Here is a 144,179-nt window from a genome sequence, read left to right as displayed (position 1 = left end):
AAGGGTGTCCCCTCTCCCCAAATCCCCAACCGGCTCATATAGATCATGTTCTTTGGCTCAGAGGCACCTACAGAACAAAAGAGAACAAACGCAGTATAGAGATTAAAGAAACGGCCATGCAGGATTGTAAAGTCTAGATTCTGTGTTTGGGCACAACATAAAATTAGCTAAATAAGTGTTTTTTGAAATTTGAAGTTTCTGTGCTTGTATTAATGATACAATAAAGTACTATTTTCCTGTAACAGAGGCAAGAGGAGACAGGACAGGATGTCAAGTCTTGAATCTAGAATCTGGCTTATTAATCAGATTAAAAGCACATAGTATTAGACTTATGTCTGACACATAAAACTAAGGGATTTCCCCTGGCTAATGTGTGGAAAAAACCAAATATTCACGTTTTGTCTGTGGACTCGGTATGTGAGAATTCCTAGATACAATCCATAAGCAAAAAATCCATAAGTTCTTTTTGTTGATTAATTATCTGCTTTGAAATGAGCGGCACAACAGAAAAACACTTGTCCCATCATTGGGAGATAGCGATTTCAAATCCCAATGATGCCATAGCCACCAGGCCGGAAGCAAAATTAGCCATGCTCTCTGGGTGGGAGGGATGGATTACTCTCTCCCCTGCCACTCACAGCGACACTAGCCAATCGCGGACGTCTGTGATAGCAGGTAGATAGCAACTTCTTTGGGATGTGATACGCTGCCCCGTGATGCAGCATGAGCAGAACTTCGAAGTGATGTTGTCTGGCTTTACGTGTCTTGAAGGATGTATGTGGTTTATCCTTCGCCTTCCCCGATTAATATTTGCAGTATGATGGGGAGAGCTGGCTGGTGGGTGGGAATTGGCAGGTGACCAAATTGGGGAGAAAATTGGGGGGGAAATGGAAATACCGCTTAGTATTATTAGGGATGTTTTGGATGTTTTGGATGACAGTGTCACAATGTTTCAAATTATGCTATGATTAGCATTAAAACTTAACATGGATCACCATGTTGGGTGTGTGTAACCATAGAAAGGATTAGTCTACAAACCTGTGGCACTAGCATACACCACCCTGGCCCGGGGCAGCTTGTTCTGCAGGTCCAGGACAGCTTTGCCCATCTTCGTGGATGTCGCATTTTTGGCTTTATGACATTCATCAAACACAATCTGAGAGGATTCAGATGTCAAAGAAAAAAATTTGGCCCGAGTTTGATTCCACACTGAACCCTGCATTAACCATTACTGTTGTAATAGCAAACAACACTCATCCAGCACTAACAGCCCATACTTTATGAATCACTAGGAGTGTTTCATTAATTGTTACTAACAGCAACAACAGCTGGACAGAAGTTAAAATAAATTTTGTACTGACTGTTTCATTTTCCCTTCTTTTTCTATGTTGAATAATAAATTAATTTATTATTATTATTTTTTTTAATCTGACACTGCTGTTTTGCTAACACAGATTCTCTAACTTGAAATCTAGGCTTACTACCCAGAAGAACTAAAGGAAAGGATACGACTCCGTCAAAGCCAGGTTTACACCAGTCCAATATCTGTTTGAGTCGGGTGCGGTGCTGTCCCCCTGCCTGACTCTCCCCAATCAGCGCCGAGTATGTGGCAAACAGGACGCCCTCTGAGGTAGCTGTGTCTCCATACTTAATCTGACAAGACAAGAAAGTAACATCAGAGACATTCACCGGGCACTGGGGCATCCGTAATACAATTCTTTATTTATAAAAGTAGGTCATAATACACTATAGCACTTGTTCTGAACAGCAAAAGAGAACTAGGTAGGCAAATATCTTATTTAATTAGAATGGCACTGTACCTTGTTTAAAGCAAACACAGGAATATTCGGGGCGTCTATGTCCTTGAGGTCTCTTTCTGCGTCGTACTTGAGATCATTAGAAACACTGAACCTGAAAGAAAAACAAAGAAAAACAATTTAACATCACCAGACACAAACATTTTGAAAATTATTTATAGTCAAACATGACTCTCTTACAATATAATGTTAGGTGTTCATAAATTTAGGAACAGAGCTGATTTTAAATTTAATAGCACTGCAGTCAGTTTTCTCCCCCAATTAATTTACATTTTCTAACAAGTGTGGAGAATTAAAATATAAAGGCTTTCTAGTGAAAATGGCTAGGGGAGGTGTATTATCCTCTTTGGAATGGGATCTTAGATCACTGAAAATGAAAGCATTACCACAGGGCTCGCTTTCTTCCTTTTAAATAGTTCTCCAGTATGATGCCAGCTACAGTGCGACCCTTCCCCACACCGGCTCCGTCTCCAATCAGAAAACCTGCCCTCTGGTCATTCTGCAGGATAACCTCGTGTTGCTGATAGGCCAAAAAACAAAACAGTAATTAATGCACAGGAAAGTCCCAATGCTTTCTGGAACACAAGCTGACTAAAAAAAAAGGAATTTTCATCTGATAAACTGAGAATAAAGTGCAAGTGCAAAAAGACAAAAACACACCCAAAGAACAGCTAAAATAACACAGCACAATGCAGCTACATTGCAAATCGACCTATGAATTTATTTTTGGAAACTTTTTGGCACCCAAACAGTGTTTCATAGTCTACGAGCAGTGTTAAACAGTACAAAAAGATTTGACTTAAGTTAGCGAATCCCATTATAGGATCAATGAAGAATGTAGTAAGCAAACAGCAACTGGCACATTAAAATTTAAGCAGGCTAACATGCATCTAGGCAGGTAAAAAAAATAAAAATAAAAAAATTCTGGAAAAAAATTAAGCAAGATGAGAAAAAATGGCCTTACACTGTATGAATTTGGTACAATTTAGATACAATTTTGCTGAATTTCTTTTTTAATTTATGGTTAAATGTCATGTGAAACGCATGGTGAACTGCGAGTGAATAGAAGTATGTCCATTTTCTTTGGTCTGCACAAACTGCCTGCTTGTCATTTTATCTTCTGATCGGAAGGTTGAGAGTTCAAATCCCAGCACCACCACGCTGCCACTGCTGGGCCCTTGAGCAAGGCCCTTAACCCTCAACTGCTCAATTGTATAAATTAGATAATTGTAAGTCGCCCTGGATAAGGGCATCTGCCAAATGCCATAAAATGTAAATGTGTGAGCAGAATTTCTCTCGATTTCCCTCGTTATACAGAGCTTTAAAAAAAAAAAAAAAAAGTGCCTTTTTTTGTGCCAGCACTGTTCTCCATGCTGGTTTTTCTCACACCTACGTCTAATTGTTACGGCTAAACAATACAATTCGGGTATTCAAATATTAAACTTGGGCAGAAAGGACATACCTAATATTTAGGTAGACAGGAAAGTTAGTGTGATAGATTACTAGTATGCAAGTAGGCACTGAGTCTAGTGAACAAGAAAGTAATGAACCCAACAAGACAGAATACTAGACAAATAGCCTACTAGGATCAAATACTAGAAGATTAGTATGTAAGCAGGCTAGTCATCCAGTAGATGTGTAGGATAATATGTAATCAATATAAACTGTAAAAAGCGAGTAAGGTAAATATGCAAGTAGGCGAGTGTCTGTCTGGGTGAAACAAAGCAAATTGCTACAAACAGGCACCCCACTGAATTCTTTTTTTTTTTTTTTTTAATCACATTACAAGGATATTTGAGACTAACCCATCTGTGTAAACTAAGCTTCTATAGTTCACTACGTCTTGTTGCAAACTAATCTGAGTGTGGCTGATCAGTGTACCTGGCAGGCATAGATGATGGCTTCGAGCTGCAGGGCAGAGAGCAAACCGGTCCGGATAGTGTTGTCTGGGATGGAGAGCGTGTAGGTGATGTCTGGGGGAGGGACACTGGAGAGAGTGCTGGTCTCTACCACAATGTCTGGATGAGAAATTCCTATAGTAGCTGCACACATATAGAGGAAGACATAAATGACAGTACAGGAATAGAACAGTTGTATGTTTTAGGAGAAATATGCATATAATAACCAAACAAATAGCTTTGCTATTACGCATATTTGCTGTGACTTAGTAGTGAGTGCTCTCATTCGTTATAGCTGTAGCACAACACTGAGAATAAAACTCTGAGTACACAACAGTGAGTCTGAGCATACATCAAGCTTTACAAGATTAAAGTGTGTTCATACATTTGGATGGCTTGTATTCAGCGTAGGTGTCTATGTGACCGAGTTCTTCCGTCTCTTCCTCATCTGCCTCCTCTTCCTCCTCTGGTGGAGTCTGACCAATTTCAGGGAGCTAGATAAAGTGCAGGAGGAAGAGTGAAATAGAGAGAGAGAGAAGACAAGTAACATCGTAGTAAGAAAAGACAGATATTGATCTCTTGTAATCTGACATTGAAATCCCTCCTAATCAAAGACATAATTAAATGAAATTATGATCTCTAAGCTACCTTATATCCTGCTAATGGTTGGTTGTTAAAGATGGCATTGATTTCTTCTGGAAACCTGGTCAACTGATGGGAAATGGATAACATGGAAAACACAAGCACACACAAACTTAATGATGACAAAGACACAACATGATGAGTTGGCACTTGAGTTGGAAGTATGGATATTCAATTATGTCCAATCTCTTATACTCTATTGACTTTTTTTATACTCTATTAGCTTTTGAGGTTTTGCAAGAGGCCTGACTTTAATTTCAGATGTAATGGATCATAGATTGAAATGAATACATTTGTGTGTATTAATTTCAGACAAAGTCAGAGATTGCATGTTCTGAGCAGATCATTTGATTCTTTTTGCTTATAAACTGTGTACCTTCATGTGTCATAATAGTACTTGGCTAGTGATTGGCTAGAACCACATTTTTATGGTTGCAAACTCTGGTTGGAGTACAATTACAGAAATTAAGTTATAATTACAAAACCTGTCATCAATCTTCATATTGCTGTCTGACATCAAGTGCAGCTGGTTTTTGTTTATTTAAATCCTAACTAATGCCTGTTGGGTTGTGTGTGTGCGTGTGTGTAGGACAACGGAATGGATAGCAGACAAAGCACTTTTCCCAGATGTGTCCTAAAATGTAGATGACATAGCAGGTGTGTGTGAATGCCCACCTGTCTCTGGCTGTTTCCAGGTGTGTCCCAGAATGCTGGTGTTGAGGCGGAGCCCTCGCTGGGTATGTGGGACATGGTATCGATGCCAAAGCTAGCAGGGTCATATTCAGACAGAGAGTCAGGGGTAGAGGAGAACAGAGACGGGTTGGACAGGTCATCGATACATGACAGATCCTGTAAGAAAACAGAATAGGTAACAAGAAGGAAGGAAAGAGAAAAGGAAAGACATGTCTGAGTACAATGCAGTCAAGATAAACAGCGAAGTTAGAGAACAAATCGAGACACACAATAGACGAGAAGGGAAAAGCTGGACTGAAAGAAATGAGAGGGTCGTGTATTCTTCAACTTAAATCACTGAACTCAAAGCACAGGATATTCTACATGAGCGATCGATTCCCCAGTACAAATGAAAAAGATGTAAAAGAAATTGCATTAATAGGCATCATAAAATTAAATCGTAAAAAGCCTAATTAGGTATAGCAAATCATTTACGGAACATCATTCATATTCCTCTATTTACCGATTGGTTCATTCAAAACAACATATAGATGTCTTGGATGTAATTCAAAACATTTACTGTAAACCTTCTGGGAATCTAGTATTCCCTTTCACATTCCATATCACCCCATTAACCTCGAGGGAGCCACATTAGCTGGAACTGGACCTAATTAGTAGGAATTGTATAACCAGCAATCTTCTCCCAAACCACAATGTTTAAAAAAATTTATTCAAACAAATGTGTGTTTAAAATGAAAGAGATGAGCACATTGACATGATTCAGTTTTAAAAAAAAAATAATAACAATAATTCACCTCTACATGTAGGCTGTCAAAGTACACCCTTTGCATAATCACCCACAGAGGCAATAAATAAATAAATAAATAAATAAATAAATAAATAAATAACACAGTAATGCTCTCAAAATGGTAACTTCTGCTGTAAAATCTATAAGACGGTGGAAAACGTACAGGACCCTGCTCTATAAGCATGTGGGTGTTGCAATCCCTGAGACTAAACTGTACTGGAGATGCGTCTGTACGGTGAAGATAAGGAATTCTCTTGGTGTGATGTCAGCTCTCTTTTCTCTACAGCCTGTCTTATAATCCAGCAGCTCTCCAGTAAATGTAAAGCCCTGATCACTACAATTTACAGGTGTTACTGACTCATGAATACTCATATTCTAATGCAAGGTAAAAATTCTCTACATTTATGCATATGATGTAACTGTACTGCAAAATAAAAAGTCAAACTTCCGGTTACGCACCCTGCTCAGTTGCAAAAGAATGATGGACAATTTGGCAGAGATGAATGACAGAAATATAATAGGCATTTAGGGATGCCAGGAAAGTGTAAAGTGTTGATTACACAGAAAGGGTCCACACTTAACAAAACACACACAACAAAAAAGTTTCCACAAAAGAATCCTAAGGGTTGGGTTTAGAGATGACTAATACTCAGATAACTCTATGTCGATCCACTAAACAAGTGTACAAAAGAATTTCATACAGGTTATCTGGAGCTTTCACAAAACATAACACAGATGATGTGGAAGACAAGTCTCACCCTGGCTTCAGTGGATAATCTCACTTGGATCGTGTAGATTTATTTACAAGAACTGCTGCTGCAAACATCCTGTGCTGATCTTAGGACTCTTCTTCACAATCTGCTCAGACTGAACATCCTGTAAACACATTTTAACTTTTCTCTTCTACCCTGTATGGTTTATAATCCCAATATCAGGCGTGACCCAGAAAAGCGATTCATTCTCTTTTGAGTCTGTCAAGGTTTCTTACTGATGTCATCTCAGGGAGAGTTTCCTCGCCACTGTCACCTATGGTTTGCTCATTAATGAACTAAAGCTACACCTAGATTTCTTTAAACGTGTTTTGTGGCAATGTCTATTAAAAGCACTATACAAGGGAAGGGAATTGAATTGTCCAGTGAAATGGCAAAGCCGACAAAAAAAAAAGTCCCTTCTTCCTAAACAAAACTCCCAGCACTGTTCTCTGTAAAAACAAACCAGCATTTTAAATGATGACCTAAGAACAGAAAGTCCTGACATAGCTTTATTAATGCATTTGTCATCTAAATGTGAACTGGACAAAATAATTAAAGCCAGTAAAACCAGAATACAAAAACTCTTCCTACTAGGGGTGTTACAGTTCGAATTTTTTTTGTTGTTGTTTAAAAGTCTAAAAATATCAGTGTTAATTGCACTGGAATGCATTTTAAAACATACACGGATGATGGTAAAAAAATTCAAGGAAAAATATTTTATGAAATCTTATTTTATGAAAACAAAAAAAAACCTCTTTGCTTAACCTTGTACGTGTAGCAAGAACCTAAAGGAAACAAAAAGCTCACATACCCTCATTGTTGTTCTTTCTTAGATAGATACTTTTTAGAATTGTCTGTCTATAAAATTTCTTACAATGTCAGTGTTTATTACATTGCTGTCATAAGCCGAAAGAAAGAAAATCTGTGAGGAAAGGTGAGCCACCTTTTGAGACGCAAAAAAAATAAAAAATAAAAAAATCTAACTACTGCAGTACTTGTGCAAAACAGATAGCTGCTTGGTTTCGCTCTAGCCAGCAACACCATGTAATGTAGTAGCAATGTAACATGTTCACAACCGTAGCGGATTACACAACCAACGGTATTTCAGATGAGATGAGTAAGATATTCCTTTATTTGTCCCGCAGTGGGGAAATTGCATATTGAGATGAGAACCAATAGAGTAAGGAATTTGTTCGGGTAAAGAAAACTGAACAGGTAGATGGTAATAGACAGAAATGCATTTTAATTTGTAATCTGGAAAAAGTTAATAGTGAGGTAACCTTCCATCATACACTGAGAAACTACGACACTGACAACCCTACTTCATACCATAATTAACCACCTGACTCTTACTAACAAGTGAGAACTGAAACAAAGCTTTATTTATAAAAAAATAAAAAATAAAAAAAAAAACGTTTTTGGCACTGTTAGCTCCCTTGTTAAAAATCAGTTCAGTTAGCCATATGCATCAAGTAAGCAGCAGTACCTTCGACAGTGGATGTCCAACCTCAGTTCTGTTCTAAAAGTACAGCCCTGGCATGACACAGAGCTCTAATGGGAAATTAACTCAAAAGCAGAAATAACACAAAAACTAACAAACATAGTAGGTACAAAAAAAACCCCACCATATAATCAAGAAATCTGGTAACTTCCACTAACCGCAGGGCCTTGACCATGATCCTTTAAACGTCTATAATCACATAAACCACCTGATATCCAGTGCATTTCACCCATGTCTCATAACCAGTACTACAGGTAAGAGTTTCACAATTACACCACAGGGCACAGATAAATATCTGTGTGTGTGTGTATGTGTGCGTATGTGTGCGTGTGAGAGAGACAGAAAGAAAGGGGTGGTGTGGTCTAATTTCAGGAAATGATGCCGTTGTTGGAGTGTGATCAAGATTACTGGAAATCAGACCCTAATTTTACTAGGAAGCAGCCACAACTTTAATAGATACTGTGAGAACATCTGGTGAACTGGGAGCTCTTATAAAAGAAACTTTGGAAATAAAAAAACAGTTTTGATAGAGACACTAGTTATGATTTACTTAAAAAAAAAAAATAAATCTATGCAGTTGGCAATGCTGAATTTTATCTGTATTGCTGTTAATCTCTAGATTTTTTCATGAAATGTTAATTGCACCTTAAGTACGCCTTTATTTGTTTGACGCTTTACTTAATATATTGGTGCACTTTAAAGTGGTTTTAATGTTTTACACACCCAAATTATCCATGTAGGGCTTACAGAAAAAATGATGGTTTGGCAGAATGGTACAGAGTCATGACAGCTCTTATTCGATGACTCATAGCTGATTTAGTCTGCTGACATGCTTAACTAAACATTTAACTGTCACAATACCTTTATAACATGGGGGTTTAATCATCACTATTATCCTCTGTGATGCTCTGCAATGATCAACCACTGCTGCTAACAAATAATCATGCCTTGTGACTTTCTGAAAAGCTCTTTCAATGGAAAAACAGCTTACTTTACTAAGTGATTACAGCTAATCGTTGCCAAGGAAAGCCATTAATAATGAAAAGGTACTAGACAGATATATTAGATACATAGACAGATAGATGATAGACAGATAGATGATAGATAGATAATTATAAAAGACATAGACTGTAAATTACTATTACAGGATTGTCAGAGCGCCTCAACACACCTCAGGAACATTGTGTTATAAAATATTTTTTTCCTCTTCTGACTCTTTTAGTTCATTTTTACAAAACAGTCTACACACTGGCTTTACATATGAACATTGAATGTGAAGTTGAAAGAGGATTACAAAAGCACTGACTGTCTTAGCCTTAAAATTTTGTATAGTACATTAATATATTAACATATATAGGATTTATTTAAATAAAAATTTTTCTAATGAACACATTGTGGTTGGAATCTTTTGCCCACTTGTTTTCCTCTTCTGAGATTATTTCAGTAGTAGAAAGGTATTGCATGGCAAATCCAAGGTATAGAAATCAGTCATTTTTACTATGCATAACACTCAGAACGAGAATACATCAACTCAAAAAGAAAATGAAAGTGGAAGTCATGTCATTTGCGCTTACAATTTACCCACCCTCAAGCGATTGCACAGGACTTAAGCAGTCTTACTAAAAACAGTCACTCTAAAGCAACCGGATTGTCCTTAAGATGGTAGCTCGTGCGTTTGGACTCTCGAAACATCAAGCTGAAATTGTCCACTTTTCGAGATCAAAGTAAAAGCAGCCGCTCTTGAGTGATTAGACGGGAGACAGCCACTCTCAGGTGATCAAACTGAAAGTATCTACTGTTAAACGATCAATGTAAAAGCAGCCACTCGCGAGCAATCACACCGCTCTCAAGCGATCAAACAAAAGGCAATGACTGACTGAGATCAGACTGGAACTTACTGGTGCAAGGTCATTCCTGCCTGATGTGAGGTCAGAGAAATCCACGTCAGGGAATGAGCTGAACTCATCCACAGATGAGGGGTTGACCTGGAACTGCCTGAAAGAGCAACAAATTTAACACATTACATCAAAACAAAGAAACTATCCTCTGAGCTTATTTATGCTTTGCTACTTTACGTGTCCTATTAATCAATTTAACCTGATTATTGTCTCCAGATGTTATTATAAGACAACATGTAATCATCACACACCATAACAAGCCAAATTTAAATGTAATGGGCCTCTCAAATGTGATGAATATGCCATCAAAGAAAGTCAGACAATTGCTTTGCTGCGGTGACAAGAGTTTTAAAAAAGACATGTCTGTTAACTGCACAAGGAAGAAACTGTGTAGCTGAGTAAACAATGACGTATTTTAATTCTTATGAGCCCATGCAAAAAGGAGATAAGTCCCAAAAATGTCTCAAAAGAAAAAGAGCAGTTATCTACTGCACTCCTGAACAAAAGATCCGTATCAGACAGAGGTGTGCAATTATATGCATGTCTGAGCATGCTCGGTAGCCAAGGCTAAACTCCACGAACTGCATTGTTAGACCACAAGAACTCATTATGAAGAACATATCTGAAACTAAAATTCTAAGAAATATATGAATTTCAAAAGCAACTAGAACAAAAAAAAAAAAATGTGTTTATGGCATCTTAGTCATAACCAAACTTCTATTCTTTTATCTTCTGGCGTCTCCATTTTCTTTCTCTGGCCTGGCTGGAATAAATTTATCATCTTACATCTGTTTCTGGATCTGAGAGTGAGAGAGGCAGTTAGAAAGAAAATATTCTGTCACTCACCTCCCAGATTGTTGCATAGGATAGCTGTACTGGTTGTACTGAGGCGGCTGGGAAAATTGCCACGGGTTAGAGGAAAACAGCTGACTCTGGAGGCGAAAAGGAAACAAACATCACATTTTTCACAGGACACAGTAAGGGAATTGAGAAAAACAACAATGATTACACCTCATGTGGTGCAAATGTTGGAAAGCCGTACCATTTCAGAAAACTACAAACTTACCCCTGACTGAACAATGTGTCAAAAACACCTACTGAGTTCCAGACTGATGTACGTTTACAGTTTAAATGTGTGAGATAGGCATCTGATGTACCAAATAACCACGCACAAACTGCACCAAGTGAGGGAAGTGGCTCTTAAGGTTACCATGACGAGCACAGTAGTGCTCTAAGTGTTTTTATTGGAGTAGCATGTTGATAGCACATTCAGAGAAACTGCAGCGGGTTCTGTAGCGGTTCAAGCTGAATGGAGTTACAAAGTTTAACTGGGAAAAGACAGAGAGGAACTGAGCAATAGCGAGAGCCAGAGAAAAGGAAGACAGTCATAACAGACTTATCAGCCACATTTCTTTTGTAACAAGTCCAAAACTAAGTTTCCTACACACAATGACCACCATAATGTAGCAGGAATGGTGGGCTTTCATATTGCACCTCTCATGAGAAACTTCAGGTTAATTGCCTTGCTCATGAGCACAACAATACCAACAGCCAGAAAAGGAACAAAACTGCTATCCCTAATTCTCTAACTCATTCATGTTCCTGATGCTACACATTAAGTAAAGAATAAAACACAACAAGGTATGCTGTTATAGGACAATCATCAATGAGTTGGTGTGACCCAGCAGTGTGTTATTCCTCTTATTCCACAGCAATTCGCCAACAATTTCAATAGCATTTGTAATTTGAAACGTCCGCGAAGTTAGTTCCTGTTGTCAATTATGTCAAAGGAGCTATAAACAGTTCTCTGTTGTAAGGACTTTCCTTTGACGAAAAACTTAGCTACAGCTTTCTCTCGTAGTTACAGCTGAAAGTTACAGTTTTACCTGTGACTTTTACAAAGTGCTGACATTGGAGACTCCATCCATAAATATTAAATAAACTTCCCCTTACAGTAGACTTCTTCGTATCAATAATTACATTTTTACGTTTTAAAATCTGTTCATGTGGAGCGTCCAACATACAAGCCCCTGGACATGTTGTAGGCTTCACATTCATTTAAATGAATATACCAGTGAATAGTTTTCAAACATAACCTCTCATGGTGGATTATCATAGACAAAAAACCTTGACATTTTTCCCTTGCGTGACAAAATGTACAGAAACCCCAACAACCAAAAACCCACTCAAAGTGTAGGAAGTACAGAAGTCTAAGAACAGTTGTTGGGTCATTCAGCAATTTCCTTTCTTTGTACAAGGTAATTCACAAATTGCACAAAGTGCAATGCTACAAATGCAGCGGAAAAGGTTCCTTTTAGCAGGTATGGACTAGACCAGGCTGCTAGCACTTTATTATTTGATACAAACCTACAGCACTGGAAACAGCAAATAACCAAACCATAAAAGGTTCAACATCCTAAAAGCTAAATAATGTTAAGAATAGAGTGTGTTTAATGTGATCTTGCACTACTGTATAATGAAGATCTTTGTCCTGAAAAGCTTTAGATAAATTTTTCCCCGGTTTGTGCTTGATATCATAAGCATAATGATACATCTGAGCATGGTTTTGGTCAGAAGTGAAATGAGATGTTGTCTGGTGAAGATGTAAACAGAGAATATGGTTCGCCGGTACCTCGATGGCATTGGGGAGTTGAGGACTGGGCACACTGTATTTGGGGCTCTCCAGCTGAGGGTCCTCTGGGTGCAGGAAGTCCTCCGCGTCCATGACGACAGATGTTGCGAGAATGGGCATCAGGTTCTACGTAGCGCCACAGGGACTGAGCCGAACAGCGCGCCCAATGGAGCAATGCGTTTCATCATATTCCAGCCATCTCTAAGGAGAGACAAAAAGAGAGATAGGTCACAAGTGGAAACAGTTTACAAGACCATTTTTAGGTTATAAAATTGCTTACACTGATGTGAGGGCAAATGGTGATAGCATGATGTGTCAAAGTAAATTAAGTAAATGAAAAATGTGGATTTTTTTCATTGTTTTTTTTTTTATTTGCCACTGTGTTTTTTGGTTTGTAATTTTGTTGTAGACTTCTGGGCTTCCTAATCCTTGAGAAATGTGACAGAGTTTGATGTTCCCCAAGAAATCCACAACTTCAGGCCAGCAGTTTATAACTAATTAACTGACAGGGTTTAAAAGGCTAAGTGTATGGAGGAGAGAAAAGGCTAAACCTTTAATTGAAATAAATATATTCGACGACCATACCTACAAGTTTGCTTGGCTTCACTGCAAAGTTAAAGCATCTCAAACGAAACAGCCATGAGGCTATACGAGGAACATATTTTACGAAAACTACTATTAGTTTGCCTTTTCGCTCATCACTGCTAGTCAGCGCAAAGAGCTAACTTATCCTGTGCAATCCTTAACGAAATGTTCCCTCAGTTAACTTTACGAGCTATATAACTCCCGGTTTAACACCCCTGTTTTTTTATTTAAAAATTCCTAAATGATAGCGTACAAACCAGCTTTGTTTCACACGTTATGCCAGTTATCCCGTTTTATTCCGAATTTATTAACAAGGCCAAACCCCTATTGTTTGACCAGCTAGCTGGCTGCCACTAGCGAACTCGTTAGCCTGCTTGCTAACTAGGCTAACGATATGCGCTCGAGCGTCTATTGGCGACATTTTTTTTTCCTCTGGCGGACGTAAGAGTACACTTACCGGATACAATTAAACCTCATTTCCCCGCGGTTTCACCCCACCTCGACGACCGACAGTCCCTCAAAACTGTTTTGGACCGTGTCAAATTCTGAATTTAATCCATATTTCTTTCGGCACGGTTGTTTATCTCACTTCCTGGTCAGCGGCGCCATCTTAGTTTTAGGAAGAGAGGGGGGAATCTTCCGTTTCCCCTGATGACGTCACGCCGTTCAGCTCTCTCCAGCTCAGTGTACAGAGGTCAGCTCTGTATAGCTATCTGTCTGCCTCAAACAAACAAACAAACAAACAAGCAATTAAGTGATATAATACGTGACAGGAGTCCTTCATGTATACGCTTTCGCCAAATTATGTGTTTATGTGTCATGCAAAACAGCTCCATGCATCTCCAGCAGCATACACTGCCACACTATTATTATGCATTATTGTGTGTATTATATTATACATAAACTATTAAAATGTGCTTTCATTTAACAAAAAAGTATGATCATTGAAATGTTGAAGCTTTCTCTATGGAGACTTAACTTTTGTTGTATACACTATCACAATATTATATTTCCAGTGAATCCAATCTAGACCTATGCACATGTCTTTCTAGCAGTTTATATGTATATATACCTTTATTTATACCTTTGGGTGAACCTCAGTGAGCTAACATATGATGAATTGAACAAAGGAAACTGTTATATACTTGCTCATGATCACTACCACCACTATGATAATATGATAATGCATCAGTAATTTATAAGTACCAGTGCACTACGGTTGTTATTATCAATGAAAACTACAAAAAATAAATAAATAAATAAAATAAAAGAACTGGAGTCTCATCCAGGGTGTATTCCAGATTCGAGCCCAGTGTTCCTAGGATAGGCCCCAGATCCATCCCGAGCCTGACCAGGATAAAGCAGTTACTGACTGAATGAATGATATAAAAGGACACACCAAAATAAAACAGAAAAATGACAATTATATAAAAGAAAAGTGAGGCAATATTCCAAGTTAGAGAATTCTAAAGCTGTTCAAATGATACCAAAGAGACTGAAGGCAGTTATCAAGGCATTAAAGAATATCATATGCATCATCATAGGCATCTATATCATATTCAAAAATGAGATGTAATGTTTTGGACTGTTATTGTGTTTTCTTTTGTTTTGTTTTTATCATTATTAATGTCTTGTCATTGTCTGTGTAAAGCTTCCCTGCATGTTCTCCCTGTGTCTGTGTGGGGTTCCTCCTGGTTCCCCAGTTTCCTCCCACCTCCCATGCCGATCCGTGCACTGGCTATGCTAATTGCCCAAAGATATAAATGTGTGGGTGTGAATTTATGTGTATGGTGGCCTGCATTCGGCTGGAATCCCATCCTGTTCCCAGGATAAGTTCAGGATCCACCGTGGGTAAAGCAGTTACTGTAACTGAATTAACAAATGAATAACTATCTGTCTTATTAAATAAATAAATAAATAAATTCTGGTCTGGAGTGTGCAAACTTTGTGCAATCAACTGTACTGACACAGAATTACACCCCTGACATAATGCTATTGTCATCATGCTAGTGCTTTCAGTGATTCTGCTTAAATGTTTACATTTTATTTTGATTTATAAGTTACATTTTAAGCTTATGTGTCAGTGTGCAGCACCATAAGCCTTTTAAATAAAGACACGGCCCATGGCAAAACACTCACTTCCTGAGTCTTGTCCTTCTAAGGCTTTCTAACGCCCCCTAATGGAAATGAGAGATAAATACACCACTTTATTATCAATACCACGTATTGACTGCTCTTCCTCAGTTCATGGACTTTGACACAGAGCCCTATATTACCCTCAACTGCAACCTGTATGAAATCAGTGTGCTGGCAGCAAGACACAGCTGCATTTCACCTCCTGATACTGCCTTTAGGAACAGTCTGCATGAATTTCTTTTTTTTTTTTTTTTAAATATTTCCCTTTATCTCTCACTCTCACTTAATTTCACTTAATTTTTATTCTTCTACTGGAGAGAAGATGGCTTTTCCAAAGGAGCTCCTTACTTTTATTTTATCTCTGACAGCACCGCTTGTACTTTATACAGCAAACAACATTTCTGCTTTGCAAAAGTAAGTTCTGGACTTTATTTATTTATTTTTTTAATGCAATGAATTCTCAAATGTGATTGGTCAGAAGGTGTTGATTCATTTTCTGTAACAGCAGTTTTGACAGTAGTTCCAACTGCAAGCTTTATTTTAATGCACTTATCATAATACTTTATCGTTTCCATAGTAACAAACACAGGGACATGTATGTCAGAGGCACTACTTAGTATAATGTATAACGTTGATTATGGTGAAGAATTCTGTAAGGAGAAGTTTATTTAATACTTATGGAAGGAGTCTTCAGTGTCAGTGCTTCGTAACAGTTTTCTGCCACAGAAAAATCTTCAGGAAAATACAGGGTTGTATTCTGGTAGGCTGGTGACATGACGTATTCATCAATAAGTTAAAAGTGTGATCATTGGCAAATTGTTGCGGTATAAGAGGAATAAAACACTGGGGTGTGCTGCTACAGAAAAATAATCAACTTCAGGGTGTTAACGACTGAGTGGTGTGATGTTGCCCAATGCGAAGCGAGGTTAACAGTAACCCTGCTTTGCATTGGGCAACATCACACCACTTAGTCGCTGATTGGGCAACATCACACCACTCAGTCGATGATTATTTTTAACAGTATGCCCCAAAGCATTTTATTCTGGCCACTTTGCTACATAAATCTCTGTCTACGTTATTCAGAACTTCACTGACCAATTAAGGTGTTTCATAAAGGTTCTCACTAATAAAAGCAAGCAAGGTAAAAGTGCTATAAAAGAATCTATGTCAAAGCCTGTTTATTTATTTATTTATTTGTAGATATTGATTGGTATGTACTGCTATAACTGTTCTGAAAGTAGTTATATAATTAGACTGAATGGGTTTAAATTAGTGCCAATCACACCAGTGGCTTTCTTTAAGGCAATTGTTCATTTTCTAATCTAAAGCTTGATAATATTAAAACACAAAAATAATGTCAATCGAAAAATAACTGTGATATAAATAAAACTGGGAAAAATTTAGAATACACAAATGTAACTAGTTTGTGGTTTATGTGGTTTGTTTTAATTTGGAAAGTTTACGGATAATAATTCTAACGCATGCAATAAATATGCATGATGAAACATATTGCATTTGCTTGATTAATGAATCTGTGCTGCAGTCATAAGGTGGTCTGTGATTTTATTCCACACTGAAAGGGCTCTCTGGAAACCCTGTGTTAGAGCTCAAAATAGATCCATGGTTACACATTTGTGGTCTGGGCTTCATCTTTAACTTTAACTGTACTCATTGTTTTCTTTTAGGCCACTGGTTATACTGGGATTTGAAGTAGCTATTCTTGCTGCAGTTTTCATCGTGGCATATCTGTGTGTTCGAAAAGAAAAATCTGTGGACTTCCTGTTTTATGGTAAGACTGGTGTATGCAGAGCTGTTAGGTAAAGAGTTTACATTATATTTCTGCTCAGATAATACCCCAGGGTTTTTGTATGTATAGTGGAAGGGCATGTTAAAAGCCAGAGAAAGAAGTTTAAGCCTGTCTTTAATCCTTGAGCAAGCCTCAGTGGATAAAACCCACCTCTGAAACAACACAGCAATCAGTCAGCAGCTGGGCCTCACAGCTCCCTCCGGTTTTCTCCTCCCTCACTCTGTTTTCCTGTCACTCCTAATTTTCACCCCTATGCCTCCACCCTCACCCTGCTGCTAGGTCTGATGTGGCTATTCTTAAACATCGGGAGATGCCCTTTTCAGCACTGTGGTTATGTGCCAAAGGAAAGGCAGGTCTGTTTGTCAGTGATAGAGATCCAGCTTCACCTACATAGCCACGGGCCATCATAAACTCACAGTCGGGGAGAAATCAATAGCTGGAGTGGAAAGGAAAGTGAAAGAGTGATGGAGTGAACACTGTAGAGGGAAGCATGGGCTGATGAAGAGGGAGTCAGAGAAAGAAACACAGAGCTGTGGGGCTAACTGTGATCATTTTTCCTGCTATGTTTTATCTTTGTTTCAGTATTCGTTGTGTTTTCTTTCACCTCCATCGCTGACCTTACGTGTGCTCTTGAGCTGGATGGATGTATCAAAGGCTTCATTGATTTCTACATTAACAAGGTTAATGTAAAACACATAGACACACATACACATCTTAAGAATTTGAAACAAAACACAATTCAAACACCCTCTTTTTCTGGTACAGGGTGAACCCTATTTGAACACGGCACATTGCATCATGAAGAACTACTGGAATGGAGGGGTGCACTTTGTTTTGCTCCTCGCCATCATCCACCGCATGTGGAAAGGGTGAATACTGCACCTTTATTAAAAACATTTCATTTCAAAATGTCATGAATGTTTCAGATATATGCTATGAAAGCTCTCCATACTGTGTTTCATTAAAATGGTTAGCATGCCTATGGCACCAATATGCTATAAACGTTTCTCCCACTTTCTCGATAGGAAGCCATATCGGAGTTTGGCTCTTCTATGGGCCGGTTCCATGGTAGCCACTCAGATCGTCTTTATTCCAAGCATTGTCATAGGTAAGACAACTGAGCTCTTCCTGATCCATAGTAGCATTGCTGTTCAATTTCAGTGAAACCACAGACTTAAAACACTTAAATGAATGCAGCAGCAATTAAGTGTGTGTGTAATTGTTTGCCCCACATCATTCTTATGATGCTGTTATCAGTAAAATATAGCTACAATTGCTTGAATTATTTTTCTGCAGGTAAACATGCTAAGAACATCTATCCAGCATTTTGGCTCAACCTCTTTTTCCTGATGCTGCTCTTATGGACAGCAGTGAAGCTTTTTAATAAGCCAAGAGAGCTGCCAATCATTCCAGCAGACAAGGTGAGGTTCCTGATGAAAAAAAGACAAATTCAGCTATACATTTATCACGTAATATTTATGCATACAAAATAATGTGTACGGTGTATTGTGTGTACTGTATAGTGTATGGAGTATAGCGTATAGTGTATAGTATATAGTGTATAGGGAGCATGTGTGTTTAAAGGTGTTTGGATGTTTCTGCAGGTTGCAGCAGAACAGAAGAAAAGACTTCTGTCTCGCCCCAAAGACCTCTTGCTCACACTCACTGCGCTTGGAGCCATGGCCTTCACTGTGTTTAGAGGATTTGTATGTCTTTTTCTCCTTTTTTTTCTTGTTTTTTCTTAATCCTTCACTGTATTCTTCCCTTCTTCACTCTCTTAAAGTTATATTTTAGCCTGAAACAACATATTATATATATATATATATATATATATATATATATATATATATATATATATATACATGTGTGTGTGTTATATATATATATACATGTGTGTGTATATGTATATACATATATATATATATATATATATATAGAGAGAGAGAGAGAGAGAGATAGAGAGATAGAGAGAGTCATTATCGTTATCATCTGACACGTCATCATTATCATACTTTAACATACTGACACTCTCATTATTGAATCTGGTTTTGGTTAAGGGTTAAATATTCCTTTAATTCCTTCATTAAGTGAAGCTGTAGCTAATCCGGTGTTATGGAATGTCTTACAGGTTGTTCTTGAGTGCACACTGGACATGTGTTTCACCTACATTTACCAGTACGAGCCCTACATGAAGGACAGTGTGGCCTTCCCTAAGGTCATGGTATGTGCTGGTCTACATTCTGATATTTATTATAGGATATTTATTAATGAGCCTATTTACATTTACTTCTACAGCATTTGGTAGACGCTCTTCTCCAGAGTGCATTGTAATCTCAGTTAAAAAACAGATTCTCATGATACTACAAATAAGTCAGGATCTAAGAGGACTATTGCTCAAGCTAAAACCCTGTTTGGTCAACAATTTAGAGCATTCAAAACACAACTGTGGCCAAAGTGCTGTGCTTCAGCCCACAAGAACCTGTCTTAGATGAATGGTAATCTTCTGTCCCATTGTAGATGTTGGTGTTCCTCTTCTATGCTTTGCCCTTGCTATCCCTGTTAGTCTACGGGCTGACTGTTCCGGGATGCACTTGGATGCTGGACTGGACTTTGTTCCTCGCAGGGGCCATAGCTCAGGTAAATAAATGTCATGTGTTTTGATGAACAGCCATGCCATCCATAATAACATTAATGTAATAATAATAATAATGGCCTAAGCATTGGCTATGTTTTTGCCAGTTCCAAATTTAAAAATGCACATGTTGGAGATAAATGCAGAGTAAAGCCAGAGCAAATAAATTATTTTTGATTCTGGACTTATTCCTTTTTTTAAATGGCCTCAAAAGATGTTTCTTTGCATCTAACACTTTTGGGAGGCCATTTCACAGTTTCAGTGGTATCTCCAAAAGCCCATGTGTTGTGATACAAGACAGGCTAAAAAATAACTAAGATATGAAAATCATGATTGTTTAATATTCTGTATATCAGACAATATGGTGATTAAATGCATCATGTTTTGGTCTGCACCTGCAGATGCAGTGGACGTACATCGGTGCATCCGTGCACTCACGGACACCCTTCACCTATCGCATCCCTAAAGAGGAGTGGAGGCTAGTCGTGACCCTCAACCTTGTGTATTTGGCTGTCCCTGTCCTGCTGGCTGCACGCTGCTACATAGATCCAGCCTTCTTCATGAAGCCGGTGCCTCCGGGACAAGCAGACAACGACAAAAAGCGCAAGTAGATGCATAAAACCCAAGCAAAGCAAAGGTCTTATGACCATACAAACTTAAACACATAGGTGAGACAGGAACTGAGACTCCTGATTGTGTCTGGAATCTGGAGCACCCAGTGGTGGACTTCACCTCTTCTCCTCTCCTGAATGACCCTTGTCTCTGCTGTGTGGATTATAATCAGCTCCACTGTTCTAGAGCTTATCTCTGCTCGACGAATGAGTCATTTGATGCAATCCAGACTGCAACTCTGGACTCTGACACACACGTTTCTGCCAACACAACACTGACTGTAGAATTACTTCATACAGTGTCTCTTTGAGGCCTGATTTCAAAGTAATGTTTATCTGCAAAGGTATCTGCAAAGATCTGACAGTTAAATCCTCTGCTCCTAATGAGCCATTGTGATGTACAAGAAATGTGATTGTCTCTCACAGTGTTTTGTTATCTGTAGACGGTTTTCTTTCTAATTATCTTTGTTAGGATTTTTTTTTATCACTGTTGCTTGTTTTTGTTTTGGAGGATTTTTGTCAACTAGCTTATTATGAGGATGAAACTGATCTTTAATATTAAAAAAAGAAGAAACAAATGAGAACATTTTTAAAGAAGCACACCAGCAGTTCTTATTGAGTGCATGTTCCCTGATATGAATCTGTAGTCTTGGGAAATGCACTGTTTATTATACTCATGGAGGGAGGCGCAGGTTGCAAAACATGCTGTAATATGTAAGAGGTTTTATTGATTAGATTTCCTTTGCGTGTATGCAAGCTCATTTTGCTCGTCCGGCCAAACCTTCTGCCTCTTGGCTCTGTGCTTTATAAATGACATCATGCAAGCCGTAGAGTTTCAACAATCCTATACCTGGCCTAGTGAACTCTGACCCCACTGTTTCACAAAGATAACTAGGGAATGACTGAGGGGTTTTGTAAGAAAGTTGTTAATCAGAAGCCGTTACAGGTCTCCGTTTGTGACCTTTGGCAGACATAGTGACTAACAAAGAAGTTTTGGTAACACTATATTTTATGGAACACATATAACCGCTTAATGACGGTCATGTTATTTGTTTAATGAAACTCAAATTGGACACTTGTAAAATGTTTGCTACATAACGAGACATTTGTTAAATAAAAATGAGTAATAATTGCTTTATTAGTTGCAATAATTCTCAGTAAACATTCATGAAAACCTTGTTATATAGATTATTATGCATGATTTAATAACCTTAATAACAGGGTTGCCAGGGTCACGTTTTTTCATCAAATTGGCCTAGTCAAAAAATACTCTGCAACTCTAAGTGTCTTGTTTTATAGCAAATAATCAGAATTAAAAAAAAAAATCTAATACATTTCTGCAAAAAGTGAAGACAGCGTGTCTATGATGTACAAAACCATGTCTATTGTAAGATATATTGCAAAGATTGTGAGAGGGAAAGGGGGATTATGGAGTGGTTAATATCAGAAATGCGTGCACACCACGGTGAGCCTGTTTTCCATGCAAAGACTGAGAAAAAGCGAAAAAAATTGTCCTTATTTTCCAGTGCCAGGATTTTTTGGGCTCGTTTCAGGTCTTTTGTATGGTTTTGTTGGCTGGAAATTTTGCTGAAACCAGGCAACATGAAATGACATTACCTCTTCTATGTGTGTCTTGCCCATGGCAATGGGGAACATGCCTGCTGTACTGAACACTTTGAAGAATGGTATGTCTAAAACCGCTCAAAACGAGCTGCTAGACCGTATCATGGATGACTGTATGTTGTCAACTCTCAACTGCCTATTACAGGATTACTCTAAAAATGCACTAGATTATAGACTAGTAGACTATAGCATAACTATAGTAGACTATAGCATAACCAACTGTGATAGCTTCTTAGCTTAATTTTGTTTGAGGCTACGTTGTTATTAATGCCGTCCTGCCCGAACAAAAGCTATGGTCATGAGCCACTGCTGCAATACATCTTGTTATGAATGAATACATAGTGAGTAAACCTTATACAAGCAACTAATCTGAGGTTTCTTAAGCAAAAAAAACCTCAACCTTAATTAACCTTTTACATGTGTTCCTTAAAATAGTGTTACTGATTTGTTTTTTGTTTTTTTGTATGAATGGAAATTAAGAATTTTGTGTAATGCAATAATTAAACAAGTGTTGATTTCAAATTAAACATGTGCTAAGAAAGCCCTAACCCCTAAGAAAGCATATTTTCTTATTATATATACTCCAATCAGATTTTCTTGGATGGAGTCGGGGTGCAGAGGACAACCCCAGTCATTCAGAAACGAGATGTCTTTCAGATTGCTTCATTACAATATCAAAGGCTACACATTTACTGAATTACAGCAAAAGAAAGAAAAAGCTTCCCCTCCCTTTGTATTACCAAAGTGGCACCCTATGGTGTGGGAGGTTACTGTGGCAACACAGGCTGAGATGTAATTGGCCAAGGATGACTGGATTATCAATAGCATGCTAATTAGTTGGAAAAGGTACACTCTTTACACTCTTTAGCGAAGAGGTACCCCAGATTAAGATTCTCTGTCAAATTCTCTGACAAATAACTGGACTAGTGGACTAGTGTCCCTTTTTCCTTAGTCCCCTTCCTGCACTCCTGTAATAATAATAATAATAATAATAATAATAATAATAATAATAATAATTTTTAATTTATAGGCATTTTCTGTTAGCTTTTTAAAATATAAAATATATAACATCAAAATATAATAAAATAATATATTTAATCCAAAAATTATATATGAAAAAAAAAAAAAACTTAGACAATATGCACAAAAATACAGGGACATTGTATAGTTGTATTAAAGTTTTTTAATAAGTCATGCAATAGCACCCTTGAAGTGATCAGCACCCTTACAATTAATATTTTGACCCCTGGCCTGAAGATGGAGGAATCTTGGTCCACTCATCCATGCAGAATATTTTAAGCTAAGGTCTTCAGTAGGGTTCAAATTCCAGAGACTGAGATGGTCATTGCAAAACATTTCTGTGTTAATTTAAAGTATGTTTGGCTCATCTATGCTCTATCTACAGAGACGTCTGAACCTCCTGGCAGAAACAACCAGGGTTTTCAATCTTCACAAGAGCCCCTGAGCCACCAGCCACAAAACAGCCCCAAATCATTAAATAATAATAATCCTCCACCATATTTCACAGTGGCTATCAATGCATTTCCCTGTATGCAGTCCCCATTCGTTGGCAAACATGTCATGCTGATGGTGTGACCAAAAAGCTCGATATTTGTTTCATCTGAAAACGATACACAGTGATAACAATAGTTATCGCATATAACGCATGGTGATATTTAGGTGCTGCTTTTTGTGAGTTTTTCTTAGAAAGGGCTTCTTTCCAAACAGCTTGTTGTTATAAAAGTGGCATTTACCAGTTGGACTTGCCCACTTGACAAACTTGACAACCAGAATAATCAGCTAAACTATTTTTGCAATTCAAACACTGTGATCTTTGAGTTTTCACCTCCTTCACCATATTCTTCAGTATGCGCAGGGCCACAGGACAGTGTGCTCATGGGTCCCATTTCTGACAAATTCCCAACTGTTTATAACATGTGAAGCTATTTATTAAGGCCCTATTTGTTATTAATGATATTTTAACTCCTTATATACTCTTATATCCATTGTCTGATTTGTGCAGGTCTTTCTCTTTTGTGTTGAAAATTCTTTGTTATTTTCAGTAAAGTAAAGGATGAGAAAGGGATTTTACAAGTATGCAACTTCATATTTATACCCCAGGGAAAAAGGACATTAAATTTAAATTTAGAGTTAAATTTAGAGGGGACTGAGAACATTTTGTATTGCAAATTGCACTATAAATAAATGCAATTTGTTTAAAATATTCATTAGGGCTGTCAGTCATTTTGGTATTTTTGTGAGAGGAAAAAAAAATTACAAAAATTACAAGAAAAAAATTCCTATTGTACTGTGTGTCATTTATATAATGATAAGCCAAAAACACCTAGCATTGACCTAGCATTCCCTAATGCTCTTCCAGAGTTTAGAGGAAATGTAATAAAAACTAAAACTAAAAAAACTTCAACTGGTTGAGATGCAACTAATGAACTCAGGACTTATGCTGCAAGATAGTTTGTGTTAAACCATTCAGAGCTTTAAGCATTATGAGCAGGACTTTTTAGTCAAGCAACCTTTTTGTCGAACTTAAAAGGCAGCAAATGTAGCTTGAATAAGACTAGGATAAAGTTCTCAATTCCTGGTAAGGACACGGGCTGCTGCATTGTGAACAAGCTGAGAATTAATTAAAGAGGCAACAGGGCAGCCAGCCAGCAACACTTTACAATAGTCCAGTCGAGATGTTACGAAAGCATGCAATATTTTCTCAGCATCATGTAGGTTAGCATATTTCGTATTTTGGCTTTGTTTCTCAGATGATAATAGGCAGTTTTTGAGATGAGCAGTTTTAGATGTAGAGGTGTTGGCAACACAAACACTAAAATGTGAAATCTGAAACTGCATCTTAGCCCAAATTATGCCTTTGATATATTGCTTCATTAGTATAGGACAAAACTGTATAAGCCCTGTCCATCTATATGTGGAAGTGATTCCAGATCTTCCTATAGCTGAGAATAATAACATCTCGGGTCATTTAATTATCGTTGCTCCTTTTTCCACATTACTTTGGGACCACTTTTGTGACCATCTGCAAAAGTGGCTATATTTAAAGATAATAGGCCAGCCTACTGCCGAGAAAGTCAAATGTCTTTCCTTTTAAAGTACAACCATGTGATGAAAAGAAGTGACATGTAATGAAATGATTCAAATTCAGGCTTTAAATCCAGGCCTGAGAACAATCTGTAACAGCCAGGCCATCACTATTAAAAAAAGACCCTTAAATAGCTCCTAGCTGGCCTTTTAATGAGAAACTTTATAAAATGGGTTTATATATTAACAATCCTGGGTTTATTTTTTAAAGTCTGAGTAATTTACAAAAGATTTTAGCACTACAAGGAGTTAGTCCAGAGGATTTGCATGTCATTTAGACCAAATCACACACACAATGTGGGCAATCCACATACGAGTCAAATTAACATATGCAAAATGAAAGCTAATATGAAAGCTAACTTTTTAAAAGTTATTGAAATGATTGTGGAGTCGCAATCATCAAACCATAATCCACTGAAAGTCACTGGGTAAAGATTAGTCAGAGAAACAACCAAGAAAGGGGATTAATCAGAGAAACAACCAAGGGTAAAGCTCACCATGATGCTACCACCACCATGCTTCACTCTCAGGATAGTGTTCTCAGGGTGATGAGCTGTGTTGGGTTCCAAGGCCAAGATGTTCAATTTTTCAATTTTCAAGTTCATCAGACCAGAGAACCTTTTTTTTCCTTCCATATGTTTGCCCTATTTAATATTCAGAGAAAAGATGGCATGATCCCAGTAGAGCATTATGGACTTGAAACACTTAAAGAAATTAGAAATCATGTAATAGTTTGCCATTCTTATTGTGCCATTGATGATGCCTTTTTATATAATGCATTGCTCAACCCTAATAGTTTCACTGTCAAGCTACTGATAGATTGATAGATTAGAATTTAGTCTCCCATCTAATATCACTACCAGCCATCACTGCTCTATCGAACATTAATAAATAAAAGACATGTATATATATATATATATATATATATATATATATATATATATATATAGTTGAAAAGGTTGAAAAGGTTGAAAATATTCACTACAAAAGGTGAAATGTGTAAGTATCTTAGACATAACGACACAAAGAAGCTATTGCATGTGTGTGTGTATGTGTGTGTGTGTGTGTGTGTGTGTGTACATATATATATATCTCATATATTATTTTTGTACAGTATGCTTGTGTGTGTGTGTGTGTGTGTGTGTGTGGTGAAATGGGTTTTGATGTGTCATGATGTGATGTGACTGAAACACTCTTCCCCCACAGCTGCCACACAACAGCCGGAGTGGTGAATGTGAAAATCGCCTTTCAAGCGACTAAAAAATAGAGCGCTCTTCTGAGCAGCAAATGAAATAAAGGCAACAAAGGGGCTGGCGACTTGAGTAAATTCAACACCATTAAATCACAAAAGGCTTTCAATTTGGACTCATTTATCTGCGGCTGGCGGGGTTCGAGATGAATGGTTCCCTCTCAGCCGAGGGGAAAAGATGTAGAAATTGGACTGTGATACGGCAGGACGACTGCAGGACAGAAGGTCATGACACTCTCAGAGCTGTGCAGGAGATTAGGCCTGATGGCAGTGTGTACACCTCTCTGAGAAATTTCCATTGGCTTCAGGGTCAGAAGTAAATGATATTATTGCAGGGAAGTCCGGGTGCACAGGGATTGGCTTAAAACCTACAATTCTTATACACTCCATGGAGCTGAAAAGGTTTTCTGGAGGCAATGAATAAGCTAAAAGAGCATAGTGTGTTAAAAATAATGTGGAAAATATACTCCATGGGACAGGACTCCATGACAAAATCTTAACAAAATTGTGTCATTAATAGTTTTAGCCACTTATTAAGAGGAGGTTTGGAAAAAAAAATCACACACATTTCACGTGATCATAACATCTGATTCACATAATCACAAGCGAAAACAAGAGAAAGTGCATTTCATCATGTTTTGCAGTGAAATTGTGCATGTGTGACCAATGTGTGATCATGTGATCAAATAAGATCACATGCTATAGATGTGAAAAACTAGCATGGGTGGAAAAACTACTGACAAAGTGTACTTAAGTGAATGATTTTTCAGTACTATTTGATATTTCTGTACTAGACGTGCATTACAACGTGCAAAAGTTTGCACACCCTTAATGTAAAATAAAGAAAACAAACACAATAATTAGTGTATATATATATATATATATATATATATATATATATATATATATATATATATATATATATATATATATATATATGTACACACACACACACACATACTGCCTTCATGAAAGTTTTGAGTATGGCAATGTTAGATGGATAGACGTTAAATTAAGTGTCTACAGAGCTGCTGAGGAGACCTGGTGGATATTTTTTAATAAGGCGTGGCCACAAGGTAATATTTCATGACGACAAACTAAATACCTTGCAGCCATGAATGATTATGTTGTGGCCACTTGATGCCAAAGTTGTAGCCATGAATTATGTGACTTGAGCCCACAACTTTAAATGTCGTGAGAATGTCATACCACTACATGGCCTCCAGTTAATTATTTGGCAGGAATAAGTGAAATTTTGTCTATTTGCTTTACAAAGATTGAAGTGTAATATTATCAATCATCTTCATGCTTAGCTTCCTGGTCTAATTCAGAGATTTCTGTCTGACTCCCGGCGCTTAATAGTTTTAAAAAAAGTGGTATTGGAAAAGAAAAATCTCTGACACATATTGTACTGTATGTGCTCATTGGTGCATAAACATGCACATCATAGGTCTAATTTGACTTGTAGCACTCGTAGTGCATGAGAAGCTGTTAGAACGACACGGTCTGCATTCTGCATGAAAGAATAAGCAGCTGGGCCTGATCGCCCCACCAAGCAGCAGCCTGCAGGAAAACAGCTTGGCTCTGCACTCGGCTCATGAGAGGTGACACGGGCGATTTCCAGCCCATTAGCCAATGAGGGGAGAATGAGGCTGAGCGAGCAGGTGGAGCGTGTGTGAAGGCAGCAGTCAGGGGAGAACGGCCCAAGCTGGGAGAAAATCTGCTACAGTAAACAGCGTAAATGACAGTTAAACTCAGTCAATGTCAGGCCTCAGTGGTGAAACTATTAGTTTTGTATTAATGGCAGAAGTCACAGGAGGCTACATGGGAAAATGGGTTCTGTAGTGTGTGTGTCATTTACTAGACATACTGTATGATTCAAAGGGTTCTTCAGGGGTTCACTGGATAGCCAGAGGCTCTTTGCTTCCTGAAGAGGTTGTATTTGGAACCCTTTCTGAAAGCAAAACACTCTGCTCTAAGGTTCTACACAGAACCTTTTGGGGTTTCATAAAAGGAAGAACAAACCATACCTTTTAGGGTTCAGGATTTACCCTTTAAAAAAAGTGTGTCTTTATAGATCCTGTGCCAAAATTCTAATGAGGGAAGAAATAAAACCATAGGTAAAGAGTTGGGATGTTGCTGTAATTTTTTTTCATTCATTCATTCATTCATTCATCTTAATAACGACTTTATCCTGGTCAGAGTTGCGGTGGATCCTATCCTGGGAACACTGGGCATGATGCGGAAATACAGCCTGGATGGGATGTCTGTCCATCTCACTGCATCCTGCACACACAAATCCACACAGTCATTCACACTAAGGGGCGATTTAGCATAGCCAATCCAATGGGAGGAAACCAGAGAACCCAGAGAAAACCTGCAAGGACACATAGAGAACATGTAAAGCTCTGCACAGACAGTAACAGAAAAATTATATACATGCATTGTATACATTCCACTCTTAGCTAAATGGAGTCCTGAAGGCTTCTTTGGCTGGTTAAGAGTTCTTTACTTCCTATAGAGGTTTTATTTACAGCACTGTCTTGTAGTAAAGCCCTCTATTTTAAAGGTTCTCTCAGAGGGACAACTGAGGAACTCTTTAAGGTTTTAGATTTAACCTTTTTTTTCTAATAGTGTGTTCCTACATAGTCTCTTTAGAAACAGCAGGCATGTGTGTGTGTGTGTGTGTGTCTGTGTGCGAGTGTGTGACTCGGTGGTCCAGGTACCACAGCTGAGTGCAGACATCCCATAATAAATCCAGGGAGATGTCCTTCCAAAGGGACGAAGCATAATGGAGGAGTAATGAACAGCAAACCACTTTGGCATGTCAAACCAGGCTGTAGAGAAAAGGACATCCTGATGTTTCCCTTATTCCTCTAACTACTCATCTATTTACGCTCCATAAACTGAAATATAAGCCTCGTCTCTCATGCTTGTTATGAGAATAGCATACTGTTGATTAAAGTCATTCCTATATGTCCTTCTGATTATCATGACTGATGTGCAGGACTAGGAGATTTTTAAGAACTAGATCTTTTTTTCAGTACCAGATGATTTTTCAGTACAAAATGAATTTTAAATACTAGATTCTTTTTTAGTCGTAGATTAGTTTTTACTACTAGATGATTTTACTACTATATGTATTTTAAATACTTTTCAGTATTTTTCAGTACTAGATGAATTTCCAGTACTAGATTATTTTTACTAAATGATTTTTCAGAAATACATGAAATTTCAGTACTAAATGATTTTTCAGTACATGATGATTTTCCAGTGCTATATTTTTCAGTACTAGATGAATTTTCAGACATAAATGATTTTATAGTACTACATGATTTTTTCAGTACTAGATGTTTTTACAAAATGCAAAAGTTTGCACACCCTTAATGTAAAGAAAACAAAGAAAACAAAGAAAACATTTAGTGTTATAATGTTCCTTTATAATTACAAATATAACAAAACAATAAAAATAGCCATGATTACGATTTATACAAAATATATATCGGTATCAGTTTCTGAATGTGATATAAATATTCTCTAATAATATTTATATCTAACTGTGTAACTGCCTTCAATCCATTTTATATTCTCTGGGCAGCTTTTGAATACCAATTCTTTCTGACATATCTTTTTGAATTTGCCAGATATCATACACTTCCTTCTTCAAATCCAGGATTAATGTAGAGTTTGCCTCATATTTAGGGGGCCAAGCACCAAAGGCGCATAGGCACCCTACGGGAATTGTATGTTTTCTTCTTCTTCTTCTTCTCATTATTATTATTATTTGGATTGCTGTCTTGTTGCATGGCAAGTCACAAGTTGTTAAAGAGTGGTACATTTACATTTTTCTCGCCTAGAAACCTTGAGGAGTGAAAATGTTTGCACTTGACTGTTAATCATTAAGAAGGTCTCATGAACAGTGGTAGTACTGAGGCAATCAGTTTTATTGTTTGTCTGTTTCCAGTTTAATAAAGAACAAAACACAGCAACGAGAAGTCATAAGAACACCAAATAGTGGACACATTAAATATCTCAGAAACCAAATCCAACTTGTCCTCTCAAACTCCATCATCATCTAATTACAGTACATTCATAAATATCTCCCAACGTTACCTGTTTTAAATGAATTTATGTGATGAAAATTCCAGAAGCTCGCTATATGGTAATTACGAAACCTCTGCTGGTTGGTACTGAGACATCTGTCTGAAATATTACACACAGTTCATCAGGGAGGGTTTTTCAGATTGCGAGCTCTGAGGTCGGTACAAAGGTTCTTTAAAACAGAAGTACAATAACAGATCACGATGTACAAACCAAAAGTCAGTTAGAGGAATAAAAACGCAACATGGATCAATAACAGCTATAATATGTGTTGGACTCTTTTCGTCTAACATATACATGTTATAAAGAAACACAGTGAATCCAAGTAAGAAGACAACAAGCTAATTTTAGAGAATAAGTCACGTGTAGAGTTTATGAACAGACACTCGGAAACAGAACATCCACAATGTGTTAGGTTATGAAGTTACTATTGGATGAATGCTAATGTTATAACATGTCTGAGTCTGAATTGGTTAATGCAGGTCTAAAAATGGTGATGAACAAAAAACAAACAAGAAACAAACCAAATAGTTGACTATGCACCCACACACACACAGGGTAGCATGAAACCCATAATTATGCACAACACACCCTCATACAAATTGGTGCATGCTAAAAGAAACCATTAAAATCTCATAAGAAAGATATAAAAGTGAAAAAAAAGATTTTTTTCCCTAATATTTCTTATTATGAGATTAGAATTAAATTATTATGCCTCATTTGCTCATTTTAAGTTACAAAAAAAGCCTAGAAATAAGCAGATTTAATTATTTCTAGCATTTATTTTTAGAAAGAGGCAAATTTTTCTGCCACTGAACAATTTCAAACTTGATTATTAAATATGTTTAGAAATGGCTTCAATAATCTTACACTTACTTATATTAATCTCATAATAAGAAACATTATATAAATTCACCAATATTTAAGATGATTTTTTTTCACACTGGGTCTTCCTGCTTTAACAAGGTCTGGAATCACACACTCCTACACTTCCAATTACACACTGCCTGGATCCCATATGGCTCACTAATACACATATGGTGCACTACATAAGATGGGATGAGAAATGTGCCATTACAATTGGAATTTAAAATGTACCAATTTGTAGGCCAGATGGACTGATATGAGTATTATAGAAACGGCTCTTGGGATTTTAATGCACAGCGGTCTCTAAAGTTTACACAGAATGGTGCAAAAAAAAAAAAACATTCGGTGAACGGCAATTTTATGGGTGCAAACGCCTTGTTAATGAGAGAGGTCAGAGGAGAATGGCCAGACTGGTTTCAGCTGACAGGAAGGCTACAGAAACTCAAATAACCACTCTGTCCAACCGTGGTGAGCAGAAAAGCATCTCATGTTTGAGGTGGATGGACTACAACAGCAGAAGACCACATCGTTTTCCACTCCTGTCAGGTAAGCCCAGAAATCTGACACTACAGTGGGCACTATAGCAACGAAACTGGACAGTTGAAGATTGGAAAAAGATCAGGCGACATTTTTCCTATCTTCAACTGAAGCTCAACCTGTATCTGCATGAGTTGAAGTCTTGTGCTGCTGCCACATGACTGGCTGATTAAATAATTGCATGAAGGAGAATGCATATAGTACATACAGTATTTTGACTGAATACCAACTGGTTATTGGACACACAGTTCTGTGCAAAAGTCTTAGGCACAGGCAAAGAAATGCTGTAGAGTAAAGATGGCTTCAAAAATAATGACATTAAATGTTTCTACATTAAAATAATACTATAACAAGCATTAAACAGTAATAAATGAAACAAAATCAATATTTGGTTTGATGACCCTTTGCCTTTTGTCTTTTTTTTTTTTTTTTAAAAAGTAGTCTCAGGTACAGTGTGTGCAGTTTTATAAGGAAATGAGCTGTAAGTGTTACTGAGCATCTTGCAGAACCAGTCAAAGTTCTTCTGGAGACCTTGACTGTCGACTCGCTTCTTATTTTTGCAGCAAAACCCAGCAGCCTTCATTCTGTTTTTTGTCTTAAAAGTGTCTCTTATGTAATCTGCTGCTTTCTTTACTGACATACAAAATTTTTCTGTAACATTTCATTTTGTGCTGGAACACTAATGTTTGGAAATCTAAAATGCTTTGTACTAACATGATAATGTAGAAGTCATAAAATAAAAATCTATAACAATTTTGTACTAAAAAAAAATAGGGTGCCTAAGACTTTTGCACAGCGTTGTAGGTGTAGAAGCTATTATTTCATACAATACGAGGGAATAAGGAGCCAGCTGTGCTTCAGCGTGTGCTTTAATGATCAAACAAGAAGACATCTTTTCCAAGAAAGCTCCTTTATTCTAAATCTGTCTCATATCTCTGGAAAATCAGCTCATGATGTACCTTCAGATGTTTGTATCATGTCTATACTGTCAGATCAGACGTGGAGAATTAGTAAGAAAAGTCTCAATATAGCTGCGAGATGTGCAGAAAATTGTGAAAGGAATGTCACATGACAGACTTGCGTTTGGTTTGCACAAAATTTTGACTTACCTCCGCCAAGACAAGATTAGTGCTCAGATTCTGTATGAGTACATGTTCTAGGAGTGTATGACCACTTGTATGGATAAGTAGTACCATTTATGTGTAAAGATTTTCATATAACATCAGAATTACTCAGCCTCCTACCTCCACCCACCCCCAAAACTACGACCGATTCTGGGTTTAAAACAGCTGAATTTTGATTTATATCCTTTATACCAGTTCACAGGCCATATATAACGCTTGAAATAGGGACGAACCTACATTGTACCCAACATATTTTGGTCAGAAAGGGCAAATTGAGCCCCTGGGCCATCACTTGCCCCATGGTCAGGACAACCTCCACATTTCCTACAATGGTGGTGGTGTCAGAAGGTCATACAGTGTCAAAAACCGCATGCAAACGGTGGCCATAAGCGTCATTACTTGTTAGCTACATTAGCTGCACAGCTCCAGTGCAAAACTAAAGAAGATTTTGCCTCCTCAAGACTATATGAGATAAATATATACAATTGGCCATTGTACAGGTGGTGGACAAATCATAAATTCAGTAGCTAGCCCACTAGGCAGGTAAAATGCTCAGGCTAGAATGTAATAACGTATGGTGAGCTAGTTAGCTAGTTACGTGCATTAATACCTAGGGAAATGAACATGTAAAAGCTATTATTTGAGTCTTATTTTCTCTCTATATGTTGACAGGAGTGATTTACATGTTCTATATTTTCACGGCTAGTGATTTACAATGGGGTCCAAAAGTCTGAGAGCACTAGTGAAAATTTCTAATTTAATACAACGATTTTCATTACAAATGATATTATTGACAACAGCTTGAGTGAAAAGTAAAATCTTTCTTAGTTTTTGATTCTTTCCCCTTTCTGCTTTAATGACAGTGTGCTCTCGAGCTAGCATGGACTCTGCAAGTAAAACCTTATGATCCATTTTAGATCAAATCCATCAAAGTGTTGTCTGAACACATGCTTCAATAGAAGAGATTAGGCATGAGGAAAATCTGACCTTTTGGACAAAGCAGATAACATGGTCACATATTTGCATCCATTTAAAGAGGGACTTAGTGCAAAATCTTGAATATTAAATATTCAAAATATTAAACATGTACTTTCTTTGTTTTAAATGTTTCAAAATTGTAAAGCCTTCTGTTTATTTCTAATTTTAAATGAAAAAAAAAAACCCAGATTTTCAATGTGGTCTCAGACTTTTGGATTCCACTGTATTGGTCCCTGTTGTATCATTGTGTCAGAGTTCACCTCGAGTAGGATTTAAACGTGTACTTTAGCATCCTTGTTTTTTCATCTTCTAGTATGCTCATTCTTTTTGAGGAAAGAAATGGCATTCCCACTACGCTTTCAGTTCCAGCACCTTAGCACATTTTTAACTACATAACTCAACGTACAAACTCATGTGTCAGCCAAATAAACAAATATTGCTTTGCATTTCAACACCTTTAACAGTAAAACAAAGTGGTAATTCATAAAATATGCGCCAAGATACATTAATTAGATGTAATGTGCTAATTTGAACTGTCTTTTTTTTTAGCAAACGACTTTTTAATTAACACTGCAGTGGATTGGAAGGGTGCTAAATACTGTGATTGCAGAAGAGAAACTTGTAATCATTTATTAATAGTGGTTCCTTTCTGTCTACTTTCTTTTCTAAATTTTAGTGAAATGTAACAATCCTCCATCTGTTTTGGGGCGGTTATGAAAAAAACAGTAAGACAGAAAAAGCAAACTCTTTGAAACATTGTGATGCTCAGAGATTTGTGTGGAGACGTTTTTCTTTTTTTTTTTTCAACTTTGTACATCTGCAACCTTACACATTGGTTCTTGTGAAAAATTATGAATAAAAAAAATCATTTATTATGCCATAACAAGGACTGATTATTGTTCACTGTAATATATACAGGCATCGCCAATAGAGTAATATGACAACGTGTCATTTCTGGGAGGTTTGGGTGACATTGATTAAAGAATTTATTATTGCACTACAAAGTAGATATACAGAACTCTAATCAAACAGATACTCAGCAAGACCTATGAGAACATTCTGCTCCTACAACAATAATTAATACAAACGTCCTATGAAGGCATAAACCTGCTTCAAACACACAGGTTAATGACATACTTAGGAGAACATGACCTGCAATCATCATATCCAAGAATTTTAGTAAACACCCACGACTAGGTTGTATATTAGCGGCGAAGCTAGAAGAGTCAGTTTCCTTTTTTAGCGAGATGGAAATGAACATTGTAACTAAATCCAAAGCGAAGAAAACATGTACAGAGAAAGGATGAGTCAAAACACATTCTTTGAAAGAAGAGAAAGACTCTAGGAAAAGAGAAAGAGTAAGGGGGGAAAAAAGGTATGACCATATCTGTCCTTGAAGGCCCATTCACTTCCATTAAAGGAAGTGATATCACACAGAGACCTGTAGGCGACGAGTGGTGGCTCTAGTCCCGCCCCCTGTGGCCAGAGCCGTGTCTGCGGTGTCGCCGGTGCTCGTGGTGATATCTATGATGTTGCCGGCGGTAACGGTGAGACCTCCGTGCTGGGGTGGGCGAGTTGGAGAGAGAGGAAGGCGGTGAGTATTATGAGAGCAGCTGAAGATATTTAGTGGTAATGAGTAACAGTGTGCAGTAGAGTGTAGAAACTGAATAGAATTTCAGGAGTGGACTATTATGTCAAAGTGCTTATGACACTTAACTAATCCTCTGGTTACATTTTATACGAAATATTAACAAAAAAATAAATGCTCAGGAAATATTATACTAAGAATTGACAAGATTTCAGAGTAAATATTTATTACTAAATAACAAGGCTCTCTTTTTCTAACACTATCTATATGTTAGGAATAAAACCCTGCAGGGTGTGCTGCTTTAGGATAACAATCAACAACGGGGTGGTGTGATGCAGCCCAACTCCAAGTGCAGTTACTGCTAAGGAAAATAAATAAATATTTTCTTATAACAGTGCATCCCTAAAGTGTTTTATTCCTCTTACAGCATGACAAGCTAACAATTTCTATTTATTACTTTAGTACTTTTTATTCATTTACAGTTACATTTAACACTGTGGACCTGCTTACATTGTGGCACTGCTTACACTGCAGGAGCTATAAACAGTCGTTCCCTCACCATCCTCTTTTTTTTTTAAAGAATGAATCTTTATAAATATTTATGTTGTATGTCAGTTGTCATAAAGTGCTTATGCAAAAGCCCTTAAGTAAAGTGTTACTCAATATTTCAACTATCTGGTTATGACATATCTATGAGAAATTAAAATTAAATCAATATTAATATAGCTATGTTGTGCTCTCCTTCTGCTGCTTTTCACTGTTTTCTCTGACTTACATCACTGATAATTAATAAACCTACTTGAAAATATTTGCAATAGCCCTAATCCTTTGTCCAGATAGAAGCATGTGTAAACTGCTTATACGACATGCGTTTGCCTCCTATGTGAGCTCTGATCATGACCGTGCATGCGTAAACACGTCCGCCATCATATCATGTCCACTTGGCTTTACTGTGTAAAACACACTGCTGGTACTCACACTTGGTGCAGACGATCCTGGGCCTCTCCCAGGTGCCATCGGGTCGGCAGCGCACCGTCGGGATGTGTCTCTGGAAGAAGCCGTCAGTACACTGGTAACGCACCACTGAGTGGATGTCGTAGTGCGCCCGCCTCCGACCCACAAGATACGTGTTTCTCACAGCAGGAGGAGTGCCGCACATCACTGATAATACAGGAATTAATACACACACACACACATACACACACACACACAGACGCACAAATAGTACAAATTGTATGAACACACTTTAATTAACTCTAACCACCTGTGGTTATAAAACCTTGTAGGTAGAGTTGCATGTATATTAATTGTTTTTATTTTGGCTTTTCAGATTAATTGGTGAGCTTAATTACTTTAACTTTAAGTTACTTAATTCAATTCAATTCATTTTTATTTGTATAGCGCTTTTTTACAAAGGTCATTGTCTCAAAGCAGCTTTACACAAACAAAAGTAAAGTGAAGTGTGTGTGTGTGTGACGTCTCTGATGAGCAAGCAGGGCGACGGTGGCATAAGTGACAAATATTACATATCTTTTTTTTAAAACCATAGTGCTGTTAAATTCTCGATTCTGATCATTGGTCATTATTTATATCTTATTTATTCATGATAGCACATTGTTGAAAGAATTTAGTTTAGCAGATTTAGCAGATTTAATAATAAGAATATGTGGCCATAGCTTATGTTAGAAGACTGTTTATTTAACATTTATCAAATGTAATGCTGCTCCTTCACGTTTTCTGGCATGACGCATGTCTTCGAATGACCTTAATAAGCATCAAAATCAAGGAACAAGAGTCACTTTGCTTTGTTAGGCTTCGTTACTATTCTTTTGAAAGCTACTGAAACTCTATTTCACTCTATTTCAATCAGTAATGTGAAGAACGAAAGTAATGTGAAATGGAAAAAAGTATGCAATGTATGCAAATGATTTTCTAAATAAGAAAATTAGAATTGTATTGAATTTAAGTTCATCTCCTGCAAATTGATTTTTGCAGGAGATGAACTTAAATGCAATACATTTCTGCAAATTTTAATGCACATTTATAATTTATTTGTTGAATTTAACAAAAAAAATGAGTAAACGAGACATTCCAGTCGATCCACAATATTTTGTTGCAACAGTCTCACAAATTGACAGACTCATCATACCTAAGTCAACTGACAGAAATTCCAGAGCTTTATCTGATCCTTTAAACCTTGCAGGATGTTACATTTACACTCAACAACTATGTGCTGTGGTCTGATGAAACGACAAAAGTAGGTGAGCATGAAAGCATGAAAAATTTGACAACAGTGTCATAGTAAGAGCACAGGGAAACTTGAGTTATAACGTATCACCAAAATGTTTGTTCCAAATATACACAGTATCATCCCAGTGGAACTTTTAAGAAGAAACTAGTTCAGCATGATCAGACAGTGTCTCACCTGTGCCCTTCTTGCAGATGTAGGGCAGGTTGTAGTTACAAGGCACATCGTTCCACTTGCCATCCTCTCGAGAGATCATCACTACACAATCTTCTCCACCTGCAAAGAAATTATCCGGCTGGTTCTCGCGCCAGTTCTCATATACCTGTTACAGCAGAGAGACACAGACATCTACTGGTCAGAGAATACACCGTGACTTTGGAGAAATCAGTCTCTGATTGGTCAGTGTAACAGGCAGTGAGAGGCAGAACACTACAAGTTATTTGGGCGAATCCAAGAATTGTAATCAAGGTACATATAGGACAGGAGAGAAGCACAGGCAGGTAATGTCAAGGATATTACCTGTCAAAACAGGCAAAAACAACAAAAGGAAACCCAAGCTTGGACTAGAAGTAACAATAATGCATGGTAAGACTTCGCGATGATTCACTGGTACACTAGGGTATACAGATACAGACTAATCAAGGACTTAACACAGAACAGATGAACACAAGCAGGTAACAAACCAATGACAGGACTGGGGTAGAGACAGGACTAGATCAAAAACCGAAACAAACAAACTGTGACAGTGAGAGTGAGCATAGACAAATTAGACTCTGATTGATCAAAATGAGAATGGAAAAAATTAGACTCTGGTCACAGTGAGCATGGAAATATCAGAGTCTGATTGGTTAGAATGAGTATGGAAAAATCAGAGTCTGATTGGTTAGAATGAGTATGGAAAAATCAGAGTCTGATTGGTTAGAATGAGTATGGAAAAATCAGAGTCTGATTGGTTAGAATGTGCATGGAAATATCAGAGTCTGATTGGTTAGAATGAGTATGGAAAAATCAGAGTCTGATTGGTTAGAATGAGTATGGAAAAATCAGAGTCTGATTGGTTAGAATGAGTATGGAAAAATCAGAGTCTGATTGGTTAGAATGAGTATGGAAAAATCAGACTCTGATTGGATAGAATGTGCATGGAAAAATCAGAGTCTGATTGGTCACTGTGATTCAATACTAGTCAGAGTGACTCAAGGGAGATCAGAGTGCAATGGGTCAGAATGAGTTAGGAAAGATCAAACTCTGATTGGTCAGAATATATCATGGAAGATCAGACTCTGACTTGTAAGAATGTCTCAGGTTCAATCAGATCAGTTATACTATAGAATATAACTCTGCTCAAGCTGAAAGCTCGTTCAGGCAGCACTCACCAGGTCCATGTTATCAGTCCACTGGAAATCTTCCTCCACTGTTCTGTCGTTCAGCCCAATCCACACATTATCATGGCCCAGGCCTGCCAGATGGAGATCAACATGTTAGCCACCATGAAGTACAGGAATAAATCATGAGACTTGCTGAAAAAATCAGCAGTCTGTAACCAAAAGGATGCTAGCTTCAAAGATTATATTCGATTTGTTATTTTTGCTAGACTAAAGGCATCGTCACAATCCCAAACATTAGTAGAGGGTTATAGTAGAGTATATATAGTAGAGTGCTTTCTGTACTGACTCACCGTTGAGGAAGTCCTGCTCCATGCTGGAGGTGACGCTGGTCAGATGGCCGCTGAGCTCTCTGCAGTCCTTCTCTGCGTCCTCCCAGGTGTGCCGGCGGGTGAAAAGTTTGTAGCAGTGACCGTGGAACTTCTTCCAGCCATGGTCACAGCCTTCAGTGTCTACGGAGGGAGAAACGCAGAGGTAGAGCCAGAGAGAGAGGCTTACGCTACAGGATAATGTTGTTGAGCACACAGTGTTTTTCCACTGCACATTCAACAACAAGAACAGATCTGATTCATTAGAACAATCTAGAACAATCTCAGCGACAAGAGTAAAAGCTATTGTATCATAATTACACTGACAAAATTAGTAAGTACAGTAGTTTACTCTGTTAAAAATGAAATCATGACAATAAGGTTCATTGAGAACAGATTAAAAAAATTTTTTCAATAACAATCTGTATGTTTAGGAAATTGAACTACTTTTAATTTCAACCATTTTGATGAAAATATACAACACCACCACCAACATATCGACATTATCACTACACTAACCACCTTCCTAGAGCCAGACCTCCATGTAAACAGAAAACAAAAATATATGTTCTCCAGCATTTGTACTGTAAATGTCTTTGTTTTGGTCCAATTTCTGAGAAAAAGTTTGTTCAACCTGAGCATAAAATATCACAGTGTTGTTTCTCGCACCCTGATTATTATATTGTTTTTTTTATATTGTTGCTCGTATGCATGATTTTGTATCATGTCACAAATGTCAGTAACACACACTGTTAGATCCTGTTGATCCCAACATTCACTTTTCAGCTTCTACTACCAAAAGTATACAGCTGGAACATCTGGAACCATTAGATGCTCCTGCCGCTTGATGTGATGCCAGATCATTTCTACTGCTGTGACTCGTCTTGCCTTCCGGTCCTGCCTGATTCATCCTGATGCTGTACTTCTGCTTGGAGCTTCTGAACTTCTGCTGCTGTGGATGGTGCCACATGGATACCCTAAACATTTGCGCTTCCCCAAAACGGTTCATTCCCAATCTCAGCCTTGCTTCAGTGGATAATCTCTTCTGCATACTGTAGATTCGTACCATTAGTACCATTTATCTGTGATGATTTATAATCTCACGTCATCCAGAAGAGTTCCCTTTTGTGTCTGGTTCCTCTCAAGGTTTCTTCCTCATGTCGATTGTAAAAAAAACCTGCTATATTGAAGTGAATACTGGATTTGTGCCAAAAAAGAAAAAGCACAATTGCAGTTTCCCGGTGCGAAAGATCCAGGACGTCGTGCCTATAGATTCCGCTCTCAGAAACATAGAGCATTTTAACATTTCCAAATGTCACCATCCTAAGGGCATTATAAAACAGTTCAGTCAAGTCAGGAACTTTTTAAAACGCCCGAACCATGTTCTAGCACCGTTTTAATACCCGAGTTCTGTATTTTCCAAGCAATAAATCTACTTATAAATGTGCTGACATTGATCAGTCACGCAACAGGGCTAATAGGATTGCCATTGACAAAAATGCAGTTCCATCACATTCCGCTTACTTTGCTGCCCATTTGTAATCAATCACCTTAACCGGGTTAGAGCATGGGGTCTTAACAGAGTTACAACAGGATGAAATGTTTATGTGCGAAATTGTGTGTGTGTGTGTATGTGTGTGTGTGTGACAGAGAGAGGAATACTGCGAATATGTGCGTCAAACGCGAACACTCTGGTAGCTGGTTTCTGGTGCACACCGTATGAGTGCAATGAGGGACCTGCGATTAGAGGTGCACCGGGTGCTAATTAAGACCCCATCAGTACAAAGGCACGCTGCGAATTCTAATGAAGCTCTGCATAATTTCGCTTCACCACCCTGATGCAGTTTGGGACTCTCACAACGCTAATACACATCAGCCGACTCCCAGGTCCCTATTTCAGTATCATTTGTTTAAAGGACATTTGTGGAGGAATAATCTAGAACGCTACTGGAATAAGCAAAGGAATAAAACACGAGGTGGTGTGATGGTGCTCAGTGTGAAGCGGAGTTACTGCTTCCACCCTGAAGTTGATTATTTTCCAATAACAGGATGTCCTGACATGGTTCCTCTTGTACCACAGCAAACATTAAAAATGTTTATTTATTAAATAACAACACATCATACTTTTTTATCCATTTATAGTTACATTTAATGTTGTAGAACGTCTGTGAAACAGGTTAATATGTTCGAGCAGCTATAAGCAGTTGTTCCCTCACTAGCCACCAGATAGAAAAATGAGTATCATGCTACTCAGAAACCAAAACCTCCTCCTCTGTCCTGAAAACTTTTCTGCATCAGAAAACTTAAATCACTGACACACTAATTCCTTCCAAAAAAGCTTGTGTCCTCACAGAAAGCTTCACCGTATCAATGGTTTCACACATTTTTTAATCCATTTATCTATTTATCCACCATACAATTCCCTGTGAATTAACTGTTACTATAGAAACGATAATGCATTAGAACCAGCGCATTAATATAAACCTGTTTGAACTGCCAGAGCTGCTGTAATAGAGAACTACTAAACACCTTCTGACCAATCAGATTCGAGAATTCAATAGGGCTGTGGTATAATGCATAATAATCTTCTTTATCACTACAGAGAGAGCAGTTTATAGAGATTGTAAAACTTAATATCATAAGACCGCACCCTTGTATGTGATCTCCATCAAACAGCCGTGGCGACTCTCTCCTGTTATCATCATTACATCATCTTTATCCTGTACTGCAGCAGCTGCATTATTAGAATTCATAAATCATCATTATTGTGTGTGTGTATGTGTGCATACTTGTGCATGTATATGTATATGTATATGTGTGTGTGTGTGTGTGCCGCCTGAGGACTCGAGGGCGAACGGGGTGAGTTGTTGCCAGAGTGTAAAGCTGTTGAGATTAATGGCAGTGTGGGCTGTGGGGAGTGGAGATGAATGTCACGCAGACTACAGAGTCACCCAGCCCTGTAACAGCCATGACCCTAGTGAGCATTTCAGATTAATACTATCCCAGAAATGTTTTCATAATGCAGAGAACGGGTATTAAAATTCTGGATAATGCATTACCGTGCATCAACCCTATTGACTCATGCGAGGTGCTGTTAAGTGCAGTGGCCCAGAGGTGCACAAAACAACATTAGCCAAAATGAAACACTTCTGAGTGTGCTGTGTTTGAGAAAATAATCAAACGCTTACAGCTACGCAATTAAGTGACAACACGACGACATAAATCAAAACTTGCTTAAAACAAAAGTAGTCCAGACCACTGGGGCAGTGCGGTGAAATCGGAGGTGGTGTTTTTTTTTTTATGGACTTTATAAAAAAAATTGTAGCTTTTTAAAATTTCATTTTTGTTAATCTTGTCATGTTTTGTTTGTATTTGGGATTTTACACATGTTCAAATTATTATTTTTTTAACTGTTACTTAGAATATTGAAGGATATTAAGCTCAAAGCTTACAATTTCATTTTTTTTGTGGTAAAAATTAAAATTTGCATTGAGATATAAAAAGTCCATAATAAGTTATAAAAGAAAATAAAAGAAATTTGTAATAATTTCTAAGAATGATTTCTAATAATTTCTATTAAAAAATCACTAAATAGTGCAATTAATAGTTTGGAATTTAATGTTCAATCAAACAACGATTCTCAGATTGTTGCACATAATTTTAGTTTTGTGCATCCATTAGCCGATCATTACTATTATTATTTTTTTTGCCCCATTTTTTGCCCCTAGTTCCCTCCAACCATAACATATGTATAGCATACAACAGTTTCCAGCCGGGGAGCTTGAAGACTAACACGTTTCCAACAAGACACATGAAACAAACCTCATGCTGCATCACAGGGCAGCGTAACACACTTGGAGGAAAGTGCTATCTGCCCTCTTCCACATACATGAGCTCACAGTTTCCCTTGACTGGCTAGTGTCGCTGTGATTGACAGGGGAGAGAGAGTATGACATCCCTCCCACCCAGAAAGCACGACCAATTTTGCTCTCTTTCATTCCCAGCCACAGATGGCTGAATGGCCATTACAGAAAAGTAACATTTTGTTTAGTTTTCATTATAAGCACTGACACTGATGTTAATTTTAATCTCGAAATGCAACCTTCTTTCGGCATTTCATCTGACTACGCATGAGGAGGTTTGATATTGCACACACCAAGTCACCAAGGAGTGTCAGTAGTTCACAAAGCCCTAAACAGACCATGCTGATGTATAATGCAGATGGATAAAAGAATACGATTAATCGAGAAAACGTGCGCATTTTCTGATTTGCGTACATATAATGGGATTTTCACGGAGCTTTATTATGGTTGTGACTGCACTGTTGTGTGTGTGTTGAAATGAGTTATTCAGCTCTGTTTAGGTCTTTTACCTTTCTCACACATGTCTCCACTGTAGCTGGGCAAACACAGGCAGATGAAGGAGTCCACCTTATCGATGCAGGTTCCTCCGTTCTCACATGGGTTGGACAGACAGTCATCTACATCTACAAGGAAACAGAAGTGTTATTGTTAGTGTTAGTGTGTCGCACCTAATGAGAAGTGAGCATCACTACTGGGATTCTGTGGGACCCAGCAAAAAAAGCTGCAGATACTGCATGTTTTAACTGGATCAGAACTGGATCAGAACAACAGCACACCATCTAGTTTCGACTCAGGCTTCTAAGGTTTACAAATCTGCAAAGGTAAAGTTCATTTTCAATTCAAGAAAATTGTTTTTTTTATATACTCATGTTTGCTCTGACCATTCCATGCTTGTTATAGCCTAAAAGTGAGTAGAGTTGCAAGAGGCAATTTTCAATAACATTTGACTCTATAACTTGGCAAGGAATCTCATTGCTTCAGGGAGGATATTTTACTACCAACTCATGACATTTACACCCAGACAACAGCAACTTGCCTCCTGATTCCTGTTTGTTCAATTGAGTGTGAATGAGATTGAATCAGCAGAACCATGCTTCCTTTCTTCCCTAATTTCATCCACTGATTCATTCTTTAATTAATCTATCATTATCATTAACACACGCTGTAAAGTTATTTGACTTCTTATACCCATGTAAACCCCATAATAATAATCTACTATACCTTTAATATACTTCCTATACCTGGGGGAACTATACTTCTTTTGGAGAAAAAAAAAACAGGTGAAATGCAAGTTACATTAAAAAAAAAGCATGACACCAGGCTTCTTTGTCTTAATTGACATTTTAGCCTAAAGAGCCATTTTAATTAAACTTATAGCCAGAATTAACACCTGTACCCAGATTGAATCAGTGAATTAATTATTCCCCAGTACAGTTCCAAGGCAATTATGTTGGCAAAGGCGCTTTCTGCTGCATGAATATGTCGCATAATAGCCTTCTGCAAGCTTGTTTAAACTGTCGTAGTGTTTCGCCTGAAGACACTTTAATTACAAAGCAAGCTGAAGTGAATGCCAACACAGACAGTGAGCCTTTGTGAAACCCATAATGCACAAATGCTCCTTTGGTTACGCTTCACGTCTTAATCACTGGTGTTGAAAGGTATAATAATGCTAGTAATGCCTTATTACATTCAAAACAATCGTTTATTAGTCGTTTAGTTGGAGATTAGGGTAAAAAACAGTAGAAAAAAAGAAAAAAAAAACACACACACACACGCACACACACACACAATCTGCTGTTGTTTACCATGATGGCAGCTCCTGCAGGGGCAAATAATTTATCACATTATTGGAGGATATAAGAATGACTAGGATAGAGGTTCATTGCACTAATGCTACAGTCCCTACCAACACAACTCACCCCACAACGGGAATTTATGAGCCTCCTCCGTCCATCGCTTTTACAGACTGCTGCTTTCGAAATGTCCACCAGCGAAGTGAACACAGTGACCTCCCAGAAGCTCCGAGCAAAAAGACAGATTTATAGCATCTACTGGTCTAGTGCCAATCACAGCGAGAGAGTTTAAATCTCTGCGAAAGAAAGGCAATGAGAGCTGCAGAGTATGGATCTCATCAAGGAGGAATTTGAGATAAGGTTTCTTAAAAGGGTTCGGAGATTACGAAGTCCTGAATGCAGCCATTACTTTCACTATTATTAGTCTGAAGAGCTGTCCAACGCTGCAATGATAATGACAGCAATGACATTTGCATGATGAGGAACACGTTTCAGTTGCAGCATGAGATCTATAATGAAAACTTATTGCACTTCAATAGTATATTAAAGTTTGCTACTTTTACACTATATATAATTCGTGTAGTAGTGGGGACCGATTGGTTGACTTGTATTCATTCATTCATTTTCAGTAAACGTTTTATCCCGATCAGGGTCACTGTGGATCCAAAGCCCATACCAGGAACACTGGGAATACACCCTGGATGGGATGTCAGTTTATCACAGGGCAAACATTCACACATCTTTGGGCAATTTAGCATAGCATTGTTGATTAAAGAAAAAATTAAATAGTTCTAAAATTAAACACAATGCTGAAGTGTAGAAAAATGCAGGAAAATGTCATATTGTTGTGCAGTTATTTCAAATCCTTAAAGGATCTCAGCTCTCTAGTTTGAAATGAGGCTTCCAATTGCCCCTACATTGGTCTTGGCTAGACCGAAATGTCCTCACAGCCTTCCAAAGCAGCAATATCCCCACTCTTTAACTGATCTTCTAAGACCTTTGAATGAGGCATATTACTGAAATGTACTCTGATGTAAAAGTTAAAGTTAAGCACATCTTAAATTACATGTCTTCAAGCTAAGTTGTTTTTTGCTCATGCAATCTTTCTGTCTTGATGGATCACAATCATGATTCAGCTTTAGTGATGGCTTCATTAATTCATTTTTATGAACATCCATCCATCCACTGATCAAAATTTTCTTTGAAGACCCCAACTTGGCTAATAGTTTTAATAGCTAAGGTATAAAACATAACAGAGCATTGTGTCTACTGGGAAAATAACCGACAACAGGGTGGTGTGTGTACTGTAACCTGCTAGAACTTTCCAATAACTGTACATCCCAAAGTGTTTCAATCCTCTTATACCACGACAATTTGCAAATTAGTACAATTTATTTATTAAGTAAAGAATGACATCATACTTTTTTATCCATTTGTAGTTACATTTCATTTTGTGGAACGCCCACAAAACAAGTTATTTAGTTTTCACTCACCTTATAACAGGTATAAACACTCTTTCCTCATCAGCCTCTATTTTTTTTCTCTCTTGATGTTAATAAGACAAAAAAGCAGCTTGTCATGTTTACAATAACAAGCAGAAAGCCCTGTCCTGTGTTGGAAAACTGAAAATATCAGCATTACTTCTGACTCATACAAAGCACTGACACTGGAGACTCCTTCCAAAATGGCTAAATAAACATAGGAAGAACTCAGGAAGTATTAGTCTGCCTGAGTGGCTTTAATACAGTTTGCTGGCGAATGTAAGTGACTGTGATTTATCGGTATATACTTATATACTGTGTTTCTCCTTTTCTACTGTGTTAGCGTTGAGTTGGTTGATAATTAGGACTCTGTATCTATTTCATCGTCCCATCCTTAACATCATGACCCCTGCTTATCTTAATGCAAGCCTGTTAATAACCCATATGCTCATTTATGGCTTTTATAACAGCCTCCTACCTCTTTTGTATCCTCTGAATAACTTTTGGTTTGTTACAGTTGAGATATTCTACATTCTTCCTGACATATCTGTCATAACTCATACACTGCTTTTTCAAATCAGTTCTGGAGCCTGACAGGGTCATGGCAAAACTTTTATTCCTTTTGATTCGTTTCAAACTATTTTTTTTTCTGAATGTAGTGGCAAAAAACTCTGTTTAAAATTTCTAAGCCACTCCGACGCCTTACGGAGGCGGATGGTCAAAGTATTAAAGTCGGGAACGTGTGCTTGACAACATTGTCCAAGCAACAGCAAACATATGGTACCATGGATGTAAGCCAAACAATGCACTTTACATTACATTAAAAATGTAAAAACATTATCTTCGCAAAGCAAAAGTTGTTCAGTTAACTATCCATTTTCAAGACTTTAAGATGTTAAAAAGTGCATACAGGAATTTTTTTAAAGGGAAAGCCTGAGTGCATAGAGCTGCTTTGTCTCTGGATGTATACTTGTTAGAGATCGCCTCCAGACCTGTGAGACTAATTTTAAAATGATATATTTTTTGTATATAAATTGTAAAATTAGAAGCATTATTTCTTTCTTCCCCCCTAAAATCATAGAGAATGCAATTTTTTTGCACTCGACTGCGTTCTAACCCAAAAATGACTCCCAGTGCAAACAGCACTCTTTTTAATGGCGCATCAATGATCTCTCACGCTGTGCCTCAATCACTGTTTCTGCAAATCTGCTGAAGCACGGCTCTAAAAGAGGGTTAGATTAAGCAAAGAGGTCTTCAGTGCCCTTCTCAGTCCACTGAGCAAGCAATTTTACGTCAGCTAGACCACACTGTTGATTAGTACCTATTATTTGTGTGTCTCAGAGCGCCACTATAGATTAACTCTCTAAATATGATGGCCCTCTGAAATGTTGCCCGCTATGAGCGAAGAGATTAAAGCAGCAGGTACGATTTTCCTAATACTCACGCACATTGCTGGAATTAGACTGTCAGGGTGTGTGAACAGCATGGCGAAATGTTTACTGAAGCAAGCAACGCTGTCACATTATATTAGAACCTCGACACAGTCGGAACTCAGATTCTGCTAAAAAATGCATTGAAAAAATACAGTTTCAACATCATAGATGCCAGCTAATGCATTCTGTTCTATATAAAGATGATCTTGTTGATTCAGGCCAAACATTGACCAGCTGTGATTGATCAGCTGAAGCCCTATTTGGAGGGGGTTAGTTTTACATGGAGACCTGGAGTAATTCCATAATTTACAGGTGGAATGTCCGAGTCACTGTTTTTCTTCCTTCTCCCTTTCCTGATAAAATTACAGACCAAATGATCTACTTTTTTTTGTTTTAAGAACTCTATGGTCGTCTGCTATAATCTAATCTAATCTAGTCTAATAGAATAGAATAGAATATGTATCCATATAACAATACAGATAGTTTCAGTTCTAAAATCTCATTCAAAGCTGTGACTCTGTAAAATCCTCGGTATACGCACTGTGAGCACATCACAAGAAATAAATTCTGAATTAATGCACCAGCTTTCAAACCAATAAAACCGGTACATTCTTCTATCCATAGATATGCTCATTTTTGTTCGTTATGTTGCCCAGCAACCAAAGCTTACTGTTAAGAGACTACATTGCAAGGCAGAAGACTTGTTTATAGTCAATATTATTAATAATAAATTATTTCTGGAACACTGGATCGCAATAAGCCACGCAAGGCCCTCTTTTGTCTTACTGCTTTATTAAGCACTCCCTGAATCGCAAAAAAGATGAATGCTCAACAATATGCTTAGTATCTCCATACTGTTTATGCAACAGAAAAAAACTTTCCATTAGCAGGGAAATGTAAAAACTAAAAACAGAAAATAAAATCCACCAGAAGAGCATGCTGAATAAAGAGGCTAGTGTCACGCCTTTAGCTATAGCTATAAAGCCACACATCATGCAGCGTATAGCAATAGTGAAATCAGCAGTTGTACACTGTTAATGTCTGTTCTCTAATCATCTAACGTTAAATTCTGCCAAATAAAGACATATATTTATACATGATCCTGAAAAACTTTTTCTATATTCAATCCACTAATGCGTCTAAAACAACTTATGACCGTGAAGAAAAAAACCTCACTCATCCCATGTTCATTTAAAATGTTTTTACAGAAACTAATCCTGTCCAAATATGACTTAAAGCTGCTTAGACATTAAGTATTTCTTCCTCAACCACCAGTGCATGTGCTATCCTATGATAAGCAATGGCTTTTTTTTTAAAACATCATTTTGTTCACAACTGTCATCAAGAGCTGTTTTATTATTTATGACCATTCAAGATTAAAAAAAAAAAAAAAGGATGACAAAGTGTTAGTCTTAGTGAGCGACTATAATGAGATTTATGGCATGACAAATTGTAGATATTTCGATGGACAGCACAAAGAATCAGTCTAATCTTTGTTGTTAGTACAGCTGGGTAGATAATACTATCAAATTTTCTAGTATACTCAAAGGGCAAAAGAGTTTAAAAGCGTGTGTGCTGCATGAGGCTGTAGTTTTTCATATCAGCACAAAGAAAAAACACGCCAAAATCAGCTTAAAAATCTCATCTGAGATGCCAAACCAGCATGCCCCCCTGAGAACCCCTCTGAAAAGAAAAGATGGATTTCATCAGCAGAATTCATAACTGAGCCTGTTCCTACCTAATTCACAGTTTAGCACCCTGTGTCAAAGCTGCAAGGATTGTTTTCTTGGATTTTCTTAGAGGTACGATTGACGGGTTCTGTCACATCTGTTCCTGAGGGTGTGTGCCTGCATGTGTGTGTGTGTGTGTGTGTGTGCGCTGCCAGGATTACCACGACACAGGGAGGCCTGCAGTAGTAAACAGCTTTTTTTTACCACCTGTTCCTGTCACGACTGACGCTGTTTAAAGAGGATATCTCTGCTACAGAGACCCAGCGCCATTAATCAAAGGTGGAGAGTGGAGAAAAGGATTTCTGGAATTACTTTGGCTCCTGCTGAAGTGTTCATGCCAAACCAGGTAGGTTGCCAAAAGTTAATTGTTTGCTTGACTAAATGAAGCTGCGAGATACTACATCAAGATCATGAAATGTGTGTGTAATGTGTGTGCGTATAATCTATGTTATACTTTTCATTCTATTTTGATTTGTCAAATTAATAAAACAATGCTAAAGTTTTGTTCAATTCGATGTGCTCTCCTGTAAAGAAAATGTGCCCATGGTTTGAAGGATAAGCTCACCGAGCACTCATCTGCAACACTGCGGGTCATATAAACTTCTCTCTTAACCTTGTCCATAAATAATTCAGTCCTCAAGATAAGCAATTTCTCTGTTTAAGATGCTTCTCCTCCGATGTCCATGTGAGAGTAAGTAAAAGGCTCTTGTTAATCTCTTCACTCTTCTTCATATTTAACTGGCTCCCTAAGCTACTGTCAGGTTTGTTTAGATTGTAGTGTATCTACATTTACATTTATAGCATTTGGCAGACGCCTTTATCCAGAGCGACTTACAATTATCTCATTTATATAACTGAGCAGTTGAGGGTTAAGGGCCTTGCTCAAGGGCCCAACAGTGGCAGCGTGGCAGTGCTAGGATTTGAAATCTCTTGGACTTCCGATCAGAAGTCCAACGTCTTAACCACTGAGCTACCACTTCCCATATCTCAAAGACTATTGGTTGTTGTGTAGGTTAGTTATTCAATTCAATGTGACTTCACTCTGAATTCCTGTTTCAAAAAGAAATATGTCAAAATACAGAATCAAATCAAAGCCACGAAGCCATTTCATTGGGACTTTAAATCCAGAATTATGTCTGAAATCTGAATACCAATGTGTGCATATTTTGGTATTAAACCCTCTATGCTTGGGGTTGACCCCAATCACTTAAATCTGAATACATCCACGAAAAGAAAAAGAACATTGGCGTAATGTTGGTGCAGAGAACAAATGGTCAAAAAACAATGTTGTGGTGATGTCTTTCCAATTATGTTATTGAGACACAGAAATGTGGGCATAATTTTTCTCGGTTGTCCAACCTCAGTACAGCTCTCATCTGCTTACTGTACACCAGCATTGTGATTAAGCTTTTTTCTGTCAGTGATACAGAGGCTCATAAGAAGGCCTGTGTGGTGCTGAGTTGAGGTCGGGTACTGTCTCGTGAGACCTGATGAAGCCGCTCCTCCTTCATACGCTGCTGTTACAAATGACAGTGGTATAAAAAACCTAATGGTGAGGCTTGTCAAAACGTTTCAACCTTTCAGCACCCCATCACTGGCTTTGCCCCTCTGTATCTTCACCTCTCTCCTTTCTCTAACAGGCTGTCAAGCACAGAGCTTTGCTTCCACTCACTTCCTTGTGCCATGCCAAAACAATATGTACATGCTGAAGGCCTCACCGGGGTCCGTCTTTCTCCTGTCAATCTGTCAATCGTGGGGTGCCTGAGTGCCAGGTGGTACATGTAGCTCAGTGTCTGAATGTGCTGGACCCCCGCCAAGAGCATCAACGACACACACAACCTGTCACCGCACGGCAGCAAGACTATAAGAGAAACTTTACGAGGTCTGAACACTCAGAGCAAGGCCTCTGTGTATATGGCTCTATAAAAGCTTCATGGATAGTTTTACAATGATACCACACTTGAATTTAACAGGTCTGAAATAAAATACATTATCGTATGGAGCAAGAACTTCTCTGCTGCCAGGTGCAGACTTAATACGGCTGTAATGACAGCAGGATGGTGCTAGTGCTATCATACAAAAGCAGCAGTCATTTATGTATATGCTTTCAGCTAAACTTTCCTCTTACGTTTACAGTCTAAAGGGGAATGGTGTGGTAGGTTTGACCTGAACTGACGCCCCAGCAGAACAAAGAAAGTGATCTCACTGCCCTTTTTTCTGCCAATAGCTGAGTGCAGCTAAAGTGTTTTCAGCCTGAGGCAACAGAGATCAGGACGTTAGACTACAAACTGGATAGAACCGAGACCTTTTAGTGGCTTATGCTTACATTCGGATTTTTGTCAGTTCAAATACATATCTATTTACACACGTGCTTGGGAGAGTCTAGGCAGCCTTGGTTTTAAATCACTTCAGTTTCACATTTTTTATTCTTCTTTATACCACAGCACTCTTGAATTCCCTAATCTGATTGTTCAGAAGGTGTTTAATATTTTTCTACAAAAGGAGCTCTGACAGTTGTATCAGCTGTAATTCAAATCACACATTGATACTGTATATTGTATTAATACTCTCGTTGTAAGAGGTTATCATTTCTATAGCAACAGCTCATTCACTGTTTCAAAAATGTGTTGTATTTACAAAGACAAGATGTCTAATCATTCATATGGCGAAGTTTTTTTCTGTAAAAGAAAACACCTGTAGATGTTTATTTAATATTTATGGAAGGAGTCTCCAGTGTCAGCACTTTGTAAAAGTCTGTAAGACTTAACAGTTTCTCTGCAACAAGACAAGCTGTGCTTTTTGTCTTATTAACTTTAAGAGAGAGAAAGAAAGAAGGCTGGCGAGGGAACGACTGTTTACAGCTGTTATACTGTAAATACAAACAGTAATGTAAAAGTAAAGTTGACAAATTCCTGTGGTATAATAGAAATAAAACACTTCGAGATGGTAACTGGAACTCCACTTCACCCCATTCCATCGCTGATCATTTTTCTGTAACAGCACGCCCCATCATGTTTTATTCCTTACATAGTATGCTGTTTACATCACTCAAATAATTTGATTAAAAATGATTCTTAATTAATTTTTCTTTACTAAACACTATCTAACAATATCCCTTAATGATTATTGTCTCTAGACTCCTCAATGGTTCTATGAATGTCTCCAGAACTCCCATTTATGCTGCTAGATGAATCCTTTTCTAGAGGTTTCAGTATCATTGTGAGATTTTGTCCTCTTTATTTGATCCATATATCTAACTAATATTGTGATGATCATGTCAGAGTGACCAATTCCTAAGACGATTGTAAAGCCTGCATTTTTAGACTGATATCCTTTTTTCTGTAGGGTCTTTTTTTATCAGAAGTGCCATAATGTCTAAAAAAGGCATTCATAAAAGGCATGATGACTCATTCATGTCGATTTAATGCAACATCATTATTCATTTTGTCAGACAGTGAGTAGCTTAAATTACGATTTAAGCTTAAATGACGATTTTGTGGTCAGTGATGTCTAGGATTATGTGTATTAATAAAAAATATGATCTCTGTGGAACTAGATGACAAAAGAAAAAGAGGAACGAGGGGGCATCTCTTGCATGCTGGCACTTGAAGGTCTGGAAATAACTCAGTGTTTGAAATCTTTAAGCTGACAAAGGAGAGAAAAACCAAAATATGTTTAAAAAGTCCCTTTTTTCTTTCTTCTTTTTTTCAATCTACTTTCAAACTTTGCATTATAAAAACTTTTTAAAATATCTGCCAGGCATTTGTGGATATTTTGGGATTTTTTAAATCATCTATACTTTTTCTGGTGAGCCAGAACCAGAAATAAATACTAGCAGATTGACAAAATGAGACAATCTGCATCAAAATTCACCAAAGATAATGACTCCAGGGAAACAGGAAACTGCCACATCATGGCACAGCAGACCAAAACTGACCGTCACACATAATCTGTCTGGATTGTTGCCATGGTGATGATGTAAAAATAGAGTGATTGACTGGATATTTTGAATATTTACTGAGGAGTGTTTATTTTCATGTCTCCGACTGAAGTAACTGATCCACCGACAGATCCCAGATAATGCTATTATGTTTAATTAGATTGTGTGTCCTAATTAAATAATTTAAAATTGAATATCAGTAACTTTGGCCCTTGGCATTTTCTTTGTAATTATCCAAGCATCATTTTACTCACTGTATACAATAATACCATGGCCAGCTTTATGAATTTGTTACGAAAGTTTTGTCATAGCGGTCTAGAGAACTTTGTGTGACACTTCACGGCACGTGGTTTCCGTGTCCCTAACAAGCTGCATATGCTGTACTTCACTCTAGTTTCTCAGAATGAGACGGCAATGTAGGAGTGGGTCATTTGAGACGCCAATGCCAAGAGTGCCAAGGTCACTTTCCATTCCCTCAGCCTCAAAGAGCCTCAACGTACTTTTGCTTCTCATGAATATTGATCCGCTTATGCATTATGCAAACAGGTTGGACTCAGTGAGACTGCACAGCTGCAACACTTCGACAGGAGCCATAAGCTCCAGCTCTGTTCTGTTTTACGTTCTGTGTTTCTCTCCGGATTCATATGATACGTTGGCACAAATCGTTAAAATCAGATTAATTCCGATTTTCTATGATATATGGCAATGATGTGATTATAGTCCGAATGTAGCTTGGAATGACCGATGAAGAAAGAAATGATGTTGATATATCTTGTTCGCAAGAAAACAAAAAATAAGGAACAAAACACTATGAGGCATGCTGTTAAAGGAAAATAATCAGTGTAAGGGTGGTGTAATGTGGCCTGAGGCAAACCGGAATTACTGGTGATTTTATTTCCCTTTAAAAGTACATCTCAAAGTGTTTTCTTCCTCTTATACCACAGCAATTTGCAACTATTACAATTTCTGATTTATTAATGAATGACGTCTTACTTTTTATCCATTTATAGTTACATTTAATGTTGTTGAATGTATATGAAATGTTCACATTGTCTCATATTATTCATGTTAATATATAACAGCTATAAACAGTGAATATGTAGCTTGTTACAGTGAAACCATAAAATTCTATGTCCTCCGTGCTTACGCTTTCCTGTGACAGAAAATGTAAAGTTACAGCTTCACCACTGACTGTAACAAAGCGCTGACACTGGAGACTCCTTCCAAAAATCCAGAATGTAAAACGTTTCCTCACAGTAAACTTCACCATATCAATGATTATATGTTTTTCTTTGTTAAAGAATGACACATTAATTCATATATTATTTAATTCGATTATTATAATAAGCTTAGATTATTATCTTTTTTTAATCTACTTTTGACCTTTGCATTATAAAAACTTTTAAATAAATCTTTAATATATTGTATCCTTAGACTTGGAGATAACCAGAATCCCTATATTTTTAATGAGCCAAACCCAGAAATGAAGATTAACAGATCAAAACACCAAAATTATTCCTTTTAAAAAAAAAATAATAATAATCTGTTTGGATTATATGGAGAGTATGCCATACAAGTCCCTATGAATGAGTTGTTACTACAGAAACAATACAATATTAGAACGAGCACGTTAATATAAACCTATTATTTGAATGACAGCCTGCACTACTATCGAGTCAACACAACCTGACCAATCAGATTCGAGAATTCAGCAGCACTGTGGTATAATGAACAGTAATGACCAGCCATTAATTGAAACAGTTGTTGCTTCCCAATTCGCCTACTTATACTATGCACTAAAAGTATGTACGTTTTTTGTGAAGAAAAAGTACACATTTGAGTTTTTTTTCATTAATTATTCCTTTATATCATTTATATCATTTATACTATATAATTTAATTTACCATTCCTTTGATTTTTTTTTCTTCATCTGACCCTACAAGATAAGCATGGTACTCTTTTTACACAACATCCAACCATTAATCTTACGTGACAATAAAAAACTTTGGTTAGAGCTTAACATTTAATTTGTTACACTTAAATACTGAAGATGCATCACCAATGTTACACTTGTCCGCCATGTTTACAGGTTGAATTTGGCGATGCTAATCGTCACAAAACTCCTCCTCCCTCGCTCAATATTATCTGAAATATTAGCTGAAAACGTGTCCATGGATCCACACTTCGAAAATCTACAGAAATAGTAGAGCATCCGGGTACCTTTGGGATAATCTTTTTAAAATACTATGAATTGGGACACACTAATTCTAATCTCAGATACAGTTTAGGATGGATAGTAGGCAAATTCAGATGCAGCAAGTGTCTCTTCACGACTGCAGTAACAAATTCATCTCATTAAGCTGAATAAATACTGACTAAACAAATAAAACAGCTTGCTACTTGCAGCATGGTGACCCATCTGATCACCTGGACCAGCAGCAATGAATCACAGTCAGACTGCTTCTACAATCCTCAACCCTGACCTCTCGACGTCCATCTTTATGTCTCTCTCATGATGAACTACTTAACCTTTGACCTCCATGATTCACCGCAATACTGAGCCTTTTGTATTCCGCTCGCTTTCTATATGAATGTGTTAACAATGACACAGAGGTCACGTCGCACTGACTGATTTGATTGAAACGCTTTCCAGCTCTCTCAGCACACACTGACTCACTCTACACATTTATGCAGCAACTACAGAGGACACGGCTTTAAAAATGTTACTTCCTTGAAAGGCTAGGACCAGACGTGCACAGATTTCTCGAACAGATGCCGTATGTTGTGGTGTCGCTCAGCGCACATTGCAAAGCTCTTTATTTCAATAGAGGCTTTATTGAAGGCTGTAAGTGTTCAGGATCCAGGGCTGATTTATTCCCGCTGCTGCAGGAGCTCAGACTGAGCCGTAAATAAGCTCCAGCAGGGCACAAACAGCTGACGATTCCTACATTGCATCCCTGCTAGGCTAAAACTGCAAGAGGTAAAAGAGTCAGAGAACTACAAGCTGATAGAGGTGATTATATTGTTGTCAAGGGCAGTTGAAAAGTTAGCTTACTAGCAAACATGGCTACTGGTTTCAGATACACAGTATACCTGATATCATAATGTTAGCAGGCTTACAAATTAGGCTACTGGTTTTAATTATACAGTATAACAGTTCTACATAACATAAATTTCTAGTGGTTTTAATGACATGATATAACGGTTGTCATAATGTTTGCTAGCTTGCAAACATGGCTACTGGTTTTAATGACACAATAAAAATAGGAGCATAATATTAGCAAGCTTACAAACATGGCTCCTGTTTTTAATTATACAGTATAACTGTTATTAGCTAGCTTCAAAACATGGCTACCTATTTCAAATACACAATATAATAGTTATCATCATGTTAACTGGTTTATAAACTTGGCTCCTGGTCTTAAGGACACAATATATTAGTTAGCATAATGCTAGATAGTTTACTAGCAAACATGGCTACTGGGTTCAATTGTGCAATATAACAGTTAGCCTAATGTTAGATATCTTACAAAATTGGCTACTGGTTCCAATTAAACAATTTATCAGTTAGCATAATGTTAGCTAGTTTTTTAAACTTGGCCCGTAAGTTTACTTGCTAGCAAACATGGCTGCTGTTACACCATTACACAATATAATAGTTATTACCTAGCTTAAACTTGCCAAATACTGGTCCAAATACACTATAGCTAGATTAAAACCCTGGCTACTTGTTTTATATAGATATAATGGCTGATGTAATGTTGGTTAGCTTACTAGCAAATATGGATTCTGGTTTCAATTACAGAATATAATAATTAGTCTAATGTTAGCTAGCTTAGAAATGTGGTTATTGGTTTCAGTTAGACAGCATGTCCATCTCTAGAGGAATTTGTGCTTTGTTTTTTTTTTTTTGTTTTTTTTGTCTTATTAATTTCAAAAGGGCAGAAAAAAGAGATCCTGGTGAGGGAACAACTGTTTATAACTATTATGCCATATAGTGATAACAGGAAGTATCTTAAATGAAAATAAATAAAAAATTGTAAGCATTAGCAAATTGCTGTGGTATAAGAGGAATAAAACACATCCAGAAGTGTTGGATCCAGTAGTGTTTTTTTTGATCTGTTGTATTTGTATCTATACCATGTCCCTGATATTAATAAAATTCTATTATTATTATATTTTGTTGTTATAGTGTGGCACAACCACAAATTATATTTTCCCATAGTTGTGTATGACAGCAAAGCTGGGAAAATTGAGTTGCTCTACTGAAAAGCATGGAACATCTAGTTTGCTGTCTTCCATCTTCCATCATAATGTAAATGCAGGATTACTCAATACAGGCCTGTTTGATTTCTTAGTACATTAAGAAGGAGCGGTGCTCACCTTGAATCAGGAGCATCAGTTTTATTACCACTGACAACCATGTCACTTATCCTCTTAGAATATTAATACACTTTCAGTCAGTGTGGAGTGATGATGAAGCGGTGGGCAATGCGGAGGCCTGAGGAGATTACCCATGCTGCCTGCAGCTGGTGTGGGCCCTTGAGCAAAGTACAGGCTGTAATGTGTGTATGTGTGTATGTGTGTGTGTGTGTGTGTGTGTGGTGACTCACCGATTTCACAGCTCTCTCCTGTGTATCCCTGTGGGCAGAAACACTGGAAGCCCTCGTCATGGGGGAGGCACGTCCCGCCATGCAAGCAACTGCACCTGTCCATAGCTGTAGAGTCAAACACACACATACACACACACACACATACAGACATATTGGTCATTAAGTGTGGTGTCTCCAAGACAACACTAGAAACACTGTCATGACCCGGTGCTACTGAACCGGTGCTCATAGCAATAAAGAAGAAATGGATCATTGTTAAAATAAATGATGCTTTCACATCTCTAAGGTTTCACTTTCTTCAGCTCATGGATGTCTTTTTAATAATATTGAGCTTCACATTGTGTGGAAATATGTATAAAGGTAAGATAACAGACACAGAAAATACTGAAATGGTTGGGCAGCATGTCTATAACGAGACTCTGGGTGTGTCTAAAAGCCAAGCTTTTTTCTTTTAAACATGTGTATTGTAACTGTGTTTTCATATTAATGCTTTCAAATATGGTGGAGTGAATTTTTTTTCAATTCTTACTGGTTAGAAAGAAATGATTAATTTTTTATAACCGCACCTCAGACAGTACATTCTAATACATTATTGTTTCTGTAATAACACCTTACAATGGGTACTTGTATGTTGAACGCTCCACATAAACAGATTTTTTTTAAAAAGAAAAGTGTAATATCTGATATGGTGAGGTTTTCCATGAGGAGATGTTTATTTTGCATTTTTGGAAGGAGTCTCCAGTGTCAGTGCTTTGTGACCGTCAGAGGTAAAGCTGTAAAAGTTTTCAGGATAGAGGAATTTGTGCTTTGTAATTTCAACAAGATGCATTTCTCTTTTTTTTTTTTTGTCTTCTAAACTTCAAAAGAAAGAAAAAGGAGAGGCTGGTGAGGAAATGAGCTGTTATAACATAAGTGATAACATGAACTAACCTGTTTCAAGGATGATCTATAACAGTAAACATAACTACAAAGTACACTATAAGTACAAACTATAAGTACAAAGTGTCATTCTTTAATTAATCACAAATTGTTGGGGTATAAGAGGAATAAAACACTTTGAGACATGCTGTTATTTGAAAATAATCATTTAACAGTAAATCTGCTTAGTGTCAGGCCATACCACACGACCCCGCCACTGATTATTTTCCTATAACAGCACACCTCCAAGTGTTTTATTCCTTTTATCATTTTTTACTGATATAAATATGATTTGGGGTTGCATCCACACACAATTACGTTGACAAGTAACTAACTTCATCCTTAGTTAGTTATACATGTAAAACATGCATAAATGTTACAAATTCTCCTCTTACATATTTATATATTTTACATATGTTTTCTTCTGACTTCCTCCATGTGCTTCTTCGTTTATACTGACATGTATTTTGCTGTGGCTTTGAATCTTATCTCTGTCCCTGTCCTGTTATTGGTTTGTTTCCTGATTGTGTCCAGGTGTCCTGTGTTTAGTGCTTGATATATTTGTCTTTATACTGTATAGCCTCTTGTGTTCTCGTCTCGTTGCGAAGTCTGGTCATTGTTAACGTGCGCTGATTTCCTCTTTTTAGAATAGAAATTTCACTGGATTGATGAGCTCCTCAGTACGAGGAGGTTTAGTGTAGGAAGTTGTAGGTGTGAATTTTCGGCAAAGTCCCACTGCCAAGCTAAAATAAAGAGGTTAATTGCATCTGACACGGTGTTTGACTATCTGTTTGTGTGTTTTCAGAGAGGAAATTATTTTTTTCTATATAAATAACGTGCATATGGCACTGTTATCCCAGCGGCCAACACCAACAAAAACTGAAAGTGCTCTAAAGTCAAAATGAGTTTATTTCTAGAGAAAACCAGAGCACTCACTGTCTCAGTAAGAGCATTACTGTTCTCTGCTTCAGCATCTCTCTCTTTCACAAACACACACACACACACACACCCACAAAACAAACACACAACAGAGCCAGTTCTGGCAGCAGTGCTTACTGGGGCTTGTAATGGCTTTCCAGAGGTTCAGCGCTCTGCACCCTCTAATGTACCTCTGCGTGTTGGATGTGCTCTGCCTTTGACCTGCGTTGTGACAAACCTGTCTAAACAACTTGAAGTGCAACTACGCAGTTACTCAGATGTTCTGCTGTGCTGTGTGTGTGTTTGTGTGTATGTTTGTGTGTGTGTATGTATGTGGGTGTGGGTGAGTGTGTGTGTCTTTGTGTGTGTATCTGTGAGAGAGAGAGAGAGAGAGAGAGAGAGAGAGAGAGAAATTGAGAGTGGGAGCTTGTTTCAAAACAACCTGCTTTGGCCTATGAGCCACTGAACCAAAGAAGATCTATTCCACTGTCTCTGAGAGGGTTACTGTGGTTGTGGTAGACCACAGATATTGTGGTCACACACACACACACACACACACACACACACACAAGTAAGAATGAGACAACCCTTTCCCCTAACACTGCTGGTAGATAAATAGTATTTTGAAACGCACTCAAAGGTAGCAGTGTATTTTGGCTAAATTGCACAAAAACACATTTACAGATTTTTACGACTACAAAAAACATAGTCCACTTTTCCAGCTAACACAAACGACCAGGGCCTTGACACAAAATCCACTCAAAAGTCTGGCGCTCACTTCCCACTCAATCACTCAATATCATCAAATGTGTTTGTGTGTGTGTTTGTGTGTGTGTATGTGTGTGTGTGGAACGCAGTGTTGAAGTGGATAGAAAATTGCTCAGTAACAAACACTATACTGAACTACAATCCTCAAAAGTGCAATTAATTCCATCACAGTGGAGGAAAAGTTTGGATCATCACCTACATGATCAGATCTTCTCTTTGGATTCAGTGGATCTTAGATGTCAGTTGATTTAGCAGAAATGATTAGACTTGGAGCATCAAATGAATATAGTTTTCCCATCAAAAAGAGCAGGCAACAATATGCCAAATGAAACAGACAATGTAGATTAAACTAGCATCTACTGTGATTTTACTGTAGGTTTTTTCCCTTTTCCTTTACATCCCATAGGGCTATTATACATCTGAATTAAAAATATAAACTGTAGGTTTGGTATTATTTTTATTTTCATTTGAACTTCAGTAAACCTTGAGACTCCACTCCTGTCAGATGCTCATGCTACACTGGGCACAGGTTCACCAAAACTGGACAGTTGAAGATTGAAAACATCTCCTTGTCTTATTGCTGCAGCATCATGCAGATGGTAGGGTCAGAATTTGGCATCAAGAGCATGACTCCATGGATCCAACCTGCTTTGTGTCAACAGTTCAGGCTGCTGGTGGTGGTGTGGGGAATGTTTTTTGGCACACATTGGACCTCTTAATACCAATAAAGCATCGTTTGAATGCTACAGCCTATTTGAGTATTGCTGCAGATCCCTTTGTTGATGGCCCCAATTTACCCATCTTATAATGGCTACTTCCAGCCTGATAATGCTCCATATCACAAAGCGCAAGTCATCTCAAACAGGTTCCATAAACATGACAATGAGTTCAGTGTACTTTCACTGGCCTCCCCATTCACCAGATCTGAATCCAATTATGTGGTTCAGTCATATCAACATGAACCAGAATCTCAAAGGAATGTTTTGAACACCTTGTGGATCCATGCATTGACAAATTGAGGCTGTTCTGAAAGCAAAGAGGGGGGTCCTACGTTCGTAGGCTATATTTCAAATTTTTATTTAGTTTTAGTATGTTATTTTATTTCAGTTTTCAAAAAGTTTTTTGTAACTATGGATTTTTTTTTAAAATAAGTATAGTAAACCTAGCAATTACTTGTTATACACCATCACTCATGAAGTACTTCTATATAGCTAAGCATACATACCTTTACTTAGTAAAACAAAAGAAAGATCCATATATTGCTTTTATTGGCAACCCGTTGTACAATTTACTTACTACACTACAGAAAATAATACACTATATGGCCAAAAGTTTGCAGACACCTGACCATCGCACCCATATGTGGGCCTTCCCCAAACTGTTGCCACAAGCATCTCAACCGCACTGAACATCTATGAGATGAATCAGAACGGCAACACTGCACTAGGACTTCTCATCTGACATCAGTGCCTGAGCTCACTAATGCTATTGTGGCTGACTGGCCACAAATCCCTAAACCACGCTACAAAATGTACAGTGGAGGCTGTTATAGTAGCAAAAGGGGGACCTACTCCATATTAACGGCCATGGCTTTGGAATGGGATGTTCAGCCGCACATATGGGTGCGATGGTCAGGTGTGCACATAATTTTAGTGTACCGTGAGTTTATTTAGAGAAACAGGAAACGTCATTACAGAGGAAAAGATTTTAACCAAACTGAAAGTAACCTTTGAGCATGTAGACTAATGTGGTCGTATACGAGACAATATTAATATGGACATGATCAAGGAGGACTTACTTACAAAAATATGGATGAATCGGGTATTTTTATGGGTCAGTGGGTTGAAATAATGGTCTCTGGTCAGTTGGTGCTTAATGAAATCAGGTCATACTGAACCCCTAGATTAGGAGCTTCTTCACATCGTGCTCTGTATGGTAACTGATGTACCAGGTGAAAGCTCAGAGGTTTGAAACGATGATGTGGAAGTGCTAAGTGCTGTGAATCAGTGATGTCATGCTGCATGCTGAGCTAAGCTGTGTCCTGACGATACACTTTAATGAACGCCTCGACCCCGGTTCTCTTCAGAGACGCTATTAAAGATGAATAGCCCAGTGCTTAATTGCCTTTCTCTTTCTATCTGTTCATCTATTTCTCTGAGTTAGTCATTGAAAAGTCCTCTTTCAAATCACTACCCATACTTCCCTCCAAATATTGAATTAAATTTAGAAGAATAGTCTGGTTTAAAATGCTAATGTTGTTAATGATGGAGGAAGGAAAGCAAAGAGCCAGTAATTAGCATTAGGCAAATGACATCATGCTAATTTGCTGCTGTTAGCTTAGCCATGTTAGCAGGTTTAATTGAGCTTTGAAGTTTGGCAAAATTATGTGCAATAGTTTCGATCCCTAGTACTAAGTTTTGATCCATAGTAGGGTAAATTGTTCAAGCTAATGGTCACATTTCTGTGAAGGCAAATTGCATACACAAGTATACTGGTACTGGAAACAGCCATTTAAAGCAACAGCGCGCATTAAAATTCTGGGACGTGATGGAGAGAGATGTTTTATTGAGAGCTTTTAGCTGAAAAGACACTTTTGAAATGCTGGCTTTTTGTCAGTTCAGTCACTGATCCACAGGAAACATAATCAGTCAAATGACTCAATCTTATTTGCAGTCACATTATTTATTCATGAAAATGCATTTCCATTGCAATTTATCACTGTTATTTTAAATAGATTTGCTTCAAAATTTGGAATTTTTGCATGATATTCACTGTGGTCATCATGCATTTGTCTAGCAGGACAATTTTAAATTAAAAGCACTTGGAATGGCATATTTAAACCTGACTGTTTTTTTCCTCTCATTGCTATCCCCTCATCTGTTTCTCATTCTCTTGCTGTGCTTTACAAACTCTCCAGACCACATTCGATGCTCTGCGGCTCCATCGCCATAGAAACTGCACTGAAAGTGGCTGCGTAAGAGCCTTGACTCCCCTGTCCCTCTCTCCTCCACACCCCACCTCACCCCCCCTCTCGTCCTCACACGTTTTTCTCTCGGCCAGTCGCCTCCCGGCGTTAATTAGAAGCCCCTCATCGCTTTAAGTGGCAAGCAGCACCCTGAGCCTTAATTGGCTCGTTAGGTGCTCTCGCCACATCCCCTAATGAGCTTGGCGTGCTCAATACACGCACATTCGCACATCACTGGCACTGGACATTATTATTCACCCACTAAAGGATTTATATAATCCCACTGATTGGCTTTGTTTTTCTTTCTCAGTGTGAGAGGGACAGGCGGTGTCAGAAACACCAGACACACACAATGCTGGAAATCAATTAAGTCCAGCGGGGGTTAGAGGTGTGTTTTCGTCAACATGCTTAATAGTGTGTCATGCAGGCGTTATACCTGACACCAGTAAATTTAGCAGTCAATACAGAAAGAAATGTGTGGTTGCCTGGGAAAACCCTTCAGAAGGTGAAATCATGACATTTCTATTATATAGTTCTGAAATTTTAAAATGTTGTTACTTTCAAAAGTGAAAAGGGAGAAAACTATCTACTGTGGCGCAGGAGCATCAAACATTTTGACAGTCAGTATTTGATTACAAACTGATCTGATTAGGCTTATGTCCATTTCTATACATCACATGGCGATCTAACAACTTGATCAGAACATGGCGTTCACTGCGTGAGAAAATCACACTTAGCTAGTAAGATTTCAGACATCTTTAGGCAGACTGACTGGTTTTACCACTGCATGTGTTAATGGTTCCTTATCCAAAATTACCTTTGTAGGAAGACCCTGGGTAAGACTTAACATTAAATAAATTCGAGGTGTCATATGGTGCAACAGTATTCATCATCCAAAAATACACCTGGAGAGAAAAATGTGCTGTGAATGATAATCAATCCAGAGCATAAAAAAGATTGAAAATGAATGTCATATTCTAATGAACATCATCTTTTTTTTTTTCTTTTTTTTTTCCACTGTGGGAAACATTACTATTGTGGTCATATACAAGATGTCAAAGTGATTGTGTATCAAAAAAAAAACAATTTAGGAGCTGACAGAATTAATGTACTGTTTGCATATTTGAATAACAAAGCTAATATTATATAACAATGCGAATATTTAGTTAGCCAAAAATACATATTTTCTACTTACACAAAGAACTTAGCAGGCACTGTCCAACAGGTATAATCAGAGTCAAACATTTTCTCAGACCGAATCCAAAATGATGTTCTACTGGGTATATGCTGAACTAGCTAGGTTCTACAGTGCTGTTGTTTTATACCCTATGTGGCGAGCAATGAAAACAAAGCCATTTGGGATTCTGACTAAATCATTAAACACTCAATTTATTATTCAGTTATTCATCTGTAATGTGAAATTGAGCTAAATATCCATGAATAGAAAACATTACCATGGGTGAGTTGTGATTTTCTTTGCCTAAGGAAGCAACACAATGTTGTGAAGTTATCGTCTGTGGTTAATGTGATACAAACTCATAGTTTATTACCATTACTAATCTTTTGTCTATGGCAGCATAAAGTTATAGGTTCATTAACCTGCCACTGCATTTAAAAATTAACCTTTTAAGTCATTAGAATTTTAATGCAATAAAAAAATTTGACACTCTAACCAGGACTGATTTATAACCAATAACATCATCTTTTTTTTTATTTTTTTAGGCCTGGCTCATTAATACACAGCAGAGGCAAAGCTACGGCAGGATTTCAGGTTTGAACCCCCAGAAATAATTTATTACAGATTCAAATGCATATACGATTACAGCACAGTTGATTATATACAGTATACTGTGCAGTAATTGTGCCATAATAATATTCATAAAAGGTCAGCAAAGTCATCCACATTTAACCGCCCTAACCGCCAGCTGAATGCGCCCTGTAGTTTTGTTTAATCATATTTTATTGGCTACCAGCTGCTATGGTGAGAAACAGGATTAACCAAACGTAATCATGCATTTTTTCCTTTCCTTTTCAAGCCAGCTAACTCCACTCTGAGCTCTTGGATATCGAGGTGACAACCTGTGAAGTGCTGGAGGTTTACTGCAGAAAGAAAAAAAAGAGGTGCAAATCTGGTACTTTAAGATAAAATGTTATTTTCACCTACTACTTGCACATTATTTTAATAATTTTGAAATTAGGAAGCTGTCATAAAGGTATTTGATTGCAATATTATTAATATGGCGAGACTGTTTGACAGTAGATTGTAGCTTAAATGTTTAGATAACAATTTCATGCCATCACATCACACTTCTATTTCCCTCTGGCAAAATGCATGAGCGTGTCGCCGTTATCAATATAATTGTACAGATCACGTGGTGAGTTTATTTATTATACCGCCTCACGTGCTCTGAAATGAATTCCTGCCTACGCCTCTGATGTACCGTCGGTCAGATGTTTTTGAGCCTCTTGCATCTTGAACATACTTTATTATATTTATCGAGGTACATACAAATACAGTTCTGCTATCATTGATCAAGTAATTCCAGGCAGTGAAATTGAATTGGAACTGGCACATCACACCACACACATCACACAGATGCACTTTCAATCGAAACCTTGACAATCAGCCCAATCACAGGGAGGGTAGAAGTGAAGTGGAAGGTGGTGATAGATTTATGGACTTCTCCGAAGCTGAATGTCACCACATGGCTTTTAGAGACAATACAGAGAGGCGCTGAAACAGAACAACAATGGGGTGTGCGTGCGTGTGTGTGTGTGTGTGTGAGCTCCGTCCCCCTTTCCAGGATCTGATGGCCAACCCAGCCGCCAGAGCGCATTGACTGAAGTGTGATGTAACACACAAGGTCAAAGCAGGCCCTATAAACAGAGCTGACAGTTGCTAGAGAGAGGCTCGACCTCATTCAGCCTGACTTTCTCCAAACCAAACCGACTGAAGCAATCAATCAGCCGGCGCACAAGCCCACATTCCTGGCCAGAATATCCTCATGATAAGTTTTCACACAAAGTAGCCGGAGCAGGTCATGACAGGAGCTGCCATGGTTGGCTCAAAAAGATGATGATATGTAGGATTTGTTATTGTAGCCTCCAGCCATCGTGTTATGTCAGGGCTGACCTTTAAGATTTTTATGAGAGGAAAATTCCCACTTGGAGAACATTTAGGAGTGTGAGGCTTATGCATGTGTGCATAGAGCTTATAGAGATGGACAGAGGAGCTCTAGAGACATGAGCTGAGAGGGGTGGTATTAGGCCAGTGAAGAAAGTGTGTGTGTGTGTGTGTGTGTGTGAAAGGAAGAGAGACTGGGGGGTTGGAATGAAAAGATACAGATGGATGGCAGCACTATTAAGTCTTCGGAGGAATAGTCTTCCTTAATGGATGCTTTTGTGTGACTCTCGATTTGCCAGCAAAGCCTCATTTCAGATTCGGCTCATGACTTTGACACAGAGGACAGAATCTCTTGGGGTGTATGTGTGTGTGTGTGTGTGTGTGTGTGTGTGTGTATATATATGTGTGTGTGGTGCCTGTACTCTGTCTTTCTGCTGAATGAGGAAAATGTTGGATATCGCCAATATCTCCAATTTGGTTTTCGCTAATGGCCCTAGCAAAACTCATCTTTAAACACTAATTATTCATCACTGGTAAAAAGAATGAAACAAATGATTTCTCGCTGAGTTGTTCATCTCTTAGCACAACTCACTCTGCAGCTGCTCACTGATAATTACACAGCCTTTGAGAGGTGCTACTATTAATAAGCCAAACCCATGTTAGTACTAAGATTTTACACTTACAGTATATGGATAGTAATAAATCAGAAGGAAAGTGGACGCTCAGTGGTTAAGACCTTGGACTACTGGCCTAAAGGTTGTGAATTCAGATCCCTGCACTGCCCAGTTACCACTGCTGGGCCCTTGAGCAAGGTCCTTAACCCTCAGCTGCTCAGTTGTAGAAATGAGATAAAGTCATGCTGGATAAGGGTGTCTGCAAAATTCTGTAAATGTACAATCAAAGTAAAAAATATGAACACTTGTGTCCATACTGCAGTGTGATTTAAGTTAAACTGGGTCTGTGTATATATGGGTCTGTGTGGATGTGGTCCTGACACATTATAAAAGAGCAAAGTAGAAAAATAAAGAAAATTATATGACAGCACTGCTGAATTCTCGAATCTGATCATGTGTAATCATGTATTTTTGTCTTAAAGACAAACATAATGCATTTTATTTTGCCTACTTTAGTTTCCTATAAGCCACAGCTGAACTGTTTTCAGCAATAAAAATGGTGATGTGATATTCCTCAGGCATAATTCAGATTGATTTCCAATCAGAAAGGCAGATCCACAAAAAGGCTATTGCGCTCAGAGTCGAATGAGTTTATACACTTACTATATTCTGGTAGAATTAATAGCTTTTGATCCTTTTAACAGCTCATGTTGAAGTCTTTTGTTGTTGCTGTAATACAACCTGGCCTGGGAGACTTAGAGATTTCTAATTTGGGCTTGAAGGATGACTATTAGCGCCAAATGTTGCTGGCGTGGGGTCTGGTGGGAGTAGTGAAGAGAGTTCTGTTTGCTCGGAAAGTTTCCCTCCACACTGAAGAGTTCTGAGTAGCTCTCGGGCTCTGAGCGCTGCTAATTTGGCCCAGTAAGTGTTTCTTGTCTGCATATGCATATTTCGTGTGCCGCCATGTTCTGTTAATATAATATCCAGTATTCAAGCTGTATTATGGAGTGCTTCATAAGAGCTGCCTTATCGACAGTAATTACTCTGGGCCTAATGAGATATTTATCCCTTTGGGGTTTTAGTGCATTTTTTGCCCAACTGCATACAAGTGGTTGACAGCTAATAGCTGCCAACACCCCATCAATACCACTGGCTTTTAATGCCTTTTTTCCTCCCAAAAGCAGGCAGATGTTCTGAAAAGGGGAGTGTGGAGGAAACATGAAATGTAGCTTTTCAGCTGTTAAACATAATGATATTGCAAAGAAGTTATTCAGCAGATGTATTCTGGCTATCAGTATTTTGTGGAGATCTAACGCTCAAGTTACCCAAGTTGCCCCATTTTGGGCAAATCAAGGTCCAAGTGAAAGCAGAAGGAGAGAGACAGAAAGACAGCCAGACATACCTTCAGATCCATTGTTTCTGCTGGAATCAGAGTTGCCAAGGCCACTCTCTGGGTTGCCAGGCAACAGGGTACCAAAGATTGACAGATGGTGCTCATCGGAAGCCGTGGGAGAGATGACTCCTCTTTCTGTCAGGCTTTGAGAAGACGAAGTGGGAAGATCAGGAATCAAGGTGGTCTGGGCTCCTGCTTCCCTTTCTGAACCAGCCAAAGTCGTTGAGACAAACGTGGTGGTTATTTTTTGGTGAGGTTGGCTTGCTCTGGTCCTGGGTTCATACTGGATCTCTCCTCGAGCCTCTGCGGCAGTTATCTCTTCCACTTGCTGTGTAGTTGTAACTACAGTCCCTTTGATGCTAGGAGCCATACTAGTTAAGACTTGCCCTGTTGTTAGGGTTTTGGTGGTGCTTTCTGATAGGTCCACATCCCCCCAGGAGCTACCCTCTGCCTCTGTCCTCCTGTCCTCTCCAAATTCCTCTTGCGGTAGCCCAATCACTTTCTCCTTGTCTTCTTCGTCATGCTTGAGTGAAATTACAGAGGGCACAACCTCCTTCTCCAAGTCAGGTGTCATACTTTCAAGCTGGAGAACCTCGGTCACCACTGCCCAATCTCCTGTGGCTGTGGTCATGCTTTGGTCCAGGTCTTCTCTGGTGGTCTCGACTGGGACTGCCGATGAGGCTTCTGTGTTCTCAAGCTGAGGGGATACAGTCGTTTTATCTACAGTTGAGGAAAATTTGTTGAACCATGACTGTGACCACCATGACACTGGACCTGCAGAGAAACAAGCAAACAATGATTAACATTATCCAGATATGGAGACTCCTGTCATTAAACCACAGCAACTACCAATAAAACCCTATTCCTTTCATGGCCATTTATTCATTTATTAATAGTGCACGTGCATGGGCAGCAATTCATCAAACGTAAAGTAAATGTTTCTGAAAAATAACTTTACTGGGGTCTTTCACTGGGTACCTGAGAAAGAAAGAGAGCAAGATATCATTATGCGTGCATCTATGTCGAGTCCAAAGCAGGAAAGACATCAGTTTAAAGAGTCGATGCATTAATAAGTTATCAGTGTTAGCTGGTTTGGTAATTAGCATGCATATGTGTTTGCGCACTGTCTTTTCTCTCCAATGTTTCTCAGCGGAGTTGCGGAGGGAGACTGACTTGAGAAATGTGTGCCAGACGGTTTCATCATGTAATCGCTTGTCACATCCCTCGTCTTTATTTATTCAGGCTGAGACATCAGGCACTGCAGGCTGTTTGAGTTTCTTCTCTGTGGGTGCGCATGTATCTAATAACTATGTGTGTGTGGATGTTTGTGTGTGTGTTTCATAAGGACAAGTCAAAAAATATTAAATAATTGAATTCAATTAACACTAAATGACTCAAAAGTACACCAAAACTAATTTGGAGAATACCTGCAAGGCTAGTAATTACAACAATTCAATAACATTTCTAATCAATTAAACTTTTGCCTAAACTTTTTTAATTTTATCTAAATCAACTTACAATAGCTCAACTGTAAGCATCAGTTGACCTTTTGTCTGGGTTTGCATTTTATCTCTTAAAGCTAACAGTAGTAAACTACAGTATGTGGATGCACACAGCATTGCATTGGGATTAAAATATGACCAGATTTGGGATTAAAACATTTTACAACAGATTATGGAAAATGTACATATTGATATATTTCAGTTAATATAATCCATACTAATATGTATATCACAATATATTTATGTTCTATAAGGAGCCGTCTGCAACGCCAGTGAAATGACCTTTTCCTGTGAAAGTAGACGATTCTTGACCATTTAGTTATCCTCTAGTTACAGCTAAAAAAAGGTCTGCCTTGCAAGACTAAGACTGTAATAAAACTGTAGCTGCCAAAAGAGTAGTTGGAAAATTTAATTATTTCTACCACACTACTTCTCCTTCCATATGACTGGCACATATTAGCAACCAACTTCAGCCTTTCCAACCACTTAAATCATTCAATTATTACTTCCATTTGTGACTAATCATCACAGCACCCTGCCTTCAATTAGCAAGTTTATAAATGAAACATGCATTACATGAGGAGACGTCCTTGCCAGCATGCAGAGCAGAATTTGTTTGCAAGCTCCCTTGCGCCGCAGATTCAAACCAATTAAATCTAATTGCTATCAATTCACCAGGCAGGTCAATATTTCAACAACGGCACTAATTGATGATTCAGTTGGTTGCCTTAAGTAAAATTAAAGCTTTGAACTGAAATATTAATTTTCAATATGAATGTCCTTTTTGTAACCAAACAAACCACTCTGAATGTCAGTGTGTGTAAACTCACCGACTGTTTAAGAGATAACTGGAGGGTGTATTTTTTTTTTCTTAGCCCAGGTTATGATCTCACCAAGGCAGAGAGAGTAAGCACTCACATCTATTATTGAAACTGACTTCAATAATGGACAGGACATGGCTGGCTTTCCACTGGCTGTTAAACATTGATGGTTGAAGTTTGGGCCAAGTCTGGTACATGTACTAATTAACTGAGAGGAAAGAAATCCAAACCTGCATACTAAACTAGAACTTGGAAAGCTCTAGCTGTCTCGTCTAACACCAAAGCCTGGCTGTATAATGAAGTCAGCGGAGTGTAGAGCTCAACAAACCAATCTATTGGCCTCGGCTGACACTGAAACTCAAATGACTCACTATTCAATTCAATACAATTTTTATTTGTATAGTGCTTTTAACAATAAATATTGCTACAAAACAGCTTTACAGAAATCTGGATGTAGATTTAGATCTCTAATGAGAGCGGGCATCAGTGGCAAGCATATGTCACACTGAAATTTATTTTGGGCAGTAAATATACAAAAAAAAGCTATGGAATGTCATTTGAGGACAATAGTAAATAGGACACTATTAAATAACTATTAATTATTCATGTGTAAAATTATGAACAACACTTCTGAACTGAGGAGTTCGCTTTAACAGAGGAGTGCTTGGTCAGCTTATCCTTCAAACCGTAGGCACTGTTTTTTTCTCGTTCTTTTTTTTCTTTTTTTTTTTTTTTAACAAGAAAGCACATTAAATTAACAAAAACATTGGCTTTCTTTTATTAATTTGATTTAGATAGATAGATAGATAGATAGATAGATAGATAGATAGAAACTTTATTGATCCCGAGGGAAATTGCAGATAAAATATAAATTAAACAGCCTACATGCCACATTCACAATACAATTTCATGTACAGTTTTGTACACACAAGTAAACTGGGGCCACACAATGTAAAAACAATCAAATGCAAAATAATAGGATGTGCTGGATCAAATGCTATTTTATAAACTACTGAATAATGAGGGTGGACAACATATCAATAAATTATCCAAATTTGCAGTGATTAATGTGATAATTACAAATGGGACTATTCATGCAGCATTATATTGGCAATATACTAGACTCCAATAAGCTTTATCTGAATCAGACTTTTACCTTCAGTCTGCATTGTCTTTTCCTGATTTTTTTCGTGTTTAAAAGTTGGTGTTTTTTCTTTTACTACTGAAAAACCTTGTCTCAGATGCAAGAAAATCTGCCAACCTCAGAAGCATGAGCTACACGCAGGTAATTTGTATGATCTGAATGAAGAGCCCAGAAAATCTACTTAAGCGGCTGAATAACCCATCTCAATGCATGTAACTTTCGCAGTGTAAATACTGATGTAACTTTTGGCTTCAAGTTGCCAACTCTGAATACGGGACGTGACTCAATAAAGAAGTCTGTTTGGCACAAATCAAAGCAAACCTATATAAGCATCTAACTGCAGGATACAAGGTCTTTCTTTTACGGCCTCTGGCCTGGATCTGGCCTGGAAGTGGAACAGGCTTGCAGGGAACACTGACTTTGCTTAGTTTGCTCTAGAGAACAGAGCTCAGGCACTGGGTTTAATTTGAAGTAGCAGTACTGACAGGGCAACATCCATTACAATAACCTAGGCTGGCCCAGACTTCATGCCCCACCATTTCTCTCTTTTTTATTTCTCCCTGGGGCACAAACTCATATTTATCCAGCACACAGTTCTCTCTCAAAAACCCCTGCGATCTTTCAAATAAAACTGTTCAAACTGTAACCAGTGATGAGTGACAAAACAAACAAACAAACAAACAAACAAACAACACTCTTAATGTCAATGCACTTACACCTCTATTTAATGCAAACTGATTAGTCTGAACTTACATTTAAAAAAATGAGTGTGAAGGTAATAGATTTTAATCATGAATATGCACTGAATCAATATTCACTGCTTTTAACTTAATGCCAGAAGTGGTAGGAACCGTTACGTTTAAAAAGCACTAAAATATCAAGTATTATTTAGAATCTATTGGTGTGGGTTGGTGAACATTTATGAAAAACATCTCAGCGATTATGGCACAATATTTACCACAGTGCCCCAAAGTTTCAAAGGTTTTCTAACCTACCTCTTTTAAAATTGATATAAATAACAAGCCTTTCCTTATAATTAGGGTTCATTTTTAGGTGGATACGTTGCCATCCCTTAAATTTAAAGACATGACTAAAAACCTCCATCTAATCTATCCCCTTTTGTATTAATTTGTCAGTTATTGATATTTTAATCCCATCCACATTTGAGATTAATACACAAGTCACATTGTATCAGTTGCTCTTAGGTCAAACCAATATCATCGATCATCAGATGTTATGATCATGTAGGTAGCTATGTGGAAATGTATGGCTGCCATTGCTAATGTTTTGGTGCGTTTATGAGTGTATGAGTATCTTCAGAAACAGCAATGGTTGTAATCTATCTAAAAAATGGTAGGTGTTAACAACCAGAGGAAACAAGTGAAAAATTGAGTCTATGATCTTTGGCCATTAATTAAGCTCTTTATATGGGTTTTTCTGTGTAGCTAGGTTTGTGGCATCCACCAGGGTTTCAATATAGGACCATGGCCTTAAAGTCTGGACCTCGATATTTTCAGAAGGTTTCGTTTTTCTCAAGTTTTCTCCAGGAAACAGCGACATATATGCAGACACATTAGGTTTGCCCATAGACTTAGTCGCCCATTATGTTTAGCCGAAGATGCTACACTAAGAGATTACTTGTAATGCTACTCGTCAAATCATCTATTCAGGTGCAATAACATTAGCTGATCGGTTTAGGCTAAAGACAAACACGTAATATTAGTTCAATTTGAACATGTTGAATTGTGTAAAGTTATTCATTAATAACATACTACAAACAATATGAAGTGCATTATTAGCTATTGTATTCATGGCATAGTACCATATAACGGAACTCAGAAATCAACACGTAACTTAGACATGTAAACTCAATAAAATTATATAAGAATAGAAGGATAGCATAACAGAGATTAGAAAATAGCATTTGATGTAATACACATTCGGCATTGTGATACATTTCTATAATGTGGACTTCAATGAGATTTTGATCCTGGTTATGGCCCTGAAAAGGATCGCTGGTGTTTGAACCCAGCATCCCCTTGAGACTGAGATCTTTTCACAATTCGATCACTGCTAATAACAATCATGACAACTCACATGCTGCATTTTGAAACTCTACAGCTCCACCTCAATGATATTTGACCCACAGTCCTCAAGGGACTGTAAATTAGGAGCCGGATATTCAGCATATTGCATATGTTGACACACTGACCACTCGGTGACTCATACTGAGGAATTAACTACCAATGACTAGCTGAATGGAGGTTAGGACCAAGGGTCAGATTTACATACCACTGCCATAAATCAACCCCAGGGTCAGCCTGTATACCACAGTAGCTGCTTGCTTCCTCTCTGCAACTCTTGGCATACCAACTTAATGGTATAACGCAATTGCAATGCGTATCTGTATCTGTTCAATGCTTCAACTATTCATATCTGTATTCGGATTTAAACTTCAAGTGGGTATGGCCTAAACCCTTGTTGTTGTTGTTGTTTTTTTTAAATACAGATCTTGTTAATCTCACTTGCACAATTACAACATTGTTTTTGTTTGTAACTGACTGCGGCATTTACAGTTGTTTTGATTTTCCCAAATATAAACAAACTAGTAGCCTCATTTGAACCACTGTGACCCTGACCAGGCAGTTACTAAGGATGAATGAAAGCTATTAATGCATTTCTGTAAATGTATCATTCACATTAACGAATATGATCTTTTCTTTGTACTACAATCTTCATATCTGACCACTCGCTCATGCTCACGAGCTTCATATTTCACTTGCCCGAATGAAAGTAATAACCTCCATCTTGCATCACTTTTTTGTTGAGTCCATGAGATCCCAGTCTCAATGCAAGACTCTATTCTCAACAAGCTACCTAAAAAAACCAAAACAAAAAACCTTTTTAAAAGATCAGTGTGTCTCCTGTTCGTATCTGTATTTGTATCTGTTTATTCCGGATAATGTATTCATACTCAATTGCATCCCGAGTACCCATGTATTCTTTTGCTTGTGACAAGATCTTCGCAACCAACTGCCTGCATAAAAGATGAGAGACTCTATGTGTTAACCTCATTCCTCTTTTTGAAAGAAAAACAAAGGCAAAACGGACAGAAGAAAAAATGAGATGCCACTTCAAGAACAGCCCTTTGAAAACAGGTCTAAAGGGTGCTTTAAGAAAAACTGAAATGAAAAGATAACAGAGAGAAGAAAGTGTGCGCCAAGCAAAAGCGGTTTTTGATAGGCTTACTAATATGGAGCACTGGCTTAGAGACAGACATGATACCGTTTTAAGAGTCCTCTGTAAAAATAATTTAGAACAAAATGAAAGCCGATTTTCTCCTAATAAGAGTGTCAAATACCTGATAACTCTTACCTGATGCTGGAGAAGCGGTAGACTTTGGGCTTGAAGACACTTCGAGGACCATAGTGCTAATCACACCCGGCACTGTGGTAAGAGGACTCGGAGTGGTGTCCTTCACCTCTTCATCATTTCCTGTCAGGTAGTTCCAGGGTTTCCACCAGGAGCTCATGGCATTTCTGAAGGAGTCTTTCTTCTGAGCTGTGGTTGGTGTTGGCAAGGGAACTGTTGTAACTTCATTGTCCTTATTTTCCTCTCTGGGCCTCTCAGTGGTGATGTCAGGTAGTGGGGTAGAGATGTCCTGCCAGCTATTTTGGGGGGAATCTTCCTGGTTACTCCAGTCTAGGGAGCCATCCTCTACACAGAGACGTGCCATAATATAATCATCAGGGACGAATTCGCTGACCATAATGGGCTCAGTGTCCAGATCCACTTGACTGGTCCAGTTTGATGGCTGGGGGACAGGTGGCTCAGTAGAGGAATGCTGTGTTTCTGAAATGCCGTAAGATACAGAGATGTTAGGTTTCATAAGAATAGGATCAGTGATGCCAAAATCATACTCAAGCACTTTTAAAGCTGTTGGACTTTGAGACGCAAGTAATACAAACTCAATCAGAATTTAGGGCTTCGTTCCAAACCACATTCTATGTACCAAATAGGATGCGTAAATACCAATTGTTTTACTGCTATAATGTTTAGTATAGTAACATAAACCAGAGGATATGATGATCTGCTGCTGTTACTGCTGTCTCCTCATTATTACAGAAGTGCTACAACAACAACAACAACAAAAATTACAGAGTACTACATTAACAAGGAAATTCTCTCTCCTTTAACAAGTGCATTTTTTCAGCTAGAGTGGTTAATGGTTTGTGTTTCATTGTGATTCTGCAGATCCTAGCACAAAGCCAATAATAGTGAGCTAGCCAGCTATGCTTGGAAGCTAGCTCAAACACAAGGCCTTGTTAAAGGGAAAAGACCTCTCTGTTATCATCCATCAGAACACTGCTCGACGGCAGTGAGCTATCTTGCTAATATTAGCTGGCTAGTTCAAAAACAAGGCTTTGTTAAAGGGAAAAGACTTCTCTGTTATGATGAATGAGCATGCTGTTTGATGGCAGTGAGCTACACTGGCTAGCTAGCTGAAGCTAGACAAAGACTTGTTGAAGGGGAAAAGTTTTTCATGCTATGATGCCTCCAAACCAGAAATTTCTGAGTATTTCTGGGCATACTTCTTTCACGTTTGATGATGTTGGATGTATAAGAGCTAGCGTGTGAAATGTGCATTTGTTATTTCATTGTACATTGTAAGTTTAAACACACTTGGATTTTAATAGATTAAGTGATCGCCCTTATATTGACTGAGCATACACAACACAGTTGTAAATGTGTGCTTATGGCTTTAGTTTCGGATCTTGTCTTTGGCACAGCCCTATGGAGTCATTAAGCAAAATCAAACACAGAGACTCAATTACTGTCTTTGCAAGATCAACAAAGAATATAAGAGAAAAAAATTCAACCAGAATCCTAACCTTCACAAAATATCTATAACTGATAGAAACTATAGAAGAGTAAATAAATCTCTATTTTAAAAAGCTTAACCACTGGGAGTTTGTGTGCTGGAGGCATCTCTTGGGCTCTCCTCTGGGTTCATCCTCTATTAAATACATCAGTGGTCTCAGGAGGGACTTCATAATGTTGGTGAAACTCCCCTGTGGTTTCTTGGCTGGCAATGTATCAGGTGGGGCCATTTTAAAAAAGATTCCCAGATTCCCAAGTGTCCATTTCCTCCTTATTTACTCTGACAGAGTGTTTCACATTACCAACCACACTCCCACTGTGATGTGTGCTAAAATATCATACAAAAAGTAGCTAGGTACCGTCCATACAAAGGGCATCTATCAGTCTTTTTCAGAAGAGCACGGCTCATCATAACAACTCATAACAGCTACAAACATATGAAAAATGGGTAAATATTCAGTTCAGTAGATTCCAAATGTCTGATTTATTTATTTTTTTTTATTTAACAAAGCATAAAGGACCATACTAATTACAAGCTGTATAAGATACAAAGGTTAGAAATAGGATTAAGACATCATTCAAATAAAACTGAGTGGCACACAACTCCATCACCTTTATTTTTTTCAAATTCAGACCAATTTCCTTATAAAATGAGGTTAGTTACAAGCATGTGTTACAATCTGAGCATCTGTTACAGTTGTAACAAAATATTTGGCATTGCAACAATTCGAAAAAGAATTTTAAATTTAGTAAATGATATTCAAAACAAATATTCAGATATAATGAAAGATGATACAAAAACTGTGATTTTTAAAATCCCAAACCTGCTCTTTTCTTAAGTTGTTTTTGTTTCTACCCACCCACGATATTTTGTAATGAACTCAGTTTATCCATTTATCAATGCTCAAATTTAAACATGGTAAAGATAGTTTTTGTATTTAACAAACACAAGAAACAGACCATTACTGTCATGGCTTCCCACTGTTACGGTTGTGGTTCAAATGTGACAAACGTATTCTATTCCCACTGGTTTGTTGCCTACTTGTGTTCACCTGTACTGTGTTTAGTTCTGATTAGATTGAGTATTTATACCCTGTTGTGTCTTACTGCAAAATTATGTGGTTAAGTCCAAGCCTTGTTTTCCTGTTTCATATCTAGTGTTCCCTAGTTTCGACATTCTGTTGTGTTAGATTATGGCTATACATGTGATTACTCTGACTGCTAAACTGTGTTTGTTGAGCTTACACGCTTGTGTCCTGCCGCACACCTCTTGTTACACATATACAGCTTTTAAATTGCAACATTTAGGTTACTTGCGTAGGCTATAAAACTTATTTGGTGAAAAAGCCAGCTTACATTGTTGGGAAATGGCACAGGACACAAAAAATAATTAACTTCATCTAGGTTAATTAACTTCATCTGCTTGGGCTGTGGTGTCTTCTTGTTCAAAAAAAAAATTGAGGAAGGGGTTATTATTACGTAGTGCTTACACTGTCTACATTTTCTTTCCCACAAACATGAGACTAAAACCGGTGTCAGCAAAATTTCTTCTGGGACTTGTGGAACCCAGTCCTAATAAAGTCAAGTATCAAAAATCAAGTACTGTGTTGTGTTCTCATCACTACCTGCTGAGAGAGGGAACCAGCTTTTGATAGTGTGATAGTGGACGCCTCAGTATATAACAGAGTACTTACCTCTGTAGCAGTATGCACTGAACATAGCAGTCCCGTTGGCGAGCTCTGTGGATGAGTCAGTGTAGACTCCCGGTTCTCCACTCCTACACTCAGGACGGGGTTTAATCACTGAGTACCTCACACTGCCATCTGCAAGCCACCCAGGTTCACAGTGCTCCAGGCCAGAGCGCCATGCCAGATGGAACTGACCCACTGTGGCCAGCTGAGCGCCCAGAACCGTGCACTGAGCCACGGCCTCGGCCAGGGTGAGATTCCCTGGAGCTGACACCGGGAACACTTCACCTGGAGAGGAAGCACAAATGTTTACTGACACATCCTCACTATGAAAAGCATAATATTAGTGTGGTTTTTACCTTTAGCTTTTGTCATTCCATATATAAAGTATTAGACATATTATTATTTTTATTACACTACTGCATTTTGTAGCTTGCATTGCAGAATGACAATCAAGATCGACCCTCTGTATTTGATATGCCATACATTCCTGGAATCATCCTGAACACTAAAATAAATTTAGTCTCAGAATCCAGATTACTGCTAACACAATAAACCATCATTTAATATTAAATTGAACATCATCATACAGCTTCCTGTGTCTGTTATTTCACCTTGCATGATGCTGGCGAAGCAGTACACGTCAAACAGCTCATTGGCATCTCGCTTCCCATAATTCCTCACTCCTCGCACATTTTCGCTGTGTCCGTAGCAGCCCAGTTCTGGTTTCTGAATCGGATACCTGTGAAGAGCTGAGCTAAGCATGAAATCCTCCCAGCATTCCCCAGGATGCATTCCCCACTATTATTATGCAAATGATGCAGCACCAACATCGGTGTCATTAATGAATAATTGCTTTGATCCATTAAGGGAGGATCCTGTACGGCTGCCTGGGCTCAGGAGAGGAGTGCGGAGGTGTGTATGGCCACACGTCGGATACTCAGGGATCACCATTGTTGCTAACGAGCAGTTCAAAATGGCTTGAGTACAAATAATAGTAGCTCCAATTTGCAAATGTCATGCAAACGATAAGGCGATGATGCAGAAATCAATGCAAACCTGCCATGAAGAGGATCATCAGGGACAGAAAGGGGGCTTGTGTGTCTATTTCCATAAGTATTGTTTATATTCTATTTATATTATACCCTAAGCAAATACTCGTTTCTGACTAGCAGGTGTGAGTTAATTCCTCATATCAGGATGCCTTTAAAATTGTTCGTTTTTATATGTATTTTTCCAGCACTTTCTTCTCCGAGAATAAGGTCCAGGTCCAGGTTTGCATTCCTCACTCTTGCATGGTTATTATTAGTTTCATTGTAGATACTAAATAATTCATAGTAGTTACTGAATAACATGCTTTAAGACTGAATAATACACTGAGAGCCTAAATCCAAATGTGCTGTGATGATATCAAAAGAGATGCCCTTGGCTAAGTAGTGAATAAAAGTGTTAAAGGGTTAAAGGTTATTGTTTTCTTCCCCTTTGAATCTCAGTAGTCAAGACATTGGACAGGAGTTTCTGAACGTTTCCGTGAATATGTATGAATTAAATCATGGCCCAATTTACTTCTATTACAAGTCAAGTCAAATAAGTTGGCACTCTGAAGCTAGAAGCCGTGAACGTAGTCATTTTCATATGCGTGAACTCATCATAATAAGTTGGTAACTTTTCTTTCTTCTAATATGAATCATTATAACACACAGTGCTTAATGCAGGTGTAAGCATGGCTAACCTGACTGTCTGATCGCTGAGCCAGCCGACCGAGCACTCGTCCAGGCCTGAGTGGAAAGCAGCCCAGAGTTGTTCTGGAGACGCTATCTGAGCCGAGTTCTGCTCACATGCACGCTCGGCGTCCACAAATGACAGAGAGTAGGGCTCGGCCAGTGTGCGATAATGAAACACAACCCCTAAACACATCCATCACACACACACACACACACACACACACACACAGAATCAGAGAATAAAATAAAATCCTCAGCCTAATTTTAGCAAACACAGAAAATTACTATGCAATAGTTTATCCTGTCATATACAGTATTTCAGATGATTCATCAATTGTTTGATTGGTAAAGCTGGCTGCAATTTATTAATTAACTTCACAGCATTATAGATAATCAATCCCAAAATTCTAATTAAAGATTAATGGGTAATTATCCAATTAATGATGGATTGGATGAAAATGAGAATAAAGCAACACTGAACTTAGCACTGAGGGAAAAAATTATATTATATTGAAAGAATAAATCGATCACGATTAGTAAGTAATTAATTCACCACAGCTTTGAGGACTCATTAATGAGGCAGCATCTCCCTGGCACACTTCAGCATCCTAAATTAAAGACAGACCTTTGGGGTCGCTTATCGACTCCCGTTTCTCTGGAGTTTTGTAATTGATGGCCCATGCAGCGAGCTCCTGGCAGCTAGCTAGTTAACATCGGTCAAAGTTCTTAGTAAGGACGGCTGGAGTAAGAAGTCAGATTTAATCACATTATAGCAGGTTCGCTGAATTGACAGTGTTGTTTATAATAATTGGTATAATATTGAATTGCACTATATTCCAACTGCACTATTAGCATTGTTTGATTATGCATTTTCTAAAGGAGACAGAGGATATGAGTTCCTCTGAGGTCCATTATTATAAACTTAGCCTTGGATTAATTGAAGGTTCAAAAGCTGCAGATGGTGAATCAAACAGTCCATGGTGAGTCCAGCACTCAGGATTCCACTGATCAAGCCTTATATGGAAATTCAGAGATGAAAACACTTCTGTTCTAATTTAAACCTAATAAAATTGTGTGATAAATAATAAACCGTAAACATAATACTCCTGCCCTTTAACCAGGACTGTTTGTAATACTCATATACCATATTGCTGTTCTCACCAGGGAGCTGCAGCAGTGTGCATATATTCTTCTTTACAGCAGGGTCCAAAAGTCTGAGCCCCCTGCCAGGAACTGTTCATATATTATGAAAAACTGAAGATTATATCATTCTTCAGTAATATAGGTAAAAAAGGCTATGGGCAGTATTCAGAGTACATCTCTATTCTAAACTCAGAGTTTGCTGAAAACAGGGGCGTGTCTCAGTTACGCACAGTTCTGACCTTGAACTTAAGCCTATATCTGTTGCAGGATATCGGAGCAGTATTAAGTCCAGTGCCACTGTCTGATGTTTGATGTAATCACAATAAGTCACACTGAAACACACACACACACACACACACAAATAGAATTGCACTGGAGGCCAATATTAAATTAACTAATAGTAACGTCCTCAAAAGGTTTTTTCATATCTTCTTAGGACACACTGCTTATCTCAAGGGCGGAATTTTTAATGGATAAAATTATGAACAACACTAACTTAAAGTGTAGCAGATGAATGCTTGGTCCTTATCCTTAAGCTTATCCTTAAACCACATGTGCATTTTTTTTATAGGAGTGAACTTCTACTCAAAAAAAAAACCCTTCTGGTTTTGGTGCATGGTTTAATGGTGTAGATTTTAAAAATATACTATCTCTAATTGCTAATCACGGTATTATTAATGAGAGGATCTGAAGGACTTTGAACATTTAATTTCCCTGTTTTTGCAATGCTGGCCCACATTCACATTCCCTATGCTGTATCATCCTGACCTCCTCCTTTTTTGGAAATTCAGGAAAGGGTCATTTCATTGGTTATGATCCTTGGGTTAGGGGTAAACCTTTCTTGGGACAAACAGTCAGTGTCTCAGGAAGTCTATCTCTCTTTTTCCCCCTTCTTTCCTGTCCTTCCTGGCTGTTTCTTAAATTTTAATATTCTGAATGGGCTGCCAGGAAAATCAACTTAACTATGAGCAAACCCTAACTTTCCCTGTGTGTGTGTATATATATATATGTGTATGTATATATATATATATATATATATATATATATATATATATGTGTGTATATATATATATATATATATATATATATATATATATATATATATATATATATATGTGTGTGTGTGTATATATATATATATATATATATATATATATATACACACACATATATATCCAGCTAGTAGTCTAATAGCATTGGTGAGATATGAAGATATGAGCTTGGTCATGCCATGTCATTCCGTCTGACTTGTAATTTTAACACCATACAGTACAGCTCTGGATCCTTCCATCATCATGACACAGAAGGAACATGGATTCATCAACCAGGCAGCATTTTACACTCATTCCACTGCTCCTGTGACCACTGGAGATGCTCTTTCCTGATAGCAGCCTCCAACACACTCTGTTGTAGCCAATTCAAGACACTGAGTCAAATCAGTGATGCTTCCTGAGCTTGAATTTGGATGTGATTTGCCTGCGTGTCTGCATTCATGATTCTCTGTATTGTACGTTGACCTCCCTGATCTGCAAGCTGTTGTTGTCCACAGACTTGCTAAACACTGGTAGCTATTGATTTTCACACCATTGTCATCCAGGATAACAGCTGTTTGGGAGATGCTAGAACTGCCTACTATCATACTAAGCTCAAAGTCACTAAATCCACATTTTCCTCAGTGCAATGCTCAAACAAACAAAGAACTGAGGCTAGAAATGCTGGTCTGCCTACATTTAATTAGAGGCTTTACCTAATAAACTGGCAAAACTTTGGTTTTTATGAGTTTGTATTACTTTTAGATAACTGACACTTTGATAACAAATAAATTCAGTCTTGTTCCTGGATTCAGACACTCCATTCACTGTATTCACTGTTTTCTATCTTACCTGTAACCTCCAGTGTGACAGTGTCCTGCTCGTAAGTGTCCCCGAGGATCACGTGGCAGAGAAAGGTCCCAGAGTCGTTGGTGCGGAGCTGGGAGAGAGCCAGTGAGACGTTCAGGCTGTTTGAGTGGTACCCCGGCAGACTGACCCGACCTTCGTACGCCCGCTGTACATGAACTTCCCCATTCCTGAGTGAGAGCACAGTGGTCTCTGTGTTACCCTGAAGGCGGGTCCATCGCAAATGCGGAGTCTTACCCTGGTGGGAGGAGCCAAGTGGCAGGGTGTGGACGCAAGGAAGGAGGGCGGAGCCTGCGAGAGGCTCTTGCACTGCGAGGTGCGTTACTTTGCGCACAGTAACGAGAGTTTCTGCTTCACTCAGACCTGCAACGAAAGCAAAAAGAAGTTGTTTGAAAGCTGTACGTTTGAAATGTTTCAACCCATGAGTTCATCAAGAATTTAGGCAGAAGACAAAGATAGAGTGAAAAAAAATGATTATTAACAATACAACACTAAATACAAGGATGTAGAGAGAGGTATAGATAGGAATGCAAAACACAGACATTATAGATTGAAATTTTTTTTTTATAAATTGAAATTTGCATTTGATATAATTAAAAAAAATACACTTTGCATCTTTTCACCTCACAAAATAATTCAATCTGGAGAAAGGTGTCCATGTTTTCTGCTTGAGTAAAATAAATCAATATTTCAGAAAAAATAAAGTCATAACACTTTTCATTACATCTAAAATAAATCACAACATACTTTTTAATTAACTTTTTAGGCTTAAGGCCCTGTGATTTGTTTCTATAGAAACAATAACATATTAGAAGGAGCGCAGTAAATAAATCTGTTAGCTGAATTCCCAAAACACCTTCTGACCAATCAGATTTAGGTATAAACTCTGTTAAATTACAAATACACTGAACAGTATAGTCATAGACAATAGACATTTTTGGTTACCTTAGACGTAGTTTTACCAACAACCCCACCATCACCACCACTCTTCACATCAGCACTTTATTGCCCAGTAGCATTTTTGTTGTCCAGTAGCATCTTCTGGACTCATTTTTCGTTATTTTTACTTTCCAATCTCATACATTTTTGCATTCAGCTTTTTTACGCTGTTTGTGCCCGATTCATCCTACTGCTCCTCCTCCTGCTGTTCTCTGGAGTCCACCAAGATATTATTTTGCAGTGAAGTGAAGTAGTGTGAATACTATGGGTGGTGGAGATTTTGGTACTACACCCTCTCCAGTCCTGTGTACAGTAATCATATTGACTGAAAGTGCAAATCTGGCCCCTGATATTGTTTTATATTTGTTGCACTGTATGTAGTACTATATTGAATGTTACTTTATGAAGTACAATATTTCATCTAACTGTATGTGTATGTCTACAGGTATGTGTGTGTGTGTGTGTGTGTGTGTGTGTGGCAGCTTGGGAAAACCCTTCGCATAGTGAAATTGTGACTTTTACTAGTATCCTAGCTTTCTCAGACGTGATTTTTGTTGCAGTCGCCATATTTGGGACTGAGTTTCAGGTTTCGCTGCACAATGTGAACATAAATAGAGGTGAATGATTACTCACCTTACTTCAGAAGAGAATAAATGGTACTCCAACAAAGCAGATAAAATAGACTGTGATTTTTATGTAATTTCCCCAGAACCCCTATTTGACTGAAAGCTTATGCCTATGTCACAGTGACATGCTTCCATTTTCACCAACATTTTATTCCATACCAGCTCCATAAGATGAGTGACTCACATCCATCACATGCACTCACTCCATTTTCTTTCTTCTCTGAGCCTGTTTTTTCCACATGTATGCATGAGTCAAGCTTAAACTCCATAGAGATCCACTCAAATCACACAATTGCTCCTTATATAAGCTGTTTTACAATCATAATATACAGAAACGTTCTGGTTGTTCTGAAGAAAACGTTTGTAGAATAATCATACTCATTACCTGGTGTTCCCACTGGCAGCATCGCTGCCATTATTCATTTTCAAAAGACTTGTGAAGCGAGCGGAATGAGCAATGAGAAAAAGTTGAGTGGACTTTAATTTTATACAAATGAGAAACAAATTGATATGGTGAAGCGAGGGATGATGGTACACTTCTTTTTTTTCACCCTCATTGTGAAAAATTATTCATATTTGTTACTCGTCCTTCTTCGGCCCATATTTTCTATCCCCTGATTTTGTAGGGCTGAAAGGAAAAGGAGGTGGTCTAGAAAATAAACAAAAAACCCAGTCGCAAGAACTGAGGCAACTTCTGAGGTGTGAACTGCATGCAGATGATCTGAATATTGTTAATGGGGCATCCAGAAAATTGACTCATGCACCTACGTAACTGAATTCTATTTGTAGTTACGTATAACTTTCCATGCATAAATAATGACGTAAGTAACATTTGAACGCAAATCGATAACTTTGAATTCGTTCATCAGGTAGGTTACTAAGCTAGCTTCAATTAACGTGATATTATCAATAACAGCAAAACTCTTGCTCAAAACCAGTAGGTTGTCTTTTATGATTCTTTCTATCCAAATGTATATTTACATAAGCCTAAATCCCACTGCTTTGGCCACGTTTCCAGAATATGCTCAGCACTTAGTTAAATTATCATCAGTGATATACAGAAATGTATGACGTCGATAAGAAAGCAAATTAAGTGGAAATCGGTTGAACATAATGCGAGTAACAGCTGTTTTTTTTTTCAGAGTAAACTGGAGTCTTCCCATAGACATACACTGGCTTATGAGCAGTTTTCATGCCCAGTGACATGGTGGTGGCATTGACCTAAGAAAGTCGTCAGTGAAAATGGTTAATGCGGTAAACAGAAAAATGTAGGTTTCCAATGTTTATGCCCGTGTCTGTCTAAAGAGAGGATGTATTGGCAGCTGAGAGTGATGACTGTTCTTATAGAGATGTGTTCGTTCCTGTCATTGCTTTTGAGAGATATTCTAATTAACTAAATAACAGTGTATGTGTGTATGTGTGTGTGTGTTTGTGTGCTGCGTCTGGTAATGAAAGTGGGGTTACTGATTGATGTCAGCACCATTATACACACTCGGCAGGAGACCGATGGCCTGATCATGGTGAGAGAGAGAGGAGTCAGTGGAAAGGGCAACACTTTGGTCACAGTCACATTAATCAGAGTTTTTCTGTGGAGTGTGTGTGTGTGTGTGTTAAAGCTTAATAAAGGGATTCAGAACCATATGCCTTTTGTTTACCTCTCTCTGTAAGATGCTTAGGCCATAGTTAGAGCTCTCAGTGTGACCAGAGCTGGTCATATTACTATAACTGACAATGAGGTACATGTGAATTTGTGCTTTTAAAATGGCAAGATGACAATAGATTAAGTGGGTGTAGTCATAAGAACACTGTTGCTAGGCAACTAGTAAACAAGGACACCAAGCAGAAACTACCTTATGATAGAGGCTAACAATTCAGCTAGCTGTCATGTTGTGTTTTTTAATACAGAGAAATGAGTAGAAACAGTAGAAATGAGTCAAAAGTGTTCGAGAATATCAATATTTCTCTCCGAGATGTTGGTAAAGAACTAATAAAAAGACTGTATGACTAAAATTACACTGTACTTACTCTAAGATTAGTTCAGTAACTGAACGCCACCATGTTGCGAAACATCAGCTTTGCATCAAAACTCATGAATTTCAAACGAGCAAATCAGAAAATTTAGATCTCGGAAGCGAGGAATAATTCCAGTTAAGGTCAGTATTATACACATAAATATGACACTAGTAATTCATTAATAGCATCGCACCATTAATGATTTTTTTTTTTTCCACACATCGGCCATTGGAGGACAAGTATCTTACTTAGAGACACTGCTTGGGATTTTTTATTTTTTTTTTTTTGGACAAAGTTATGAATTAACTTAAAGTGAGTTGTAGGTGTAGTAGATGAGTGCTGGTTCAGCTTATCCTTCAAACCGTGGTCACAGGAGAGCACATCAAATTAAGCAAAACTTTGGCATTACATTATTAATATGACAAACTAGGAAATTAAAATTATAAATTAAAATTTCATGTATACATTATGATTTCATGAACTCAATTTAGAATCTTGTGGCTTCATTACACTGTGTGCATAATTAACTGTTGATATAAAAAAACAAAAGATAAATAATATGATGTGCTGGATCAAGTGCTATTTTATAAGATGTTGAATAATTAGGACAGAAGACATGTTGTTAAATTAATTAATTTGAAATTTGAAAATATTAATTTGTTCTATTGAAAAAAACCTTGGCTCAGACGCTTCTACACTAGCATCCTTGGAGGTGTGAACTATACACGTATTATTCGAATAATCTGAATGAAGAGTCCAAAAAATCTACTTAAGCAGCTGTGTAACCCTACTCTGAATACACATAACTTTCCCTGTGTAAATATTTGGACTTAAGTTGCCAGCTCTGAATACGGAGGAAAAAAGAAATCAACAACAGCATCTTTCTCACAAGTCACATTTAGACAAAAGACTGTTCCTCTCTCCCTCTCTCTCTCTCTCTTTCTCTCTCTCTCTCTCTCTCTCTCAAGCAAACTTTAATCATACAGAATAAAGAACTGCAAGTAGACTCAGTTGACTGTGTGATCCGAGGACAAACTTGACTCTGAGATTTCATCTGGATGTGCTACCTTCCTCCATCTGTGCCCTGAATCCATTTGTGACAGTGAGAGCAAACTAAACTGCTGATATTTAGCACAATCAGCCTTAAGGAAAATGAGGGGACTGAAAATATTTCTGAGTGTTTGAATAATGGATATAAGACGTGTTATCCTCTGCCATGTAAAAACAAAAAAAATCCGTCTCAAATCTGCATTTAGATAGAACAGTTTTCACTGCGCAGACCCCCCACAGCCTCTCTATTGTTAAAAAATCTACTCATTTTTCCTCCAAATGGGATGTAACACACACGCAGGTGCGAGCACATGCTGTTCTCACATGTCGTATACCTCAGTCATTTCTCACATCATGCCTTGTCAGTTCTATCATTTCACTACAACAGTCACAAACAGAGTGTTTCAAGTATCTACCCCCCGTCTTCTTTTCTTTCCTCCAACCTGCCCGTCTGTCTCTCTCACTCACTCAGTGGATTTATGCATTAATACTCCCAGGCCACTGAAAACACAGCTTGTCCTCATACCTACCCCTATCCTTTAATATGTCTATGTCTCTCACTCTCTCTCTCTCTCTCTCTCTCTCTCACACACACACACACACACACACACACACACACGCACACACACACATACACACATAGCTGCACATCTGCACCCACACACAGACCTCAGCCATCACCAGGCAAAACCATGGCAACAGCTGCTTGGTAAGTGGGAGAGAGGAATTGGTCAAACTGCTCAATATGGAGGGAGAAGAGAGAGACAGAGAGACAGAAAGCAAGAGACAGAAGGAGAGAGACAGTAACACAGAGAGAGAGGGAGACAGTAACACAGACTGAGGGAGACAGGAACACAGAGAGGGAGACGGTAACACAGAGAGGGAGACATTAACACAGAGAGAGAGAGGGAGACAGTAACACAGACAGAGAGGGAGACAGTAACACACAGAGAGAGGAAGACAATAACACACAGAGAGAGGGAGACAGTAACAGAGAGAGAGGGAGACAGTAACAGAGAGAGAGAGAGGGAGACAGTAACACACGCACAGAGAGAGGAAGACAGTAACAGAGAGAGAGAGAGGGAGACAGTAACACAGACAGAGAGGGAGACAGTAACACACAGAGAGAGAGGGAGACAGTAACACACGCACAGAGAGAGGGAGACAGTAACAGAGAGAGAGGGAGACAGTAACAGACAGAGAGGGAGACAGTAACACACAGAGAGAGGAAGACAATAACACACAGAGAGAGGGAGACAGTAACAGAGAGAGAGGAAGACAATAACAGAGAGAGAGAGAGGGAGACAGTAACACACGCACAGAGAGAGGGAGACAGTAACAGAGAGAGAGGGAGACAGTAACAGAGAGAGAGAGAGACAGTAACACAGAGAGGGAGAGAGAGAGAGAGGGGGAGACAGAAACAGAGAGAGAGAGAGGGAGAGAGAGAGGGAGACAGAAACACACACACAGAGAGAAAGAGGGAGACAGTAACACAGAGAGAGACAGAGAGGGAGACAGAAACACAGAGAGAGAGAGAGAGAGAGAGAGAGAGAGGGAGACAGTAACACAGAGAGAGAGAGAGAGAGAGAGAGACAGTAACACAGAGAGAGACAGAGAGGGAGACAGAAACACAGAGAGAGAGAGAGAGAGAGAGAGAGAGGGAGACAGTAACACAGAGAGAGACAGAGAGGGAGACAAACACAGAGAGAGAGAGAGAGAGAGAGAGAGAGAGAGAGAGAGCGAGGGAGACAGTAACACAGAGGGGGAGACATATCGTAGGAAAACATGTAGACAGCACCCAGCCATCAATCCCTGTGTGAATAATTAAAATGCCACTTCCACTGTTTCAGCCAGTGGTGAGGCTGAAGTGCTTTTCAAACCTACTTCAAAGGTGTGTGTGTGTGTGTATGTGTGTTTGTGCATGTTTGTGAACAGATGTGTCAGATTATGACTGCTGAGCACAAAGGAAGGAAGCAGCAACTTTATTTCCCCTTGTGTTCTTATTTCCGCAGACATCATGAGCGCGCACACACACACACACACACACACACACACACACACACACACAAAGCTGAACCTATCCTGGTTGAGTGTGTGTCAGTTTTGCATATCACTACTCATACAGATAGGAAGAGTTTCTCTACAGGTTACAGACATAAAACCGGGCATGTCTCATTTGACGTTAAAATCATCTCCACAGACACAGCGAGTATGTTTCAATGGTGACCCTAACACAGTCAAGGGTGCCAATACTTTAACCCTTAATGGAAATACAGAAATACTTCAGTGCAAATTTCTATCAGACAAAGTTATAATACAACAAACATGCAAAGAGCAACAGGTTTATGTGGCTGAATCTCAGATGGTGTTCTGTTGTGCATGGTGTGCACCACTGTACAGAGCCATTACGTAGCGACAAACACAGTCGCTGAATAAACACACATACACACACTCATTCTTATAGTTTTTTTACCAGGTGAGTGCAGCTGCTCATATCATTCTACATCATTTAATCTACACAACGACAGATCCATGCTAATTCCGACCCATTAAGCATCTTTAGCTAATTCTATTGAACACCATTTCCAAAAGGTTGTACGGTGATTTACAGTAAGCTTCATCTGCACACACACACAAAATTACAAACACACATGCGCACACACACACACACACACACACACAATCACAAATGCACATGCGCATACATACACGTACATACACCTACACACACACAATCACATACACATACACACACAATCACAAACGCACATGCACACACATACACACAAGCACAACAGCACACACACATACACACAAGGACAACAGCACACACACACACGCACATGCACACACATACACACAAGCACAACAGCACACACACATACACACAAGGACAACAGCACACACACACGCACATGCACACGCGTACACATACACACGCGCACAGACATTTATTTCCTAAGCCACTTTTCACGTGTAGCACCTCACAGCAGTCGAAAAACCCTGAACAATAAACCTCTTGCCTAGTCCATCTGTGAGCTATATCCTAATGTTCTATACACTGCTGGTCTGGACGTACAGGAGCATAAAAGCGGCCTGGCAGGGAAATCACTTTCCCATCAGCCCCCCTGTGACGTCTACCATTTAATAAAATGCCTGGCCGAGTGAGGCTGCCAGGGAAAGTGCCGCTCTGAGATAGATTAGTGGACCAAAACCTATAGCATGATCCACCAGCACCAAAGTCTAACTACAGTGTGCTTCACTGACCAGCTTTACTATCATCTCTCAGAAACGAGGAGCAGGAAGATGAGACTCAACTATACAACTCATACACGTAAAGACAATATTGGACTGGGTACGGGTTATCAGAGGCACTCTGCGCAGATTGTACAGTGATATGCGAGGCTTTATGCGTTTGTTATGCACACTACGAGGTTGAATGAGAAGCTAATGAAATGCGCCATACAGTCCCTTATCACTAACTAAGATTTATCAATCTTTTACTAAAGTGTGTGTAAATATTTCATAGACTAAACCGAACTAAAAACTCCAGTCAGATTCACAAAATAATTGGTAAGGCCAATTCCTCATGGTCAAGTGCATATGTTGATAAATTCCAGATAAATGACCTGTGAATTACATTCAGTCACCACAAAGCTCCATAAAAGGCAAAACTCACAGAGAGCTACAAAAACCAAAATGATGAGTAAATGCTCTCCTAATCGTGATGTGTGCTAAATCTTCCAGGAATGCAGCTCAGCCATTGCAGAGTCTCAGTGTTTTCAGTGTTTTTGACAATATCTCCATCAATGTGAAAATGCAAAAGTAATCGAAACCACTGACATGAGCAAGCCAAACCAATTAAATGGCACTAGTATGTTATTCTACTGCTGCATTCAAGATCAGATCTTGCAATGTATGACCTCTGACCAGGAAAAAACAAAGAAAACATCCTCTCAACTCAGAAATCGTACGCAGGGGGGCACCCAAGTGGCCCAACAAGTGCCCTATCATCTGGAGATCACGAGTTCGAATGCTGATGATGCCACAGGCATTTGTAGCCAGCTTGCATACTCTCTCTCCCCATCAATCACAGCAACACTAGCCACGTCTGGGAGGTCATGCATGTGGAAGTGGCTTCCTTCTAGTGTGTTCTAGTGTCCTCCTGACATTGCATGAGCAGCAGATCAAAAATACGTGGCTTAACACGCCTCGGAGGAAGCATGTGATGCCTTCGCCCTCCCTGGATGGTACTGCTAGCTGTTGTGTGGTAGGGGAGATCAAATTAGAAAGAAAATCGGGTGGGGAAATCTACTCAGGGATGATCTCCTCGAATCTGAGTTCCTCCAAATTCAGCAAGTGAGGTCAAATAAACTTGGCTGCACACAGCATTAACAATAAAAAACACACTAACACTTTTAATGAGTTATACTGTTTATACAAGTATTTGCTTTAGATCAATCAACATACAGACATATTCCTTTGTTAAATCTATAACACTGACTATACGGATTGCTGTTTTGAGAACATAAATATACATCATTTGTCACAGCTAGCTGGCTAGCTTGCTGCTAACAAAAGACACATATGGTGGTATCCATGTTTTTTCCCACTTTAAGGTGACTTCATTCTGAGCTCTGACTTTTCACTTCTGAGGAATACTATATATGGCAACACTATATATGGTCCATCACTCCCATTTCCATTAAATGTTCATAAAATTCATGCTTGCAATTTAAATAAATAACATGAAAAAACAAGCATGTATATGTATATATATATATATATATATATATATATATATATATATATATATGTATATAAAGAAATACTGAGCATCCTTATATGTAAATTTACACAGGCTCATGGCTTTTCTAAAACATGAAGCGAGACACATCTTTGACTTACCACATCCAGTGAAGAGACAGAGGAGCACTAAGAGAGCCTGCAGCCCACTGGGACCACACACACACCCCATCCTGTCGAGAAAATATAGAGAGAATACTGTAAGATACAATGTCAGGAAAGCTAAGACAGAGGAAACACCGCTGTGATCTGAATCCGAAATGAAGCTTTATTGGCTGTTTGAGGGTCACACAAAGACATTCATTAAAAAAAGATTCCACCAAAAGATTTTTGCCCGTCTCTCTCTCTCTTTCACTTTCTCCATCTAAGCCTGTGTTGATAATTTATAAACCAGCACCCTGACCTTCCACCAATCTCTCATCATCAGCGAGAACACAGCCAACCTCCTTTCACTGCCATCTCCACAAGCATATCATTACACGCTCACACACACACTCACACGGGCAGATAAGACTGAAAAGCGAGAGCCTCTTTCAGCAGAGGCGACCTGTGACATTCGTCAGTAGTAAGGGCATCACAAAATCGCAAGTGCCTTCCCACACACACACACACACACACACACACGCACACACACTTAACTGATGAGGCACGCTCAGCGTCCTGATGAAAAATGAAAAACACCAGGGTTTATTAGGCTGCCTGCGTGTCCTTTATGACCAGGAGGAAGGGGAAAGATGAATGTAAATGTGCGTCCACACACTGAAAGTACGAAAAGTTTCACTTTTTTAATCAAATATAGAATAGCAATCAGGTGGCCCGGGTGGTGGCACTTGCTGAATGTTAATGAGCTTTGCGGCCCTTTCCTTCCCTCTCTCTTTGTCTTTCCCTTTTTCCTTCTTTCTGGCACTCACAGCCCCCCCACCCCCCCACCCCCTTCACAGTTTTTCTGCATTTTCCTTCTTTGCTTCTGCTCAAGAAAAAACCTTTCTCTCTCTCTCTCTCTCTCTCTTTGTGGGTGGTCATGCTGCCTTCAGGTTCTTTTTAAACATATCATTTTATTGTCTCATCACACAAGCCCTACAGCCAAAAAAACACATAGCCTGCAGCTTTAAAGGTGTAGTTTATAAAGCTTAAAGATCTGTAGTTTATAAAGCCTAAAGATCACAGAATTTTAAACATACCTCAGAAAAACTGTAATTTCCAAACTTTCAGTGTAATGGAACTCCATAGCTTCTTAATATCAAGCTTCAGTGTACATTTTTCTGGCCCTCGACCACCTCATAAAACAGAGCTGCACGCTGCTTTTCACACATTGCCCCTTTAAGTTCTTCTTATATGACAGTGTACATAAGCTGGAGGACACATGACATCCAGGACATAGCTTGTTAAAAAGATACATTGGAACATTGACAGAGTGTGTGTGTGTGTGTGTGTGTGTGTGTGGTTTTGCGATTGGCTTCCTGAACACATTGCTTGCCTGTTTGCGTTTCACCAGCCCAACTCTTGGCAGGGAGAAGGCAAGTGTGAAGAGAGCTTATGTAGCCCATCCATTATGCATGTGGAGAGGGCCCGGTGCCGCTGAACGGGCATCACACGGGCATCATTTGGGCACAGTAACCAGATGCCAGAGAGAAAGAGGGAGGGAGAGAATATTCTGCCAGACAGCAGGACATGAGCCTCATAGGGCACAGATGAGCTGCCAGAGAAAAAAAAAGCAAAAAAAAATGCCTCCAGGAAAAAGAGAGAGAAAAACAAAGATGAACAGTTGCACAATATATTGGTTATTAATATGTACTGTATCTCTATATTGGTCTTTGCAAAATGAATATGGCAAAAGTCTGCTGAGCTCTCTAATGTGCCACAGTTTTATTCTGTGAGAATTCACAAAGGCTCCAGAAAAAAGTTCGGTAGGTTTTGAAGTTGTATCATTGACCAAAAAATTTGGATATGGATATGAATAAGAGCCACATCATTCCATTTTGTTGTTGTTGTTGTTTTAACAAAGCTTGCCAGAAAGTTTCACAGGGAATCTGGTTAAGACTTGAGGTGTGCATTAGGACTGGGAATTTGCAGGCCAGTCATGCAAGTTGTAGGTTTTTACCTCAAATCAAGCGAGGGTTCAGATATGAAGCTCCTGACCATGTTCATTAACATGCTTAGTAAAATGCTTATTGTTGTAGAGGTTTAAATTAGGCTACAAGTTTGTTTATATTTTGGGAAATAGAACCAACTAAATTTGTTAAAAATATTGCAGGGATGTACAAACAAAAATAATAACTTATGAGCAGGATTTAAAAAAAAAAATCTCTAAAATCTCGAGTTATGTAAACCAATTATGTACTCGAGTGATGTAGCTGAGACTGAGGAACTGTTAGACCTCTTGGGTTTTGTTCCAGGGTTTTTCGGTGTTTCTACTGGCATAGTGGCAGAGTTTATATTTAATTAAAAAACAAAACCAAACAAGTTCCAGTTTATGCCATGCCCACTTCAGGTTTCAATCCAAAGACAGATACAGATATTTTAAGCACTAAAAAGATGCAGATAATGTTACACCTTTAACAGACATTCACACCAAGGGGCAATTTAGCATAGCCAATCCACCTACCAGCCTGTTTCTTTGGAGTTGGGATGAAACCAGAGAAACTTTAGGAAACTCACCAAACTTGGGGAGAACATGAAAAACTCGTAACATGCACAGTAACATGCAGAGTTCAGGATTGAACTTGGGATCCTGCAGCTGTTGGTGTCGGTATATGGGCAATATTTCCTATTTTTTCTTTTCCTATGACACTGTAAGGCATATTGCGTTTATGATGTGTAGCAATATAATCACAATATGCTATCTTTGTCCATACTGTGCAGTCCTAATAGGGAGGGGGCTGGACACACACACACACACACACAGAGAGAGAGAGAGAGAGAGAGAGACAGACAGACAGACAGACAGACAGACAGAGAAAAGGGAGAAACAAATAGAAACAGTCGAGCACTAAGGGGAGCGAGTGGAAGAGAGAGAGAAAAAGATTAAAAAGGAGGACTTGGTGTGAGAAAATGTCAAATCATGGCTTGGGACCGCAGCCAAAATTTAATGGCTAATGTACAACCAGCTAGGACAGACTGAAGGGTAGACAGTGAAAAGAGAAAGAGACAGGGAAATAAATAAAGACTGAGCGAGACCGAAAGAAAAGGGAGCGCTAAAGAGAGACTTATTTACAGGCCTGGGAAGGGCATGCTCTCTGCATTGACACCAACGGTGCCTGAGAGAGACTCTATTGAGATTGAAATGGGGAATGAGTTTCTCAATGCCTGAACACGATGACGCAGCTCCTGCCTCTACTGTAAATTCTCCATCAGATCCGCCCTTCTCTCTCAGCACAATCATTTAGCTTTAGACAGCCAATCATTTAGACAAGACGGTCCTTTCAGGCTTTACAAGGCTTTTAGTTGGCTGTGATTTAAATTGCTTTGGTTAGCTCTGCTCCTGGATTATACAAAGAGGCAGCAGGTTATTGAAATTGGACTCTGGAACCAGGAGCATGCAAGCTTCTGGACATTTGTTCCCTTGCCCTGTTTTCATGCTTACATTTTTTTCTGTACTCAGGACCAAGTGTGAAAGCTATTTTCGAGTCCAGAGAATGATTCCTGGTCCTCATGAATACCGTGGTCTAGGGCTGGTGCATCTGGTGCATCTGGTGCATCAGGTGTGGAAGTTATCTGCTCAAAGAGCTGTATCTGAGTAACGTGATTGATTCAACTTTTTACATTATGTCCTGTTTCATGCTTCATGATGGCAGGGAAAGGGTTATTATAGTTATATAGGCTAAAATCTGACTTTCATAGTGCTAGAGCACTGTAGTTAGCTCACCTTTGTCATACAATTGCTTGTACTGAGAGAACTGAAAAAAAATGCATGTTTTGTGCTGGCCTGCACGGCTAAACATCCAAGAACAGCTCGTAGTTTGCAGGTGTTTGAGGCTTGGTACCAAAGGAAAAGAATAAAAACCATCAAATGAATGAACCTAGCACCTCCACTTTGCAAACCTGTAAAAGCAAACCAATGATTATGATCCTCTTCCCCAAACTCCCCCAGAATCAGTCCTGGATGCAGACTCAAGTATTTGGGCCAAGTGTATAAAAACATTCTAAATGGACCAAATCAATAATTTCTCAATATTCTGTCTGGAAAGAAGCTCTTTGCCTTTTTTCCACCTCGCATTGAAAAAGATGTCTCCTGATGACGACTATTAATGGTAACGTGAGTCAGACATATGCTTAAGAAGGCTTATGCAAAACCATGAGTTCTGGTTTCTTTTCCATTTTTCTGATCCCCAGAATCAAGGATTAGAAATAAGGAGATTATCGAATTGGCAAATCACACACCCAAGAAAAAGCGGCCAGTAGATAAGTTGTCACATCTATGGGAAGGCAGTGACAGGGAAAAACATCTACATATTTGTCAGCATGAAGCTTTGGGCTACGTACTATAATAACACAAGATATATGTACATAAATCATTTCTTTCTTTTCGTGATACAGAGAAAATTAGCAGTATTTTCACAGTGTTTTAGATTACTGGAACTACTACTATAATCCAAACTTTGATGTCAGTTTTATCTACAAGTAGATCAAAATAGTGAGTAGCACTAAAAAAGAGATCCTATTACTCCAATTTTGTCATTTTAGGATACAGTTAAAGGAATACTGTAGCATTTATTTACCCTAACATCTATTTACTTCATCTGTACTGTATATGTGGTTACAACAGAGTTAGAAATTCAGCAAAGACAAGAGACTGGCACTTGATCTTCAGATTCTCTATGTATATAGAAAATTAATTATCAGCTTCTGACCAATCAGATTTGAGATTTCAACATCACTGTGGTATAATAGACATCAGTAGTTTTAAATGTCTCTGACTGGGATATAACCAGTTCCCTCTAGCTACTGCAGAAAGAAGACATCATCCCTCGCTCTACATCACACTTGTGGGCATAAAGAAAACACTCCGCCTTCCTGGCCCTATTCCACCGACATGCCTGGCTGCGTATCATTACATTGCATGAGGAAGTGTCCCTTCAGGGCCTGATCATAAATCCCCAAGGCGAGGACAGAGCCCTGTTAGGACCCTTAGCTTAATCAAACTTCTTGTGGCAGTAGTGATGGATGAGCCCATAGCACAAGCAGCCATATTGGAAGCGTTGCGGTGCCGTAACCCTCATCGATCCAATGGTCTCCTCCACTCTGGACCTTTTGGAGAGGACAAACACTGCGGAAAAGTGTGTGGCTCACATTTAAATACTGCCAGAGGAGTAGGATTGGAAGGGAATTACAGATGACAGTCCTGCTGAGGGCATCAATCTCTAGATTTAAAGAAACAGCTCACCTTGATACACATTGTCCTTGCTTTCTAATAGAGTGAAAGGAATGATCTCTGCAAGTGTGTTTATAATGTGAGCACGTAAAAGCCTAATACACACCTAATACACAACAGGCCAACGATTTGTAATAATAAATGGGGTTTGTTTTTTAAATAGCACTTATTGCTGTGGTATAAAGGGAATAAAAAACACCTCAGAATGGGCTGTTATGGGAAAATAATCGCGGAACATCCCTCTGTCAAGCCCCAGCAAACCATGGCACTCAAACAAAACTAAAAATATCGGGACAAATGGTGAGAATCGAGACTGTTCAACCGACACAATGATGGAGTTATCACAGTAGGTTACACTTACTAGGATAGCTTTTTACCGCTAGTTTGCTTTAGCAATCTCAGCTTTAGGATCCCTGAGGTTTAAAATGATTTGCTTGCTTCCATACTAATTGGTTTGCATTTTACAGCAGTGCTGTAGGGAAACTCTGTCTTGCTCCAGGGGTGCGGGGTGATTACTGATTCCTGGAGATTAAAACACACACAAAGTCAATCAAACACGCACCCTCCTGATAATTAAAATAGACCAGGGACTGGGAGTAGGAAGTAATGAAGACTTTGAATTGAAAGCAAAGCCAGCAACCACAAAGAGGAACCACAAGCCGGTTTATGCGGATTACAGCTGTGGAACCACCCACATGTGTGTGATCCTGATATTGATGGAGCTCATGGGTTTTTAATTAGTATTATTATGTTATTGGACCTTTCCAATTATATAATAGTTGATGCAGAGAAGTGATAAGAAAGAGAATTAGTTAGATGTCACAGTCAATGTGCAAGTTTACCCCAGAGGTAGTGGTAGGTGGCAAGTGAGAGAACATCTTTCAATTAGAGGTGAGAGAAACGGAGACGAGTGTGTCTCATGATTCAGCCTGTGGCTGAGGGTTTTGGACAAGCTGTCAGTCCCTGTGTGAACTCTTCACAGCCTCTGTCAGACCTGCCAACTGAAGGAGCCCTTATTATACTATAATTATATTTTACCAAAACAACTATGCAGTCTTCCTATCTCTCTACCTCAACGTTACACACAAATGGAAAGAAAAAGTATAGAGAGAGTGCATTTTAAATTCTCAATATTATCATTCATGCTCTCATATCTAAATCTTACTGACTACATCATCAAATAAGAGCATAAACAAGAAAATTAATAAAAAGATGGATAGATCTAATCAATGCATCACTATCGCTCAGTGTACTGCTTAGCATAACACTGGTTTTTACTACTTAAAATAATAGTTCAGCTCCATTAGCTAGCTAGCCAGGTACGTGTTTAGTTTAGCTAACAATAAAGTCTCCTCTCCAACAGTAGTTATCTGATGCTAATTAGCTAGCAACGTTAACTAGCAAGCCAGCTAACATTAGGCTAAATACTGCCTTGTGTAATAAACACCAGGAATAAAGTAGTTTAGGTACTTTAGCTAAGCTAGCCTGGTACCTATTTAGTTTGGCTACCATTGAAGTTACCTCTCCTGACACTTAGTAGCTAGAAAAATTTACTCGCAAGCTACACTGAGAGTAATATTTGCTAGCTAACTAATGGTAGTTGTTGTGTTGTGGTCATACAATATGATCTAGTTTATTAGTGGCCTGTCACTGGCATTATCAGGATGAGCACAAAGCTTTCTCTCAGGAAGAAAACTAACAAACAAAATAGTATAAAGAAACACTCAAAATATAATGACACATATAAGCATCACATGAAAGGACACATGGAACCATAAAATTATAGAGAAAATCAAGACTGTATGTCAAATCAAGACAATACTTATCCTAAATCATAAAGTTGTCAGCAAAATCACACACATTAGTCTAAATACAAATAGCGACCTTTAGAAAGTATGCAATAAACAGCCAGAGTTCTCTGTGTCTGCCGATGTTGTCTCTAAGTCTCGACACAACAATGACATTTCAAAAATATCCCAGACACACTGGGTCCAGCAGGTAAAACATTTAAACGCTTCACAGTAAACAATAGAAAAAGGGATAGAAAGGGGAGAGAAGGACAGATGTGGGAACAGACCTCTCTTTTTCTGCATCTTTCTCTGTCTTTCTCTCTCACACCCACACAAGTTTAATTAGTTGAGATCAAGATCTCTGGAACGTCGGGTGAGGTAACGTATGGCTCCATAAGGTGATTCAGCTCTCTAATGACCATGGTATAAAAACCAGATCGATGATACGGCCAAGGCCATCTTGCTCATTTAGATCAGTCTGTGTCTTAACAGCAGAATCATTAAGCTCTTATCCGTTCACACCAGCAAGCAACAAAGTGACAGGAGACAGCTGGTTTTCTATGTACCTGCGCAACACAGAGCTATGATTTCAGCCTCAGCAGCAAGCAACATGTGAATTGATATTTTTCTCAATTCTATGCAAATTAGGTATGATATGGTAAAGTAGCAAGTCCAAACGATTGGCTCAAATGATTGCTTGACCCAACATTGTGGTGGGTGTGGTCTGACATTTTTTCAGGACCTCACTCATGACTTTTGTTCAAACCCGCTATTAGTTCCTATTTACTGTTTAACCTGGAAAAATGGAAGCAAAACTTATCTGATCATATTCAACCTCCTATTAAATGTGTATAGAGACATTAGGAAGAAAAATAAAGCTTGGAAGAAAGCAGCTGCGATTGTTGGCGGCTCTTGTGAGTGTACAAAACTAGTGCAGTTACACTACATGGCCAAAACCATGGCCATTAATATTGAGCTGTTCCTCCTTTGCTACTAGCGTTTCTCATCAGAACTAAAACAACGCTGGACATGTGCATGCCCACAAGTGACTACAGTAGTGGTCACTACATGCCCACAAGAGACAAACTATAAGCGACATGAGCAACTTTGTCTGAACAAAGGGTGAAGGTCTTAAACTTCTGTTGAGATATTACATATCACACTACTAAACATACAAGCCTTTTACCAGAATCAAGCAAGCTTCATAACCACGTTCTAATCTTTATTGAGGCTGGCTACTTTTCTCACACAGAAACCGAAGCACTGGAACACTGGAGAGGCTGTGGTGCGACCTGTACCTTGTCCAAAGGTTCGGCTCAAACCTGCAACGTCTTCAGTACGGACTGCAATGTCCCCATATTGGGATCACACCACCTGTCAGTCCAGGACAGAGCTACCTGCCAGACAACCCCTTTTCAGAAAAAAATCTCTGTCTCCAACTTTGTAAAACCCCAAAAACAAAAGACTTAATGCTCTTTGAATGCCACTTGGGACTTGAATAGCCTTTCCAGCCATTTAGTTGGGTTTGGGAAACCCAAATTCCCCTTGGCATTTTGGCTTGGCATTAACTTAGCCTGGCTCTGAAACTAGACCTCCTCTTTCCCGCTCTTTAACAGTCTCCTGCAATGCCAAGTCTCTCAATGCCAGTTACTGAACACAGTGCCAGTCCACTTCCTGTTCTCCATGGCCATCAAAGTGAAACACATTTGACACTGAAGCCGTCAGAGCAACACTGGTCCATGCTAGTGTGGCTGCTATAAATGGCAGCCATTTGGCCACTTTATCCATAAGCTTCCTGTTTGTCATAGTGTGTGGGTGAAGGGATAAAAAATTTTGCAGTCACGAGCTGGCAGAGCAAAGGTGATCCAAGGGCACTTGACTCAAGAAAGAGACCCTTGATGTAAGATCAAGAAGGAGTCTGTGTAATTCTGAGATTTCTCTAATATTGGTACTTTCATGACCACTGATGTAAATAGTAATTTTCCCGGGGTTGGCTAGGGGGAGAATGAATGACTACCTTAGCTACAGGTATGGTACAAGTGATGTCCAATCAAATCAATACCCTCAAATCAGACTCCTCTCATTCCGTTTAAAAACATAGTGTCATTTTTTGTAATTATACGATTAGATGTCACATTGATATTTTAGTGGTAGAAATAACCAGCTATGTGATGTATCTTACAGCGTATATATCTTCCCGTGTGATTTTATGGGTGTTCATTACCATTAGTAACTCTGCTTTTCATTGAGCTGCATCACACCACCCTATCACTGATTATTTCCCTATAACAGCATTGTTGTTAAAGGTCATTAAGTATTTACTATTTCACAGTACTTAGCAATTCCAGACCAATAAACGTCCTGCTGTGCTGATAGGTTTTCAAATGGCACAGAGATCAGACCAGGCACCTTCATTCTGACCATGGTTTCTGCATGGTAAAAAAACAAAACAAAACAAGGCATTTGCACGAAGAAATAAACAACAGGCCAAAATTATAACAATAAGTCATGTTAGTGTCTGTACAAAAATAGTCCCGAGGCCTGTGTGAATGATTACAACATGGTTCTGTTAGATTTAATTGCCATGTTGTTATAAGCAACTCATTTACAAGTTGCAGTTCCAGGAATAATGATGAAGAAATTCTTTTCTGTCTCATCATATTGTCTGTTCAGCTATTCATTAGAGCATTTAGAAGTTGTCATAATAAATTATTTTGTCCAGGCTGGATGGAACTGGATGACTGGATTTTAATGATTTAATCAAGCACTTTTTTTTGGCAAGGTATGCTTACAAATCTTTAAAGATTTGTCAGTTCAACTCAGATTTATTAATAGTTACGTTGCTTCATGTTCTGTAAATAGTCAGACTGGAGTTTGACTCAGAGCTGCTTGTCTTCAGTGCAGCGTAACTCTTAAAGAAGAATCGTACAACATGTCTGTGTGAAGGTATTGAATAGTAATTAGCATCTCTGGTGCTGAGCTGAGAAAAGGCATGAGGGATTTAAAAAAACAAACAGATTCACTCTGGATATTGAGGTTTGTGTCCACAGTGCAAGAGTAACAGATGGCCCTGAGACTAAAGACCTTTTAGGTGTCAGACAGTGGAGCAGGAGCTGAACACCGCATTGTTTAGCCTGCTACAGCAGTTTTAGTAGGACTGGAACGGTAGAAAAACAATGTTCATTTGTATCATATTAAGGGAAATTCTTGCTACCACTTCCACTGTCTCTACAGATGCAGAGAGAATTCAAAGCAATATAAAGATATACATGGCAGATGGTGCTTCAGAAAAAGGTCAATACATAGATATATAAAGAAATTCAAGTTACAGTGTGCATGTTAAATGGCACATTCAAACTCCACACTTCAAATTTGAGTTTAAAGTGTGAGTGTTCCCTCAAAGTGTGGCCTTTCATTAACTTAGCACGGGAACACTCCTTTTCTATCACGTCCTGGTGAGCTCAAGACTATTTTAGCTTGTTTTATCTGACAGACTAAAAGCACACACACATCCACAGTCAGAACAGTATCTGGCACCATGATTTAAAAAATGCAATCATATAAAATGTGGAATAAAATCTCATTTGTAATGCAACATGTTCCTTCACTCCACTTTGCTCATTTCCATGATGTAACTAGCATGCAATCGTAGCATAGGCTAATCAAGGTCAAAATCACACATTGTCACAAATCAGTGGTGCTAACCATTAAAATGATTTTTAAGATGGCTGACTGCACTGTTTGAGGTTTAGCACTTAGTAAACATGGTGTAAGTATTTTAGTTTTCAATAATTACTGGTGTGCAGTTGCACAGTTTTCATGAGAACCCATTGTACACATTATTGCTGTGATTTCTCACAGACATTGTACTAAAGCTACAAGATGTGTTGGCTAAAAAAATGTAGTTAGCTAAGCTAAGATACTCTACAAAAATGTAGGTGAGCTATAAGTAGCCACTTGTTGGGCTATCTAGCTATAAATATAGCTAGCTAACCTAAGTTACTCTAAAAAAATGGTGCCGAGCTACATGTTGGTCTAGCTACTTAGAAATGCATTAACTAAGCTAAGTTACTCTACAAAAATATAGCTGAGCAACATTACAGTTGGTTACAGACGGTTAAAGTAAGCTAAAGTAGTATATTTGATGTCACATCTCTGCTAAATACAGTTAATAAGTAGCTCTATTTTGGAGCAAGGTATTAGACAGCACTCTCCACCACCATCTTATGTAAGAGTAATGTTCTTCCCTCCAGTACTGCTCCAGAGACTTGAATCTATGCCAAGGAGCACTGAAGCTGTTCTGGCATCTTGTGGTGGGTTTTCCTTTACTTTGTCATCCATCTGTATATTTGGTGAGATCATGCCCATATATATTTGAAGAGAAGTATAGTAGGTGTCAAGTAAACTATTAATTTACTTTTAGATGTAGTAAAACTGCTACTGCTTAATACTCAGGTCTATAACGATATTCAGATATTGTTTTAACTTGAATTTACTGTGCAGATCTTCAGCCAAGACTTGAAAAGTGAATTAACTCAGTAAAACCAGACGTGTTTGTTTTAGTGTCAATCTTCTGGCTCCCGAGTAGGATCTGGGACAAAGTTAATTTCTTAATGAAACTCAAATGAGAGTCAGGATTAAATCTCCTGAGATATCAAAAAGAAACCATTCAGCAAGCCACATGCCAGCTTTATTTAATACCTCATTTTACAGCCTTATTAGCTAGCTAGCTGGCATTGCCCCTTTGCCTTAAGAACATTTTTACTTGTTTTGTATTTGTACTAAACACAATGTGGATAGGGAAAATGACTCTTTTTTCTTGTCATGGAATTTTTTTCCAAAAATTTCTTTCAGGATCAGTAAAGTTTTATCTTGTTACCTTGTCTAATTATGTGTGTGAATATAGTGGGACAGTATCTATAACATCTTGGTGGGTGAGCTTGGCATTGGGGACCATCGCACTCAGTACATCAGGACCAACTTACAAATAAAGCCCAGTTCATACTAGCCTATGAAGCAAACAGAATAGCACTAAGAAGAAAAAGAATCTCACACACACTCAGATTCTCTCCGGCTTCATAATCCACCATACTGTATCTATCCAAAAAACAGGCTCACACATGTCAAACCAAGACAAACCAAGACACTCCCCTCTAGCACATACTGAATATAATCCCTGCGTTTGGAGCTGCTTTTCATGCTGCTTTTTGTAGAATAGCGTCAGGGAGAATCAATGCGTCCCTACTGCAGACACAGTAACCTCCAGCACACACACTCTAAGCCACAACAATGTTATCTGTGTGTTTAATACAACAAAGCTTTGGTCATACTGATTCCTTTTAATCTCTCCACTTTTGTCCAAGACACTGGTGTATCAATGCAGGTCAGCTGGGTGCTTCTGAGGCTTTGTGAGTTTAGACTGAAGGAAAAACTACACATTTTCATGTCAAAAGAAAAAGTCCCAAAGAGTCCCAAATTTACACAAAAGACTCTACGTCGGGCTTTGGTCTCTGTATCGCTCTGACTCTTTACCCATTTCTTTAGCTGTAGTGGGTCATTAATCTTCCACAAAGTCCTGTGGAGACAAGTCAAAGGTCAAGAATCAATGCTGATCAGATAGTCTAATTTTTGGACTGATTGCAGCTACAGCCAATATAGTCAATATAATAATCTATATAAACCAGGTGTGTGTTTTGCAGTGTTTTATAATGGAGGAGGTTGTCCTGGCCACATAAATCAGATCCAATATGCATGTCTTTGTCTCTTACAAAGTTAATCGTTGTAACATCTAAGGAATAAAACACAACAGAGCACACTGTTATAGGAAAATAATCAATGAAGCAGTTGTGTGATGTGGCTCAATGGGAAGCATAGTTACTGTTACCTCCTGATGTTTATTCTGAATGGACAAAATGTCATACTGTTTATCCACTTACAGTTACATTTAATGTTGTAAGACATCCATGGGACAAGTTAGTTCCTGTTATCCCTAGCAGCTATAAATATTTGTTAACTAGACCAAAAAAACGCAGCTAGTCATGTTACCGAGAAACTGGAAAGCACAAATTCCTCTATCCTGAAAACTTTTACAGCTTTACCTCTGACATTCACAAAGCACTGAAACTGGAGACTCCTTCCATGAACAGTAAATAAACATCCCAGTACAGAAAGCTTCGCCATATCAACCATTATTAAATGGTTTGTTAAATAACGTTTATTATTTGGCATCCGCCATACAAGTCCATGCGAATGAGTTGTTTCTACAGAAATGATAACGTATGTGAACCAGTGCATTAATATAAACCAGTAAATTGCATTACAGCTGGAACTAAAGCACTCTGGCATAAAAGACAGATTATTTAGGCCAGATCAGGATGATTGTCCAAAAATGGACAAACAACGATGTCTTTTTGTGCCAGTTTATGCCAGGCCAGGCTGGTGCTCACATTCCCCCATCTCACTCACTCACTTTCAGTTATTTATTATGACACACTTTCAGTGTGTTTAACCAGCATCCAATCAGTAGTGCTTCAGATGGTATCAGATTTCAACTGACAAAGACATACACACACAGACCAAGAGACGCACAGCAACCTTGAGAGGGAGATGACAGTAACAGAAGGCAGACATTCATTATTCCAGGCATTTTTATTTTTACAACCAACATGGATGTCTATTTGCATTTCCATCCTTTCTCATCTAAAAATACTTAAGCCTTTTGCCCTTGCTTCGTATTGCTGGCTACGAAGTTGTTTTTATTCATTCTGCTTTATCTCATATGGAGCATTTCTGTTGCGTGCTGTTGAAATATAAATCAACTTGAACACAATATCTGCTGACATTGTAGGAATATGCTATAAATATTTTACCTGTTATTCATGGTTATTGAATCAAAATACTATATAGAGCCAAGTACACCTGTTGCTGGTTTAAAAGAAAACGTGCTATGAATCCTGTGGCATCAATATTCTCTTTAAAAACCATATTTATATTAACAAGCATACAATGAGTGCAACAACCAGCAGAGAGAAAATGGCATTAGAGAATCAATACAGGCATTTCTCTGTATCTCAGTAAAGTCCAATACCACATGCCTTTCTCTTCTTTATTACTAGTGTTCAATTATTTAGAAATGTAGTAGGCGTGGCCTCTGCAGCTGTCAGATCTAGAGTAGGAGGTGTGGCCTCTGTGCCAGCCACCCACAAAAGAGGAAGCGTGGCCTCTTTGCCTGCCAGTCCACCTGAAGAAGGAATGGCCATTGTGTCTGTCAGTCACAGCGAAAGAGGTGTGGCCTCATCAACTGTTAGTCGCACTGGAAGCAGGCACGTCCTAAGTGCCTGTTAGATCCAGTGAAAGAGGCGTGGCCTCTGTGCCTGCCAATCCTAATAAAGTAGGTGTGGCCTTGATTCTTGACAGTACTACCAAAGGAGGTGCGGCCTGTGTGCCTGCCAGTCACAACAAAAGAGGTGTGGTCTCTGTGCCTCTCAAATCTAGTGAAGGAGATGAAGCCAGCAACCATCAGTATGAGTGAAAATGGGCATGGCCTCTTTACCTGCCAGTCCACCAGAAGGAGCCATGGCTGCTGTGTCTGTCAGTTGAGTCAAGGAGGTATGGTATCTGCACCTATCACTCTCAGGAAAAAGGAGGCGTCGCCTCACCAACCACCAGTCCCAGTGAAAGCAGGCATGGCCTCTGTGTCTGCTAGTCCATGTCAAAGTACCTGTCAGATCTAGTAAAAGAGGCCTGGCTCTGATGTCTGTCGTCTGTCAGTCCTCCTGAAGGAAGAGCTGCCTCTGCGCCAGTCAGTCCTACTGAAGGAGGCCTCTGTGTCTATCAGTAGCTGTGAAAGAGGCATGGAATTTATACACATCTGTCCCAGTATTACATTGCGAGCACACTGAAACACCACTGAATCATATTGTACTGAATCTGTTTGGCTGTTTTAAACGTATACTGCACAGATCAGTTTTATTACAATGTATTGATTATACATCGAAATGCACATTGATTCAATTCATATGGAGATACACAGCCCTAAGTTACACTGATCCACCGACAGAAGGACAGGTTGACATTTTAAACAAACAGTTTGCTAACACTAGTTCCCTGCATTAGCTGATCTAATGAAGCCAGTCACTCATAGGGTCGAATGCAGAGTCTGTGAGTGTGAGTAATTAATTAGAACCCTGGGGATGAGTGAGTGGTTTAACAGAAGTGAAGTGGCCCAGGAAGCATAGTGTTACAGCTGATTGCAAGAGTTTGCATACCCTTAGGACAAAACGGAAAAGACAAAGAAATTTAATTTATAGCAGCAATGCATTTAGTGTTCAGTTTCACAGATGCTCCTATATAAAATAGCTGGATAATGCATGTAAAGATATTAATACTGAAAAGTTTAGTTTGCGTACTCCTTTCTGAAGCTGGAATTCTATAATAACTTATAACCCCACCCTTTGTAATGCAGTGCCACTATCTGTGTCTGTATCTGTTTAGTGCTCCAAATATTTGTATCTCTTTTTTGATTTTTTAAAGCCAAAAAGTGTGAAAGTGTGGTCTAAACCTGAGTGTTTTTTTACTGGAAAAAAATAAAACCCAACGCAGAGGTAGAAATGGCAGCGCTATCAGTATGTTCTGGCTCTGATATTCTCTCAACCTCAGCTACATCACTGCTACATCATAGCTGTATCCATACATTCATATTCAGTTACATCCCTGATCAGAACAGTTACTGCATGAATGTTGGTTGTAACATTCACGTCCTCTTCCTGACTGTTGTAACTCTGCTAGATGTCTTACACTTCCTTCTTCAAATCAGCTCTGGAGACTGAACGGGTCATTGCAGGATACACATTTTATTTTTATCTTATTCTATTTCTACTTCTATTTTTATAGATAAATTGGTACCTTCTCTCACCCAGAAACCATGGGGGTGGGTTCAAAATATTGAACATCCCTGTAGCCGCTAGTCTGGTTGCCAAGGAGACTTGATCCAAGCGACTTTTTCTCCCTGCATAGGGATTTTTCTTCTCACCTTAGACTGTGAAGCTAAGCATATGCTAACACTTCTACGTGTATTAACACCTCTGCAGTGTCGCATTAACACACTATATATCTATTTTTTTTTTACAGAGAGCATTGTGAAGTGAAATGAACTGTGCAGTGCAATAAGCTCTATGGATTTATCCTCCATATGGAAGAGGATTTGGCATAATAAAGAATTCTGCTGGTGGATTCTTCTTCTTAAGCAACCTTTTAGCTGAGTCTGAACTCTAATGCTGCCTAGTGACTCTGCATAATTCTGCACTGCTGAAGCACCACATCAGATCATTCTAAATGAATGAAATCTTACATAAATAAATAATAACCAATTAATTTGACTGCACTGTGCATGGCAATGTACAGTGGACTCAGCCTTGGAAATGAATTCCTTTTAATTAATACATTTCTTGCTGAGTTTCTCTTATTCTATTTAATGTCTTTTTTTTCCACAGTCATGTCTTTGGAACTGGAAACTTTACTACAAAGATATAATATGAAATTTATTGAATTTCTTCAAGGCAAGTATATGAAGTTAAATAAATTTCACCAGAACCTGAACCAGGATTTGTCTCATTTGTGTAATATGGTGATATTAAACATTTACACTTCATTCAGCACATAGAAAATGTAGGTCATATCTGAGCCTGAATCAAAACTTATTTAATGCTGGCCAATCATAACACACCTCTGAGGTCAAAGTGTTGACTGTTCAGCAGTTGCTTCAGTAATGTTACCTTGGCTCAGCTAATCATACCAGTAATAATTATTGATATTAATGATCAAATAATAGTCTTAGCTGCACATCAGTTTCACATGAAAATCTTATAACTCCATTCTTTTCCTTTTTTATATAGATCATTTGAAAGCAGGAGAACATTTCATTATTAATGGACCAAGAGAAATTGTGCATGATTACTTTGGAATAATTACAATTAATTTGGAATAAAAGGTGCATTACCTATGAAGTCTGTTCAAACTTCTTATCCCCAGTTACAATATTTAAACATCAAACTTATACAGCTTTTAAATGTCTTTGAACAGCAAGATCACCTTTTCACTGTGTCATATACAAGAAAAAAAATCACTTTTTTCAATTTTTTTTCTCAAATCAAATCACATTTAGCTTGTAGGGCAATAACCATAAATCGCTCCGGATGGGTTGTACCCACGTTCTGACCTTCCAAGCTGACATATGTGGAAATAAATTTACAATGCAACATTTTGTCATATTGCATGTATATATGTATTGTACAACCATCTTTCAACATCATTCACATGCTGATGTCACGTGCTGAAATAATTTGACCACTTTCTAGAACGCACTTTTCAAGGAAGACGAGAAAATGCGTTTTTTTCCCCTCCAATTTCTCTGAGTGACTGTCTCTTGGGAAGAGGCAAAAAAAAAAAAAAAAAAATCCACACGGTATCATTGACAGTGACAGTGATGATGAGGGAATGCAGGATAGCTATCATTTTTCTGTCACTACTTAAAACACTACTGAGATGCTGTAAAATGTATGAAACTGACTTCAATACTGTTTATAAATAACAGACAGTCGTGCCAGTTTGTAAAATGACACATGACCGTGTTTTAATGGTGGTGTCATCTAGTTAAGGTCAGAATTTTTTAACTTTACATTACAGTATGTATCTTCTTAAGTAACTGTATACAGTATTAACTGTTCATAGAGTACAGCAGCCCAAGTGCAAAACACATTACCAACCAACAATGCAAAAGCAAATCCGAAAACAAAATAACAAAGTTAAAAACACAATAGCAAATTTGAAACCGCAATATCAAAACTAAAAACAAAGTTTCTGCTTGTTTGTTAAATTTATTTTGCGAGCTAACAGATAATAGAAAAGTGCAATTCATTTTCTTTGTAATAGTCCCATCAACATATTCCGAATTTGCTATTGTGTTTCTGAATTTACTGTGGCGTTTCTGAATTTACTGTTTTTTTTCTGAATCTGTTGTGTTTTGTGGTTGTCCTTCCGAATTTCTGTCACGTTTCAACATTTGCTGTTTTTTCTAGATTTGTTGTTGTGTCCCCAAAATTGCTGATGTGTTTCCAAACTTGATGTCATCTTTCCAAATTTGTCATGTTCCTGAATTTGCTGTTTTTTTGTGTTTTGTTGTTTTTGGTTTGTTAATATGTTACACGTATGAGCCATTGCAGTATAATATTATGAAAATCTAACCTTTTAATTTTTTTAACAGCTCAGAACATTGAGAATTTTTTTTCCTCCTGCAAAGTTGCCATTTTGGAGATTTTCTTACAACTATGCTGCACTAAACTTTAGTCTCAGAGCTGTTTCTCAGACTCATTTGCTGCTCCCCGATGTTTTTTTAAATTTCTTCCATCAGGTAACTATAATCTGTGAAATTTATCCGCCTTGAATATTTTTTAGACTTGAATTCAAAAGAAAGACTGAACTCATTCAAAAATTCAAAAAAGATTGCCATGAAAATGTTTCACTAACATCAAATTTAGGCATGTGTTTCCTTATATGCAATGTGGTATAGACCTCATCCATATTCTTCTATGATGGAGCTGAAAAGCTGTAACCACATCAGCCTCAGGCTGTCAGCAACACAAAATGGATGATGGAGCCTGGCCAAAGACAAAGGAACAGACTCAAGCCTTTGTTTGAGCTGATTTTTTTTCTTATTGGTTATAACACCGCCTCTGGTGATTGGCTCAGGGAGGCGGCCCTCCTGCAGAATTCAGAGCTGATGGATCGGCCTGCGAGTCGCCCGCAGAGACAAAACAGACGAGGGGGGAGGGGGGGGGGGGACAGAGAGGGGGACCATGACTAATTCTTGGAAAGGCAAACAAGGACAAATGACATACAGTATCCCCAGCAGAGCAAATACCTACTTAGATCTATGTAAATACACACATCAGCACTCAGTTTTGCTTTGGTGGAACTCACTTCCAATTTCACTATCGATATCTCTAGTGATTGGCTCACAGAGCTAACCCTCCGGCAGAATGCTATAAAACATCCAGCAGTCATAGGGAGATGAAAGGGATGAGAAAGTAAAAGCACACCCAGGATGTTGGGCAATTTTTGGAAACGTATGCAAGTGGAATGAGACAAATAAGGACAAGTGACCTGTTCCCAGCTGTGCAAATACATACTCAACACACTCACACAAGGTGGCTTCCTCGCCAACAGTCAGCTCTGATTTGCTGGCACTCACTTATCTCTACTTTCAAATGAAAAATAAATTCCCTGAGCACTAATCGCGATTCAGCGTGACGTACAGGATTGATTAGGTGCCATGAGCTCGTTTGTACACGCAATGTCAGGCATAATGCTCTTCTGATTACCTTAGCATGAGAAGAGAAGACGGGATGAAGATAAATAAATGCTTGTGCCCTCACATCCACACTGAGCTGTATAAATGACATGAGCTTTATTCCACAATGTATTATGCCACGTCTACGCTATAATGCATGTGCCTTATAATCAGACAGCAGCAAATAGAAAGAGTGTGCTCTAGTGCAGTAACATAGGAGCTGTCCGGTGCTGAATGCTGAATCGATAGAGACGAAAGTTCTGAGATTCAGAAACTCAGAAACATTTTACAAGCATAAAGAATTGGATGTGGAAAGCACTGGGAATGAAGAATAGAACTTCATCAAAAATCACTTTTTAAGTTATATGGTGCTCAGGCAGCTCTAACCTGCATAGCAGCAGCAGGACTTTCTTAATCTCATCCTCAGAAAAAAGATACTAAAATGAGGGGTTTTATGGTGCTTTTATACATTATATGGCCAAAGGTTAGTGGACTACTGATCATTACACTCATATGTGCCCCTTCCCTAAACTGTTGTCACAACTGTTGTCGTGGAAACACACGATTGTATAGGATGTCTACAATTTCCCTTCACTGGAACTAAGGGGTCTACCCCAAACCTGTTCCAGCATGACAGTGCCCCTGGGCATAAAGTGAGTTCCATGAAGACATGGTTTGCCAAGATTGGTGTGAATGAACTCAGCATGGCCTGCACAGAGACCTGACTTCAGCCCCACTGAACACCTTTGGGATGAACTGGAAAGTTGACTACATGCCAGGCCTCTTTTTGCCAACATCAGTGTCTGATCTCAATAATGTTCTTGTGGCTAAATGAGCAAATGCCAACCACCATGCTCCACAATCTAGTGGAAAGCCTTCCCAGAAGAGTGGAGGTTGTTATAACAGCAGAGGGGGACTAAATCAGGAATGAAATGTTCAAAAAGCACATATGAGTGTGATGGTCAGGTGTCCACAAACTTTAGGACATACAGTGTATCTTCTTTTAAACCTATGGGTGAATTTTATGCCTTTTTCTTGGATGAATATAAATGTACAGAGACAGTACTAAGCATTTAAACTGTAAATGAAGTATTGTTGTACTCTTGAGGGAAGTCTTACTGTCACGAATGCCCTCTCAGGTCATGGAACGTTTCCCAGTGTGACGAGCACTCCATGTGCTTTTGTTTATGTTATGTGCTATTGTTTTGGTTTTGGTCCTGTCTTTGCCATGTTATAAAATTAGCTGACTATCCTAATGTGTTCACCTGTGCTATGTCTCATCTTGATTAGTGCCTTGATGTTTCTGCTCAGCATTTCTAAGTCCTATCATGTATTTATTGACAATTTCAGGCCAAGACATATTTCTGTGTTTGGTATGTTTTTTTTTTACTTTCTGGTTTGGACCCTCGTCTGTTTTCTTTTTATAGATTATCCTTTGTGACGTTGCGCATCTGTGCTCTCAACTGCGCTATCAACTTTGAGTTGAGTTTTTACACTTGCATCCGTCTAGAGTACCTTTTTTAGACCATTCTTAAGATATGAGTTCCATAATTTCAATGAATTACAATTAATTGCTATTAATTTCCTATAACTACTTAATCTTAAATGTTTCATATGCAGTCCCAGATATTCTGACCTTGCCATGCTACAGCACACTCACAGACTGGCACAACTTTTTTTTTTTAATTTGTGGCATGGCATGAGACATACTTGTAATACTAATTGGCCTTATAGTGATTCATGCTGTTGAAAATCCCTGGTTCAAGAAAAAGAAATTCCACTTTTACTACAATACAAATAAATTATACACAATCAAACCTGTACACCTTGCTTTGGGGAAAAACGAGTATGTACTCTTCCACAATTACCCAATCAAACCACTTCTCATTCAAATCAAACCACATTCACGTCTAAGGAAACAAACTGGCAATTCCGCCTTCATCATCAAGCATTGAGGGACAATAAATGGATTAATTGCTGTAACTACATGCTCATTGCCCAGCAAAACACATTCAGAGAGGAAAATAGGCAGGTAGCTTACATTCTTAATGTAAATAAAGTAATCAGCTCCGTATGTAATATGTATGTTGTGCAGCAGGTAGCGTTGCTGCCTCCATGGTGACTGTTTTGATCCTGAGCTGTGGTTACTATGGAGTTTCACAAGTTCTCCCTGTGTCTGTGTGGGTTTCTGCCGAGTTCTCTGGTTTCCTCTCACCTCTGAAAAACACGCCAGTAGGTGGATTGGAGATGCTACATTGCCCCTAGGTGTGAATGTGTGGGTGCCCTACGATGAACTAGCGTCCCATTCAGGGTGTAGTTCCATCTCACACCCAGTCTTCCTGGGATAAACTCCTGATCCACCACATAGAACTTCCACCAGAAAGACAAATTAAAGAACCCATAAAAGGACTTTTTTTTCCTAAGAATAGAATAAAATATACTATTGAATATATTGCAGTTTTGAACAAAAAGAGACAATGCTCAACTTGCACAACAAAATTCCCAACAGACTTTGACTACCTTTTACAACACACAAAACCATCTTGTCTACTAGAAGGGTTCCTCACCGGTTCTTTGGATAGTTAAGAGTAACATTCTAATTGGCTAGTTGCACAGGATGGTGGTGTTTAGCTTCAGGTATAATTAGTGTGAGCATAACAATTTCTCACTGTGTCTCAGTTGGTTCTGAGCGATACAGTCTACGGTTCTGGGGTTTCTTCATAAAATCTCTTCAGGTAATGAAGTAACGAAGCTAACACTAAATGTAAAATTAACTAGCTAATTAATGTTACAATTTGTTTAAGGCATTTTATATACTTAATAATAATATTAATAAAATTAAAACTGCATATGTACAATCAATCAAATAAACATGAATCGACATAGAGCGAACATCAGGGCTACCTGCAGTAGGTCAATGAGGAAACACATGAAACCTCGTAACCTGGGGTATTCTGGGAATTGAGTGTGGCTAGGCTCTATATTATTATATTTAAAATGACAAACCTGATTCAACTACTTCTCTGTACAGATTTCAGGCAATCATATAGCAATGGTGATGTGACAGGAAAGGTGAAATCCATTACTAGCTTTAAGAACCCAGTAACTGGTTGTGACATGATATAGAAACTCTATTTAAACACAGTAAGTAAAGATAGGTTTAGAAATATGGGGTGTCATTTCCTTTTACACTGTTGGTTTCTAAAACAATGAAGAGCAGCACTAGAGATTTTTTTTTTTCAATTTTAGAAGGGATGCTTTAGTACCTATAATTGCCAGCTCTCTCTACATGCTTTTTTTTTTATTATTTCATTTTGCTCTTTTTGTATAAAATCTAAAATGACTGCAATATATTCACAGCATGAAAATTATTTTTCTTTATTTATTTTTTTTAAACACCTCCCCTATGGAAATATTAAGAACCTTTAAGTATTTTCCCATAGGGAAAAACCACAGACTTTAACAGTGCTAGATCAATTTAAACACTACTTTTGAACAGGCTGAAACATCCATGAATGTTCATCATTGGACAAACCTGATCTGCTTTTGGTTGATTCCTTAAGTTAATCCTTGATCCCACCTTTAAAAATATGCCCTTTTTCAGTTCCATAATAAGTTTGTGCCTTGACCATAATGGTATTCTCATTCCCAAAAATCTATCTAGAAATGTGTTGGAAAGATGCCTATTTTATGTCTTTTAAGTACCTTTTTGCTCACTGAAGGATGACTTGAGAAGGAGGATATCCATTTTGTGGAGTACTGAAATTATGCCGTAATTTCAGTAGGTGTGTGCAATAGCAGAAATCATTTTCAGGGTAGAATCTGATTCATCAAATGTTTGTGCTCCACAATAATAACTAGATATGTTACTAAAATGAAATATATAATCTAGCAGCCTTATGGTGAAGAATAACTCTCAAGCAAAATATATTCCAACACTGCCTTTGGTTGACTCCTTTCTGGCATCTTCTATCTCCAGTCCAGTGACTCTAGAGGATCATCACCTTTAATGTCACCCATAAGGTCAGTCTGGAGCTTATCTCTTTCTATTTTTCTCTTTCTCCTGTTTCTCCTTCACTGAATCGAGGAGGAAAAGGCTTCTTATCTGATACAGAGCTGTCATGTGACTGGCAAGGAGCCAGAGACCCTCCTGTGAACCTCCACACATCTAGACGCAATTAAATATGCATACGTGCCACTACAGAACCTTGGCCACCTTCCTGGTGCTTGTTTGTGTGTGTGTGTGTGTGTGTGTGTGTGTGTGTGTGTGTGTGTGTGTGTTAGCACGTCTGGATGTAATTGCTTTGCTGAAAGTGTGGGAAAGGGGGAAAAGAGGCGCTGTTTTGTAAATGGTGTACAAATTCCGCTTCATAGCACATTGTGTGTTTACCTTTTTTTCCCCGTCCATCTGTCCATCTGTCCATCTGTCTGTCCCACCCTGCAGAAACCTGAGCTTCGAGATGGTCAGCAGTATCGAGCAATCAGTAGTGCAAAGCTTATTTCTCTAGCCATCTAATGCAGTTACACAAAACCAAACACAACAGATTGAGAGTGTTTATTCAGTTAAAATCTCATCTGCACCACTTTGTAAAAATCCTGAATAGAAAAAATGCTGCTTGGGGATGGGATGCACACAAATAAAGCCTACACACCAGCCACGGGCTGTTTCATCTGCATTGTATTATCCTTCACACAAAGAAAAGCAACATCGAAACACGCTTATGAGGGAAATTTGGATCACGGCCACACACCAAGGCCTCTTGCCTTTCTTGAAAATGGACATTAATTGGTCCGAGCGCTCCTTTGTACATGTGTATGTGAAAGGCTGATTGGCGTTAAGTGGATATTCTGGCAGACGAGAGGCTTCGACTGTGCAAGGTGATGCATTCTGGGTAGACCCTTGAGTCCATTGAGGAGGACAAAGAAGCTCGCAGCTGTAGGTTTGCTGCTGGACGATGCACTGAGGAGGAACAAAGAGGCGCGAGCTCCATTATAACAGCAAGCTCTCCTAAACCTGACCCTCACCTCTGACCCCTATCAAGCAACATGACCGGCATTCGATTTGAGGAGGGATGCAGGGAGAGCCTTTCCATCTGATTAAAACAAACTCCATTGTAAATGCCCTCCATTTTCCATTTCCATCAGGTTAACATTGTTATGTCACTAAATCACTATATCACTAAAGACATATATTATCAATATTTCAATTCCATTCATATGACTGAATTCAAATCAGTTTGTCTTGGATTTACCAGGAGTTATTCATGAACCTTATGTATGAACACACACTTTTCTTCATAGGTACTAGTTGTATAGCAAACATAATAAGAAGAGTTGTAGCCTTTGTTTGAATCAACATTAACCAGAGAAAGATGTCCTAAAATAATAAAACAATCATAACCACATCTGACCACTAAACAAAATTTAACCCCTCAACCATGGCCTGAATGAGGTACTCTACTCATGATATCCTTTCCCAATCCTATTTCAGTCATGGCCTTCATCTGAAAGAAGAATCCAACGAAACATGCTAACACTAAGTAACGACACTGACAATAACATCCAGCACTTTACCCTTCAGTACCAACACAAGCTTTTAACACAAGGAGCAAATGTTACTGGTTTTTCTCAACACTTCTTTGTGAATCAATATTAATCAATATTAAAAAGAAAACAGTCATTCCCATGTGTGTGCTTCGGGATACACAGAAACAGAAAATTTCTCTTTTTAGAAAAAATAACTAAGTATACTACAATAATAACAACACTACACTTTGCATTCATATCACATAAATTACATAAGGTGAGAATTGCCATCTCTTACACAAAGTCAATCATGAGAAGGCAATATTATAATGTTAGCAAAGACTTTATTGTTTCTAGTTTGTTTTTGTCAGTAACCTTTAGCTTGTTTATACATTTTTTAACTCATCTTCACATAGATATCTTTTATTTGTAAGCATTCACTATATGTGCTCACTACATAGGGTATAATATAAAGGCTTTGTAAAATTACTTAGTGCACTATAGAATACAATTTGAGATTTACATGGCAGGTAAATATGGTCAACCTAAGCACAAAGAACCTCACCATTCTCTCTACTTTGACTAAAGGTTAAAGTATTGGCTCCATTTGGATCTCTCACTGTTACTTCTGCAGGCCAACAAACTCCACATGTCTCATGTACAGTAGGAAGCCCTGTGAAGTAGACGAGCAGCAGCAATATACCCTGGGTTCATATTGCTAGATGCCGTTTTTTTTTTTTTATGTTTTGCACATTTGCAAATGTCAAGTAGTATTTCACTAATCCATGAAGTGATTAGTCGACTACTTGTGCATATCACTTTTTGAAACATTTTTTTTTTTTGCCATAAATAATCGCATAAATGAAAGTCCTTTGGGACATTCCCATTTGTCTCTTATATATAATGTCATAACACTGGGATCATCATTTTGCCATGGTTGTAGAGCCGGTGAAGCTTCTCATGCCTGCTAAGCTGTGAAGAGGTGTCGGCATAAATAATGCATACTGCAGCTGCCGGGGAGTTTTTCGATCTCTCTCAACTTCACAGCAGCTGCCACTGGAGGAGAGAGTCGAGCCTAGCGCCTGCTCTAGACACAGCTGCCTGTCGAGGGCACTTACTGAGATTTGCCAGCACAGACATCTTCCTTCTGTCTGCTGGAGTGAGGCGGGGTGGGGGGAGGCCATGCATGAGTGGATCGATACTCCCGTAAAAGGTGTTTACTGTAGCCAGTGGAATATTGCACTGTATTATCACACACACATGCACAAGCAGTGCAATAGAGTGAAGACTGTCGAGATTTACTGAGAAAACCTTTGTGGTCCCTTTTCAAGAATGAAAGTGCAACTCCTCGGCCAGTAACTGCATCTATCCAGCAACACTGCCGTCCAAATGTGAGACATACAATTCATTATGGCGAACAGAAACAGCTTGGGGTCAGTCTAACCACACACACACACACACACACACACACACACACATTTTCATGGAGAGCACATACAGCAGCCTCCAGTGACTGAGTGGCAGAGACTTTGGAGGACCTCAGATGGAGTTTCCTGCTGTTAACCAAGCAGTATCCAAACATTACCATTAATCACATGCTGTCCAAGTGAGCTACAACATGCAAAGAAATCAAATAAGAAGGTGCTTTAAATTGGAGCTGCAAAAAAAAATTATTCTCAACACCACCTCTGTCCAGTATATTATTATTTCTGACATCATTACCACAGAACGCAGTGAGAATCTGGATTTCATCTTAATCTGCAGACATCACAGGTTATAGGGTTATTACAGGGTTATAGGGTTATTTGTTATAATCTCACCACAGACAGACGCCAGAGAACACAGACAAGGATTTCTCTCAGTTCCAGGTCAGTTCATCATCTTAACAATTTTAAAGTGAGTCAGTGCGTAAGAAGGATAAGATATAAGTTATAACATGCATATGCGTGTATTTGTGTGTTTTTATGGGTGCAGTCAGCAATTCTGGTCTAAAGGAAGGAAGTTTCTTACCTCTTGCAGAAATATCGCAGTTTCCAGCTGGCGGTCTGTCGGAACGTCGCTGAAGCGCCGCCGTTAAACGCCGGTAAGCCGTTAAAGCGCAGGTGCGCCGGTGCCTCGGGCTGTGCGACGCCTGGACGCTTCTCTTCACCACAATACAAATAACTCACCTCAAACAAATTACCTGAACACACACCCACACAAACACACGCACACACATCCGCGCGCGCACACACACGCACACGTTTCCTGACTGCGTGAAGACGCGCGGATGCCGTCCCTATTACCGGCTCTGAGGAGAGAGAAAGCGCGCAGATCTCCGGCACTCTTCCACCGTTAGAGGCGCAGAGCTCAAACAAAGAGGTGCTGCTGACAGGAGGCACAAACCCCTCCCCCATTCCCACTAACCACGCCCACACACCAGAGGCCACACCTCCCAGCTGGCAGCATTCAATAACACCTACAAAGGAGATGTAATAAACCTTAATTACATATTATACCGTCATTTTCAGTGATGAAGTTCCATAATTTGCTCATTGCTCATTTGCCAGTGATTACAACTGGTTAAAATGGTGGCAGGAAACAAATCAGCAAATCAGGCTTTACACCTAGAAGTTCTGTGTCAGAAACCCAATTCACTGTTAAAATAGGACTTTTTATTTGACTATTTAAAAAAAAATTTTGCTTTTTTTTTTAAATTATTATTTTTTATGGTACTTATTCTATTGCATTTATCTTTTTGCATGACAAGAACAGCTGAGGATGTTACACCAGAATTTCTTCGTACTGTATACAATAACAATAAAGGAATTCTATTCTATTTTTACATGATCAAATATTTTATTTGGTTTTTTTTTATTTCTTTAAAAAATAAACTTCCAAAAATTACAAATGTCTGTTTTTGTATTGTGTCCAAGCTCCTAGATCAATCCTGTTTATTTTTACATAGCTCACTAACTTGTGTGTTTCATGCTCCAAGGAGAAACAGCTAGTGGACAGATGGAAATTCAAGGACTCACCCGTCTAAAAGGCTCAGGCTCAAGTTTTTCAAATATGCTGATGATGTAACATGATGCAAGAACAGTGACCTCATCCTTAATGCCTCCAAAACTAAGGGGCTAATGATAGAACTTTGGAAATCACACAATCACAAATATCCAAGAATCCATAACCAGCCAATAATCATCGCAGACCCATTTAAATTCACAGCAACACATCTCACATAAACGCGACTTGAATACAAGCATCATCATCCAGACGGTCCTGGATTAAAGCTTTATTTCCTCAGACAACTAAAGAGTTAAGTAGATGCAAATTATACAATTTTATTCATCGCTCATTCTGATGCTGTCTATAAGTGTCTGATATGACAATACATGTTCACTTACTAAAAGGACTCTTCACTACATACAGTGCAAAAAATTATATCTTAGCAAGAGAAAATATCTTGAATATGGGCAAATGTATCTAATATTTCTTATTATGAGATTATTATTATAAATCAAATATAAGATTATTCAGCCGGATTGTAGATGATTTGACTCATTTCAAGCTTTAAGTTTTCCATAAGCAGAAAATTTTGCTTCTTTCTAAGAAAAAAAAACTTAAAATTAGAAGAACTATCTGTCAATAGAACAAGATTATTTCAAGCTTGAAATTAGAAATTGAAATAAAAAAAATGTCTCATAATAGAAAATACTAGAAAAATTTGACTACATTCAAGGTATTTTCAATTACTTCACTTTAACTTTCCTGAATTTCTTCCTAATTTAGTCTTGACCAATTCCCACCCTAGGTCTCTTCTACCATATGACTGCTACCAGTTGGGGATGGTGAAGTACATGAGCTCAGAGAAGCCCACAATTGGCTAATGTCATTGTGATTGATAGGGGAAAGGGAGCACCCAGAGAGCACAGCCAATTTTGCCGTCTTTGACTCCCATCAGGATTCAGACTCTTGATCTCCAGATGATACGGTGAACTCTTCTCTGTTGCGCCACTCACCAACCACTGCCTTGAAAAATACAATGAAAAACATCATGGTGGTGCAGAGGATAGCATTGTCGCCTCACAGGTCCAGGGTTTCCAGTTCGATCCTGAGCTCGAGTTACTGTCTGTTTGGAGTGTCTCATGTTCTCCCCCTATCTGCATGGGTTTCTTCCGAGTTCTCTAGTTTCCTCTAAATTTCCCCTAGGTATGAAAATGTGTGTGTGTGGTTCACTGCAATGGTTACTGGCATCTTATCCAGGGTGTATTCCAGATGCTCCAGATCCACCTTGACCCTGAGGAGGAGAAAGTGTTACTAAACATAAACGATGAGATACATTATGAAAAGAAATCACCTCTGACATCTTGTATTCCAGCCATTCCCTTTGAAAACAGAAAGATGAATGTACTAAGGAAAGGCTTGCAAATATTATACCACACCATTTTGCTGCAATCCCCAGCAGTTTACTTTCTCTACATCTTCTTATCATTAATAATTTATAGGGTGCTTGTGCTTTTATCCATTGTTTGGTACAATATACTCTTATGTTATTTGAATAGTCAGGGGTTCTTATACCACACTGCTTTCGAATTCTCAAATTGGTCAGAAAGTGTTGATTCTTCATCTATAAGAACAGCTATGACAATAGTGCCCTTTGCAACACAAACCACAGGTTTAATGTAATGCGCTTGTTCTAATACATTATCATTTCTATTATAACTATAAATTCACGAGGAGTTGTATAATGGTTGTTCCACATAATCAAAACCTAATAATAAACATATTAAGAAGATGTGTTGTTATTTAACAAAGAATAACAAAGGATATCATTGGTCTGATAAGCTGTTAAGTCTTCTATAATGAGACATTTATTTAACCTTTTATAGAAGGAGTCTCCAGTGTCAGCACTTTGTAACATCAGTAGGTTTTCCACCACAGGATAGTCTTCAGAAAGGAGGAGTTTGTGTTTTTCTTAAGAGAGAAGAAAGAGAGGCTGCTGAAGGAATAACTGTTTATAGCTGATAACAAGAATAACATTTGATGTCGAATCTTGACAGTGTCAGTCACAGCAACACTAGCCAATTGCAGATGTCTGTGAGCTCATGTATGTGGAAGAGAGCAGATAGCACTTGCCTTTGAGTTTGTTACGTTGCCCTCTGATGCAGCATCAGTAGCAGATTGAAAGGATGTGGTTGGCTGGCTTTATGTGTCTCAAAGGAAGCACTTGTTAATGTTCACTCTCCCCAGGTGGTAGCTGTCATATGATAGGGCAGAACTGGCTGGTGGGTGGGAACTGTTAGATGACCAAAATGGGGAGAAAAATGGGGACAAAATGTAATCGCCTGGAAAATTGCTGCCATATAAGAGGAATACAATGCTTTGGAAAATGCATGCTATTGTAGGAAAATAATCACATATTTATCTTCTATGTTATTCTGCTTCCTAAAAGAGTCCTACTTGATACCCTTTCTGATAGGGAAACACTTAGTTGTAGGGTTCTACACAGAACATTTTAGTGGTCTTCTAGAGGAAAAACATTATTTTCTAAGAGTGTAGACAGACAAGGGTGTGCCTTATTCAATTTAAAATTTTACATCCCTTTTACTGGACTTCCACTAGATTGTTTCAGCTTGGTTTAAAAAACACACCTACCAGCTGGCGATGTCAGTTGAGGATGGTGACATAACCCATGCTTTTTTGAACTGCAGTAAAATCCATGAATTTTGGCTGAGAGTCCAGGATTTCATTTGTGAGGTCACTCAAATTTTATTCTGCCCCACAATATGTGTGTTGGGTGATGGGGCAGTCATTAAAATAACTGACAAATATATAAAAATTTGGGTCCAAACTAGCATAATGATTGGCCGCTAGATAATTCTCAAATGGTGGAAGTCAAGTGGCATGCCCTTGTTTCAGGAGTGGTTGGCTGAATTGAGCAGAGTGGTGGTATACAAGGAGATGTCTTATAGACAACTGGGTAGACCTGAGATATATGGTAGGAAATGGGGCGAGTTCCTCTCCTTCCTGGAGAGCTCGGGTTGAGGACCATGTGGAGAGAGGCATGTTTTTGCTTGTTGTTTGTTGTGTTCTGTTTGTGTAGGTATTGTTAATTATTTGTGTGTGTCTGTATGGTATTTATATGAATTTGTCTTCGACCACAGTGTTGCTCTTTGGGGGTGGGCTGGGGTTGGGTAAACGGAGGGAGTTGGGTATTTAATGGGGTTTATTGTGTTGAAATGGATTCTTTGTTTTGTCCTGTGTCTGTTCGAATCAATAAAAAGTTTCAATAGAAAAAAAAGAGTGTAGAAAGGCAGACAGATAGATAGATAGATAGATAGATAGATAGATAGATAGATAACATATACTCATACATATTTCAGCTTTGTGTTGCTATAAGAGGATGGAGAGACAGTTCAGATGCTATTACATAGACTATCAGGAAGAATTTGGCAGACGTTGTTACATATTTCAATCCAGTCTTGAGAACTGGGTCTCATGGGCCTGAATATATCTATCAGTCATGAGAAGCGTAATGGGGGTAATGGCCTCCGGATTTAGTGGAAATGAGGCTTATGATAGGAGAGGCATTACTAAGGGCTGGTGTGTGCTCACAGCTCTCTGAGCACCCGTGAACAGGGTTATTTAAACCGAATGTGTTTCATGTCTTGCAGAAGGCATTCCGCACTCCAGATGGTTCCGGCTTAAGCATTTTGAAAGACTCTACATATCTCCGAGCAGGAGGATCAAATCCTAGTGGCCTGAAGGATGTTGCTGCATTGATTCTGCTCCACATGTCTGATTATTTTGTGATAACTACTACATGCTTGTCTGTGGAGCCAGGTGAGTTGGAAGAGTGCAATAGTAGAGCATTTTCCCAGCAGGCGCTTTCATTAATTAGTGGCAGAACAAAATTGTAGGAATAGATAGCATGTTTGAATATCATGTTGTATGTGCTGTGCTAATTTTGCAGCATTTCTACACTGCTGCAAAATTCCACATGGAAATTCCTATCCACCAACCAGAGAACGCTAGAATAGGCCAATTAATAATGACTGATTAATGCTTCCTGACATCACCCATTCATTTTAAAAGGATTTTAAATGGACTCTAAAACCCCCATTCACAATATCTGACACATCTCACTGCATACACGGGGGAGTAAACACAATACATCTCTATCCAAGAACAACACTGGATTTGTGTCATCCAATTTAGTAGATATACCACTTTGTCTGGAGTGGTATTAGCGTTTATTTAATAACTCCCAATAAAATACACTGGGGCCATTCCTTGGAAACAACATTACATGCCATAAAAACCACTCAAGATGAAATGCAGTGATGCCCCATGGCTTACTCCCACTACGATCCTTCTCTCAGCCTGATCTCCAGCACAGTGTGTAGCTCGAAACAATAATCTCACACTGAGCCTGCCTGTGGTGTGTGTCCAGCTAAGAAGATATTAGCTGAAATATACTCTTCTTTTCCTTGACTAGTTTCACAGGAAATGTTCATCTGATCTTTTTTTCACAGATGAATAAAGTCTTGGTCATGTTTTGAGGCTTATCATAAAGTTGGTGAAGTTATTGCAGGAAAGCTAGAAGTAGAGAACTGCTGACTGCTAGAAGACTTAAAACATAATCCTCCTACTGCTGCCCAATACATACACACACTCACACACTCACAGAGAGAGGGGAGGGGGATTTTGGATATAAAAAAACTTGCATCCTAAGGGCAATCAATATTTACACAGGGAAAGTTCTCACTATTTACAGTAAGTTGAATTTCTTTGTGGATTATTGAAATGGCCTGCCCACAGTTCGCACATTCAAGCTTGCCAGGTTATTTATTGTTTAGTGTTTTCTTGGCAGAAGATTTTCTGTAGCACATAGACCACTCCTATGAAAGCAAACACCTCTCTGAATTGGGGGATAGAAAATGTGAACTGATTGCATTTGTTGCCTTCCATTGAAATATGATTTGCGATATGATGCAGCATACAAGCAGGAGACTAACGAAAAATAGAGTATAGTCTAATAAAATGATATACATATTTGAATAATTCAAATAAACAGCTAATAGCAGCTGAATCTTTCGAAACTGACTGTCATGAACAGTCCTAAATGTGATTACAATGATAATTTGGAATCAGAGAAAATTAGTCATAATTCAACATGAGTTTCACCCACATTTGGCCATGATCATATTTATTTGTTTGTTTGTTTGGTTATTTTATTTGACTTTTGTCTTATTTTATTTCGTGCTCCAATAGTCTAAAGTGAGTACGAAGTCCAATTCACTCCACATGTGTTTTTGTGGAAGCAGCACAAGTGGGAATTTTAACATGCATATCATGCAGGCCTTGTTTTATACATCATCTTTATTTGTTTGTTTGTTTGTTTGTCTGTCTGTCTGTCTGTGCATTTTCTTTTGCTTGCTTCTTTGGTTATTTTTATTTCATTTTATTTTCCATAGGTCTAAAGTGATCACGAAGTCCAATTCACACGGGATGTGTTTCTGAAATGTTTTTGCTCGCATCACAATTGGGAATCAAATCATTTTTGATCCTCAAGAGCTTCGAAAAAGTCTTTCATAAATGTCTGAGCAGCACTTAAGTCTGCAGTTAATTCTAAGGTCTGAATATTATATGATATGCACAATTTCAGCATTAACTCCTCAATCTCTAAATATGGCCCTAAGCTAAAAAGCAGTCAGTCTGCTACAGCCACAGCTGCTTTACTGACAGCTCAATATGTTTTAATAACCAATTCATCTTCCATTAACAGCTTGGACTCAAATGGCAGTAAAATAAGGTCTAGTCACTAAAATACACTTTAATATACTGTATGACACTGCTTTCACTCTGTGCTAGAGATATATAATAAGCCTTTGTGAATTCAGAAAATCATCCAATCCAGAAGAGCAGCCATGGCCCGCTCGGCGAGAAGACTCCACATCGATGAAATGCTAGAAGAGGTATGATTCACACTGCCATCAGTCAGCCAAGTGGGCCGTGCACTAATTAATCTGTTAATGGATGTTATTAGTCTTTCTCCTGGACTCCCAACAGCTGTTTATTAATATGTACAGTGCATCTGGATATAGCCCAGAAGAACCTGAGAGAAAGAGAGAGGTAGAAATCATACAAAGCATGGAGTATGAGGAGAGGGAGACAGATGTTTATATCAGTTTCCTGTTTATAACATGGTCTTAGAAATAGGACTGTAATTTTCAGGTTTGAAAAAAACTTAATTTGACTTCCACAGAATTGTAGCAATCAGCAGCCATGACTTTACACCAGTCATCACCTGGTCTTAACATCCTCTTTCAAAATAACACAAAATCTTAACCTAACAGTGTGACATTGAACCAGATCCAACCACATGGCCCTCACCTGTTTAGAATTGATATGAATTTCTCATGAGGTTAGTTTTTCTCCATCAGACAGCGCTCTGAAATGGTGCTTCAGTGACCCAAAAGTTCACTTTATGGATTTTTACTGGTGCTGTATCTCACATATAATTTCATCTCTCTCACACATAGCCAGAGGACTGTTATTGTTGTCTGGGCTACCTGCTCCTAGCACTACATATTTCACCAACATGGTATTAAAGTCAGCATCGGTTTTTGGCTCGAACTATTGTGCTGGGAGGTATGAAGCAATAAGCCAGAGAGGTTTCTATAGTACAATCAATAATTCTTTTTATGTATGGGGGTAAGATTGCAATTTGGATTGTTACTGTTTGCCAAATACAGCTATTTTCAAAAGACAAATTAATAGGCTAATAAACAATCTGGTACACTTTACATTAATGCATTATGGATATATCGTTACTTAATCATTGATTACTCATACTTAGTATTTGAGTCAACTATTTATTAAACCATATGTCAGGTCATGAATCTACGCAAAATAGCCCATCACCTGCTCATCATCATGAGAATACCATCCCTACAGCAAAGCATGGTGGTGGTAGCATCCCGTTGAATGTAACATTAGCCTCTAAGTTGCTTCTCTGAATAATAATCTCCTTACCCAGTTACTGACTCTTGGTATACACCCTCCTGTAGGCAGAGTCGTTGTTGTGCCATATTATTTACATTTTTAAATAATTAATTTAATGGTGTTCAACAGGATGTTGAAAGTTTGTGATATTTTTATAACCAAACACAGATTGATGCTTTTCCAGATGTTTGTCCAGGACTTGTTTGATAGCTGCTTGGTCTTCATAATGTTTGTTTAGGTAAGTTCTCTAACAAAATCTGGGGCCTTCCAGGAACAGGTGTATTTATTTTGAGATCACTTGACACACAAGTCAACTCCGGTCAACTCATTGTGTCACTTCTGATTAACCAGTCAAACTAATTTAGGGGTTTCATTCCAAATACAAATTTTATGTTTTTTATTTTTAAATAATTTTGTCGAAAAAGCATTTCACGGCATGTTGTACTGTGTATGGTTGTGTATGTGACCAATAAAATTTGAATTTGAATTTATAATCCCAGTGAATTTATAATCCCAGTGAAGTCCATTTCATTTTCAGGTTGTAACACTACAAAATGTGGAAAAGTTCAAGGGGGTGAATACTTATGCAAGACATTGTATATTATGTATATTGCAATAAAAGCCTTTTTTCTGACTTGCCATCTTTTCAAAATGTCAAAATGTCTCTCCCTCTCCAATCGCAGACACATAAGTTGGAGTATGCAGCCAGTCACCTGCAACTGACCTGAGAAAGATGATGGATTGAGACAAAAGAGCTGAAGAATGGTGAAAAATGAAGTTGAAACCAAATGTCAGAGAATAGCCTTTAAATGAATCATATAAAAATAATGAAAGCAAAGAGGTTTTATAATGTAAAGAAAGATTTTTGAAACTGTGTACAATGCTCTACATTAGTTGTCTGGTTCAAGCTCTCAAATACTGTCTAACATGTTAATTAAATCGTGTGCTTTTAGTTGTTTCTGTCTTGTTGAGTCACGGCAAAGCTGAAATCCCTGAACGAGGCTGTTTGCTAACTCAGAGTTCACAGTAAATGGCATTTCTCAGACCAAACATGATGTACATGCTGCAGAATGAATGCCCTATTTTTGCTTTTAGAGAACCAATAAGGACTATCTGTAGAGGGCAGGCCACAGAAAGTGTGGCTTCGGGTCCACATACTGAAGTGTAGGCATGTCTTTGGGTCCATTAATGGGAATATGGGTGTTTTCAGAGCCATGGTTCTCAAAGTGTTCATTCTTTAGCTTACCAACAATACTATATTAGCCACTAGTTAGCCAGGTAACTAGTAGGTGCAAGGACCTTGAGACATGGTTAATATAACACCCACAAAACCAGCTAACATACTTTTTGCAGCAAATTCCCTCTGAAATCTGCTTTTGTAACAGGATATCAGGAAGGAGAAAGGAAAGCATTTGTGCACAATCAAACAGCATGTTTAGGCATTTACACATTGTGTCTTTTCACCCAGCAGATTAAAACCAACAACGACGACGATTGTCTGGTTTATGCAACATCGTTTCAGATTCATTTGACTTCACTCGGTTCGTTTGTCAGCGACAGAGGAAACGTTTAGGAGACGAATGAGAACGGGTTTGAACCAGGGCTCTAAAGCATGCAATCTAGGCTAGGGCTTAAACAAATGGCAAATGTTAATTAGATTTTAATTTGGGCTTCATCTGCATGAGGTGTGGGCCTGCATGAATAATAGCTCAGGGGAGAGAAGCCCAGCGCTGCTGCTTTTGCTGTGCGAAAATGGCTTTACTGTGAGAAACCACAAAGGAAGAAAGGATCTCAAATGACTGAAAGAAAAATGCAAGGCTGTTTTGAAAACCCATTTGAAGTTTATCAATGTGTGAAGTCAGAGTTGTATACAGTACGTGCGTAAGCATTCTTTTGGGTTTTTTTGTGCTAATCGAATGTTACTCCTGCTAGGCTTGTGCGTTATTTTCTTAGTTTTTTGTTTATTGAAGAGGTCATTAAAAAAACACCTTTTAACAGAAAGGTTATGTTTTACTGCCAATGAGCATTTGTGGATGCTCCTGTAACAGAATGCAACTGTATGCAAATGGGTGAGAGTGTAATCGTTTGCTAGCACTGACATCTAGGTTACCAAATAATAACCAAATACCAAAAAAAAAAAAAAAACACAAAATACATTCCTTACCCTTTCCCAAAACCCCTGTTAAACTTCATGACTATAATTTCCAAACGATTTGTAATTGCAAAGTAACATACATGGTGATTCCATAACTGGGTGTCATTTAGCCCTTGTAATTCTTAAAAAAATTAAGCTTTATATTAAGTGTTTTTCAACATAGAATCTAATAAAACATGTATTTAACCATTCAAAGAATCTCAAACACCAATCTAAAGTGTTACAAAGTTTATTTGTAAAAAAGGCTGCATTTTGCTTAAATAAGTAACGTAGTTGAGTGTTTAGTATAGAATTAGCAAATACACAAAATGTGGTTAACTAGCATTCATGGTAATGGCATGAAAATATTTAAGTCATACTAATCATTCAATTTTTTTTAATGAAGAATGTACTTTAAATGTGTAATTTGAGTAACAGGGTTGTACTTGACTTGACATTGACCTCACCACTCAATATCACACTATTATTCCAAATAAAGAAGAAATAACGAGAAAAAATACTTTCCTGCTTCCAGTGATGTTCAGAAAGTTTGGACAATGCTACTGTCTGTTGAACATGTGACGTGGTCACATGGGGTGTGAGTGTGTTCAGGTAACAGGGTTGAATGAAACTAAAATGTCCAATTTTCATAACTTATAATGCACAACGCTTGGTAAAGAATGTTTCAAACAAGAGATTTCAAATGGATTTATACATTAATTAAAAATAATATGATTCTGAAGTACTTTAATGATTATAATTCAAGGTAAAGTGTAGCTATAGTGAGTATGGAGAGCAAAAGTACTGTTTTCTAAAAGATTTTATTCATATTTCAAGTTCTTTATCTAAAATATGCACAGAGAGCTAGAGAGACAGTGTATAAGAGTGCTTGAATTAGCACTTTGATAATCTATTTAAAAAAAAACATCTTTGTCTTGTGTTTTCTTTTATACTATGCTAACCTCCCACATGGTTTCTGGCCTGATGGCACTCTTAGTCCCTGACCTTGTGAAATGGCACAGGGATATGTTTTTGATAGAGACAAAGCACTTCTGTAACAAGCTCTGTTTAAGGGTGTCTGCTAAATCCATTTAATAATTCTTTCACCAAGGTCCTAAAATGCCCTGTATTATTATTTATATGGCATACCTCATGGTTTATGAATGGATGAAAAGGAAACATTTACCCCTATTTCACAATTTATCTACAAAAAATGTTAAAAAATGATATTTTTGTGTATAATATCTGGCATAGTTAGAAAAGAAATGTCATATGCAGTATTCACTAACAAGATGTGGACATACAGTACACTACTGAGCCATATTTGTTGCTGAAGATAATGAAGGAATATCGGTGAAACCCAACATGAAATGCTAGAAATGCTTCATTTCTATAAATTTCATTTCACTAATACCTAATTTTTCTCCTTAGCAGACGCAATTTTTTGCAATATATGTCTGTATATTAAAATGTTTTGCAGCTACATTTTAATATACAGACATAATTGTCTAAAATGATGAGTCTCCATGATCTGATAACACTGACTTTGGACACATCTGTGCATTGAGTGGGTGTGCTTTAGAGGGCGGGGCAATGAAATTACCCCACACCCCACCCACACACACTTTACGCACTGCACACCAAAACCCCCCAGTTAGGCTCTGAGGTACAGGGGTGTTTAGTATTCACATCGTGAGCAGCCCTTGTGAGAATACATTTCAGTTGAGTCACTGTGTGTGTGAAGTTCCCCTCGATGGCAGCTGGGCCCTTTGATGCATGACCTATCTTTGTACAGTTGTAATACTCATCATCATCTGGGACTGCCTTTGCCTTGGTGATACACAAGCGGCCGCTTATGTTCGCACACAAAATCCATGGTGGGGAAAATTCAGCATGGAGAGAGATGCTGAGAACTTGAATGCTTAATACATGGAACATAAATCTACAGTTACTGTTGAGTTCAAACAGAGAAGTTAGCATGAGTTCAAGACAGCGGTGTAGTAACCCAGACTTGACTCACTAAGAAATCAATAGAGGAGAAATCAATGCTCTGTCCAGAGATTCTCAACAAACACGCAATATTAAACTTAGAGAATATACGACTCGGTTTCTTCAAAGCAGCTGTGTTTAAGTGACTGAGAGAGATCGCATATGAGAGATGGCATTTAAGGCAATACAAAATGATCAGAGCAGATATATAACCTTTCTTGTACAATAATAATATACAAATCAACGAGACAGTATAATTAATTGACTGCTGTATAATATAGTGCAGACCAGCAGTGTGGTTACTGAAGGGTACCTAGTGGTAGGTAAGGTAAGGAATAAACCACATGGGGTGAGGTGTTATAAGAAAATAATTGTGGTGGCAAGTGGCTCAGTGTGAAGCGGAGTTACTGTTAACACCCCGAAGTTGATTATTTTCTAATAACAGCACATCTTATTATATTAGTTTTATTTCTGTTGTATTATAGAATTTGCCAATTCTTATAGAATATATAGAATTTGCCAATTCTTAAATTTTTTAATTTATTAAAGAACAACATATACGTTTTGTTTTGCAAAAGAGATTTGTCAGAATATGAGTAACATGTCTGATGCGTCTCAGGTTCAGTGGTTTGTTGTGGTTGCTATGGTGACATGGACAACTTCCTGAATGTCTAATCTACACTGTGTGGCGCAGTATAACTAGGCTTGCTATCTTCTTTGATAGTTCTATATAGTTTACATTTGGGGGATATGTATTATATATTAAAAGATGTATTGATGTATTTCTGTCTATCTCTGGCTGTTTCTTTAGCTGATTTTTTATTTTGTGTATGTGTGTGGAAGCTGGAGCCCAAATAGGCAAATATATTGCACTTTTGCCTTCAAATCCTTTTTCATACATTTCCATTTTGTGAAAAATACTGCAAATATGCTGCAATACATGTGTGCATGTGTTTATACTAGCCCAGGTCTGTGTGTGATGCTCATCATAACTGAAGTTTCTGTCGTGTTGCATCACCTTTCCTTCAGCAGGAGTAAAGTATGAGCTCATTGCTTGGTTCTGTGGGAAACTCCACTTCTCCATCTCTGAAGCAGTGTGGACAGAATGGCGAGGGTTACACCCCCCTACTCCCCACACCTTTGATTAAAAACCTTGGTTGAGCCTGACAATGTGCTGAAAAGCTGGCAGCCTCGCGATGGTTAAGAGGCCAATTAATGCTTGTTTGATCCCTTTCATCTCTCTGGTCTCCATTTTCTCTCTTTAACAACATCTTGTCTCTCAGCCGCTCTCCAAAGCATGATGTCATGACGTCTGCTTCAATACACTCCTCGCTCACAACTGCATCATCTACACATGTTATTGTAGAGAAATGTTTTGAACTGAGCCTGCTGTATTATTCCTACACCTGTCAGTCTCCAGGTGCAAATTTAATTACAAGGAACTATATTTACCACCCACTGTGGAGGACTGCTATTTTACCTTTATGTTTGGAATACGTTTCATAGCCTTTGTGTAGTATATTGAAAATATTTTGCTATATAATCTACTCCATTGTCATGTCTGTACATATGGGTGTCTTGTGTACATTTGTATTTTAACCTGTGTTTTTCATATTACAAAGACTTTACTACAGAAAAAAAAAATCATTTCCAGATGACTAGCATCTGCATCCCATACAAATCATTTGGTCTTGCATCCCACACAAACAAACCACATTTTACTGATGACAGAAGCAAATTAGTATAAAATTGTTTTGTGGATGCCATATTTAAAATAAGGTCAGTTCTTTTGTTTATGCTATACACTGAAGACATTAAGGTTTGAGGTCAAAAGATGAATATGAAATGATAGATCAGAATTCCAGCTTTTATTTGGAATTCTGTTAAACAGCTTAGAACATGACACCTTCTGTTTAAACCCACCCATTTTTCAAGTAATCAGAAATATTGGAACATGTGACTGACAGGTGTTTCTTGTTGCCCAAGTGTGCCCTGTTAGATTGAATTGTTGACAATAATTTCAATACTTGGAATATTGAAATTAGTAGACTTCAAGAGCAGAAATATAGAGGCCGTACCACAAGATGCAAACCACTCATCAGCAGGAAGAACTGGAAGGCCAGATTGGAACAGGTTTGCACTCAAGTCTCCATCATTGAACAGTTGATAACTTCAACAAAATAGACTTCATGTTAAAATTATAATGAATTCAGAAATTATTCTGATGCTCATATTCATAAGTCGCTCATAACTTCCTGGTTACACAATTGCACGTTTTGACTATATAATATACAGCTATAGGAGGGAAATTATTTACAATCGCACCATTCAGTGTCACCCAGATGAGGCTAGGTTCCCTTCTGAGTCTGGTTCTTCTCAAGGTTTCCTCCTCATATCATCTCAGGTAGTTTTTCTTTGACACTATCGCTATGGTTTGCTAAGGGATAAATTTGTAAATTTAAAATTTATATCCAGAATTTATATATTTCTATAAAGCTGCTCTGTGACAATGTCCACTGTTAAAAGTGCTATACAAAAAAATTGAATTGAACTGAATTCGCAAAGAAATACAGAAATGAGCCACAAAAGTTCTGGAAGCAAGATTAACCTCTACCATAGTGATGGAAAGGCCAAAGTTTAGAGAAAGAGGGGATCTGCTCATGATCCAAGACATACAAGCTCATCGGTCAAGCACGGTGTTGGTAGTGCCATGGCTTGGGCTTGCATGGCTGCTTCTGGAACAAACTCACTAATCTTTATTGATGATGGAACTCGGGATGGTAGCAGCAGAATGAATTCAGAAGTGTTGGCTGACTGATGCCACACCAAAACTCCATTTTACAAACCAGGGAATTGAAAATGGCTGCCCACCAGAGACGCTATAGGCTAAGGTTTCATGCCAATTACCATACCATACGTTTGCTTACATTAAAAAAAACATTGTTTTTGGGATCAATCTTAAGTGTTGCTGGAGTCAGAGCAGAAAGTGAAAGCTGAACCAGTAAAGAAATGAAAGCCTTTGTTTATAGGCTATAACAAACCGGGAGAGAAAAATAAAGGTCTTTTCTAAGTTGAGACGCAGGTGGCTGCCAAAAAACACACAGCGATGGTGTGAAAAGCTAATGCTACTATAACAATCTTTTTCTCCTAACCGAAATACACCATGGTCACTGACTGAAGTGAATTTTTCCCTCATACATTGGCCAGATGAAAATGATACTTGTGGGAGAAAAGTGGGCATCTCTCAAAAGCAGCTCAGCCATCCCGCGATCTGGTCACTCTACTGATGCTACTTCTCCATCGTTTGTAGGTGTGTGTCAGTACACCTGAGGGATATGTTTTTTCTTTCAGTCCAACCGGTTTAATTAAACACCATATGCAGTGCTCTGCTGGCGACACAGCATGAATCGAAAATGATTGACACCACACACATCTCCATTGTCTTCCATAGGACTAGAAAACTGAACCTACCCTAACAATATAGCATGCATTTAAAGACATTTTAAGTGATATCTTGAAAATTGGCCCAATATATTTTTTATTCTCTTTAGAAAATCCTAATTTAATAAATTAGCAACTATTCAGACAGATGATCATCTCAGTACTCATCACTCTTGGGTTTTGCATTGGCCAAACATGACTACATGATATATAATGTTAAACTGTATGTTAGCAGGCTTGGTAGTGTCATCCCTTTCCTTCCTGAACATCCGACCCCCACCAGCTATCCAAACACCAATTTGGACAATAGCGCTAGATTGAAAGCGAGATTTGACAAAAGAATGCCAATCACAGAGCATTCAGAGACTGCGGTGCCCCACAGGGCCCCTTGGAATGTGCAAACACGCCTTCTATATGAAAAAAAAGATATGAAGTGATTGACATAAAGGGAAATTTTAAGAAGGATGAAGAACGAACATGAACTTTTCAGAGAAAGCTTGTACGTGTGTTTGGCCTACAATACAGATTCTAGGCATTAAGGGGAAACTGGGGAAAAAAACATTAGGACCAAGCGTGCACTATGTCAATCCTGTTTATAAAGCCAATGAATAGTCACAAAACAGAGCTTTATATTCTAGGAAAACAGATGGTGTAGACTCTAATGTTTCATGGGACATGTGGCATCATTAGTATGCAATAGTGGTGTGATTTATGGAGGAGTGCAACCGCCCAGACTGTGACGCTCTAACGGAAAGCAAAGAAGCAAGAATAATCTGTAAATGTGGTCTGTTTTTCTGCTGATAGAAAACACAGCATAAATATCATACCACTCAACAAAAAACGAAATATGATTACAAAATTATTTCCAAGCTGCAACAATAAGAGCTGTAATAAAGAGATTTGTATTGCACACTGCCACACTTCTCAAGAAGAAAAATTCCTTTCCAAAAGCTAGAAGTGCAATCATTTTCCCCAGGTTGAGTCATTACAAACTCCTTACCCACTTTTTGTAAAACATTTCACAGTCCCATAACTTTATTCAGACAAAATACTAAAACTGACCGTACCAGGGTAAACAATATGGTAGCCATTCCATACAATAAAATTATGATTTATTTACTGATGAATGAAATGAATGTATGAATATATTGATCAATGAAATCATTTAATTGATCTTTAGTAAAATTAAAAAAATATTTTTTAACAAGTAAAAGTACTACTACTTTAGTAATAAGTCACTTGAGTAAAAATAAAAGTAATAAGCAAGAAAATACCTGGTGAAAGACTTTTTGAGTAATTACGTTTTTTGTCTACAATTGACACAACTAATCTGAAAAGGTTTTTAGCTAACTATGTATCTAGCAACATGTATGAATTAACATGAGCTGGCTAGCTAGCAAAGAACCTTGCAAGCTACTGAAACCCCAAGAGCATTTGGCTAAATTAGCTAGCCAGCTAACTTTACATTTCTGTATATTCTGTTGATAACTGACGTGGTGTTCGCTTCAGCGTTGCTCACTAGGGTAATTACAAATTACTTTTTACATTCCTGCAATTGACACAACTAATAAAAAAATTCACTTTTATATTCTATGTTAACTAACCAAAGAGCTAAGCAGAAGTGAAGAACACATCAATTAGCAAAGGTGTATAAAAAAACATAATGTTAGCTACATACTTGCTTGTGTGTATGAACTCAGAAGAACTATAAGAGCTGCATCAATATTCCCAGGCTTAGATAACAGTCACGGTTAGTTCTCCATCGCATTTCTATTTCTGAATGTTTACATATGCAGTTGGCAGTGTGTGTGTGTGTGTGTGTGTGTGTGTGTGTGTCACCAGACTCGGTAGGATATGTGAGCTATTGAAAATATTGTTCACCTTTATCCTGTGTGTGTTTGTGAGAGAGAAAAAGAGAGTAGCTCTCTCAAGGGCATTCGCTTTTATTATTATTTTATTATCTTTTTTTTTTATTAATGCCGACCTCTGTGTGTGTGTGTGTGTCCTGTGAAACAGCAAAACTATTTGAAGTCCTGTGGCCAATATGCAGGTGATGTAAAAAAGATGCTACTCATTGTTGCACTTTTTGTCACTATGCACACACAAACATATATAAATCCCACACAGTCCCTTCTGTGTCTCTCCATGCATATGGTATCTTCTGCAGGTTCTGAAGGTTATTCAGTGTTCAGGGGAAAAGGTTACACAATTAAATGTTTCCCTCACTGAGTCTATACAATCTATACTGTCTATACAAGCTAAAGACAATGCAGGCAGAGCCAATCGTGGGCGTCTGTAAGCTCATGTATATGGAAGAGGGCAGTTAGAATGCCCTCCAAGATAATGTTTCATGAGCAACAAGTTCAAAAAGACGCAGTGGCAGGATTCATGTGTCTGGGAAAAACTCATGTGCCCCGTTTGGGAGCTATGTGTGGGTTTGGCAATGATGAAATTTGGGGGAAAAAAACACATTTATTCACATTCACACTCATGATGCAGAAATGGTTGCTCATAAGTGCTGAGTTCCAAGACAAACACACAAGCAAATCTAGGATATGCCTAGGATACCTCTTGACCATGATCTCTAAGGACATATCAATTCTTTAAATGCATTCAGAAGAATCAGGGAGAAAGGAAGCTTCCAGATCAAAGGTAGACATTTTAAATCGCCAATAAATATATCAGCATGGCCGTGATTCAGCTGTAGGCATGAGGCTGCAGACCAGGTGTCACAGGTAATCACAGCTGTACCATTATTCAGCTTAATCGTACAATTCCAAATGCGATATTGCTTTTATAGAGCAGTTCTGTAAACATGAACTTAGTATACAGAAAGTGACATTTTGGACACAATATAGCCAAATGTTTTGTTTATTTTTGCTCCTCTAGTGGAAATAGATCCTGATGAAGCTACACTCACTACAGTCAAATCAGCTAGCTGGCTAGCTAATCCACATTGATTTGTACATTCCCATTAAAGGTGCTTCAGGTGAAATTGGCTTCCCTTCTTCCTTTTCAGCATCATCTGATCTTTCATATTTTAAGTCAAAAGTTATTTTCATAAAAATTGTATAATTTGCCATGTCTGCTGATGATGTCACTAATGCTACTGTAGTAACTCTCACTAAAATTTGAATTTTATGTGGTGAACATAGATGAGCGGAGTGATACAAACAGTGAAATGTCCCAGTGCTGTTATGCTAAATATAAGCACTCTTGGAACGCTACTCAACCAATCAAATTAATGGACCAGATACAATAATAATGAATAAAATACAATAATAATGATTACTGTGTTTATGATAGTTGTGATTATGATAACTACTAGTATGAACTGGTAGAACTAGTGCTAACCAATAAAGCTGTGTGTCATGTGGGGGAAACACAGATAACACAAAATATAAGGCCATAATGGTGGCAAATATGACCAAGAAGATGCTTATAGATTGTGAAAAGGAGAGGTCCAAGTGCAGAGGCCTGAGGGATGCGAGTAAACGGAGCAGAAGATGCTTTGTGTTTGCTGATGGTAATGAGATGTTGCCTGTTGCCAGTTGATGATAGAGCACAATCTTGTATAAGCCAGAACATCAATATGTAATTTACACATGCAGGAATGTTCTGAAGTTAATACAGTGTGTAATCACTTCGTGTTGTGCAGATCTGATTTGTTCAGTGACAGGTGAAACAACTGTGAAACAAATCCTCAATAAGAGCTTCAGTGAACGAGGATGACTCATTTGGCAATATGTTTGGTGTCAATTATTCCAGCAAGGAAACAAGGATACATGAAGAAATGAGAAGCACTCTGTGTGACATTCTCTTTTTCTTCTCTCTCTCTTTTTTAATTTTTTTTTAATACTATAAAAGATAGCTCTACAAAAGCTCTAATGTGGATAATTTATATTTTAATAATCCATTACAATTCAACTTATAAAATTAATTCAATTGGTTAAATTGTCTGTGTCACATTCTTATAAAACATTAAGTCTTCAGTTCCTCTCATACTGATTATACTGTGTGATCAAGCTATGGTGTTGTCTGGTGCCTGATCACTCATCAGTCTTCACAACACTGCGAATTCTTTCGTTCATCTTCAGTAATCACCTTATGATGGTCAGGGTTTTGGTGGATTCAATGGCTATCTTCTGAACTCTGGAAGTGAGACGGAAGTACACCCTATATGGCTATATGGGACACCAGTCCATTGCACGCACACACACACAAACTCATTCATATCTAGGGGCAATTTGGTAGGCAATCCACCTACTAGAATGGTTTTGGGGGAAACTGTGGAACCTGGAGGAAACCAACATGAAGACAGGGAGAACAATAAAACTTCACACAGACCTGACCTTAGGATGGAACCAGGGACCCTGGAGGTGTGAGATGGTGATGCTGCCCACTGCTCCATTGTTCCACCATAACATTTTGAAAGTATAAATGCACATCATTGCCAAGGATGAAAATAAACCAAAGGCATAAAAAAAACACAAAATATTTCATAAGTTCCAGAGGTTGTGAAGATCCTAGACCTCTACACCAATGGCAAAACTTTGGTCACAGTGGGCCCCTGTGCAAACATTACATCTGAGCTTTTAGCCTTTCCAAATAAAGCATTTGCATGCGCATACTCCCACACCATCAGTAACCTGCTAGACCTCACAGTAAATAATATAATACTGTAAAATTTACAGGAATTTACTGAATGTAGAGTAGCCAGAAGTTTGGTGCTTTACTAAACTAACTAGCTTATAAACATCACTTTAGGGAGGGCTAGAGTCAAAAGGTAAATAGTAGCTAAAAAGGGCACTAATATGATCCACTACTTTGCAGAAAGACACAAAAGAAAACCTTAACCATTCTCACTCCTACCTAAAAACCTCTATGTATCGTGTTTTTTTGGTATTTTACTGTAAACCAAAGCACTACTCTAACTGCCTAGTCACCTACATTACAATCCTGTAGAATAATTTTTTTTGCTGCAAATTTACAGCACGTTTTTATAGTATTATTATCTAGACCTGTATAACATGACAAAAAAACATGCATTCACACAGACACAGATAATGCTATTTGCACGCACTGCTGCCTGTGTTAAAATCTTCAGTATTATGTACAAATACTGACACAGCAGCCATGACCAAATAACAGCAAAGCCAGACAGGTTACTTACTCATGTAATGGTCATGGGATTTTTGCCTTCTCCAGTTCTTTCTCTTTCCCCTCCACTTTGGGGTCTACTTTTATGTTTATAATCAAAAAGCATTCCTAATACTTCTGCCAAGTAGGCTGTTGGGCTGCTGTGAAATGAACAACTTTCACATACCAAAACAATATAATTTGCTTCTATATCACTTCATGAAATTAGAGGTCTACTATTAAATATATTCTGCCTTCCCCAAACCTCCCAGGTCTCTACAACATTGGGAAGACTATTGATAACTCTTCAAATTCCACAATGCAATATTTAATGAGGCAAAAGTCACAGTTGAATATAAAGTTGTCACGCGTTATAAGAAAAGTAAACTGTAAGCATGAAGTACATATATTTGGCTTTCTTTGTTTACTTTGTCTAAAAGGCGTAAGGAATGAGCTAAACGGTGTAATTTAGCTGCTGGATAGTGATGTTAATCACGCTTCTGCAGTTTGGAGTAAATAATCAGCCACACAGTGCTGATCTCCTCTAAGTAATGAGACAGTACAGTAAACTAACACACTTAACACAGCTTGCTTTTTTCCTGATAAACGTGTGAGATTTCTGTTTTTAAAACTGCACATTTAATTTTGATGACTGTGATAACTGTTTTGACAGTGAGATGTTAACTTGAGATGTGCTAAAATAACTGCTCACCCTGGAGAAAAGGAACTTCAGATTTGTGCTTTTCTGTCAGAAATGTAATACCGGGGAGTTGATGACTCAGACCTCTCTAAAACAGCCCACGAGCAAACCATGCTCAGATCACCTCTAGACATAGTCTCAGTGTGATTTGTTGTGTCGTGTGTTTTGTAGTCCACTTGATTCATGTCTTGTGAAAATAAAGTGGTCTCAGTCTCCTTCATGTTTGCTTTAGGCCTATAGAGCATGCTTGTTCATATGTTGCTGCAGTTTTCTGTCACCTCCTAGAAAAAAACAAGTAAAAAAAAATTCCATGGCTGCAGTGGTGACATGGCAGGTCTGAGATGCTTTTCTGCTCACCATGGTTGTAAAGAGTGGTTATCTGAGTTACTATAATCTTCCTGTCAGCTTGAACCAGTCTGGCAATTCTCCTCTGACTGTTTCTGTCCACAGAACTGCCACTTATATCAGCTGTTTCTGAAATACTAACTCCACCCCTTCTGGCACCAACCACCATGCCAAGTCACCGAGATCACATTTTCTCCATTCTGATGTTTAACGGAAGCTTCTGACCTGTATCTGCATGATTTTATGCATAATACTGCTGCCACATGATTGGCTGATTGGATAATTGCATGAATATGCAGGTTTACAGGTGTTCTCTGGGCTCCTGTAATAGCTTTGTGCTTCGGATTCTGTTAGCGTCTGTGAGTTTTGTAACTCACTTTGCATAAAAGCCTCTGCCAGAAGAAAAGAAATGTAAATGTAATGATACAGATGGATTCTGCAGAAATGGAGCCTCATATCCAACAAAATCATCCCTGCTCATTAAAACCCATTCTTCATGAGAAGAATGCACATGCAAAATAAAATACAACTTACTTCATTTCACAACAAAGACAAAACACGACACACCTGCGAGTGCAGTGAATGCATAAATTATCCACCCACTCATTACTGAGATGCTCAGGTAGCCTATTTTTTTGGATGAGGATGATGTTTTCCTGAGCGTTTATGTCATTTCCTTCCTCTTCTGTATATATAAGTGTGTTTGAATATTTGCAATAGTGGAAAAATATTTACCTTCAACATTATCTCTTTTAATATGCTCTTAATCCCACTGTTTGTTGTTTTGATAAAGCTCAGGGTGACAGTTCTTCTTCTCTCAGCAGAACAACACTGACATCTGCAGGATCATATCAGAAGCAAGTCCTGTTTCTCTTTGCCTCCGTTATTGATCCGTTACTGATCATTATTGCCAATATTTTTCAATGTAGGGTGAATTTTTTCTAAGCTTTTCTTTCTAAGCCATTAATAAAACCAAATATCATCAAGCTGTCAACCAACTACATGTGAAGGAAAATGTTTACACCATATTCTATAGAAGCATACCATTTTGTCAAGACAAACTGAAAGCCATTTTTAATGACCTATTTGGTCATTTGGGACAAAATGATTGGGAATCTGGGAGAGTATGTTTGGGAATTTGGACAGTGTGGTTGTTAGTTCGGAAAAGTATGTTTGTTAGTTTTAGACAGTATATCTGGGAATTCGGGAGAGTATGTTTGGGAATTTGGACAGTATGTTTGGGAATTAGGACAGTAGGTTTGTTTTTTTTGGCACAGTATGTTTGGGAATTTGGACAGTATGTTTGGGAATTTGGACAGTAGGTTTGGTTTTTTTGGGACAGTATGTTTGGGAATTTGGACAGTATGTTTGGTTGTTTGGGACAGCATGTTTGGGAATTTGGACAGTATATTTGGTTGTTTGGGACAGCATGTTTGGGAATTTGGACAGTAGGTTTGGGAATTTGGACAGTAGGTTTGGTTTTTTTGGGACAGTAAGTTTGGGAATTTGGACAGTATGTTTGGGAATTAGGACAGTAGGTTTGGGAATTTGGACAGTAATTCTGGGAATTTGGGACAGTATGTTTGATTGTTTGGGACAGTATGTTTGGTAGTTTGGGCCATATATTTCAATGGATCATCAATAAATCACATTTCAAAAACAAGATAAAAAATCTCAAAATTCCTCAAAATATTCTAATATGGTATAATCACATTTGACTAAGTAAAACTGACTGTATATTAATATGTTGGCTGAAGTAACACTTCATTTCTTACAGCAATAACAGCAATAACAGAGTTGATAAAGTCCAACAGATTTTCAAGATTTATACACAGTCTTTTTGGAAATTCAATATGGACTAGATAAGGTTAAAATTTCTGCATACAATTATTATTATACTGTGTTATATTCTTTTATACACTTAAAAAAAAATAAAAATAAAATTATACTACAAGTGAGTATGTGTCTCCATCTTCAGGTGATAGTTAGAATTACATCACAGCAGTGATTTCACTGTAACATAAATGATATCAGTCTTGAGGTGTGGACAACAAAACCACGGTCATCAAAACGTTGAATAAGTTATAAATGGGTCTTTATATGATAATGAAATTTATAT

The 144,179-nt window shown here is 38.3% G+C and overlaps 3 protein-coding genes across 3 annotated transcripts in view; 1 reads left to right on the top strand and 2 right to left on the bottom strand.

The window, feature by feature from the left end:
* The window catches only part of sbno2a (strawberry notch homolog 2a), a 27,406-nt gene extending 13,560 nt beyond the window's left edge, over positions 1–13,846 (bottom strand). Inside the window, exons 1-13 of the mRNA XM_026925305.3 lie at positions 13,663–13,846; positions 12,621–12,821; positions 10,835–10,920; positions 9,989–10,085; positions 5,033–5,206; positions 4,364–4,426; positions 4,101–4,209; positions 3,699–3,859; positions 2,204–2,337; positions 1,821–1,911; positions 1,510–1,653; positions 1,039–1,156; positions 1–67 (exon numbers count right to left, since the gene is read on the bottom strand). The exon at positions 1–67 is cut by the window's left edge and continues 39 nt beyond it. Of these exons, the coding sequence (XP_026781106.2) occupies positions 1–67; positions 1,039–1,156; positions 1,510–1,653; positions 1,821–1,911; positions 2,204–2,337; positions 3,699–3,859; positions 4,101–4,209; positions 4,364–4,426; positions 5,033–5,206; positions 9,989–10,085; positions 10,835–10,920; positions 12,621–12,740 (1,364 nt within the window). The 5' untranslated portion in view covers positions 12,741–12,821; positions 13,663–13,846. The remainder of the gene's footprint in view (positions 68–1,038; positions 1,157–1,509; positions 1,654–1,820; positions 1,912–2,203; positions 2,338–3,698; positions 3,860–4,100; positions 4,210–4,363; positions 4,427–5,032; positions 5,207–9,988; positions 10,086–10,834; positions 10,921–12,620; positions 12,822–13,662) is intronic.
* Positions 13,847–15,499: 1,653 nt separating this feature from the next.
* On the top strand, positions 15,500–23,440 carry tm6sf2a (transmembrane 6 superfamily member 2a). The gene is made up of 10 exons (XM_026925125.3): positions 15,500–15,755; positions 17,027–17,130; positions 17,731–17,828; positions 17,914–18,017; positions 18,174–18,256; positions 18,445–18,569; positions 18,753–18,854; positions 19,277–19,369; positions 19,666–19,785; positions 20,182–23,440. Exons 1-10 carry the CDS (start codon positions 15,664–15,666, stop codon positions 20,389–20,391), a joined length of 1,131 nt encoding a protein of 376 aa, XP_026780926.1. The 5' UTR covers positions 15,500–15,663; the 3' UTR covers positions 20,392–23,440.
* Positions 23,441–30,291: 6,851 nt separating this feature from the next.
* ncana (neurocan a) lies at positions 30,292–120,678 on the bottom strand. Its single transcript, XM_034297740.2, has 15 exons — positions 120,333–120,678; positions 93,392–93,462; positions 83,841–84,218; positions 80,823–80,997; positions 79,705–79,832; positions 79,097–79,378; positions 75,897–76,373; positions 69,064–69,828; positions 58,355–58,459; positions 43,874–43,987; positions 39,487–39,645; positions 39,185–39,267; positions 37,989–38,133; positions 36,542–36,724; positions 30,292–35,536 (listed from the first exon to the last, which is right to left on the bottom strand). The coding sequence occupies exons 2-15, from the start codon at positions 93,459–93,461 to the stop codon at positions 35,439–35,441; spliced, it is 3,162 nt and encodes a 1,053-aa protein (XP_034153631.2). The 5' UTR covers position 93,462; positions 120,333–120,678; the 3' UTR covers positions 30,292–35,438.
* Between the last annotated feature and the right edge of the window lie 23,501 nt (positions 120,679–144,179).

The sequence above is a fragment of the Pangasianodon hypophthalmus genome, chromosome 21 (genome assembly GCF_027358585.1).
Source record: "Pangasianodon hypophthalmus isolate fPanHyp1 chromosome 21, fPanHyp1.pri, whole genome shotgun sequence".
NCBI lineage: Eukaryota > Metazoa > Chordata > Actinopteri > Siluriformes > Pangasiidae > Pangasianodon > Pangasianodon hypophthalmus.
The sequence above is the reverse complement of the archived record's forward strand: the minus strand, read 5'-3'. Positions and strand labels throughout refer to the sequence as shown.

Coding starts and splice junctions, on each gene's coding strand:
- tm6sf2a (XM_026925125.3), top strand. CDS start 15,664: ATGGCTTTTCCAAAGGAGCTCCTTACTTTTATTTTATCTCTGACAGCA. Junction 18,018..18,173: donor ATCCACCGCATGTGGAAAGG/GTGAATACTGCA, acceptor CTTTCTCGATAG/GAAGCCATATCGGAGTTTGG. Junction 19,786..20,181: donor TCGCAGGGGCCATAGCTCAG/GTAAATAAATGT, acceptor CTGCACCTGCAG/ATGCAGTGGACGTACATCGG.
- ncana (XM_034297740.2), bottom strand. CDS start 93,461: ATGGGGTGTGTGTGTGGTCCCAGTGGGCTGCAGGCTCTCTTAGTGCTC. Junction 84,219..93,391: donor CTGTCTCTTCACTGGATGTG/GTAAGTCAAAGA, acceptor CTTTCGTTGCAG/GTCTGAGTGAAGCAGAAACT. Junction 79,379..79,704: donor CTTCGCCAGCATCATGCAAG/GTGAAATAACAG, acceptor CTTCCTCTCCAG/GTGAAGTGTTCCCGGTGTCA.